Raw genomic sequence first — 128060 nt, forward strand, 5'->3', positions numbered from 1 at the left:
CACCTCCAGGGGTCAGAAGGAAGTCGGGGTTTCTGTGGGGTCTCCATGGGTATAGAGTCCCTCTTGGGGCTTCATCATGGGGTAGCCTTTATGGCCTCCCACTTTGGAGAACTGAGGCAGCTCTTGGAGTAGCCTGTTGGTTGGGCTCTGTCTCAGGATCGGGGTCCTGTGGGGAGGGCCCCTCTTCTATGCCAGTGGGAGCCACATCTGCCCCTGGCTCAGTTGTCGGGGGCTCCGCCTAAGCCTTGGGTATTTCCCACAAGCATCCTCCTGGCCACCCTCTTGCCCCACTGTTTCTAATCCCCAGCTCTAATCCTATATGGGATCAGGCCCTGTCCTTTCCCTCCCGTTGGGAGTCTAGAAGCTGGGGAGACACCAGGGTCTGGGTCTGGGTCTACCTCCCTTTGGCCAGGGGAGAGAGAGGAGGTTCCCCGGCAGCTGCCTTCTCTTCTCTCCTATAGATGAACAGGCCGATCCAAGTCAAGCCAGCCGACAGCGAGAGTCGAGGAGGTAGGTCCTGTACCTTTGAACTTGGCCCTTCTCTTCCCAACCCTAGACCCAGGACTTGGCGTAGCCTTTATTGAGGAAAATAAATAAATAAATAAATAAAAACTCTGACAGTTCTATGAAGGGTTCCTGGTCGAGGTGGGGATTGGAGGCAGTGTAGCTAGAGGGGGTGAGAGCTGGCCCATTGTAGAGATGGCAAAACTGAGGCCCAGAGTGGCCTGTAGGTCCTTCAGCACTGGGATGAGCACTGTGTACAATCTATACCCCATTCCCCGGCTGTCACCCTCTACATCCCCTGGGTCCTGGGGTCCGGAAGTAGCGTTAGGAGTTGCAGGGAGGGAGGTGACGGGGCTGAGAAAGCAGCCAGGAGGCCCTGAGCACACCCCTCCTCCTGTGCCCTCCCCACCCAGAAGACCGGAAGCTCTTTGTGGGGATGCTAGGGAAGCAGCAGACAGATGAGGACGTCCGCAAGATGTTCGAGCCCTTCGGGACCATAGACGAGTGCACCGTGCTCCGGGGGCCCGACGGCACCAGCAAAGGTAGCCCCGCCCCGCCCCCTCCCGCCGCTTCCTCCCGCGGGCGGCGAGCTCCCAGGGGGCGCTGTGCGCGCCCTTCTCCTCCGGCATCTCCATCTCTCCAGGCTGCGCCTTCGTGAAGTTCCAGACCCACGCCGAGGCCCAGGCAGCCATCAACACCCTTCACAGCAGCCGGACGCTGCCGGTGAGCCCTGCTCCCCTCCCTTGGGGCTGCCTTTGCCACCCGGGCGCTGGCCGAGAAGGGTGCCAGTCAGGACCTGAGACTTCATGCCGAAGGAGTGTTCTGGCAGGGGAACCCCTCACATTTCAGATCGCCTTCCCGCTCCTAGGGCCAACCCGCGTGCTCACTCGGTTCCTTCCCCCTCCTCTCCTGCCGCCTCCGAGCCTCAGCCCTGCTCTCTCCTCCCTTCTCTTTCCCGCACCTGCTTTGCTGCGACCGTGGCCCTGAGGTATTCGGTTGATCGGATGTGGCCTCGTGAAATGACCCTGGGCCCCATCCGGCTCTGGGATTCCAGGGTTCTGTGACAATCCACTTTGGCTTTAGTTTGGCCCAGGCTGAGGTTCACATGTGAGACTTCCTGCCCTGAGGCCAGGGGCTGGGGAGGCTTGGCGGTAAGGGAGGCAGGGCAACCGCAAGGCAGGAGCCGCCCAGGGTAAGCTGCCCCTTATGCCCAACCCCGAAACCTCACCCCGGCAGAAGGCCCTCCGGTGCCTGGTGCCTGGCTCACACACCTCCTAGCGCAGGCAGACGTGCTGTTAAAATCTCCCCAGTGGACACAGGCATGGTGAGGGTTCATAGGCACCACGGGGAGACTCAGGCAGGCTCTCCCAAGAGGCCAAGCCGTCAGGGTAGCGCCCAGGCCAGTCCCAAGGGCTCTGGGGAGGGGCACCTCCGCTCCGTGCCTCTGACCTGCATGCGGGGTGGGGGGCCGGGCCCAGGGTGCCTCCTCCAGCCTGGTGGTGAAGTTTGCTGACACCGAGAAGGAGCGCGGTCTCCGGCGGATGCAGCAGGTGGCCACCCAGCTGGGCATGTTCAGCCCCATCGCCCTCCAGTTCGGAGCCTACAGCGCCTACACCCAGGCCGTGAGCACTGACCCTCCCGGCCCCCTGTGTCCTGCCTCCATGCTTCCAGCGCTAAGGCTCAGGGAGGGAGGGAGCTGGGCCAGGGTGCGGGGAGCTGGCCCCACTCTCTCTCCGCCTCCCCCCAGCTCATGCAGCAGCAGGCGGCCCTGGTGGCGGCTCACAGTGCCTACCTCAGCCCCATGGCCACCATGGCTGCCGTGCAGATGCAGCACATGGCCGCCATCAACGCCAACGGCCTCATCGCCACCCCCATCACCCCATCCTCAGGTAAGGCCTGGGCGAGGTAGCAGGGCAAGGGAGTGTTGGCTGCAGGTGGGGTGGGGAGGGGGCACAGGGCTTGCTTGGGGAAGCCTGGAGGTCCGGGAGGGGCCGGGGAGGGGTCAGAAGGCAGCCTGCTTCCTCCCCCAACGCCCCGCCCCCAGCCCTCGCTGACTTGTTCTCTGCATCTCTGTGTGTGTGTGTGTGTCTGCTTCTCTTCTCTGTCGCTGTCTCCTCCCTAGGAACCAGCACCCCTCCTGCCATCGCTGCCACGCCCGTCTCTGCCATCCCTGCTGCCCTGGGCGTCAACGGCTACAGCCCGGTGCCCACCCAGCCCACTGGGCAGCCTGCCCCTGATGCTTTGTATCCCAACGGGGTTCACCCCTACCCAGGTGGGGCGCTCTGCCTGCCCAGCCCTGCCCCAGCCACCACTCCCATCTCTGGCGGCATGACGCACCTCCCCTCTCCAGCCTTGGGGTTTTGGGGTGCTTCCTCCTGCTCTGACATCCTGGGCAGGACTGCGCCTTCCCGTGCTGGGCCCGACAAGCTAAGGGTCAGATCCAAGCCTCCCCAGCGCTGGGCGCACCCCTTCTTCCCACTGCTTTGTGCATTTACATCTTCTCATTGCACACGCCATGCCCAGATGCGGCTCCCCAGCCTCTGCTCTGAGAGGTGCGGGGGGAGGGGCGGTTCCCGCTGTGGGCCAGGCCACCTCTCACTGTCCTGTGCTGCTCCCTGCAGCCCAGAGCCCCGCGGCCCCCGTGGACCCCCTGCAGCAGGCCTACGCGGGGATGCAGCACTACACAGGTGAGGGCCGGCCCTGGCCCCTGTCTTGGGGGGGAGAGGTGGCAGGAGGAACTGAGGCCCACACGAGGCTGGGGGTGCATGGCTCCCTGCCAGCCACCCACCCCAGGCTCGGCTGGCAAGCCACCCATGTGCGGGTGAGTCTTTAGGGGCAGAGCAGCAGGGGCCAGGCAGCTCGTTGCCTGGCAGCCTCCCAGCCCCATCGATGCTGTTGGCTGGGCAGGGCAGGGAGCCGGGGTTGGCTGGAGGGGGGGCCCTGGAGTCTGGGCAGTGTCACCGGCTCTCTCTGTTCTCCCCACGCCAGCAGCCTACCCGGCAGCCTACAGCCTGGTCGCACCTGCGTTCCCGCAGCCTCCAGCCCTGGTCGCCCAGCAGCCCCCGCCACCTCCGCAGCAGCAGCAGCAGCAGCAGCAACAGCAGCAGCAACAGCAGCAGCAGCGAGAAGGTGCCAGCCAGGGCCGGGCCCTCCTAGCCGAGGGCCTTCCAGGACGGGCAGGCCCTTGTTGTGGGCTCCGGGACTCCCTCTTGCCCTGCACCAAGGCCAGCTCTTGCCCCAAGTGTGGGGCTGGAAGCGGGTAGGGAGGAGGGGCTGCAGTCCTGGCCCACACTGTTGGGGACTGGGATTGGCGGCTCCTTCCGGGCTCTGCTTTCCCTGGGACCTTGGCTCCTGACTGGGCTTCCAAAGCCCTGAGCTCTTCCTCTGTCTCTGCCGCCACCCAGGCCCCGACGGCTGCAACATCTTCATCTACCACCTGCCCCAGGAGTTCACCGATTCAGAGATCCTCCAGATGTTTGTCCCCTTTGGCCACGTCATCTCAGCCAAGGTCTTTGTTGACCGAGCCACCAATCAGAGCAAATGTTTTGGTAAGAATATAACAATCCAAAAAAATTAAAGACGGCACGTTTTCTCTTTTTTGGGGGCCAAACTCCAAATCTGGTCAAGGTTTGATACATCTGAAGGCATTTGTGGTTGCAGTAGGTCTTATATTTCATTGGCTAAGAATATGTGTTTTTTCCCTCCTCCATTTTCTTTTATTGAAAAGCAGGGGTGGGGGAGATGTCCTACCTGCTGGTTCACTCCCCATCTGCTGCAACAGCTGGAGCTGGGCCAAGCCAGAGCCGGGAGCCCTGGGCTCAGTCTGGGTCTCCCATGTGAGTGCAGGGACCCAAGTACTTGAGCCATCGCCTGCTGCCTCCCAGGAAGCTGGAATCTGGGGTAGATGTGGCACTCCAATGTAGGATGTAGGCACCCCACCACTACCACCAAGTGGCATCTACTTAACTGCTGGGCGAAATGCCTGCCCCCAAAGAACCACTTTTTTAAAAAACAGTATTTATTTTAATTGAAAGAGTTGCACAGAGAGAACGAGAGGCAGAGAGAAAGGTCTTCCATCCACTGGTTCACTCTCCAACTGTCTGCAATGGCCAAAGCCGCGCTGATCCAAAGCCAGGAGCCAGGAGCTTCTTCCAGGTCTCCCACGTGGGTGCATGGGCCCAAGGACTTGGACCATCTTTCACTGCTTTCCCAGGCCATAGCAGAGAGCTGGATTGGAAGTGGAGCAGCCGGGTCTCAAACCAGCGCCCATATGGGATGCCGGCACTGGAGGCAGCAGCTTTACAAACCACTATGCCACAGCACTCGCCCCTTAAAGAACCATTTTTAAAAAGATTTATTTATTTGTTTGAAAGGCAGAGTGAGAGAGAGAGAGAGAGAGATCGATCTTCCATCCTCTGTTTCACTCCCCAAAGCCAGGAAGCAGAAACTGCATCCTGGTCTTTCACATGGATGGCAGGGACCCAAGAACTTGGGCCATCTTTTGCTACCTTCCCAGGTGCATTAGCAGGAAGCTGGGTCAGAAGTGGAGCAGCCAGGACATGAAGCAGCAGCTCCGGTATAGGATGCCAGCTTTGCAAGCGGCAGCTTCACCTGCTGCACCACAAGGCTGCCTATTCAAGAACCATTTTTGGGACACTCAGCATCCCATATGAGTTGCTGCCCAGGCCTGTCCTTTCCTCCAGGAAAATCACAGCTTCCTCTTTTCTCCTTATTAGCTGGCCAAATGCACACTTCACGAGGTCTGCAATAGGCTCACGGCTGCGGCTGTTTGCTTTCCCAAGCAGACCTAGCGAGCAGGCTCTCATTGCCTTCTCATCTTCGATAGGCTGTTTCAGGAGAGAAAAAGCGTTGTCGTCCTCCCTGCTTCAGAAGCCCTGAGGTTCTGGCAGTGGTGGAGGTCCGGTGTTCACAGTCCTCCAAGCTGAACTCAGGTTCAAGTCTGAACTCAAGTTCACAGTCCTCCAAGCTGCAAAGGAGGCTGGGAGGAGCGTCCTAGTTTGTGTGAGCTGGCCTGGGTTCATTCACTCAATGTGTCAATCCCCAGATTCCCTCTGAACACTCCACGTGTTCGAGGCAGCTCCCTGGGCACTTCTGGGCGAGAAAGTAGGGTCATGCTGAGGAGGAGCTGGGGACGGGCGCCGGATGCATGGCCAGGCCTTACGCCCCTCTTGCCTCAGGCTTTGTGAGCTTCGACAATCCGGCCAGCGCCCAGGCTGCCATCCAGGCCATGAACGGTTTCCAGATCGGCATGAAGCGCCTCAAAGTCCAGCTAAAGCGGCCTAAGGATGCCAACCGGCCCTACTGAGGGCCCCAGGTGGGTCTTGCGCCCGTCTTGTGCCTTCTCCTTGAAGCCCCGCCCACTGCAGCCAGGCCCCGCCCACCTACTCCCTCCCTGGACACCTAGCAGGCATGGGGCAGCTCTCGGCTGTTCAACTCTCAAGTTTCTCTCTCTCTCTCTCTCTCTCTCTCTCTCACACACACACACACACACACACAAGAGCCCCAAGTCTGTATGTATCTGTGCCCACACCCCAGATCTTTCCCAGTATCTGGTCTTGTTTGTCTGGTCGGTGTCCATCTGTCTGTGTGTTTCTTTCTGGTTTTCCTTTGGGTTGGATTGGAATTAGGGGAGTAAGGGGCCGGTTCCGGGTATCGGAGGGCCGGAGGGTCACTGGCTCCAGGAATCTCCGTTCCCCTGAGAGGCGGGGCCATTGGGTCCCCACTGCCCTGGACTTGAGGGTAAGGTTTTAGCTCAGGGAGCCACAGACCCAGGGGGCGGCAGAGCGCGCACAGGCCCCACCGGGGAGCACCCGTCTCCAGGACTCTTGGGAATTGCTGGTTTAGGAGGAGGTTGTAATGCAGCACCACCTGTGAATTTCCCTTGGCCCGTCCAGTCCACGCCATGGCCAGCCACCACTCCAGCTTCGTGGCCACAGAGCCGTGAGCCCTGCTTACTCGTGTTGTTTAACCTCCCTTGGACCATACCCCTGGAAAAGCACAACCCGAGAACAATACCCACGTTTTCTGTTTCTCCCCTTTCCCCCCCAATCCTGGCTGCTTAACTCCCCCAACCCTGGGGGCCCCCCCAGCCCAGGGCCCGTGTCCATTGTCGGCTGAAGCCCCCATCCCTGGACCCCTGCTCCGGGCCCCTGTAAGTTGCATGGAACGAGCGTGTTGTCTTTGGAGCCGATTGTTTGTTCTCTGGGGAGGGGGCCGCGGAGGGAAGCGCCCCCCAGCCCAGGGTCAGGGCCGGGGGCAGCTCGCGGGATGTGCTTGGTCAACAGTGGTTGGTGACTGTGGTCTGTGTTCTGTGCACTTCGCTTTCTTTGTTCCTTTCCAAAAAGGAGTGAGAGCCCTGCCCAGGGGCGGGGGCCATCCCCCGAGGCCGCAGCGCTTGGCCCCGCCCCTGGCCCCGGCCCCGCCCCCGGCCCCGCCCCGGGCTCCGCCGCTGCCTCCTCCACGGAGGCTCCCTTCTCTTCCAGGTGGCTGTCTCCCTGCCACGCGCACGCCTCCCGCCCCTCCTCTTCCTCTCTCTGCCTGCCTGTTGTCCCATTTCTTTGCCTCTTACCCTCTAGGCCTCTGTCTCTTCCGGTCTTTATTTTTCTCACGAGCTGTTTAAGTGTTTCCCCCCTGATGTCCTTGGTTTTCTGGAATCGTGTACCCCGGCCCTCCCCGGCTCCTCCGGCCTGCCCCTTGCTCTCATGGCTGGGGAGGGCCAGCCGGTTCGGTTCCTCAGGCAGCCCGTCCCAAACGATGACCCCCGGCCGGCCGCCTCTCCATGCAGAGCCCGCGGCCTGCAGCTGCTGCCGCCTCCCCATTCTTCACCCGTCTCCTTCCTTCACAGGTCCCGAGATGCCAGAGGAAAGAGCGCCTCGTACCCTCTTCCCCCGCCCGGCCCTGGCCCTCTGCACACCTGGCCTGGGCCTTGACGGGGCCGGGGGCACAGGACGCGGGCCGTTCCCACCGCCGAGCCTCTCCGACAGGCCGCGGCTGCGCTGCCCGGCTCCAGGAGCCTGTTTCTTCCCGGGTGCCTTCGTGGCCTTTGCGAGGGAGCGAGGAACAGGCTAGAAGGTTCTGGGCTGTCTGCCTTCTGCTAGGGCTCCTGTGACCGCGGGCTTCTGGGCCGGGTTTGTACTGCCTCCCCTCCAGGGGGCCTGTGCTGGCTGTGCAGGCCCGGGAGGGCAGGGGGCTCCTCCCATGGACTCCCGGGCCCACCCCTGCCCCAGCTTCTTTCCTGAACTAGGGGTTCCCCGGAAGCTGGCTCCCACTCCCTGCCCCTCTCAGCTAGAGGTAGGATATCCCTGAATCCTGGGCTCCCAGCCCTAAAACCTACTGCCTCCCCCAAGGGCCCCCCTAACGAGGGTGTGGGGGAGCCCTGAGGGCTGCCTCTCCGCCAGTTAGCCACAGAGACCCTCCTCCTTTCATGAGGAAAGGACCCTCCCCCGAAGCCCTAACAATGTTTACAGTCTCTGCTGGCCCCTCTGTGTACATAACCACTGCGCGACCCAGCCCGGCAGTGGGGGCGGCGCTGCCCTCTCTCTCTTTCTCTTTCTCTCTCTCTCTCTCTCTGGGAGTTGAGACCACGTTGCCCTTGGAGTTTTTTCTCACTCTCTTGGTTTCTCCCTTTGCTCTGGGGGGTAATTGGGTACTGGGGAGAGGGGTGTGGGGAGGGATAAAGGGGTTTATTACCTGATCATTTTCTTTAGGAAGAGGTTTTAAGGGAAAAGAACATGGGGTGGGGGTGGGAGTGGTAAGGGGAGACTGGGGAGTCAGTTTCAGACGATTCTCTATGCTTAACTTATTTATTTATTGCATTTTACTTTTAAAGAGTTGGTCTTTTCTGTCTAAATAAAGAAAAACTTTAAAAGCATCACGTAAGAGTCTTGGAATTTGGAGAGTGAGAGATTCACCCTGGGGAGGAGCAGAGAGGAACAGAGAATGAGGGTTGGGAGAGAAAATGCTTCTGGGAGGCGTGGCCCTGGCTGGCTGGCCAGCCATCTATGTATCTATCATATATATATCGATTTATCATCTCTCTTCCTATCCATGTATCTATCATCTAACTATCATCTGTGTCATCTATCGTCCATCTATGTGTCTATTTATCTATCATCATCTATCTCAAAGGCAAAGAGACAGATCTTCCATCCACTGATTCACTCCCCAAATGCCCATACCAGGGCTGCGCCAGGTCTACAACCCAGGTCTCCATGTGGCAGGGACCCAAGTACCTGAGGCATCATCTGCCTCCCGGGATGCACACTAGCAGGAAGCCAGAATTGGGAGCGGAGCTGAGACTCAATCCCAGGTACTCCAGTAAGGGACGTGGGCATCCCTGCGGCATCGACCCTCCCCCCAGCCCTTGTTTAGGAGCAGTGTTCAGGCCTTGTGTTTGCTCAGAACTTTGGGATCTTGTTCTCTTGCCCTTGGGGTTTGGATCTAGAATGTTCTGCAGGGTTGGGCACAGCTGGAGAAGATAGCAAGTGAGCAGGCCTGCCCCTCTGAAGGCGGAGGACTTGTCTCACAGGCCGGACCTCCATTCCTGTGCTGCTGGGGCTACTGGGAGCTGGCTGCAACACCACCACTCGTGAACTGCTGCTCGGGTTGTGATTCTGTTCCAGGCTCCAATGTGCATGCCCTCATTCAACCTCCCAGCAGCCCCATAACGCAGGATAGAGCTGTACAGACAGGCAGGGCTAGTCAACATACCCTGTACCACAAAGCTGGTGAGGGATGGCTGGAGAGACTGGCCCTGTGCTTTGACCCAAGGCAAAGACCCCAAGCAGCATCCAGCAGGCTCTGTCAGGGGCTGCCTTCAGGTAACAGGTGCACTGTCTGAGCCCTGCGGTCCCTCCAATTCCCAAGGTTTCCTCTGTGAACGGCTTTAGGACTGGGCTTAGAAAGCTCATCCAGGTGTAGTTTGGGGCTTCACAGCTCAGGGGCCGCCTGCTTCCAGGCGATCCCACCCTCATTGCATCCCTGCTTGTAAGCTGGCTCATTTTTTCTTTTTTCTTTTTTTCCCCCAAAGATTTATTTTATTTACTTAGAAGGCAGAATTAGAGAGAGAGAAGGAGAGAGAGAGACTTTTCATCTGCCGGTTCACACCCCAAATAGCTGCAACAGCCAGGGCTGGATCAGGCCGAAGCCAGGAGCTTCATCTGTGTCTCCCATGTGGGTGTAGGGACCCAAGCACTTGGGCCATCCTCTGCTGCCTTCCCAGGCACATTATCAGACACCTGGATTAGAAGTGGAGCAGCTGGGACTCGAACCGGTACCCATATGGGATGCCGGCATTGCAGGTGGCAGCTTTACCCATTATGCCACAGCGCCAGCCCCCAAGCTTGTTCATCTTTCCAGCTCTGATCTGGTGTCAGCTCACCCTGCAGCTGTGCCCCCCCCCACCTCCACTTCCGCCTTCTCTTAAATTGCCTCAATGTCAGAACAGTCCAAAGTGATGCACCATGGGGAATGCTGGGGAGACAGACCTGTGGGCATTGCTCCTGGGGGTAATGCCTCTTGGGCTGGCAGAGCCCAAGAGTGGCACCTTGCTCGCAAGAGTCGGGGTTCTCAGCCAAGTGGACAGCCCTTGAAGTCTCCATGAAACCGTGCGGGCGTTTGCAGGAGAGAGGGGTGTGTCGGAAGAGACAACAGGAGTTGGTCCTCAGCGTCTGCGAATTTTCCCGTGGATCGTCGCAACATCAGAACAGTTTCTGAGTCAGGATGGAAAGACGGGAGATGGGCTTGGACGAGAAAGCACCTCCAAGGGTGAGAGAATGCTCTGGGGCCCTCTCCTGGGTGTGCCTAGGTGGGCTGGGCAGGCACAGGCAGAGAAGCCCCTGCTGCCCTGGTCCGTCTCGGAGTGGCAGCCTCCCCTCCTCGCCAACAGTCAGCGGGACAGACTGTGTCTTTCCTCTGAAATCAGTGAGTCCTGCTACTGATGCTCGGAGTTAACGCAGCACAATGGGAAGAGGAGAAATCAAGCTTCTGGCGGCAGAAGAGTGAGGCTGATGCGTTCATATCACGGCCTGGGGAAGCCTTTCCATCGTAGGAACAAACCCCGTTTAGAAAAAGTATCAGCCGGCGCTGCGGCTCACTAGGCTAATCCTCCGCCTGCAGCGCCAGCACACCGGGTTCTAGTCCCAGTTGGGGCGCCAGATTCTGTCCCGGTTGCCCCTCTTCCAGGCCAGCTCTCTGCTGTGGCCAGGGAGTGCAGTGGAATTTGGCCCAAGTGCTTGGGCCCTGCACCCCATGGGAGACCAGGATAAGTACCTGGCTCCTGCCATTGGATCAGTGCGGTGCACCAGCCGCAGCGCGCCGGCCGCGGCGGCCATTGGAGGGTGAACCAACGGCAAAAGAAGACCTTTCTCTCTCTCTCTCTCACTGTCCACTCTGCCTGTCAAAATAAATAAATAAAAAAAAAAGTATCTTCAGTCAGGGAGACCCAGGTAAGGAGAACATCGCAGGCTAAAGGAGCCTTGGCAAGTGTAATCATAACACAGGTGTCTCCACTTCCTGTAGGCGGGACTCTGCCGGCCAGCGGCTCCGTGCTCTCCAGGCTCTCCCTTGGCCTTTAATTCTCTACTGAAACGTCAGAGCCTCTCACGGCCGAGCCCCAACCAGCCCTGAGTCGGCTCCTGCTTTGGTCAGTTCTGCCCAGGGGGCAGCGTCCTGGTACTCCCCTCCAATGCATCCTCTTTCCTCCCAGCGTGCACTTCTCACCTGAGTTCCTCCTGAACGCAACGTTGCTCACCCCTTCCCCTGCGGTCTCAGAAGCTCCCCGGAGCCCCCCTGCAGTAGCCCCGAGGTGCGTCTGCACCGCCATCCCCGCCGTGCCGCCCTCCTCGCCTGCCTCGTGCTCCAGCTCTCCTAAGCACAGGCGTGCCTCTCGGAAGCTGCTCACAGGGGTCGCTGAGCACTGCCTCCCCGCCACCCTCGACAGGGCCGGGACACGAGCAGTTGTTGAGTAAACTAAGGATGGACCCTGGGCAGCTATGCTGCCTCTCCCAACGGAAACTTTCTCCTCCCACTCGAAACTGTCAAATGTTTCCCTCTTCAGTCACACAGGCTAAACGCTTGGGAGTCTTTTACTCTACTCACCTAAGTGCAATGTTATTAAGTGATGATTTTATTTCCACAATTTTTCTCATATTCATTTCCCTCTTTTAAATAGTTATTTATTTAAGATTTACTTATTTATTTGAAAATCAGAGTTACACAGAGAGAGAAGAGGGAGAGAGAGAGGTCTTCCATCCGCTGGTTCACTCCCCAATTGGCCGCAGTGGCTGGAGCTGTGCTGATCCGAAGCCAGGAGCCAGGAACCTCTTCCAGGTCTCCCATGCAGGTGCAGGGGCCCAAGGACTTGGGCCATCTTCTTACTGCTTTCCCAGGGCATAGCAGAGAGCTGGATCGGAAGTGGAGCAGCCGGGACTCAAACCGGCGCCCATGTGGGATGCCGGCACTTTAGGCCAGGGCATTAACCCGCTGCGCCACAGTACCAGCCCCAGATTTAATTTATGTGAAAGTCAGAGTTACACAGAGAGAGGAGAGGTAGCGAGACAAAGAGGCAAAGAGAGAGAGAGGAAGAGGAAGAGAGAAAGAGGTCTTCCATCCTCTGGTTCACTCCCCAGATGACTGCAACGACCGGAGATGTGCCCATCTGAAGCCAGGAGCCAGGAGCTTCCTCCGGGTCTTCCCATGCAGGTGCAGGGGCCCAAAGACTTTCCCAGGCCATAGCAGAGAGCTGGATTGGAAGTGGAGCAGCCAGGACTCGAACCGGCGTCCATATGGGATGCCGGCACTGCAGGCAGTGGCTTTACCCACTATGCCACAGTGCTGGCCCCATTTCCCTCTTTTCAATTCTCACTGCTTCCTCTTATTAACTGGATAATCATGGTAGTGCCCCAATTTATTCTTCTGTCTACACTGTGTCCTGAAACATCAGACTTTCTAAACTGCAGCTGGTGAAAATGACTAGATCTATCGATCTCTCATCTGCTGGTTCACTCCCCAAGTGCCTACAACAGCTAGGGCTGGGCCAGGCTAAGCCAGGAGCCAGGAACTCTATCTAGGTCTCCCACGTGGGTGGCAGGGTCCCAAGTACCTGAGCCACCTGCTGCTTCCCAGGGTGCCCGTTATCAGGAAGCTGGCACGGAAAGCGGAGCCAGGACTCGAACCCAGGCACTCTAGCATAGGATGCAGGCGTCCTAATGCCCATCCTGCCTTTTTTTTTTTTTTAATGTCCAGTGAAGCACCCCAAGCCTGGCATTCAAAGCTCTTCGAAGCCTTTCTTTTTTATTTTTTTATTTTTTTGACAGGCAGAGTGGACAGTGAGAGAGAGAGACAGAGAGAAAGGTCTTCCTTTTGCCATTGGTTCACCCTCCAATGGCCGCCGCGGCCAGCGCGCTGCGGCCGGCGCACCGCGCTGATCCGATGGCAGGAGCCAGGAGCCAGGTGCTTTTCCTGGTCTCCCATGGGGTGCAGGGCCCAAGCACCTGGGCCATCCTCCACTGCACTCCCTGGCCACAGCAGAGGGCTGGCCTGGAAGAGGGGCAACCGGGACAGAATCCAGCGCCCCGACCGGGACTAGAACCCGGTGTGCCGGTGCCGCTAGGCGGAGGATTAGCCTGGTGAGCCGCGGCGCCGGCCTTTTTTTTTTTTTAAGATTTATTTATTTATTTGAAAGGCGGAGTTACAGAGGCAGAGGCAGATCTTCCATCTGCTGGTTCACTCCCCAATTGGCCGCAATGGTGGGAGCTGTGCTGATCCAAAGCCAGAAGCCTGGAGCTTCTTCCAGGTCTCCTATGTGGATGCAGGAGCCCAAGGACTTGGGCCATCTTCTACTGCTTTCCCAGGTCATCGCAGAGAGCTGGATCAGAAGTGGAGCAGCCAGGACTTGAACCGGCACCCACATGGGGTACCACACCACAGGCAGAGGCTAAGCTTAGTACACTGAAGTGCCAGCCGCTGAAGCCTTTCTTTCTATTTCATTCCTATACACACCCTGAGTTCTATTGAAACAGGACTACTCATTGTTCTCTGGACAAGTTGTCTCTTCTCATGTCTTTTCATCCCCCATTACTACAGGGCCTGTCTCCATACACGTTTGCTGAATGTCCTGTTGAAATCTTGTCCATGCTAATAATTCACCCTACACATCATTTTCTTCATGAAGATTTTCTTAATTGCACCATCCACACTTCTCCCTCCTTTGCAGCCCTGAGGGCATGGAAGCCTCGGCCAGCTGCGTGGCCTGGCCATCGGGAATGCCTTGTTCCTGTGAGGCTGGACGCCAGCACAGGGCCCCTCTGCATCTGTCTGCTGCGGGACCCAACACGGCGTCGCACACTGGGAGGCTGTAACAGAAGTCTGTCCACTTGGCTCTGAAGTCCAATTCTGGAATTCTGCTTTCTACTTCTCAATGGATTCTTTTCTTGTTAACGAAGAAAACTGTCTTCCCATTGGCACAGTAACATTTATCAGGTTCCAAATAGTCAGCACTTGTATTTTTGAACAATACCTCTCCCAACCTGCTATACAAAATGGCAAACTGTTCCAGTTAAAGAACAGTAGGTGGTCGGAGGGTACAAAAAGACCTTTTAAAATGGAGAGTTTTTATTATAAAACTAAGAAGTGTCCTGCCACAAACAGTGAGCTTTCCAGAGGGGAGCAGGTGCTCCTGAGAGCAGGGACTCAGTCCCCAGTGCTCACATGGGGGTGTGTATGAATCAAGGCCACGAAAGGCCAGGAAAGCAGGGCCGCCCTCGCCCTCTGGGCTGGGGACAGAGGAGTGATCGTGAGCACCCATGGCTCCCGGCGCTGGGCTGTGCGCTCCTGAAGGAGCCACCCACCTTTCGGTTCACAGCCCCAGGAAATGCGTGGCAGTGTGTGTGTGAGTCAGGCAGACGGGGCTAAGCTCTGTCCCACATGCTCAGCAGGGCTCTCTGCTGAAGGCCAGGAGAGGGGTCTGGGAATTGTTAGCAGGGTTTTGTGGGGGCTGGTGGACTCTAAGATCTCAGGAAGCAGGAGGCGTCTTCCAAGGAGGCAGCAGAGACCAGGACCTCCCTGGCTTCGCCTTCCACCGGCGTCTGCCACCCCCGCCTCACCTGGGGCGGATGCCCCTGCAGTTTTCAGACTGACCACTGTAACTCTGATCTCACAGGTCCCTCACCACGCCTTCCCACACAGCCCAAAGGATTTGTAGTCTAGGAGACCAAAGGATTGTTTCATCAATAAATCAATTTATTTAAAAGAATATGTTACAATTAATTACACTAAGTGACATTACCAAACAATTTTAGAGTGGTTAGCTCTAGAACAAGGAATGAAAGAAACACTGTTAGCCATTATGTGTCTGTGTATTTTCTCTTCACATTTCTTAAATCACAAATAAAAAATACAAGATACTGCAGTGAAAATACAATTAGAGTTTCTCTCAAATAAATTAAAAGTGTGGATGGCCTGGGAAAAACCGAAGCCCAGCTCACTGGTGTAGAAGAGGGGCATGACGTAAAATTGCTGTCCAAGTTTAGCAGTTGGCCAAGGCCCCCACCCCGCACTACCCACCCCCGCCCCCGCTCCTGTCCCTCCCCACGCCCTCGCCTGCTCTGAGCAGGGAGCCGAAGCTGTGCTGCATGAATGAGGCCTGCTGTGTGTGCGCAGGGGTGGGCCACAAGGAGGGAGGCGGGGCTGGGGGGCAGGACTGGAAGACGGGCAGCTGCCTCTGTTCTCTCTCCTCCAGAGGGAGGCTAACGTGACCCAAGGAAGCTGGTAAAGGAGCTGCGCACGCAGGGCTCCCGACAGCCCCCACGCCAGCTACCTGCTGCTGAACGCAGCCCGGGAGCACGGTGGGAAGCAGGGGGCGGGAGGGGGGCATCCACACCCGGAGACTGGAGGCCACCCGGCAGCGGTCCCCCGCACACCTGCCTCCTAGGAGCCAGGCCCACAGGGAGACAGAGCCCTCCGGTGCTGCTCCAGGCACTGGGGGTGCAGCTGCGAGAGGGCATGAGCTGGAGCTGCTGGCCTGGGGAGAACTGGCCAGGTGTGAGGCTGCTGGGATAATCCAATTCCTCCCTGAGAGCTCTGTCCAGGCCTGGAAGCTGCCCTGAGAGCCTGGGCCTGGGGCAGGGGGAGGGCAGAAGAATGGAGTTGGAATAAAACTGTAAAGAGCATCGGGCCAGAGCATCGCCCGGGGGACTGCTCTGCAGGGGCAGCTTGCTCGGGGCTGTGTTTTCTCCTGATCTGTGAAAAGCTCTGGGCTTTTGCCACAGAGACTCCAGATGGGTGCGGAGGGACCGGGGAGACCCTGCTGGCTCTGCTGGGGAGAAGCTGTGGGCAGGGCAGTCCCCCTTTCCCAGGGACAAACTGCACAAGGAGACCGGGTAGAAGCCTCCCTGGGCAGAAGCCAGGACTAAAGAAGATAGCAGGGATCAGAGGACGGGGGTGGGGTGGGGGGAGAGAGCCACATGGAGCACTGTTTCATGCAAAGGGGGCTGCACCCCACGGACCACCACAGCTGCAAAGACCCCTGGGACGCTTGTTGTGGGTAGAAGAGAAGGGGCCGCCCCTTAGGGGCCCCCTGCTTCCCACTTCCTTACTGCAGCTGGGAGCTTTGTAGGTGGGCAGCCTCAAGTACCTGCTGTTCCTAAACAGAATCTGCCAAAAGGCCAGCTGCCTGCGCCACCCCCCCGCCCCGCCCCGAGGCCAGCATCATCCGTGCAGTCGCGTGGACTCTCAGGTTTGTTTGCTCCTCTCCCGCCAACGAGGAGTCGGGGGCTTAACTGCTGCGACTTTCACGGTTTCCACAAAGCTGGTGCCAAAAGCCTCTTTAGCATCTCGGAGTAGGAAATCAATATAATCTTCTTTTCAGGGTCCGTTGGCTCATTATTAAATTCATTTAAGCCAAAAGAAAGAATTGATTCTGTGTCGAAGTCTTCAAATAGTCTCACTGCAACTCTTAACACTCAGCACTCCGATGCCTCGCCCTCTGCAGAAGGGGTGCGGGGGAGGACATTCCCCGTGAGCCTGCGCTTCCCTGGGGCCAGTGTGGGGACAGAAACCTGGCCTCAGGACGATGTGCACAAGCAGGTCACAAACTACAAACTTCAACACCCCCCCCCCCCCCCAACGCTGCTCTGCAGAGTGGACCACAACCATAGCTGCCCTCCAGTTACACAGGCAAAAGATGCCGCCCCGGGTTGGGTGAGGGTTCTTTATAGAAGGCAGAGAAGGGGAAAGGCCAAGGGCCAAAGGTGTGTTTCAGCTGCACCTGAGCCGGGCTTAGTGCTCCCTGCACAGCCCGCAGCACTCAGGGGACGGGGTGCTGCCCTCGCCCAGCGGGCGCCGGCCTCTGCTTCTCTGGGCTCAGAGGCCGGCTGCAGGGTCAGATGAGAAGTGAGAAGCTCTTTGAGGGCCCTGAAGGTTTTCCTTCAGTCTCCTTGTAATTGAAAGTTGGAGACCCACCCTACATCAACCATGTTCCCACCGTTCCCTCCTGGGTCCTCCGCTGCCTTGGATGGGGCTACAGTTTGTTTGGCACAGAACATGGACTCACTCCAAGCTTCCTAAGGCCTTGAAGATATTATCAGATCCCTCCTCAACACTGCTGTCTCTGGAAGTCACAAAAATGGAATAGTTACAGGTGGTTACTGGTCAGGAATGGGGTAAGTAAAACCTTCTGTACATGGGCCTTCCTTCCTTTCCCCTGTGTAAGTCCAACCTTCGTGCCCAAGGTATCAGCGGTAACTCTGTGCCCTAACAGCACCCCTGCCGCAGAAAAGGCAGAGGAGTGGGAAATCGCCTCCGGGCCGAGGCACCGGCCTCCTGAGCCCACCTCCACTTCAGGCTGGGCCGGCTAAGGGGCGGCCCAGGGGCCTCTGGGAGGCAGGAAGGAGGTGCGCGCGCATGCGAGGCGGCTGGAGAGCCCCGAGGTGGGGAGAGGCGGCCTGGGAGGCGGCCGAGGGAGCATGCACAGCCTCCCTGCCACCCACAGCCACCTCTCTCCTCCCCAGCACCCCTTGCTCCTCAGACTCGGCGGCAACCCAAGGGCCAGAATCTGCGTGTGCTCGGTGCAGAGAACGGCGGGGAGACCCCGGCAGGTTGTAAACGTTTCGAGTCCTTCGTGAGGAGAGGTATTTTTCCCTGTAAATTTTTTTTTTCTTTTTAAAGTTTGTTTCAAAATAAAGAGAGAGCAAGAGAGAGAGAGGTCATGAATTCTAGTGAAGTGTGTAAAAACACAAGCTAAAAAAGGTACTGCCATCAATATGAAATTTAAAAAGAAATATATATATGTATATACGTGCAGCTAATTTATGTATATATAATTTTTACATACATACATATATATGTCTGAACAGTGCAAATGGATGAAGTTCATAGTTCCAGTTTTAAAAATATAGTACAAGGAGAGGCTGTCGGTGTGAGGCCCAGGTGGAAGAAAGAGCACCTGTGGCGAGTCGGCTGGGCTTCCTGCTTTTCCTGTCTGCACTCAGTGGACTCCCGGTACTGACCAACCTGCTGCTCTCTACCAGCTCACTTCCAAGATGGGAGATTCGGGGGGTATTAATGATATTTAGTGGAGGGCTTTGCAACGTAATGACTTCTTTCCTATTTCTCTTCTTTTGTGTTAATGGTTACTCTGTCTGCCTTGGGAGATGGTGGGGCAAGAGCGAAGGGAAGGGAAGGGGAGGGGATAAGGAGAGGCTAGGTGGCCACATCCCTCTGCTGTGACCTCGCCATCTGGAAAATGTTCTGAAAGGAAAAAAGAAGAAAGTTACTGGGAAGCCACATCTCCTCCCATCTGAGGACAACTCCTCAAAGAAACGCAAAGGGCACGACTGGATGACAGGATCTGGCTGGCCTCTTGCCCCCGGGGATCTTCCCACCTGAGGTCACAGCCCAGAGCTGGAAGGGACCCTGGACATCAATCACTTGGTATGGGCTTTCTGCTTTGCAGACGAGAAAACTGAGACCCCGGGAGGCCGACCTGCCCACCGGTATTACAGAGAGGAAGAGCTAAGAGGAAACCCAGATATAATTCCCACAGGCCAGTGTTCTTCGTACTCGATTACAAATATAAATTTTTATGTTCCTGACTTTGCCTCCTGATCCTCTGAACGATTTTCTCAGAGAGTAGGTAGCTAAGTACCCAGAATCTTCCAGATTCCAGCGTGGGCCCACACAGACAGCAACTTTCCCCCACGTCCACCTTCTGGGTTAGCCTAGGGAGCCCCTATCAGCTGCAGGACAGCTGCCCCCCGGGGAGGGCGATCTGATCAACAAGACAGACAGAGCAGGGTCCATGGTGCGTGAGAGATGGAGGAGCCTGCAGCCAATGCTCGCCCTCTGGGCGAGGCAGGAAGCCGGGCTCATGGCCCCTTCACCATCCAGAGCCCAGCCTCGCTGGAACCATGTCCTGGCTGACGGGGGGAACCAGTCTCTAACTAATAGTCCTGGAAAGACAGAGATGGAGGTAAGGGTCCCAGGTATTTGGCCGCAGCCTACACATTTTAAACAAATTGTAGAAAATGTGAAAGTAGAGAAGGATTTCTCAGAATTACCTCTTTCCTCCACTTGAGCTCGCAGAACACCCTCTCAAAGCACTCATGCATGTAATTGAACTGGAAAATAAGAACAGGCAGCCCCACTCACTGACTTCTCAAGACCAGGCACCACGGGGCAGCACCCTTGGACTCCTGCCCCCAGGACCCCCTCTTCCCAACAGTCTGGAGACCACGAAAGGCAGCCGGGCTTCATTTACTATTCTCTGGCTCCTCCTGGTGGCAACCGTGAGCCTCGCGGGATGTGACACTGACAGTCCTAGCGGGGCCTCCAGGAAAGACAGGTTGAACAGGGACTGCTGGCCACAGGCAGAGTCCAGACAACTGCTAACTGTGTCTTCACTTCCCCCAAGTGTGTTTCCCATCCCCCACTCACATATGGCGTGAAGATCTTAACCCATCGGGGCTTCTTCTCTCCTCGTGCATATTCAAAGCAGAAGGCCATTCCTTCTTCATCCGTATCCCACCGCTGCATCTCATCCCATTCGAATGCTATGACCTGGTTCTGGAGAGCCAACAACAGGACAGTGAGGTCTATGGCCTGGGGAGCTGGGCACACAAGAGAAACGGATGCAGGCGTCTGCAGCATCCCACGGGAAGGCTCGGGCAGAGGAAGGAACGTCCGGAAGCAGCCTGTAAGGCCGAGGACACTGAGCCGCTCCATGTGAACTCTTACCTCCAGCTGCCCCTCCTCGGTGCAGGCGTGCAGCTTAAAGTGCGTGATGCTGATGGCTGTGATGACGTGCCCCTTCCTCCTCGAGTCGCAGGCACAGTGGGGGAAGATGATCTCATTGTAGCCCTCACAAGTCCTTAGCATGTTGAGGTACTAGGAATGAAGGGGAGACAGTGTCACTGTGGACCTGGACCATGACGAAGAGCAGTTGAGGGGAGCGGGCACTGTGGCTCGGCAGGGTACGCTGCTGCCTGCGGGGCCGGCTCCCATGTCAGGGTGCCAGTTTCAGTCTCAGCTGCTCTGCTTCCAATCCAGCTCCCTGCTGATATGCCTGAGAGGGCGGCAAAACACGGCCCAAGTCCCTGGGCTCCCGCCACCCATGTGGGAGACTGGATGGAGTTGCTGGCTCCTGGCTTCAGCCTGGCCCAGCCCCAGCCATTGTGGCCATTTGGGAAGTGAACCAGCATACGAAGATTCCTCTTTGTCACTCTGCTTTTCGGATAAATAGATAAATCTTTTTCTTCTTCTTTTTTTTTTTTAAAGTGGTTGAGGTAGTACAAAGAGGTTGAAGGTACAAAGAGGATGCTCCCACAGTCTCACACCCATCCCTAAGCTGGAACAGGACTCTACGCAATGCTTTCCTTCCACTTCCAACTTGCACTTTCATACTTCAGATCCTCTTTGTCCACTTAAAAAAAGATGCCGGGGCAGGCATCTGGCTTAGCGGCTGAGACACTGGTTGGGATATTCAGGCATCTGAGCGCCTGGATTTGATAACTGGCTCCTCTCCTGACCCTGCGTCCTAACGCAGACCCTGCGCAGGCAGCAGGGATGGCTCCGGTGATTGTTCCCTGCTGCCCACTGAGAGACCTGCTTAAGTTCCTGGCTCCCAGCTTTTCAAGCCTTTGGAGAGTGGACCAATGGAGGGAAGTACTGTCTGTTTAGCAAATAAAATGAACAGCTAAAAATATTTTAAATACACAAGAGACAACAACCAAGACTCAGAGGGCTAGGAGGAAACCCAGGATGTTATTTAATCTGGTCTAGTGTCACTGGGCCCGAGGAGTGGGAATCTCATCTACCTTTTTCATTTCTCTAACCCAAGGTTATAGTGATTGATCTCGTGATGATGGGCAAGCTGTCAAAATCTCACGCTGATACAATGCCAAAGCCGAAAGAGACTTTTAAAAACTAATCATTTCACAGAAACCTAGAGGAAGGCGAGACTACTCGTGATCACAGGTGATAAGGGGCGCAGCCTGGACCACAGCCTCACCTCATTTCCAGGCCTCTGCTCCTTTCACTGTCACCAGCTAGTCCCCACAGCAGCCCCGCTGTCCCGGGGGTCTCCAGGGTCTCCAGGATATTTCTCTTTCTCTTTAAAAGCACCCGGGGCAACACGAGGAGGCACACCTGACTGTCCCAGGTACGAGAGGCAAGTGCCATCCTATGTCCCTGCACCACTGAGGCCCACGCAGCCAGCTCTCTGACCATCCTCCTCCACACTAAACACTGGCCTCTCTTTCGTTCAAGTTGGTACTTCTGAGCTGAGAGGGGATGGAGTGAAAGAAGATGAAGGGGAGGAGAGTAGAGGAGAAACAGGGAAAGGACAGTTGGAGGGGCTGGGGATGCAGATCCATGGACTAGGAGCTGGCTTCCTCTCCGGCACAGACCAGGGCATGCTGGCACCGGGCGCAGAGCCCTGGGGAGAGGATAACAGCACGTCACTGCCGCTGGTTTCAACCAGATGGACAGGGAACCAAGAACACACAGGGCACGCTGCCTTCTGCCTGCCCGTGAGAGGAGGAAGGGCACAGGCACAAAAAGGACATGCGGCGACCTGTGGCTCAGCTACCAGTGACTGGCACTCTCGACCGCTGCCGCTGTAACCAGGGCCGAGTGTGAGGGCTCTGCGGCGCAGAGGGGGGAGCATTGTAATACAGCTCCTTGCCTTGATTTGCATTTCTGCTAAGGTAAAGTGATAGCAACTATGAAGACAAAAAATCGTAACAGGGTAGCAAGAACACGGGACAGGGCCAGCTATCAATTTAGAGGACAATTCTTCAGTCACAGCAGTTTCTTCTCTCACTTTACCCTCCGCTGGTTCACTCCCGCAATGGCCAGAGCTGTGCCCATCCGAAGCCAGGAGCCAGGAGCTCCTTCCCAGTCTCCCATGCAGGTGCAGGGGCCCAAGGACTTGGGCCATCTTCTACTGCTTTCCCAGGCCACAGCAGAGAGCTGGATCGGAAGTGGAACAGCTGGGACTCGAACCTGGGCCCATGTGGAATGCCAGCATTGCAGGAGGAGGCTTTACTCCCTATGCCACAGCACTGCCCCCCGCCCCTTTTTAAAAAGGATTTTATTTATTTGAGAGGCAGAAAGACACAGAGAAAAACATCTCCCATCTGCTGGTTCGCTTCCTCCCTAAATGGCAACAACAGCCAGGGCTGTGCTGGGCTAAAGCCTGGAGCTAGGCAGACAACCCAGGTCTCCCAGAGGGGGTGGCAGGAACCTAACTGCTGCCTCCCAGGGTCTGCAGGAAGTTGGAATTAGGAGTTGGAGCTGGGAAGTGGACCCAGGCACTGATGTAGGATTCAGGCATCTTTTTTTTCCTCCCTTTTTTAATTTTTTAATTTATCTGAAAGAGAGATATAGCAAGTGAGAAACAGAGACCAATATCTCCCATATGCTGGTTTACTTCCCCAATGCCCATAATAGCCAGGGCTGAGTCAGGCTGAAGCCAGGAGCTGGGGACTCAGTCTCCCACAGAGGTGCAGGGACTCAAGTACTGAAGTCAGCACCCACTGTCTCCCAGGACGCGCGTTACCAGGAAGCAGGATTGGAAGTGCAGTGGGGACTGGAACCCAGGCTCTCTGATATTTAATACAGGTGACTGCTGAGCCAAACACCTGCCCTGGGACTCCAGCTCCTTCACTGCTGTCTTTTTTTTTTTTTTTTTGACAGGCAGAGTGGACAGTGAGAGAGAGAGACAGAGAGAAAGGTCTTCCTTTGCCGTTGGTTTACCCTCCAATGGCCGCCAGGGCCGGCGCACTGCGGCCAGCGCACCGCGCTGATCCGAAGCCAGGAGCCAGGTGCTTCTCCTGGTCTCCCATGGGGTGCAGGGCCCAAGCACTTGGGCCATCCTCCACTGCACTCCTTGGCCACAGCAGAGAGCTGGCCTGGAAGAGGGGCAACCGGGACAGAATCCGGCACCCCGACTGGGACTAGAACCCGGTGTGCCGGCGCCGCAAGGCAGAGGATTAGCCTATTGAGCCGCGGCGCCAGCCTCACTGCTGTCTTAACCACTAGGCTAAAAGTCCTCTCCTCCACTTTGCCTTTTTGGAAGTCTCTATCCTACTATCGGTGATAAATGTGAACGCTGATTAGTCTGCTATTGGCACTATTACCAAAAGAACTCCCTGACTGCTGTGCTTTGCTGATTATGACAGGGGTGGGTGAGAGAACAGGGGAGAACTCCCCTGGGATTGTAGTAAGCAGCCGAACTTGGGTCAGAGAGCAACACACAGAGCAATGGGGAAGCGAATGGGTCCAGACCACCCAGGGCTCGAATCCTGACCCCATCACTCCCTAACCATGCAGCTCTGGGCAAGTTACTTGAACTCAGGCAAATCACTTAGTCACAGGAGCCCACTTTCCCTTCTGTAAAATGGGGAATAACAGGTAACACCTCTACTCCAGTGTTACTTGTGAGCGTTAAATACACTGAGCATGGTACTCAGTACATAATCAGGCATTTGATAAATGACAGCTAAAAACAAAACAAAAACCAATTTCTTAAACCTCCATTATCCTCAGCAAGAATGCTCAACCATTTTCTCCCTCAAGAACGCCTCGTGGGGGCTGGTGCTGTGGTTCAGCAAGTTAGGCTGCTGCTTGCCATGCCGGCATCCCTATCGGAGAACAGGTTGGAGCCCTGGCTGCTCCACTTCTGATCCAGCTCCCTGCTAATGTGCCAGGGAAAGCAGAAGATGGGACCCTGTCACCCACCCAGGAGATCAGATGGGAGTCAGCCATTGCAGCCACGCAGGGAATAAACCAGTGGATGGAAGATATCTCTGTCTGTCTATTACTCTACCTGTCAAATAAAGAAAACAAAAATCTTAAAAAAAAAATGAATGCCCTGTGAAAACATGCATCTGGAAGCCACGTTTTCAAACCTCCAGGGGAAAAACAGCTGCCGAGTGAGAGAGGAACCACGAGCGCTGCCGGTGCTGGTTCACGGGTACCCGGGGCTGACTGCACTGCTCTTTCATGTTCTTCACGGGGCGGAAGACTTAGATTTCCACATCAGAATGCTCAAAGAAGAGTGTCCCATGCCCGGGCCTGCGCTCGCAGCACACGTCACCCTCCTAACATAGCCGGTGGAAGCAGCAATTCTGCTCAGAGCGTTTCAGACCCCTGAGACCTAAGGTGGTGTACACACAGCTTCCTTCTGCAATAGGCGTTACCATTTTCCAACCAACAATCTCTGCCACATTCCTAACTGGGAGCCTCCCTGCATAGCAGGCGGAGGAGGGCAAGGATTAGGGAAAAGATCAGCAGAGACACGGGGTCCTGCACACTGTGGAGTCCCTCTGTGACCCTGAGGGAGCTGTGTCCCCTGAGAGCCTCCCTCCTGCCAACTGGAAAGAAAGGACACTGCTGCCACAGCCTCTCCCCGATGCCGGAAGAAACCCTCAGGGGAGCCTCACAGACGTGGTGCAGATCCCACTCCCAGGGCCTGGTTCCGCTCGGACAAGCCTTGTGACCTTGACTCCTCCCAGACTCCACCGCTCCTTTGTGAAGTGGGGACAATTCTCGCAGGGTTGTTGGAGGAGACAGGAATCACAGAGGGTATTTAGATCAGGCCCCGCTCCTCTCTCCGCTCTGAACCAAGGCTGGCTTATCTCTTCATATTCCAGAAGGTAGTTCTTGAAAGCGAAAGACCTCTAGGGAACTCCTTAAAGGTGGAAATTCTACAAACCACCCGCGGGAAGCCCGGGGCCATCAAGTCTCACTGGGAGACTTAAGGTTTTCAGAAATTCTCAGGTTGGGATATATTACATTCCTGGGGTTTGTAAGAAATACAATTTTACATAAATCCAAAATTTTCTAAAGAAAGAGGACCTATTACTTTCAAACATATTTATGCTAACACATCTAAAACAGGTTACCCTGCCCATTCTCCTCACATGAAGCTCTGAGTAGTTAAATGTGTAACTGGAATTATCTTCCTTGATTCCCGTACTACTTAGATGGTGGCCCCTTTAAGCCAGAGAGGAAGGGGACGGTAGGGGACATTTCATAGATGTTTAGTATGCAGCAGGTCAGGAGGATACAGAAATGGGGGGGGGGGGTTATTAACGCAGGGACTGAGAACCTAACAGAGCAGAACACTCTGGGTGAACAGGTCAAGGTCCACCCTGAGGACCGCTGTTCTCCCAAACAACCACGGGTCAAACCAGTTCTACAACAGAAACAAGGGCTGGAGAGGAACCTGGGAAGCCAGCGCCCCTCAACCCAAGTGTGGCGACTTTGAACCACCACCAGAGTGCTTTGTGAAAACAAAGACCCCTACGTTGTAGCTCACATTCCCCAAGACTCCAGCTCGTGGGGTAAGCAGCTTCACAATGAATCCTGGGCAGCACTGTGGCGTAGTGGGTAAAGCCGCCACCTGCAGTGCTGGCATCCCATATGGGCACCAGTTGCTCTACTTCCAATCCAGCTCTCTGCTATGGCTTGGGAAAGCAGAAGAAGATGGCCCAAGTGCTTGGGCCCCTGCACTCACATGGAAGACCTGGAAAAGCTCCAGGCTCCTGGCTTCGGATCGGCCCAGCTCCAGCTGTTGAAGCTATTTTGGGAGTGACCCAGTGCATGGAAGACTTTTCTATCTGTCCCTCCCTCTCTGTCTGGAACTCTGCCTCTCAAGTAAATAAAATAAAATCTTTTTTTTTTTTAAAGATATAAACATGACTGTAAAAGTGATTTTATAGTAAACTTCTGTGCTTATTCAATTCAGATTTCCTGTATTTTCCCACAGAACAACCCCAAACGATTTTTCTAGCACCTGCACCGTGCCTGGTACACATCTGGTGCTCTCTCTCAGTACATTCATATGTAACTGAAACTGGAGCACTCCACATGCAAAGGAACAATGCGTATTCCACAGTGGTATTACCAGAAGCCCTTCTGAAATTACTGTGACTTCTGTTATATTCTCAGGAACAGGAAGACTATGACTTTGACAAAAGCAAAGCACTACAATAGAGGTTGATGGTCCTTCAGTAATTGGCCCTTTTCACCAAAAGGGTGGAAATATACTGATCAGAATCATGCATTAATATATAGGTGTACTTCAAAGAATTTGTGAAAAAATGGAATTAAAAGATAAGCTTGAGGCAGGTTTTTGGTACAGTGGTTAAGACACCACTTGACACCTGCATCCCATATCATAGCACCTGGGTTCATGTCCCGGCTCCGTTGCTGATTCCAGCATCCTGCCGAGGCATACCATGACAGGCAGCAGTGACGGCTCAAGTATCTGAGTCCCTGTCACCCACAGACGTAGTCCAACCCACATTGAGTTCTTGGCTTCTGGCTTTGGCCTGGCCCAGCCCTGGCTGTTGTGGGCATTTGGGAAAAGAACCAGCAGTTCTATCTGTCTCTGTTCTTGTCCCTCTCTGCCTTTCAAATAAATAAGAACTTTAACATATTTAAAGGATGTTTATTTTGATGCAGAAAAACCCTGAAACTCATGCATAGTTTTTTTTTTTTTTTTTTGACAGGCAGAGTGGACAGTGAGAGAGAGAGAGACAGAGAGAAAGGTCTTCCTTTTGCCGCTGGTTCACCCTCCAATGGCCGCCGCGGCCGGCGCGCTGCGGCCGGCGCACCGTGCTGATCCGATGGCAAGAGCCAGGAGCCAGGTGCTTTTCCTGGTCTCCCATGGGGTGCAGGGCCCAAACACCTGGGCCATCCTCCACTGCACTCCCTGGCCACAGCAGAGGGCTGGCCTGGAAGAGGGGCAACCGGGACAGAATCCGGCGCCCCTACCGGGACTAGAACCCGGTGTGCCGGCGCCGCTAGGCGGAGGATTAGCCTAGTGAGCCGCGGCGCCGGCCTCATGCATAGTTTTTTTGTAATATGCATTTTCATGAACTTTGTGAAGATCCTGCTGGTGCATGGATTTCAAAATTCTTAGCAGCAACATAAACTTTCCTTTCTTTTTTAAAGAATTAATTTATTGGAAAAGTAAAGTGAGAGAGAGAGAGAGAGAGAGAGAGAGAGAGAGAGATGTAGATCAAAAAATCTGCCTTCTACTGGCTCACTCCCCAAATGGTCGCAGCAGCCAGGCATAGGCCATGCCACAGCAGCAGCCTGGAACTCCATCTGCCTCTCCCATATATGTGGCAGGGGCCCAAGTATTTGAATCATCTTCTGCTACTTTCCCAGGTGTGCTAGTGGGACTGGAAGCAGAGCAGCTGGGATTCAAATTGGTGTTCTAATATGGAATGCCAGTGTTGTAAGCAATAATGCCATAATGCCAGGCCTGCCCCCTGCTTTTTATTTTATTTTTTTTTAAGATTTATTCATTTTATTTGAAAGGAACAGTAACATACATAGAGAGGGAGAGACAGAGAGAAAGCACTCCCGTCCACTGGTTCACTCTGCAAAGGGCCACAACAGCCAGGCCTGGGCCAGAAAGAAGCCAGGAGCCAGGAATTCCATCCGGGTCTCTCATGTGGATGGCAGGGGCCCAAGTACTTGGGCCATCATCTGCTACCTTCCCAGGTACCCTAGTAGGAAGCTGGATGGGAAGTGGAATAGCTGGGACTCAAACTGGCATCTGATATAGGATGCCAATTTTGTAAGCGGAGGCTTAACCCACTGAGCCACAACCCCAACCCCCTAAATTCTTTCTCTTTTTAAAGATCTATTTATTTATTTATTTGAAAGGCAGAGCATCAGAGAAAAAGAGGGAAAGACACATACATACACACAGGTATCTTCCATCCACTGGTTCACTCTCCAAATGGCATAACAGTCAGGGCAGGGCAGGGCAGGCCAAAACCAGCAGCCAAGAGCTTTATCCGGATCTCCAATGTGGGTGCAGGGCCCCAACCACTTGGGTTACCTTCTGCTACTTTCCCAGGTACATTGGCAGGGAGCTGATTGGAAGTGGAACAGCCAGGACTAGAACCAATGCTCTGGTATGGGATCTTGGACAAGTGGCAGCTTAACTGGATGAGCCACAATGCTGGTCTCCTAAACTTCTTTTAATTCCATTTTCCACCAACTTACATAGAAGAAAATGCCATTATCTTATAGCACAGGTAAGCCACATTTGAAAATTCTATATCACATGCAGTAAAATTCCCTTAGCCAAAATTCTGAAAAGACTTAGCTGTACTTAATTAATTTTTGCATTTTCTATTTTAGCCCGCTGGTGTGCAGCACATTGGTGAGATGGATCTCTGATCTTCAGCAATTTTCCAAGGCAAAGAGATTTGTTATTATATTTTTAATCACATAAGTAATAAAATAACTATCCTAGCTGGATGTAAGATCCCAGGATAAGTTCAATGGTTGACTTGTTTACATTCTTATCCCAACTCAATTAATTGAAATAGAAAAACATTTTCTCATTAAAAAGTACATGGAAGGGACAAAAGAATTCAAGTGAGCTATCAGAATCCTTACCAATGCAATTATCATCTTGTATGAAATCATGAAAAATTATAATTGCAAAATTTCAATTACATGTGAATCTATACTAATACTAATACTAAGAGGGAAATTTCCAAAATGACATTTTACTAATGAAAATTTTTCTTTCTTTTTCTTTTTTTTTTTTTAAGTTTATCTATTTATTTGAAAGGCAGAGTTATAAAGAGGGAGAGGCAGAGGCAGAAAGAGAAAAGTCTTCCCACCTCTGGCTCACTCCCCAAATGGCTGCCAATGGCCAGGGCTGGCCCAGACTGAAGCCAGGAGCCAGGAGCTTCATTTGGGTCTTCCACGTGGGTGCGAGGGCCCAAGCACTTGGGCCATCTTCCACTGCTTTCCCAGGCCATTAGCACAAACTGGATTGGAATACAGCAGCTGGGACTTGAACCAGTGCTCATATGGGATGCCAGCACTGCAGGTGGCAGCTTACCCCATTATGCCACAGCACCAGCCCCCACAAATGAGTTTTTACAGTGATCTTTATTAATTTTATTTTTGGCAACTTCCATTCCTGTATTTATGGAAAATACAAATTGAAAATTAGTTTTTATTGTTAAAGATTTATTTTATTAATTTGAAAGGCAGAGTTACAGAGAGAGAGAGAGGGAGAGAGAGAGAGAAAGAGAGAGATTGATCTTCCAACCTCCACAAATGGCTACAATGGCCAGGGCTGGGCCAGGCAGAAGCCAGGAGCCAGGAGCTGCATCCGGGTCTCCCAAGTGGGTGCAGGGGTCCAAGCACTTGGACCATCTTCTGCTGCTTTCCCAAGTGCATTAGCAAGGAGCTGGACTGGAAGTAGAGCAGCCAGGACTCAACTGGTGCTCACATGGGATGCCAGCATTGTAGGTGGTGCCTTAACCAGCTATACCACAACGCCAGCCCCTAACTTTATTTTTTAAACTTTTCTTTTTATTTGAAAGGCAGAGTGACAGAGAGCGAGACAGTGAGAGAGCGAGCGAGCGAGAGAGAGAGAGAGATCTACTGTATGCTGGTTCACTCCCAATGGCTGCAACAGCCAGGTCTGGACCAGGCTATGTCAGGAGTCAGGAACTTCATCCTGATCTCCCACATGGGTAGCAGAGATCCAAGAATTCAGGTCATCTTCCTCTGCCTTCCCAGGTGAACTAGCGGGAAGCTCGATCAGAAGTAGAGTAGCTGGGACCTAAACAGGCACTCTAACACACATAGGATGCCAATGTCACAAGTGGAGGCTTGAACCACTGAGCCAATGCCGGCACCTGAAGATTAGTTTTAACACATTCAAGGCATGTTCTAGGTAGCCGCAGACAACATAAATTCCTGGGATGAAGAAGATACTCTGCCTGTGCTGTCCAACACGGCAGCCACCAGCCACATGTGTGGCTTAGTACTTGAAATATGGCTGGTATAACTGAAGAACTCACCTACTTTAAATGAGTTTAAATGGCCTCATGAGGGTATTGGCTATCAGCAGCACAGGTTTCGATACTATATTACCCACGAGCACTGCTGAGCATAACTGTTGAAGCAACTTCAGACCTGAAGTTGTAAATACAAATGCCATTGCTGTTGTTAAATCACAACAATTCTACAGCAACCATTTAGTTTCTAACGTCAAAATCCAAATATCAGCTCTTACATAGTCATATCTTCATTATAACATAATGTTTTGCATATCTTTTTTTTTTTTTTTAACAGGCAGAGTGGACAGTGAGAGAGAGACAGAGAGAAAGGTCTTCCTTTTGCCGTTGGTTCACCCTCCAATGGCCACCGCGGCCGGCGCGCTGCGGCCGGCACACCGCGCTGATCTGAAGCCAAGAACCAGGTACTTATCCTGGTCTCCCATGCGGGTGCAGGGCCCAAGCACTTGGATCATCCTCCACTGCACTCCCGGGCCACAGCAGAGAGCTGGCCTGGAAGACAGGCAACCGGGACAGAATCTGGTGCCCCGACCAGGACTAGAACCCGGTGTGCTGGCGCCGCTAGGCAGAGGATTAGCCTATTGAGCCGTGGCGCCGGCCTTTTGCATATCTTTTATTTTAGCACTTCTTTATAAAAAAGAAAACTGTTCTGTTAGTGGTAAAATTACACGCCTCCGTATACTAGTCTACGAGCTCTCTATAACAAATTGGGGAGCTCCGGGGCTTTTGTGTCAAGGTCTACAGTCCTCCTTTTTTATTAGTAAGCCACGGACCAGGGTGAAATACCTTCCAAAGATGCCTCAACAACAGGCTTAGGCAGTAAAAGTGGGCATTCGCTAAAGGTAGGTTTTGGGGACAGAAACTTACCATGACCATTTTCCTTTGTTCATACAGCTTCTGTAACTGGTAGGACTTTTCCTCTGCTTTGATGTAACCTTTCTTCACATCATCGACAGCCTGTCACCAATACAAAGAACAAGAAGAAGGGAATGTAAAAATTATTGTCAAGCACATTCTTGACAAAAATAAAGACACAGGTGCATTTTCAGAAACACTCCACCCACTCGGACCAGCAGCAGCAGCAGTGAACTCTGCAACTCGGGTGTATTTCCTGGGGTGAGGAGTGTCTGACCTGTTCTCAAGGGCTGTTCTAGGTATGTCAGGGTTCTGGTCTCGTGTTCAGAGACTTGAATGCTGGTTAATTTATACATCTGCGAACAATTAAAGAGCACTGAAAGACAGCATATACTATTGTCTAAAAGGTAACAGTGAAGTAGCACAATGTAGGGTGTAGACAGTAAGCGATATATGCTGTCAGAACAGGGTCTCTGCTAATTATGGGTGTCAGGGAAGCATTAGGTGAACCCCTGAGGACAGGCCGAGTAAGAGAACAGCAAGCTGAAGTCAGGAAACAGGAATGGGGGAGGGTGGCAAGTGCTGTGGCATAGTGGGTTAAGGTGCTGCCTGGGACACTGGTCCCCCACTGCTTCCAATCCAGCCCCCTGCTAATGCACCTGCAAGGCAGTGGATGATGGCCCAAGTACCTGGGTTTCCGCCACCTGTGTGGGAGACCTGGATGGGGTTCCTGGCTCCTGACTTTGGCCTGGCCCAGCCCCAGCTGTTGGGGACATTTGGGGAGTGAACCAGAGGATGGAAGATTCTGATCCCCTCCCCTAATCCATTCCTGTGTGCGTGTGTGCGTGTGTATGTGTGTGTGTGACTCTGCCTTTCAAATAAATAACTGAAAAAAGAAAGACAGTGCTGGATAGGTGGGTAAGAACAGATCATGAAGAATTCTAAAAAGCAAGCACAGGAATTTAAAGTAACATAGCAAGGAGCTAAAATAAGCAATAAAAGTTGTTTTCATAAATAAAGATAGTTTTGTGTCTGAATGCCAAATAAACTAAGCTGAAGAGAGAATGAAGTTGGGAGATCAATGATGCTGTGGTACTTTAAGTTAGAAATAACTTCCCTTGGTCTTTTTTTTTTTTTTTTTTCATTTTTTTTTTTTTGACAGGCAGAGTGGACAATGAGAGAGAGAGACAGAGAGAAAGGTCTTCCTTTGCCGTTGGTTCACCCTCCAATGGCCGCCGCGGCGGGCGCGCTGCGGCCGGCGCACCGCGCTGATCCGATGGCAGGAGCCAGGAGCCAGGTGCTTTTCCTGGTCTCCCATGGGGTGCAGGGCCCAAGCACCTGGGCCATCCTCCACTGCACTCCCTGGCCACAGCAGAGAGCTGGCCTGGAAGAGGGGCAACCGGGACAGAATCCAGCGCCCCAACCGGGACTAGAACCCGGTGTGCCGGCGCCGCTAGGCGGAGGATTAGCCTAGTGAGCCGCGGCGCCGGCCCGCTTGGTCTTTTTTTAAAAAATATTTTATTTATTTGAAAAGCAGAGACAGAAAGAAGCAGAGATCTCCCATCCTCTGGTTCATCCCCTAAATGTCCACAATAGCGAGGTCTGGACCAGCTCAAAGCCAGGACCAGGAACTCAGTCTGGGTCCCACATGGGTGTCAGGGACAAGTACTTGAGCCATCATCTGCTACCTTCCAGGGTGGGCATTACCAAGAAGTTGGAATTGGGAGCAGAGCCTAAAGGCAAACCCAGGCACCTCAACACGCGATGCAGGCATCCCAAACAATAGCTTAACTACAATGCCAAAAGCTGGCCTCAATTTCCCATCGTCTTTTTTTTTTTTTAGCAAACTTTTATTTAATAAATATAAATTTCCAAAGTACAACTTTTGGATTATAGCAGTTTTCCCCCTCATAACCACCCTCCCACTCTCAAACCATCTCATCTCTTACTCCCTCTCCCATCCCATTCTTCATTAAGATTCATTTTTTAATTATCTTTATATACAGAAGACCAACTTATTATATACTAAGTAAAGATTTCAACAGTTTGCACCCACACAGACACACAAAGTATAAAGTACTGTTTGAATACTAGTTTTACCATTAATTCGCATAGTACAACACAGTAAAGACAGAGATCCTACTTGGGGAGTAAGTACACATTGACTCCTGTTGTTAACAATCAATGCTTTTATTTATGATGTCAGTGATCACCCGAGGCTCTTGTCATGAGCTGTCAAGGCTATGGAAGCCTCTTGAGTTCACAAACTCTGACCTTATTTAGACAAGGCCATAATCAAAGTGGAAGTTCTCTCCTCCCCTCAGAGAAAGGTACCTTCTTCTTTGTCCCATCGTCTTTTAAGGGAAACTAGCTGGCTAACAGAATGTGTTCGGGATTGAAGTAAAGAGACAGTTCCACTTCCACCTCTGTCACCTCCCACGATGCACCTGAGTAAGTGACTGAAGCCTTCTCCCTACTCTGAAAAACAGGAAAAATTCTCATCTCGTAGATGGGCAACAAAAGGAGCTAATGTTAGGAGCTGTGTAAAGCACACACAGTCAGTGGTATCACTCAGCTGCTACATTCTTCCAAGAATCACATCAGGATATCTGTGTCCTGCCGGGGGCTGCCTGAGGAATAGTTCACAGGGCGGAAGCTCACTTCAGCACGGCAGTTGCGTTGGCAGTTGTGTTCACGGAGAACTGCTGTGCAACGTGCTGAAGAGGAAGGCCAACACCCAGCTACTTATCACCAGTACACTGAGCTGCTCCGGGCAACTTTAAACCAGCCGCGAACAGCCAGGGCAGAGGTACAGTGGGGGAGCTAAACAAACACGCTCTCTGCAGTTTCCCATGCAACTTGAAACTGTTAGGTAGCTTGGGAAAAGGGTTTTACAATTCTTTTTCTGATGACCAATAAAAATAGCATGTTTGTGTTTTGCTCACCCAGAACTGGGTCTGAGTCATAACATACTTGAATATTTGATGGACATTTTCCTAGGACAGAGGTGGGTTTCAGGGATTATCTAGTAACGCTTTTTTTTTTTAAGATTTATTTTTTCATTCATTCATTCATTCATTCCAAAAGCAGATTTACAGAGAGAGAGAGAGAGAGACCGACCTTCCATCCACTGGCTCACTCCCCAAAATGCCACAAAGGCTGGGGCAGTCAGGACAAACTTAGGTACCGAGAACTCCATCTGAGTCTCCCACATGGGTGCAGGGGCCCAGGCACTTGGCCATCCTCTGCAGCCTTCCCAGGTGCATTACCGGGGAGCTGGATCGCTGCAGAGCAGCTGGGACTACAGCTGGCGCTCATGAGGGATACTGGCATAGCAGGTGGTGGCTAAACCTCCTGCACCACACAACAGCCCCAGACTCCAGCAACTCTAAATGAATTCTTTTTCATGTGCAACAGTAACAATGTACTCTTTTCTTTTAAATGGAAAAAAATCTACTGGGGGTGGGGTGAGAGAGCTGGTGTTTCTACTGACTGGTTCACTCCCTGAATACTTGGAAAGGCTGGGGCCAGAGCTTGAGCCAGGAGCTGGGAATGTAATCCAGGTCTCCCATGTACCCACCTACTTCAGCCATCACCACTGCCTCCCAGGGCCTGCATTAACAGGACGCTGGGGCCAGCAGCCAGAGCCACAAATCAAATCTAGGTACTCGGATGAGGGATACAGGAATGTTACCTTCTAGGCCGAAGGCCCATTCCTGCTGTTTCATTTCTCATTAAGATTACATGGCTTGATAAAGTATCATTATGCTAGAAGTCTTTTTTCCTTAATTAACTTTTTTTATTAAAGCAGATGTGCTCATTTAAAAAACAAACAGTACTAAAAGGCTCCTAATGTGCAAACTGTTGATTTAACAACAACAACAACAAAAGGCTCCTAATAAAAAAAGTGTCTTGATCCCAGAGCTTTATTCCACAAAGGCTACTGCTTCAAAGCACTCCAGTTTTTAAAGATATTCCTTCCATAATTCTAAATGTCATGCTTATACTGATAAATCCTGACTTATCACTGTTGACTTGCTGTGTTAAAAAAATCCTGCTAAGCTTCCTTGTACCACTGACTTCCTCTTTCTCCCACAACCTATCAATACAAATATTAAACCAACACTCAGTAATTATTTTTTTTAAAAGACTTATTTATTTATTTGAGAGGCAAAGTTACAGAGAGAGGTCTTCCATCTGCTGGTTCAGTCCTCAAATGGCCACAATGGCTGGAGCTGGGTCGATCTGAAGCCAGGAGCCAGGAGCTTCCTCCAGGTCTCCCACATGGGTGCCGGGGCCCATGGATTTGGGCCATCTTCTACTGCTTTCCCAGGCCATCAGAGAAGTGGATCAGAAGTGGATTAGCCCTTACTTAATGTATACTAAGCTGATCTTCTGTATATTAAGATAATCGAAATGAATCTTGATGTGAATGGAAGGGGAGAGGGAGTGGGAAAGGGGTAGGTTGTGGGTGGGAGGGACGGTATGGGGGGGAAGCCATTGTAATCCATAAGTTGTACTTTGGAAATTTATATTCATTAAATAAAAGTTAAAAAAAAAAAAGAAAGAAGTGGATTAGCTGGGACTCGAACCAGTGCTCATATGGGATACTGAAGCCACAGGCAGAGACCCAACCTGCTATACCACAGTGCCAGATCCAAGTAATTATTATGATAAATACATAAACATTATTAACAACTAAGCCATGTACTGTATTAGGACTTCTTTCTTGTATAATTTTTGTTTTCTACTTCATGTTTTGGGGTTTTTTTTAAGGTTACTGGTACTTTATTTTTTAAAAAGTTTTATTTACTTATTTATTCAAGTGTTTGTTTCTTTTCATCTCCCTAAATACCGCCAAAAGGCAGGGCTGGGCCAAGGCTAAGGCAGAAGCCTAAGACTCCATCTGGTCTCTCATGTGGGTGGCAGAAGTTCAAGTACTTGAGCCATCTTCTGCTTCTCGGGGTGTGCATTCATAGGAAGCTGGGTTGGAAGCGGAGGAGCAGGACTGGAACTGGCACTCTGATATGGGACGCAGGTGTCCCAAGCCTGTGCCAAATGCCCATCTCCCATTACCAACTTTTCTCCACAATAGCCAAATACCAAAATTCCTCTCAACTCATTCATCTTCTAAAAACTGAATTGTCATCTACTGTGATATACTCCCCTGTTCTCTTTGTTCTTTCAAGTGCACGGCTTTTACAATTCTGTCAGTCATCTTAATGAGTTTTCAGGAAAGAACAGTTTAACTGTGTATACAGTCGGCCAGGCTGCACCAAATGTAAATCATATAAACTACCACAAGTTTCTACCTTACTCATTTTCTTAAGGTCAAGGCTCATTACCACCTAATAGCTATATTTCACCAGTCTAAGGTACACATTATTTCACATTTTAGCATCTCTGAACATGGGATGCATCTTACATTCAATAATACATCAGTTTAATTGGCAGGCTTTTTTTTCTTTCCCAGCAAGAGATAAAATATTGGGACATCTTATAGCTGATACATCTTAAAATCAATGATGATCCCATCCTCAAGATACAGGATACCAAAAAAATATAACTAAATTAAGAGAAAATTTAATATTATTCTCCAAAGACACAATCATTTACCTACTTAGTGAAAACTCACTTGAGCTTTGTACACTGTTGGTGGTGATGTGAAATAGTGTAGTCACTGTGGGAAACAGAATAGTGGTTCCTCAAAAAATTGAAAATAAAATCACCACATGACTCAGTAATCCCACTTATTGAAAAAAAGATCTCAAAGAGATTATCTGCACACTCAGTTCATGGAGCATTATTCACAATAACTAAGAGGTAGAAGCAGCCCCAGCGTCCACCCACAGACGGATGGATAAGCAAACTGTGCTGTATACACACAGTAATACTAGTCTCAAAAAGGAAGGAGACCTTGTGATACAACTACAACATGGATGAACCTTGAGGGCATTATACTAAATGAAATGAAAGTATACTAAATATACTTAATTATACAATCACAAAAAAGACAAATACTGCATGATTCCACCTACATTAAGTATCTAAAGTAGGGCCCGGTGTCATGGCATAGCGGGTAAAGCTGAAACCTGCAGTGCTGAATCCTGGCTGCTCCACTTCTGATCCAGCTCTCTGCTATGGCCTGAGGAAAGCAGTGAAAGATGGCCCAAGTCCTTGGGCCCCTGCACCCATGTGGGAGACCCGGAGGAGGCTCTTGGCTCCTGGCTTTGGATTGGCCCAGCTCTAGCTATTACAGCCAGTTGGGGAGTGAACCAGCGGATGGAAGACTTCTCTCTCTCTCTCTCTCTCTCTCTGCATCTGGCTCTCTGTGACTCTGCCTTTCAAGTAAATAAATCTTAAAAAAAAAAAAAAAAAAGCAAGCAAGCAGGCATACTATTAAAAAAATAACAATAGTATCTAGAGTAGTGAAATTCATAGAGGGAAAAAAAATGGTGGTTGTCAAGAGTGGAGAAGTGCGGGAAATGAGGAGCTGCTGTGTGACAGGCACAGAGTTTTGGTTTTGCCAGATGAAAAAGCTCCGGAGATCAGTGTATGACAGGGAGAACATGTTTTACACTACTGAATATACTTAACTGTACATTTAAAAATAGTCAGATGGTAAAAGAAAACTCATCAAATGTTGTGCTTTAGATAAATAGAGTTTACTGCATGTCAGTTATTCCCTCAACAAATCCGTTTAAAAAGTCATGTAAGGCAACAGGAAATATCCAAAGAGATGCTGCTATAAGAGACACAGCTTTTCTATATACCTAAATACTTCATTTTTTAAAAAAAGATTTATTTATTTACTTGAAAGGCAGAGTTATAGAGAGAGGGTGACACAGAGAGAGAGAGGTCTTCCATCTGCTGGTTCACTTCCCAAATGGCTGCAATGGCTGGCGCTGGGCCGGTCCGAAGCCAGGAGCCAAAAGCTTCTTCCAGGTCTCCCATGTGGATGCAGGGGCTCAAGTACTTGGGCCATTATCTACAGCTTTCCCAGGCTGGATTGGAAGTGGAGTGGCCAGGACTCAAATGTGTACCTATATGGGATGCCAGTGCCACAGGTGGCGGCTTCAGCAGCTAAGCCACAGTGCTGGTCTCAGTTCATCTTTTTAGTATAGCTTTTACAATTCAAAAAGCAACTTCACATGTTCTCCCTAATTTAAATTTTGATACTCATTAAAAAAAAAAATCCCAACAACTGTGAGACAGTATTATTCCCCTTTAGCAGATCAGAAAACAGATCCCAGCAAAGCTATGCTAAGGATTTATCCAATGCAGACCTTGTACTTGAACCAAACAGTCTGATTTCTAGTTAATGATTTTGTCAGTTCAACAATACAAAGAAAAAAAGTCTATTCATAATATTAACAAAAATATAAAGCATTTGGGAATTAATTTAAGGCACTGTATGTAAAACACGGAACTACAGAACTTTATTTGAGGAGTAGAGGGTGGGCACTGTGGTACAGCAGGTTCAGCCTCTGCTTGGGACACCGGACGTACCATGGGACTGCCAGTTCTAGTCCCAGACCCTCTACATCCAACCCAGCTTCCTGCTAATGTGCCTAGGAGGCAGCAAATGATAGCCTAGCAGTTTGGGTTCCTGTCACTCACATGGAAGACCCGAAAGGAGTTCCTGGCTCCTGGCTTTGGCCTGGTCCAGTCCTGGCTGTTGCAGCATTTGGTTAGTGAACCAGTGGATGGAAGACTTTTCTTTCCCTATCTCCCTTTCTCCATTGCTCTGCCTTTCAAATAAATAAACACATCTTTAAAAACCTGAAACAACTGCTTATTTAAAAAATGAACAGGGGCCAGTGATGGAAAAGGGTAGAGGGCAGACGGTAAAGCCACCACCTGTGATGCTGGCATCCCATATGGGAGCTGGTTCTAAAAGTGGCCACTCCACTTCCAATTCAGCTCCCTGCTGATGTGCCTGGGAAAGCAGTGGAAGATGGTTTCCTGTACCCATGTGGGAGACCCGGAAGACATCTCTCCCTCACTCTCCCTCTCCTTCTGTAACTGCCTTTCAAAGATTTTTAAAAGATTTTTTTTAATTTTAAAAAATGTTTTTAAAGATTTATTTATTTATTGGAAAGGTAGAATTACAGACAGATAGAGGGAGAGACAAAGGTCTTCCATCTGCTAGTTCACTCCCCAAATGGCTACAACGGCCAGAGCTCGGCCGATCCAAAGCCAGGAGCCAGAAGCCAGGAGCTGCTTCCAGGTCTCCCACACGGGTAGAGGAGCCCAAGCACTTGGGCCATCTTCCACTTCTTTCCCAGGCCATAGCAGAGAGCTGGATCGGATGAGGAGCAGCCGGGACTAGAACTGGATGCATATGGGATGTCAGTGCTGCACACTGAATCTCAGCTTGCTATACTACAGTGCCGGCCCCAAGACAGGTACTCATAAAACTGGGAACAGATGGCCCACAGGAGATGGTGATGGTGAATAGTAGTCCCAGAATGACAGCTGTGCACCAATACAGAGGGCCAGCAGCTCAGCCTGGGACAGCCCAGAAGATTCCATGGAAGGCTTTTTCAGAAAGTGGGGACTGATGAAATACCCAATGAGTCTGAATATCTTTAGAGGAGAGTTAGACAACTGGTGCAGTGAATGGAGCTAAATGAATTATAAGTACACAGGAAATTAAGGAAATGGAAAAGAAAAGCAACCATGAGCTGAGAGGTGGCCACCCAGCTTAGCAGTGAAGACGCTGGCTAGGATGCTCAGCCCCTCTATGAGTACCTGGCTTCAATTCCCAGCAGTGATGAGGCTCAACTAATTGAGTTCCTGCCTCCCATACAGGAGGCCTGGATTGAATTCCTGGCTTCTAACTTTGGTTCTGCCCAGCCCCACTGTAGGCATTTGAGGGAGGAACTAGCAGATGGGAACTCTGTCTCTTTCCCTTTGTCTCTCAAATAAATAAGTAGATAAATTTTAAAAAAAGTGAGGAAAAACAAAATGTAAAGCAAGTGAAAAATAACAATATAAATTAAATAGTGCTGCTGACTACAGATCTTATAAATATCTATAATTTGACTATATTAAGGGGATGGCAGATGTGCAGCAGTGTGGTTATGTGGCAGGAATGGGGGAGAACAAGGGGCTAGCACCTCATGTTCAGTAGTGGAAAATTGAGAGATACTGCTTGAATCTGAAAAATTACATAATCAAGGTATAACAGAGACACAAAAGTAAATATCAAACATAACAAACAACTACAGGAAACACAGCTAAAAGAGGTGAAAGTGATTACCTATGGGGGAGACCAGGGAAGGTGGGGCAGCTACTATTTTGCATAATAAACGATGAACCAGTTGATGCTTTAAACTCTATGTATAGACAACACCGATGAAAAAATTTCAAACAGGTACACAGTCATTTCCTATCACAAAAATTAGAATAAATTTTTTTAAACTTTATATCTTTACTATTTTTTTTTTTTTTTTGACAGGCAGAGTTGACAGTGAGAGAGAGAGAGACAGAGAGAAAGGTCTTCCTCTTGCCGTTGGTTCACCCTCCAATGGCCGCCGCGGCCAGGACGCTGCAGCCGGCGCACTGCGCTGATCTGAAGCCAGGAGCCAGGTGCTTCTCCTGGTCTCCCATGGGGTGCAGGGCCCAAGCACTTGGCCATCCTCCACTGCACTCCCTGGCCACAGCAGAGAGCTGGCCTGGAAGAGGGGCAACCGGGACAGAATCCGGCGCCCTGACAGGGACTAGAACCCGGTGTGCCGGCACCGCAAGGCGGAGGATCAGCCTAGTGAGCCGCGACGCCGGCTGTATATCTTTACTTTTAAAATGTATCTAACTTTTGTGAAATGGGAGAGAATATTTTATAAATTTATCTCAGACCCAGGAACAAAGTGAATTACCCAAGAATTCACCCTGGACTGGCAAATTACCAACTACACACAAACACACAAACAGGGGAAAAAAAAAAACAAAACTAAAACCAAAGCAGGCTGACAGGGAAGATCAGTTCACCCACCTGATGAAAGAAGTATGTAACAGCAAGGTCGTTGTCATTTAAGAGGATCTCTTCTTCTGTCGTGAAAAGCCACTTGCGAATGGTCAGGCAGGTGCCTGGCACAGCTGATGTATAGTTCTGGACGTAAAGCTTATGAGGAAACTCATTAGGTGCCAGCTTGCGTACTAAAGAAAAGACACAACAAAGAACGCTAGATGGAAAACAAGTGTAAGGAGTTTTCCTAGTAAAAACTCTGTGAGGCAGATCGAGTGATAGGTAGGTCACCATTACTGGAACAGCCGCTCCCGCACACCAAGGAGCCCTGCCTTGGGAGCACAACACAGCCATCTGACCAGCGAGATCTCTCCCTCCCGTCTGGCTGTGGCCAGGCAGGCCGCAAATGGACTGAAACCTACCACTTACACGGCAGATCCCTCAGCTAACAGGATGACTTGGCAAGCGCTTCCAACTCAAATTCAGTGAATTTGATCTGCTTATCTGGAAAGTTACAGCTGACGTCCACTCAAGGTCTGTAGAGCAAGCCCCTCCTCTTGCCCAGCTCTGGGGCGGTCAGCCTCTCCTGCAGCGAGGCTCAATGCACGGCTGCACTGCCAATAGGTGAGAGGCTCTCCCACCCCAACCCCAAAACCCCGAGGCGTTCATCAAGGTGGAAGTGTCCCGGGAGCAACATTACTTCCTTTTCCTGTAAGTGCACAAGCAGCACAAAACACTACCACTTTCTTTTTTTTTTTTTTTGGAGACACTACCACTTTTAATCTCTATGTTGCTTTTCTCTGGAAAGCCTGCTTTCCTCTCTTGATGTTTACTTGGCTTTGTATCAGGGCAAAAGACCAACTTACTAATCTCCCAAGTTTTAGAAAGTAAAACTAAAGCTTAGAGAAGGATAAGATTAGAACCCAAGTGTCCTGGTTCCCCAGCAATCCTTTGTAGCATAATTTACATCTGCGTAAGTAAGCTGTTCAGAGTTGGGAAGAACAAGGAGATGACTGCTTTGTGGGGGATTCAAAGTTGTTCTACCTCCAGCTGGGGTGGCAAGGCAACCCAAATCTATCGAGCTCTCCCCATTTCTGGGATGAGGAAGGTTTGGTCAACCAATATTATCTGTGGCATTTCTGATCTTAGCTGATTGTGTGTGTGTGTGTGTGAAGGAGACCCATAAACCTTAGGAAATCTATGTCAGTAGCAGCAAACCCTCAGGCCCCCTTCGTCTTTGCGAACTCTATGCAACCAATATGATTACCATCCCTAGCTTTTATAAAACACAAGAGAAACTTCCTGTTAACATGCAATAAAATTTCCTAGAAATATGAACTCTATTCACATGGAATCTTAAATATATTTATTGAAACAAGCTTTTAAGCAAAAATCTCTTAACTTCTGGAAACAAAAAGCCACTCAAATAAAAATCTTTACAAAAAGCAAAAGGGACACTAAAACCACTTGTAACTAAAATAGTAAGTCCTATCTTTTTAAGGCTATTTTTTGGGAATATGTGAATTCTGGACCTCGCATGAAGATATATGGTTCAGTGCTGGGCATCACCTCTATGTACTCACACACGAGGAGAAACGGACCACAGTGATCAGACCCCCTATGACCTGGGCTCAGTGAGATCTGCCTGGCCTACCTGCTGGAAGCAGTCCAAACGAGTGGGACATCCCCTCCAGACAGTTATCAGTACAAAATACCCCCCAAAGAATATTTCATATTAACCACTGACACTTACCAAAGGAATGATTGATCACTTCAAATAAGGCAAAGTAATTCACTGTGGTGCTGTCCATGCCAACCTTTGCTGCAATAGCCTAAAGTGTAAACAGGAAAACAAACTCAGACGATGCTGTGGAAAAGGCAGGTGTGTGCAGGTGGAGGGGGAAGTGAACGGTTCTCCCGTCCCGGCTTCATAAAAACCGAGCCTGCTGGATGAGTACACGCAGGCATGCGCAAGTATGAAAGACAAGGGGAAGAGCCACACTTACGAGCTCCTTCCTACTAAGCTGATAACTGTCTCCTTATAACACCTGCTTTCCTCTCGGAAATGCGGCTTCACATGTGACCACAGGTCTTTCTTAACATAAATTACAAGAAGTGTGCTTAACAGGACAGACCTTAAAAAGAACACATTTTTTAAATAACTACTTCACATACTTGGTCTACATTTAATATAGGTAATTAACACACAAGATCTGTATCTCTGATTCTTTTTCTTCCTTTTAAAGATTTTATTTATTTATTTATTTATTTGAGAGGTAGAGCTACAGACAGTGAGAGGGAGAGACAGAGAGAAAGGTCTTCCTTCCGTTGGTTCACTCCCCAAATGGCCGCAACGGCCAGAGCTATGCTGATCTGAAGCCAGAAGCCAGGTGCTTTTTCCTGGTCTCGCACATGGCTGCAGGGGCCCAAGGACTTGGGCCATCTTCTACTGCTTTCCCAGGCCACAGCAGAGAGCTGGATCGGAAGGGGAGCAGCCGGGACTAGAACTGGTGCCCATATGGGATGCCGGTGCTGCAGGTGGAGGATTAACCTATTGAGCCACGGCACCAGCCCCTATCTTTGATTCTTGAACTCAAAATGACATTTGTCAATTTTATTCAGGCTTCACAAATATTTTTATTTATTTTCCAATAATCTACATCCTAGGCTGGGGACATTAGATAGCTTCATTTCCTGAGAATTACCATAATCACAAAACCCATATGAAAATAGCAACAACAGAGGCATATTAAACAAGGAAAAGTTCCTTCTCCCTTGGAACTAAGGTCCTAACATGACAAATAAAAAAGAAATTAACAGACTCCATGGGGAAATTAATGAAAATTGAAATTACACACAAACAACAATAAAGCACAAACCAAAAAACGCAGTAGTAACAAAATTCTTTTTCAAGATTAATTTTGGTATTAGTTGAATCAGATATCAGCACTTCAGTAAACCTAATATCCTTTCTTCCCATATCTGCTCAAACTGTCAGGCCTAGGTTAATCCCTGCAATGATGTAGGCATTGAAAATTACCAGTGTTAGAAATTACCATTCCATACCATTCTAGATAGAAACTGGAATGATCCAAAAATTCAGAAAATGGCTTCCAGCTAGAAGTCTTAGTAACACAGAATGAGAATATATATATAGGTATGTATGTATGTGTGTGTGTGTGTATATATATATATATATATACACCCTCAGGTTTTTTGGGGGAAAAAAAGCAAATAAAAGATCAGCAAGCAACCTGTAGGACAGCATTTTCCTTGCAGTTACTACAGTACATAATTACAGGAATGCTTGAGTCTTACACATATCCTGTGCCACAGAATACATCAGATGTATAAACGTATGGGTATGTGCTACAAAGGAGACGAAATCATTAATACCTAGGAACTTGGGGGCTGGCGCTGTGGCACAGAGGGTTAACACCCCGGCCTGCAGCACTGGCATCCCATATGGGCACTGCTTTGAGACCCGGCTGCTCCACTTCTGATCCAGCTCTCTGCTGTGGTCAGGAAAGGCAGTAGAAGATGGCCCAAGTCCTTAGACCCCTGCACCCATGTGGGAGACCCAGAAGAAGCTCCTAGCTCCTGGGTTCAGATTGGCACAGCTCTGGCTGTTGGGGCCATTTGGAGAGTGAACCAGCTGATGGAAGACCTCTCTCTCTCTCTGTCTCTCCTCTCTGTGTAACTCTTTCAAATAAATAAATAAATCTTTAAAAAAATACTTAGGAACGTGCTTGTCTCCCTGAAAATCCTAATCAAGTTAGGATTAAAGATAAATGAGGGGGCTGGAGCCGTGGCACAGTAGGGTAAGCCTCCACCTGCAGTGCTGGCATTCCATATGGGGACCAGTTCAAGTCTTAGCTGCTCCTCTTCCAATCTAGCCCTCTGCTATGGCCTGGGAAAGCAGTGGAAGATGGCTCAAGTGCTTAGGCCCCTGCATCATGAAGGAGACCTGGAAGAAGTTCCTGGCTCCTGGCTTCAGAATGGCCTGGTTCTGGCCATGCGGCCATTTGGAGAGTGAACCAGCAGGTAGAAGACCTTTGTCTTTGTCTCTCCCTGTCTCTGTCTGTAACTCTACCTGCCAAATAAATAAATAAAATATTTTTAAAAAAAAGAAAAAAGAAAAATAAATGAAAAGGGCCTACAAGTAATGACCGTACTCAGCACCCAGCCCATAATCTTTAATACCATTTCTCATTAGAAGGAATGAGGACTCCTTGGAGAAGGGGTTTATTCTAGATCCAAGGTAGGGAATAATATAAATATAATATACAGATGAGCTTGGGACATCCTGTTATACCCAAAAACAAGGATGCTATCACAGACTAACGGGCTGAATCAAGGCATACAGGACGGGTGGTGGTTGGCCTGGTGGCTAAGATGGTGGTATCCCATGCTGGAGTACTGGGGTTCCACATCTGGCTCTGGCTCCTGACTGCAGCTTCCAGCTACTGCACACCTTTAGGGGCGGCAGTGAAAGCTCAAGTGAATGGGCTCCTGCCACTCATGTGGGCGACCTGGATTGCATTCTTGGCTCTCAGTTTCAGCCGGCCCAGCCCCAGCTGCAGCAGGCATTCTGGGAGTGAACCCCAGCAGATAGGGGAGGTGGCCCTCTCTCTCTGCCTTTCAAAAAAAAAAAAAAAAAAAGGCACACAGGAGCAGTCTTGAAGCAATTTCTGCTGGCCAAAGGCCAAAGATGGACAATTTGAGCATTAAAGAGATAATGCATGCTACTGATTAAACCATACTGAGTTTTTAAAGCCCATGTGATACTAAAAAAAAAAAAATTATCTTATTGGATCATTGTTGGAATTAACTAGAACACCAATTATTTACTATGGAAATTGACAATAAGAAAGAATTAAATATTTATCCTCTCCTACAACTGCATTTCAGGATAACACAAAAGTCTTAGTTGATAAGAAAAAGTTATGTACAGCTAACAAGTATAGAGAAATGACAGAATCACAAACTCTGCAACATTTAATGAAATCAGTGGTTTAGACAACAATCATCAATGGATACAGCCATCTGATAAACGATCAAAGAGGAACTTCAAGATCAACTTATCCTTACCCAAACCTTCTGATGAATCTTAGTACCAATAAAAGTGGGATAACCAGATACTGTGTATCTCCTGTTGAGAACCAATAAATACAAAATATACAATACTAATTTGAAAGTATTTTTAGCCAGAAAGCAGAATCTGAACCTAATGAAGTCTTTTTTTTTTAAAGATTTAATTATTTATTTGAAAGTCAGAGTTACACAGTGAGAAAGTGAGAGGCAGAGAGAGAGACAGAGAGAAAGAGGTCTTCCATCTGCTGGTTCACTCCCCAATTGGCCACAACGTTGGGCCAGAGCTGCGCCAATCCGAAGCCAGGAGCCAGGAGCTTCTTCTGGGTCTCCCACGTGGGTGCAGAGGCCCAAGGACTTGGGCCATCTTGTACTGCTTTTCCAGGCCATAGCAGAGAGCTAGATCGGAAGTGTAGCAGCCGGGACTTGAACCGGCACCCATATGGTATGTCGGCACTGCAGGCAGCGGATTTACCTGCTAAGCCACAGCGCCAGCCCCCTAATGAAGTCTTTAGAATAAACTTTTACTTACAGAAAATACAGATAAAAGGACATATTAGATGATATTACGGGGGCTGGCATCTGGCCCAACAGTGAAGAAACAGCAGGGGGTGCCTATACCCATATCAGAAGGCCTAACCGGAGCCCCAGCCACTCCACTTTCAGTTCAGCTTCCGGGTAGTGTACACAGTAGAAGGCAGCGGATGAAGGCTTAAGCACTGGGGTCTCCACCACATGTGAGAACCAGATTGAGTTCTAGGCTACTCACTTTGGCCGGGTTCAGCCCTGGCTGTTATGGGCATTTGGGGAGTGAACCAGCCAATGGAAGATCTCTCTCTCTGTCTCTGCTTTTCAAATTTAAAAAAATAAATAAATGGAGGCTGGTGCTGTGCCATAGTGGGTAAGATCGCTGCCTGCAGTACCTGCATCCCATATGGATGCCAATTTAAGTCCTGGCTGCTCCACTTCCAATCCAGCTCTCTGCTGTGGTCAGGAAAGGCAGTAGAAGATGGCCCAAGTCCTTAGGCCCCTGCACCCACGTGGGAGACCCAGAAGAAGCTCCTAGCTCCTGGGTTCAGATCGGCACAGCTCTGGTTGATAGGGCCATTTGGAGAGTGAACCAGCGGATAGAAAACTTCTCTCTCTCTCTCTCTCTCTCTCTCTCTGCCTCTACCTCTCTATAATTCTGCTTTTCAAATAAATAAACAAATCTTTTTTTTTTTTTTTTTTTGACTGGCAGAGTTAGACAGTGAGAGAGAGACAGAGAGAAAGGTCTTCCTTTCCGTTGGTTCACCCCCTAAATGGCCGCTACGGCCAGTGCACTGCGCCAACCCGAAGCCAGGAGCCAGGTGGAGTAGTGGCAGATGGCCCAAGTTCTTGGGCCCCTGCACCCATGTGGGAGACCCAGAGGAGGCTCCTGGCTCCTGGCTTCAGATTGGCTCAGCTTCAGCTGTTGCAGCCATTTGGGGAGTGAGCTGGCAGATGGAAGACCACTCTGTCTCTGTCTCTGCCTCTCAAATAAATAAGTAAATAAATAAATCTTAAAAAAAAAAAAAAAAAAAAGAGAGAGCAATGGGGCCAGCTGTGTGGTATAGTGGGTAAGGCCACCACCTGTAGTGCCGGCATCCCATATGGGCACTGGTTCAAGTCCCTGCTTCCTCCTGGTCTCCCATGCAGGTGCAACGCCCAAGCACTTGGGCCATCCTCCACTACCTTCCCAGGCCTCAGCAGAGAGCTGGACTGGAAGAGGAGCAACAGGGACAGAATCCGGCACCCCAACTGGGACTAGAACCCGGAGTGCCGGCACCGCAGGCGGAGGATTAGCCAAGTGAGCCGTAGCGCTGGCCAAATAAATAAATCTTTAAAAAATATATATAAATAAATAAATGACACTATAACGGCAGGAGTCTGGTGTGGCAGTGAAGATGTCACTCAGGATGTCGCATCCCATATTGGAGGGCTCAGGCTTGAGTCCCAGCTCCACTGCTGAGTCCAGCTTCCTACTAACAGTCACCCTGAGAGAGAACCAGGTAATGGTTCAAGCATCCTGGTCCCAGCACCCACATGGAAGACCCTGATAGAGTTACCAGATTCTGGCTTCAGCCTGGCCCAGCCTCAGCTGTTGTAGGCACTTGGGGAGTGAATCAGCAGATGGAAGATATTTGTCTATCTATCTGTCTGTCTTCCTGTCTGTCTCTCTACCTTCCAAATAAAATGAAAACAAATAAATAAATTTTAAAAATTGATGATACTGTAAGGAAACAAACAGATTAATTCAGAATGTGGGACATTCCAGAGGACAGTGACCCAAAACCTGCAACAAAACAATGGCATGAAAATAGAAGTTAGAGGGGGGAAGCAAAATGGGGGCAGGTGCTGTTGTGTAGTAGGTTAAGCCTTTGTCTGCGGCGCTGGCGCCCATATGGGATGCCAGTACTGCAGGTGGTGGCTTTACCTGCTGTGCCACAGCGCTTGTCCTGTGAGCTTTTTTTACAATTAAAAAAAGGAGGAGTTCATCACAACCACTACAATTTGGGATATTTAAATGCATCTTTCTTTCAAAGAGGGCAAAATACTTTCACATTAATAAAAATGAAAATAGCAAATATCTAATAAACTTATTGCCACATTGCTCTAAGCACTCTATACGTTATTAACTCATTTAATCTACGCCTCTTCAGTTTCTTTACACCATCCAATGTCAAGTCTGCTTGTTCCAGTTCAATTTACCTGATACACCTGGTCTGTAGTACTGTTCTTTTTCACCCTGACTGTCACTGTTGTTCCATCTGGCAATGCTACTCTCAGCTCCACGTCGGACACACCGTTGTAGTTCTGCGAGAAAAGACAGAGAAAGAATTTATGACCCGGGATGTTCCCCACTCTCCCTGTAACAAGCTAACTAAATAATAACCTAAATGCCTGATAGACAGGAAGTGAGTTTCAGTGAAAAGGAGGAAAAAATGATACCTAAACGTCAGTAACATTTGTTTAGGCTTAGGCTGCAGCAAAAGGTAACTTGTGAGGAGGCCAGAAAGGAAAGAAACACGCTGAGGCCAACTGCTCTCATTTCAGCAGCGAAAGCTTGTGTGCAGCAGTTTAGTGAGGCTTTCTGGGTCACTTCCATCACTCCCTTCAGATCTTACAAATGAGAGAAGAAAACAACCAAGGCACCAGCTTCAACAAATACTCTCAGGTTTTAATGGTAGGCGGTACAGACTGGCTCAAGGCGTATCCCAAATCCCTCTCTGAACTCAAATAATCAGGATACCTTTGAAAGGACAAACAGATGAGACCCAAGGATCTGAGTCTGAAGTCCAATTTTTTTCCTAGCAAAGAGGAAATGATTCTTATTCTCTTTTATTCCAAAGAAATACTCCTATTAGAGGATTAACACATTCCTCTAACAGAACTTTGGCCTTGTAATTTTTATTAGAGAGAAACAACTATTCAGGAGTAATTCCATCTTCATTTCCCACTTAAAAAAAAGCACTGGAGGGGCCGGCACTGTGGCGTAGTGGGTAAGGCCACTGCCTGTGGTGCCGGCATCCCATATGGGTGCCAGTTCAAGTTCTAGCTGCTCCATTTCCAATCCAGCTCTCTGCTGTGGCCTAGGAAAACTTGGAGGATGGTCCAAGTTCTTGGGTCCCTGCATCCACATGGGAGACCCAGAGGAGGCTCCTGGCTCCTGACTTCGGACTGGCTCAGCTCCAGCTATTGCAGCCATTGGGGGAGTGAACCGGCAGATGGAAGACCACTCTGTCTCTGCCTCAAAATTAAATAAATAAATAAATAAATAAATAAATCTTTAAAAAAAAAGCACTGGGACCAGCTGTGTGGTATAGTGGGTAAGGCCGCCACCTGCAGTGCCGGCATCCCATATGGGCATGGTTCAAGTCCCGGCTGCTCCACTTCTGATCCAGCTTTCTGCTATGGCCTGGAAAAGCAGAAGATGGCCCAAGTCCTTGGACCATCTATACCCACGTGGGAGACCCAAAAGAAACTCCTGGCTCCTGGCTCTGGATTGGCCCATTGCAGCCATTTGGGGAATGAACTAGTGGATTGAAGCCCTTTCTCTCTGTCTCTCGCTCTCTGCAACTCTACCTCTCAAATAAATAAATAAAATCCTAAAAAAAAAAAAAAAAAAAGCACTATTCATGCCTAAAACCACCCTAAGCATTACAGTAGCACCCCCTTATCCACAGAGGATATGTTCCAAGACCCTCGATGGAGGCCACGGATAATACTGAGCCCTGTAACCTAATGGCTTTTTTCCATCTTGATGCAGCACTCACCCTACACTGTGGCCACAGCTTTTGCAGTCCGAGGTGCAACAGCAAAACTAGCGTGAATTTCTTTTTCCTTCTTCACAATTTCACAGATAGGAGATTTATTCTTACAAGAGATCTTAGCAACCTCAGCATACAATTTTTAAAATTCTTTTCTTATTACTAAATATCTTTTTCCTTAAGCGAAGTACTTTATGTCCTTTCTCTGACATCTCTGAATTGCAATGATTACTACTCCTGAGTTTTTGAGCTATTACTAAGTAAAATAAGGGCTACCTAAACCCAAACACTGTGCTTGTTAACAGTCGGTCTGATGACTTAGACAACTGCTGAGTGACTCCTGGGCAGGCAGCGTAGACAGAGTAGATGTGCTGGACACCGGGATGATACATGTCCAAGGCACAAGAGGGCCTGACAGTACAGGATCCCATCATGCTGCCCAGAGCGGAGCACAACTTAAAGCTCATGAATTATTTATTCCTGTAGTTTTACATTTAATATTTTCAGACCACAGCTGACCACAAGTAATTGAAACCACAGAAAGCAAAACCACAGGTAAGGGGGACTGCTGTACTCTATCATAAGTCTTTGTCTGCAAGAATTTTATAACCTAATGTGGAAACAAAACATAATATATAGATAAAGAATTAGTGGATTACACGCTAATATATTAGAATTACATATTCATTCTTTTTTTCCTATTAAAAGCACCTACAACATGCTTGTCAGCCTGGGAACATCCAGATGATCATGATTTAGCTCTTATCTACAGGTAGCTCACACTCTTGTAAGCTAGAAACTTTAATAAAGTGACAATCCGATCACATGTATAAAAAGTAGAGAATGAGATAGCAACAAGGTGATAACTGAGTGGCACGGATTGCAAGTTTTGGTGGGATGAAAAATTGATGCCTTGAGCCATCAAGGGAGACTTTTTTTTTTTTTTCAAAAGGACAGGTACTCGTTCTTTTTTTTATTTTATTTTTTATTTTTTTGACAGAGTGGACAGTGAGAGAGAGACAGAGAGAAAGGTATTCCTTTGCCGTTGGTTCACCCTCCAATGGCCGCCGCGGCCGGCGCACCGCGCTGATCCGAAGGCAGGAGCCAGGTGCTTCTCCTGGTCTCCCATGGGGTGCAGGGCCCAAGCACTTGGGCCATCCTCCACTGCACTCCCGGGCCATAGCAGAGAGCTGGCCTGGAAGAGGGGCAACTAGGACAGAATCTGGCGCCCCGACCGGGACTAGAACCCGGTGCGCCGGCGCCGCTAGGCGGAGGATTAGCCTGTTGAGCCGCGGCGCCGGCCTCAAGGGAGACTTTAAAGAGAAGGTGGACCTGGCACTACATTTTAAAGGATAAATAGGATATATATGAAAAGAAATAAAAGAAATACAACTATTTGCGAGGTTATAGCAGTTAAACCCACACTTGGTATCTTTATTTTCCCCCAAGGCTCCTGGAGGGAAAAAGTGACTAGTGGGGGTATTCACTTACCTCATCTGATTCCGATAGGAATTCCTGCATGATGTCGCTCTCACCAATGACTCGTATCGAACACACTGTAGAAAACAAAGTTAGAAGCTGGTATATGGGCCTAAAACCAAGAGTATAAAGTCAAGAACACATCAATTTTTTTTGCTTAAACTTTTTAAAAAAGATTTATTTATTTATTTGAAAGTCAAAGTTACACAGAGAGGAGAGGTAGAGAGAGAGAGAGAGAGAGAGAGAGAGAGGTCTTTCATCTGATGGTTCACTCCCCAATTGGCCACAATGGCCAGAGCTGTGCCGATCTGAAGCCAGGAGCCAGGAGTTTCCTCCAGGTCTCCCACACAGGTGCAGGGGCCCAAGGACTTGGGTCATCTTCTAATGCTTTCCCAGGCTACAGCAGAGAGCTGGATCAGAAGTGGAGCAGCCAGGTCTTGAACCGGCGCCCATAGGGGATGCCAGTGGTTCAGGCGAGGGTGTTAACCTGCTGCGCCACAGCACCAGTCCCTTTTTTGCTTAAATTATCAATAACAAGCATTAATGAGTTAGCATGCCATCCCTGGGATATGAGATTTTAAGGCATGACACATATCCACCTAAATATGATCTACAGGGGCTGGTGTTGTGGCATAGCAAGTTAAGCTGCTGTCTGCAATGTCAGCAGACCATGTGGGTGCTGGTTCGAGTCCTAGTTGATCCACTTCCAATCTAGCTCCCTTCTAATGCACCTGGGAGGGCAGAGGAAGATGGCTAAAGTGCTTGGTTCCCTGAACCCATATGGGAAACCTGGAAGAAGCTCCTGGTTCCTGGCTTCAGCCTGGCCCAGCCCCAGCTGTGGCCATTTAGGGAGCAAACCAGGGGATGAAGACCCCTCTCTCCCTGTCTCTCCCTCTCTTTCTCTGTAACTATGCATTTCAAATAAATTAAAAATTATATATGACCTACAATGAAGAACAGAAAGTACAGAAATATAGCTTGCTAAAAATATTAAGCATAGCCAAAAAAAAAAAGCAATAAAAGTTGAGTAGATCTAACTTTGAAGTCCTTGTGGACTTATTAACATACAAGAACAGAATATAAAGAGAGACAGTGGTAGAGAAAGGTCAATAAGAAACAAACCGAATAGGAAACTGAAAAAAAAAAAAAAAGGGAAAAAGATCTGTCTGGCCTGGGCACAGGCTAGTCAAAGAGCCATAAACATTTGCAGCCACTCTGGAAAAAATAGGTAGGTAATCAGGTGTTAAGATGAGCACAGGGGTTGGAGCCGTGGTGTAGTGGGTAAAGCCACCGCCTGCGGTGCCGGCATCCCATATGGGCACCAGTTCTAGTCCCGGCTGTTCCACTTCTGTTCTAGCTCTCTGCTGTGGCCTGGGAAAGCAGTAGAAGATGGCTCAAGTTCTTGGGCCCCTGCACCCATGTGCGAGACCAGGAAAAGGTTCCTGGCTCTTGGCTTCAGATCAGTGAAGCTCTAGCCGTTGCGGCCATTTGGGGAGTGAAGCAGCGGCTGGAAGATCTCTCTCTCTCTCTGCCTCTCCTTCTCTCTCTGCGTAACTCTTTCAAATAAATAAATATTAAACAAACAAAAAAAAAAGATGAGCACAGCATTTCCCCTCTCTGGCTTCGAATTCAAATTCAAACCACCAAAAAAAAAAAAAAAAAAAAAAAAAAAAGAAAGAAAGAAAGGAAGGGAAGAAAGTGGATAGGCAGGTAGCCAATTGTCTATATCTAAGAAAGTTAATTTCCTGGCACTCTCACGAGAATGGTATATTACACTGATGATTTTACTTCATTTGATTTTTTAAAAATGTACCCTTTTTCATTTCCCGAGGGTTATGTTCGGAGGCCAGTCAATGGCAGAAAAAGCTAAAAACAGATGAGGAAGTTCTACTACTTTCTATGGGGGAAACAATTTGTTCTTCAAGCATAAGAATCCCTCCCAAAATTTAAAAAAACTCAACTAGGTCAGTCAGTTCTCATACAAGGACGCAGGACACAGAATCACTAAAAAATCACATCAGATCTTATTGTATTAAACTAATGTTTTAAAGAAAGATCTATTGCACAGCAAATTATATAGCTCTATAATATCATGATTCAAAGTCTTCTCTGAGCCAAAGGATGAACTGTCTTACTCAAGAAATGTGTGTCATTTCCCTGTCTGAATAGATCAACATTTTAGTATTCACAACCACAAAATCCAAATGTATCATTTGGAAGCTCCAAAGTAACAAGTGAGTTTCCATATTTCTACCTATAGCCTGATTAGAATAAGATAACTTTAGACTACATAATTTAGCAAATCTATCCATGGATACCTGGAAAAGGAACACAGAATTTTCAGTTAGGATATGCCAGTGAGTCAAGAATCATTTTAATGGGGGCCGGCACTGTGGTGTAGCGGGTAAAGCCTCCACCTGCAATGCCAGCATCCCATATGGGTGCCAGTTTGTGTCCTGGCTGCTCTCCTTCCAATCCATCTTCCTGATAATGTGCCTAGGAAAGCAGTGGAAGATGACCCAAATGTCTGGGTTCCTGCTACCCATGTAGAAGAACTGGATGAAGCTTCTGGCTGCTGGCTTTGGCCTGGCTCAGCCTTGGCCATTGCAGCCACTTTCCCAGAGGTAAACCAGTGGATGGAAGATCTTTCTCTCTCTCTCTGTCTCTCCTTTTCTCTCTGTAACTCTTTCAAATAAATAAATAAATCTTAAAAAAAAAAGAATCATTTTAATGCAAGTATCTTAAATACTGCCTATTTAATTCTCAAATCAGCTTATTGATAAGTCTGTCTGAATGTTTGCTAGCAAATAATATAACTCTACAAATGAAGGTCCATTAAGGGCCAACAAATGCATCTAGGACTAATCATTTTTCCATTGATGTTAAGCACTCACTGAGCCAGAAAGACAGGCTGCTAATCACTGCATTGGCTGTTTTAGTCTTGCCATCAAAGCTCAGACCATCCCATGCTCCCAGCCAGAAACCTGCCTTAGTTTCACCACTGAATTTCAGGGAACACACCTAGGTAGTTAGGAGCTGTCATATATACATATTTCCTATGTCCACTAAGGATAACTTACTCCAATGGACTAGCTTACCTTTTTCTAGATACTCTTCCAAGCCCCGACGTCGTGCATCTAACTGCTGTTCTGATAATGAGAATGGCCACTTCCCTGGAAGTCGGGGAAACGCAAAGTTGGCAAACTCTCTCTTCAAGTTCTGGTGGAGGATGGCAAATTCCCGGTACCGCTTAGAACACAGCTGCCTCCCTGCCATGTAAACATTGTATACCTGGTGAAGAGGAAGCACAAAGAAAAGCCTACTCACTACAAATTAAATCACAGAATTGGCTAATGCCATGCTCACTTTGAGACTGGTTTATTGTATTCTGCCATGCCCTTAAGAGAACCGTGTTCAAGGTCACCTTCAAATAAAAGCAACTTTTAACAAACATGATGAAAATTTACCCCCTGCAAGTGGGGCAGGATCTTATTTTTACCTCCCAGGTACTTTCAAATATCTTCAAAGGCAATTACCAGCGTTTCCGGGTGGATTTTAATTTCAGAAAGCTAAAAGGCATTTGAAGTCAATGTGGTATATACTGTGAATGAACAAGAAGCAATTTTGGAAGGAGTGAATACCCAGGGTTGACTGCAAAGCAATGTGACTAATACTTCTGTGGGGCTCAAACTGGTTCTAAGGTTAATTCCAAGGAAAAGGCCTAAAAACGATGTAAGCAACAGTGATATTTTTGTTATCGAGTAGTTACTGTAAATAGCAAAATAAAAGCTAAGAACCTGATAATCACTTAATTCAAACCATGCAGCTTCTGCCTCCTCCCTCCCATTTCCCATCGTCCTTGATCCCAAAAAGTTCACAGACCCACCGTATTCATCATTTGTTGCTTTTAGAGTTTTTTGGCATTTTATATGTGAGCCTTAAATTTTTATTTAATTTTTTTTGACAGGCAGAGTTAGAGAGAGAGAGAGAGAGAGAGAGAGAAAGGTCTTCCTTTTCCATTGGTTCACCCCCCAAATGGCTGCTACGGCTCGCGCGCTGCGCCAATCTGAAGCCAGGAGCCAGGTGCTTCCTCCTGGTCTCCCATGCGGGTCCAGGGGCCCAAGGACTTGGGCCATCCTCCACTGTACTCCCAGGCCACAGCAGAGAGCTGGACTGGAAGAGCAGCAACCAGGACAGAATCTGGCACCCCAACCGGGACTAGAACCTGGGGTGCCGGCGCCGCAGGCGGAGGATTAGCCAAGTGAGCTGCGGCGCCGGCCAAATTTTTATTTAATTTTTAAGTGTACTTTAGGTTTATAAAAGTAAGGTATCATGCTGAATGAGACTTTGGGGAATTTACTTTTTCACTTAATATTATATTATTCAGTCACATCTACAAAGTTACATTTTTGTGTTGTTGTTTTTTAAATATTTATTTATTTATTTATTTGAAAGGCAGAGTTACAGAGAGGCAGAGGCAGAGAGAAAGAGAGGTCTTCCACCCACTGGTTCACTCCCCAAATGGCCACAATGACTGGCGTTGTGCCAACCTGAAGCCAGGAGCCAGGAGCTTCTTTTGGGTCTCCCATGTGGGTGCAGGGGCCTAAGGACTTGGGCCATCTTCTACTGCTTTCCCAGGCCAAAGCAGAGAGCTGGATTGGAAGTGGAGCAGCCAGGACTTGAACCAGCGCCCTTATGGGATGCCAGCACGGCAGGCAGAGGCTTTACCCGCTACACCACAGTGCCAGCCCCTGTACCAGTTGTTTTTAATCTGCTCTTTCACTGCTGGGCATTGGGGTTGTTTTGAGGTTTTAGTTATTAGAAGCAATTCTGCTATAAACATTAGTATATATGCCTCCTTTAATACAAGCAAAAGAGATCTCATGAGCATTTACCGAAGACTGGAACTGAAGGATTACGCAGACTCAGGCATGTGGGCTGGCACTGTGGTGCAGCGTGTTAAGTCACAATCTGTAGCACTGGTAGGTATCACATATGGGTGCCAGTTTGAGCCCTAGCTGCTCCACTTCCAATCCAGTTCCCTGCTAATGGGTCTGGGAGGGCAGCAGAGGATGGTCCAAGTGTTTGGGCCCCTGAACCCACATGAGAGACCTGGATGAAGCTCTTGGATCCTGGATCCTGGTTGCTGCCTGTCCCAGCCCTGACTGTTGCAGTCATTTGGGGAGTAAACCAGTGGATGGAAGTTCTCTCTGTCTCTCCTTCTCTCTTTATAATTCTGACTTATAAATAAGTAAATAAATAAATCTCAAAAAAGACACGTGCATGTTAAACCTCAGGAGAGAACTCCAACTGCAAGCTAGAGTGGTCACAATCATATGGTCCTCATAATTTTTGTCTATGGAATGAGTGTGAAAGATTTCTGACTGTGGTTCTAATTTGCATCAGTCTAATTACTAATGATGTAGAACATCTCTTTACACACAGAGTGTCCACATGAACATTCTATTCACATGCATTCCCTATTGTTGTACTGAACTTCTGTTTTTCTCATTGATTTGTAGAGATCTTTACCGTTCCTGACATAACCTTTTGCATTTGTGTGTAATGTAAATACCTTCTTCCAATTTGTCACTGTTTTCACTTTATTTAAAGGTCTTTTGAATTTTAAAAAGCTCTGAATTTTGAAAGAGTCCAATTTATCAATATTTTATAACCAAAATTTTTTGTGAGAAACTCTTCTTCCCCAAGATCTAAAACCTGTTCATTAACAGAGCTTTTTAAGTTTTTGTTTTGTCATTCAAGTCCTTAATTCATCTGGAATTTATTTTTCTATATAAATATAAGGTAGAGTTCCACTGGTATTTCTTTTAAAGCCAAGAATATTTCAAATCAACTCTTTTTTTTTTTTTTTAAAGATTTATTTATTTATTTATTTATATATATATATATATTTTTTTTTTTTTTTTTTTGACAGGCAGAGTGGACAGTGAGAGAGAGACAGAGAGAGAAAGGTCTTCCTTTTGCCGCTGGTTCACCCTCCAATGGCCGCCGCTGCAGCCGGCGCACCGCGCTGATCCTGGCAGGAGCCAGGAGCCAGGTGCTTTTCCTGGTCTCCCATGGGGTGCAGGGCCCAAGCACCTGGGCCATCCTCCACTGCACTCCCTGGCCATAGCAGAGAGCTGGCCTGGAAGAGGGGCAACCGGGACAGAATCCGGCGCCCCAACCGGGACTAGAACCCGGTGTGCCGGCGCCGCAAGGTGGAGGATTAGCCTATTGAGCCACGGCGCCGGCTCAAATCAACTCTTAATTGAATTATCTCCAAATAAGAATATTCTGCTTTTACAGGGCAATCTGGAGACTTCTCGATGGTCTGACACTAACCTCCCACTGTAAACCAGAACCCTGGACATAATATAGGAAACAACGATTTTCAGACACTGGACAACAAGCAGCCAAGAACTGTGATTCCCGGGGAAAGGGAAACAAACAAGAGCCTGGCTTTCTGCCTGGAGAAAGCCTGACCTGCAGCTCAGGGAAGAGCACCCAGAGCTCGGCAGCTTCACAGAGCCAAACAGACGCAGACTGTAGTCCAGAGATCAAAGCAGCTAGAAGTGCAGGGCCGAGCACAAGAGAGGGAGCTCAGCAGAGACAGCTCCAGAAACCCGCACTGGGTCCTCTACATTTTGGCTGAGTAAGAATCCAGAGGGAAAAGCTAGCACCGGGGGCAGCTATGAACGACTAAGTCCCAGAGCTCACAGGGTATGGAGCTGTTCAACTTCCTCCTAACCAACATAGAGACCTCTCTGCATCTACAGAGAATTAAGAAGTGAACCCAACCAAGGCCATGCTTTAGGGTAGGGCTAAATCAGTGCTACTGGGAAAACCACTCTATGCTACCCTGAAAGGGCAGGTGTTTGGTCTAGCGATTAAGACCAGGCTGGGTCTCTGCTAATGCACCTGGGAAAGCAGAGGAAGATGGCCCAAATCCTTGGGCCCCTGCACCCACATGGAAGACCCAGAAGAAGCTCCAGGTTCCTGGCTTTGAATTGACCCAGCTCCGGCTGTTGCAGCCATTTGGGGAGTGAATCAGCGGATGGAAGAACCCTCTCTCTCTGCCTTTGCCACTCTGCCTTTCAAATAAATAAATAAATCTTAAAAAAAAAAAAAAAAAAAGACCCAGACTGGGATGCTCATATCTCATTGGAGTGCCTGAGTCAAGTCCTGGTCACACCTCTGACTCCAGCTTCCTGCCAATTTGCATCCTGGCAGGCAGGAGATGATGATGCAAAAACTTGGGTCCTTGCACTCCATGTGGCAGACATGGATTGAGCTCCCCACTTCAGGCCTTGGCCCTGGCCATTGTGGGCATTTGAGGAATGGATCAGTGGATAGGAGTTCTCTGGTTCTCTCTCTGCCACTCAAATTAAAACATAATGAATGTATCACCCTAAAACAGCTTAAAAATAAACTTCAAAAGGATCTAATAAATCTATAAATAACTCACCTATACAGAAAAAAAAAAACACTCTTTAAAGAAATATAACAAAATCCAGCACTAAGTAACATTAAATTCACAATGAACAGCATCCAATCAAACATTACTAGACATATAAAGAATCATGAAAGTTTGACAAATACAGGGAGAAAGATCAGTAAAAACAGTAATGACAGAGACAAAAGTTAACAGACAAGGACATTAAACAGCTATCACTGGCTGCTTCCACTTCTATTAAGGATTTGAGAACATTTCCACCTAGATACAAGGAACTCCCATTCATTTGCAAGTCTTTTCCATGGGCCTCTAAGGTGTCTCCCTTGGTGGTTCAGGAGTAGAGGAGCCATAGGACAGACACAATGCCAACTCCTCCAGACCATTCTCTGCTACTAAGCAATGTGTTAAGCTGTTGGGAGAAATCCTCTTATATGGAGGGCACAGGCAGAGATCTTGCTGCTTTCCAGGAACCTGCAAAAGCGAAATACTCTGTGCTCCTGAAGAAAGGCAGGCACCGTATCAGGATCGGGTTCTTGCACTAATGCCAAGCAGAGGTCTGCTAGAGTTCAGGGTGGGGGTGAGTGTGCAGGGCAAGGGGAGGGGAGGGAACTCTTTCCCAGGAATAACCACAGATATAAGGCAGAGAGAGTTTGGCTGCAGTAAGGAGAAAAGGTAAGAGAACTAAGACACAGGGGCACAGACTCTGCCTAAGACTAAGGCTGGACCAGACAATAGCTACCTTTGCCAAGAGTTCAGACCAAGTGAAAAGCAAGAGCAGTCTACCAGGGACAGAGGGACAAGAACGTGGAGAGAGAATTTATCTAGGGGTAGGCAAGTAGGGTGGCTGAAAGCTTGGGGAGGAGGGGAAGGCACACTGAGGAAATACCCTCCAGACACCAGTCCATTCTAACCACAGGTACCAGCGATCCACTGCTACAGGAGCTTGAAGCAGTGGCTCAACAACGTTAATGATAGCTTCAATAAAACCCAAACTTAACTGACTCAGTCTAACAGGAGAGGCTTGTTCATTTCCAGGTTCAAATACTATTTACTTTAGTCTCTATTGTTCTTCTACACATGATGGTTGGTATTCATAGGACAAGGGGGGGGGGGCAAGGAAAAAAACTCCCACACTATGTCATGAGACGAAAAGCAATCTTAGAGATGACCCAGATGTTGAAACTAGCAGGTGGGAACTTTAGAATAACTGTGATCGACATGTTAAAGGATCTAATGTAAAAGGAAAAGGTGCGCACATGTATGAACAGATAGGGAATTCTGGCAAATATGAAAACTATAAGCAAACCTCTCTGGGAAAACAATCAGCAAACTTAAAGATAGGCTGATAAAATGATATAAATGGTAACAAGAGAAAAAGATCTAAAACAGAATACAGCACCCAAAAGCTCTTGAACAATATTAAAGAGCCCAACACACATGCAACTGGAATCTCAGAAATACAAGAGACAAAGAATGGGCTGACGAAACATTTGAAGACATCCTACTGGCTTAGAGTTTCCAAAACTAATAAAAGATATCAAACTACAGATTCTCCAAGCAGGGCAAATACCAAGAGACACCCACCCAGATACATTAAAAAAAAAAAATCAAATTTTGGAAAACCAAAGATGATGAGAAAACTCTGAAGACAGTCACAGCAGTTAGGGCATTACACAGAGAAGACCAAAAATTAAAATAAGTAGGCATCTCAGAAGAAGCTATGCAAACAGGAAGACTAGAATAACATTTTTAAAGTAGTAGAAGAAAACACCCCCATCAATCTAGAATTCTATATCCTGTAAAAATGTCTTTCAAATATAAAGTTGAAGTGATAAATATTCCAGACTAACAGAAGCTTGGAGAATTGATTACTTGTTACAGACCTGCACTACAAGAAATACTAATGGAAGTTCTTCGGCAGAGGGATATGAAGCCAGATGGAAACTGGGTTTACACAAAGGAGTGACGTGTACTAGAAATGATAAATATATGGTTACCTATAAAAGAAGTCTTTTCTCATTTTTAACCTTTTTAAAAGGTAATTGCTTAAGGCAAAGATAACAATGAGTCATGTTTATAACACACACAGAAGTAAATGTATGAAATAGCACAAAAGATGGGAGAATGAAGCAGACTCTCATGAGTCATACTGTACGTGAAGTAGTGTATGATTTGAAAGTAAATGCTTACAAATTAAAGATATACACTGTAAAACTAGAACAACTACTAAAAAATAACTTACACTTAGTGAAACAACAGTGGAGGTAAATGGAATCATTTAAGACTACTGTAGGGGCCGGCACTGTGGTGTAGCAGGTTAGGCTGCCGCCTGCAGTGCTGGCATCCTATATGGATGCTGGTTTGAGACCCAGCTGCTCTACTTCCAATCCAGCTCTCTGCTATGGCCTGGGAAAGCAGTAGAAGATGGCCCAAATCCTTGGGCCCCTGCACCCACATGGGAGACCCGGAAGAAGCTCCTGGCTCCTGGCTTCGGATTGGCGCAGCTCCATCTGGGGCCATCTGGGGAGTGAACCAACAGAAGGAAGATCTTTCTCTCTGTCTCTCCCTCTCACTGTCTGTAACTCTACTTCTCAAATAAATAAATACAAATAAATAAATAAATAAATCATTATACTAAATGTAAGTAGTCGACAAACTCCAAATAAAAGACCAGATTGTCAAGTTGCATAAAAAAGCAAGACCCAACCACAAACTATCTCTAATTGTAAATATGCAGGTAGGTTAAAAGTAAAAGAAAGAAAAGACATACAATGAAAACAGTAACCAAAAGAAACCTGAGGAACTGGTGCTATGGTACAGTGGGTTAAGCCGCTGCCCACAATGCCAGCTTCCAATATGAACCTTGGATTCGAGTCCCAGCTGCTCCACTTCTGATCCAGCTCCCTATTAATGCACCTGGGAAAGCAGTGGAAGATGACCCAGGTATTTGGGCTTCTGTACCCACATGGGAGACCTGAATGGAGTTCCTGGCACCTGGCTTCAGCATGACCCAGTTCTGGCTATTGCTGCCATTTGGGTAGTGAACCAGCAGATGGAAGATCTCTCTCTCTCTCTGTCTCTGTCTCTTTAACTGCCTTTCTTTTTTTCATTTTTTCCTAAAGTAATAAGATTTTATTGGGGACAAGGCATCCGTCAGAACAGAAGAGATAGATACTGAGTGCCCAGTCACTCAGACTAGGGGAGAGCAAGGTTACATGGTTGAATGGAGAGAATACATCAGGGTAGCCCAGGCCGGCGGCTGGGCAGGCCAGGCAGGTGGCTCAGCAGAGAACAGAGAGCTGAGCGTGTATTCTTTGGATTCCCAGTTTTTAAGGGAGTCTATTTACTCCCTCCCCATTCTCCAGGACAAAGGATGGGGAGCCAGGTGAAAGTCTAACTGCCTTTCAAGCAAAATAAACAAATCTTTTAAGAAAAAAGAAAGAAAGAAACCTGAAATGGTTTGTTAATATTAGAGAGACTTAAGAACACAGAATATTACCAGGGATAAATAATGATAAAGGAGTCAATTTATCAAAAGGTGTAATATTTTTTATACATAAAGACCTGATAGAATTGGTAATTATTCTTCAGCTACTGCATAAACTTCCTATAGGTCTACCATCCCACTGATGACAACTACCTACAAATTCTGAAAAAAATGTAAAAATCAATTACCTGGGCATTCCGAACAGTAAACTAAAAACAAGTGGATTGGGAATAAAAACAAGTGGACTAGGAAGAGAGGTTTAAAAGATGGAGCAACAACCGGCAAGAGTGGTTGGGAGCTTCCTGCTTTTCCCTGATGATGAACCTCAATCACAAAGTAGCACAACCTAAACAACTAAAACGCAGATAGAAACCCTGACATCTTTCTGGCTTGAAAAACGGAAAGGATTCTGGGCAACCAAAGTGCCACCAGAGTACGCGAAGAGTCCCCTGGGAGGGAGAGCCAGAGAAGGGGATCCCTTGATTCTGTAAGTGAACATTGCGTGTGTCTCAAGCCAATCCCTCCTTGAATGATGCATACAGATTCAAAGGAGCACAGCAAACACTCAAAGAACTGAACTGAGATTTGAAAAACAACCCACAGAAGGTGACACAGTTTACAGTTAATTACAGCTTACAGTTAATTAATTGCCAGGTAAAACAGAAACAGCACTCCTCAGAGGAACATTACACAACCCAGAGTCTACACTGTGTGACACAATACCCAGGACACAATCCAAAAATCACTCAAAATCACAAGGAACCTGGAGGATATGATCCATTCTCCAGGGAGGAGACACTTAACAGAGGCCAATCTCAAAATGATATAAATGTTGATGTGTTCAGACATATAATCAATGGAGTAACGAGTCCAGAAATAGAACCATATGCATATGGCCAAATGATTTTCAACAATGATACCAAGGCATTTCAATGCGGAAAACGTATTTGTTTCAACACAGGTTGCTGAAATAACTGGATAGCCATATAAGCAACAACAATAAAAAGAACCTTGACCCTTGTATCACACAATATACATAAATCAATTCCAATGAATCACAGACCTAAGCCTAAGAGTGAAAACTGTGACACTTTGAAAAGTAACTTGGCACTTCCTCAAAAGGTTAAACACAAAGTTAAACATATAACCCAACAAGCCATTCCTAGCCAAATACCCAAGGAAAAGAAAACATGTACCCACACACACCAACTTACACACAAATAAATAATGGCACTATTTATAATAACCAGAAAGTGGAAACAACCCAAATATCCATCAACTGAAGAATGAACAGATTAAAAGTGGTATGTGCATTCAGTACTGAGGAGGATGCTGCCACAGCCCCCGGAATAGGAAATGGCAGCAGTCCTGTCTGCTCATGCAGGCTGGCTGAGGGCACACCCTCCCAACGGAATGCAGCAGCAGTGGGCAGAAAGGCAATCATTTACAGGAGTGCTTAATGAAAGAATGCTGGTGTGGGGAACCTGTGATAATAATCAAGGTGACTGACTGTGATGATGATACCATCCTAGCCACCGAGCATGGAGCCCTAATTATCCGGTATCTCCTTTCTAATGATGCATGCTTGTTAAACTTTTACCTGGCCTATGTGCTTTGGGTCCTGTGCACCTGTTTGTATTCCCCTCAATAAAAAGTGCTGAAAGCTTATCTGAGAGCTATTTGGGGATTCTCTTTTCTGATGGAGGCTCCTGTGTTTCCTTTCTTCATTTGAATACCTGACACAATACAATGTTACTTGGCAATAAAAATGAAGTATTGATACATGCTACAATGTAGATATGTCTTGAAAATAGTATGCTGGGGCCCGCACTGTGACGTAGAGGGTAGAGCCACCGCCTGCAGTGCCAGCATCCAAAACGGGCACCGGTTTGAGACTCAGCTCCTCCACTTCCAATCTAGCTCTCTTCTATGGCCTGAGAATGCAGTAGAAGATGGCCCAAGTCCTTGGGTCCCTGCACCCACATGGTAAGACCCAGAGGAAGCTCCTGGTTCCTGGCTTTAGCTGCGTTGTGGCCAATTGGGAATGAACCAATAGATGGAAGACCTCTCTGTTTCTAACTCTGATTCTCAAATAAATAAATAAATCTTTTTTAAAAAAGAAAGAAAATAGTATGCTAAGTTAAAGAAGGCAGTCTCAAAAACACACGATTCTACTTACAGGAAATGTTCAGAATAGATCAAAAAGGACAGAAATGGATTAGTGGCTGCCTAGAGCTGAAGGGGATGAAAGGTTTGGGGGGGTGATGGCAACAGAGTTTCTTTTAGAAGTCATGAAAATGTTCTCGAATTGATTGCAGTGATGGATGTACAACCCTAAGCACACTAAAACCCACTAAACTGTACCTTCTATATCACTGAACCTATACTAGGTAAATCACACTTCAGTGATGTTTCACAAAAAAAGAGCTAAAACTATAAAACTTCAAGAAGAAAACATAAAAGATTTATGTCCTTGGGTTAGGTAGATTTCTTAGAACACAAAGCACCATCCCTAAACCAAAAAACTAATAAAATGAATTTCATCAAAACTTAAAATCTTCTGTTCTTTCAAAGATATTGTTGTTGTTGTTGTTGACAGGAAGAGTGGACAGTGAGAGAGACACAGAGAGAAAGGTCTTCCTTTACCGTTGGGTCACCCTCCAATGGCCGCTGCGGCCAGTGCTCTGTGGCTGGCGTGCTGCAGCCAGCGCACCACACTGATCTGAAGCCAGGAGCCAGGTGCTTCTCCTGGTCTCCCATGCGGGTGCAGGGCGCAAGCACTTGGGCCATCCTCCACTGCCCTCCTGGGCCACAGCAGAGAGCTGTACTGGAAGAGGAGCAACCGGGACAGAATCCGGCGCCCCGACCGGGACTAGAACCCGGTGTGCCGGCGCCGCAAGTCAGAGGATTAGCCTAGTGAGCCACAGTGCTGGCCGACATTTTTTTTTTTTTTTTTTAATATTTAGCAGGAAAGCCAGACTGGGAGAAATATTTACAAAATATCTATCTGATAAAGGATTTATATCCAGAATGCACAAAGAATACAATAATAAGACAATACAATTTTTAAAACAGACAGAAGGGTTGAAGAGATATTTCACCAATAGAGATATACAAATGACCATTAAACTCAACAAAAATCAGCTCATCACCATGAGCCAGAAGATAAATGCAAATTAAAATCAGAGTGAACCATCACTAACCCACAGGAATGGCTAGAAATTAAAAAAAAAAAAAAAAAAAACTGAAAATACCGAGTATTCAAGAGGTTATGAAATAACAAGAACCCTCCACTGCAAAGGAGAATGCAGAAATGGTGAAGTCACTTTGGAAAAGTTTTTTTTTTTTTTTAATTTTTTATTTATTTATTTGACAGGTAGAGTTACAGTGTGAGAGAGAAACAGAGAAAGGTCTTCCCTCCCTTGGCTCACTCCCCAAATGGCCGCAACGGCCAGAGCCGCGCCGATCCGAAGCCAGGAGCCCTCTCTTGGTCCCCCATGCGGGCACAGGGGCCCAAGAACTCAGGCCATCCTCCACTGCCCTCCCGGGCCACAGCAGAGAGCTGGACTGAAATAGGAGCATCCAGGACTAGAACTAAAAGCGCCCATATGGGATGTGGGCACCGCAGGCGGAGGATTAACCTACTGTGCCACTGCGCCAGCCCCGGAAAAGTTTCTTACCAGGTTCAAACCTAGGCGTATATATATATATATACATATATATACATATACATATACATGCATATATATATATATACATATAAAGATTTGATTTACTTGAAAGACAGACTGGGTGGTGGGGAGAGATTGATCTTCCATCTACTTCTTCACTCCCCAAATGGCTGCAGCACCAAAGCCAGGAGCCCAAGCACTTGGGCAATCTTCCATAGCTTTGCCAAGCACACTAGCAGGGAGCTGGACTGGCAGCAGGGCAGCCAGGACTCCAACTGGCACTCCAATATGAGATGCCAGTGATGACAAGCCGCAGCTTAACCCACTATGCCACAATGCCAGCCCCAGAATAAATTAGTGATATATGCAAGAATGTGTGTCAGTCTTAAAAGGACTGTACTAACTGAACAAAGCCAGACACAGAAGAGTACATTTTAAATGATTCCATTTACTTGGCATTCCAGAAAGGGTAGAATATGGCGAAAGAGAGCCGATCAGTGGTTGACAGGGCAGTGGGAGAGGAAGACCGTTCAGGAACACCTGACATGGGTGAATGTGAACGCAGGTAAATCATGCTCAGTAAGACTAATTTTTTAAAGGACAATAAGTAGTCTCATTTCTTTCTCAGAAGTTCCCAAGGTCTTAGGTAACTCCCAAAAGATCTCAACATCTAATCTGCTCTACTTTTAGGACCTGACCTTAATTTCAATTTCTTACTTGTCTTATGATTCAGTTTGCACTTTCAAAACACAAAACTCTCAATTTTGGGGCCGACGCTGTGGTACAGTAGGTTAATCCTCTACCTGTGATGCCGGCATCCCATAAAGGCACCGGTTCTAGTCCTGGCTGCTCCACTCCCAATCCAGCTCCCCGCTCTGGCCTGGGAAAGCAGTAGAAGATGGCCCAAGTCCTAGGGTCCCTGCACCTGAGTGGGAGACCTGGAAGAATCTCCAGGCTCCTGATTTCTGACTGGCTCAGCTCCGGCCATCACAGCCATTTGGGGAGTGAACCAGCAGATGGAAGACCTTTCTCTCTGTCTCTCCCTCTCACTGTGAGTAACTTTGCCTATCAAATAAATAAATAAAATCCTAAATAAATAAATCAGCCTCTCAATTTTGTATGTGGTTCTAAGAACGCAGAGACCATGCTAACATAAAGCCCATGTGCTGTCATCTCCAGCTAGCTCACGGACGCAGCTAAACAATACTTGGCCTCTCTGCAACTTTTCTAGCTTCTTTGCTTTTCTCGTCGCTCCACTAAAGTTCAGTGGCTCTTCCCCATTCAGGGGCCATCCCAGTTTCAGAGGCCACAACTCGAGTTAGCAGGTCAGCTCTCAACACCCAGAGTCCTGGCCAGTGCTGTGATGCAGCAGGTTAAGCCACTGCTTGCAGTGTCAGCATCCCAGTATCAGAGTGCTGCTGCTCCACTTCTGATCCAGCTTTATGCTGATGTGCTTGGGAAGGCAGAGAAGGATGGTGGCCCAAATATTTGGGCTCTGCCACCCACATAGGAAACTTGGATGGAACTCCAGAGCTCCAGACTATGGCCTGACCACCCCCAGCCATTGTGGTCATTTGGGGAGTGAACCAGTGAATGGATGATCTCTCTCTGTCACTCAGCCTTTCAAATACATAAATTTTATTTAAAAAGTAGTTTGGGTCATCAGTAGCAACCAGTTTTTGAAAAAACAAAGGTTTTTCTGCATATCTACAAAAGCAAGACTCTAAGTGTGTAAAACAGGGCTCACAGGAATTGTTTTGAGAGTATAATTAGGACCGTGGGAAAAATCAGTTTATCCTGCAGATTCTCCAAAGAAAACGAAGAAGAACAGGATGTAGAGAGGAGTGGACAAAGATAAAGATTCTGAAATGGACAAACTTTTGTATTACCCAAATATTTTGGAAGATACCACCTTTTTTTTTTTTTTAAGATTTATTTTTATTTATTTGAAAGATGGAGTTAGAGAGAGATCTTCCATCTGCTGGTTCACTCTCCAAATGGCCACAACAGCTGGAGCTGAGCTGATCTGAAGCCAGGAGCTTCTTCCCAGTCTCCCTCACAGGTGCAGGGGCCTAAGCACTTGGGCCATTTCCACTGCTTTCCCAGATGCAATAGCAGGGAGCTGGATTGGAAGTGGAGCAGCCAGGACTTGAACAATGCCCATGTGGGATGCCAGTGCTGCAGTCCAGGGTTTTAATCTGCTGTGCCACAGCACCAGCCCCAGTTACCACTTTTTAACATTAATCTTGCTCTGTAACTCCAGAGTCAACAGTAAATGAGGAGCTGGTGCTGTGGCATAGCGGGTAAAGCCACTACCTGCAGTGCCAGCATCCCATATGGGCACCAGTTCAAGTTCCGGCTGCTCCATTTCTGATACAGCTCTCTGCTATGGCCTGGGAAAGCAGTAGAAGATGGCCCAAGTCCTTGGGCCCCTGTATCTGCGTGGGAGACTGAGAAGAAGTTCCTGGCTCCTGGCTTCAGATCAGAGCAGCTCCGGCTGTTGCAGCCAACTGAGGAGTGAATCAGTGGATGGAAGACCTCTCTCTCTCTCTCTTTCTCTGCCTCTCCTTCTCTCTGTGTGTAACTCTGACTTTCAAATAAAATAAATAAATCTTAAAAAAGAAAAAATAGTAAACGAGAGACTACTCTTAGCAAAAAAATAAGACAACCAATAAAAGCAGCAGCAAACAAACAAAACAAACTAACACGTTTAGCACAGGCCAGAGTGCAAACCTGAAAACTCTCTGGGAATAAAGTGGAATTGTTTTTAAGCAGAAACAGGGTACTTCTTCATCACTGGGGGTCACCCCCTGTGATCAATCAGGGTTGGTGTCTTCTATCGACACGTGAGCCCGTGGTCCTGGGAGACAGACAGACGGACCAGGCTGCAGACTCTGATTTCTACTGCTCTCACAGAGCCATGACGGTAGGACTGGGGGCAGACAAAAGCTGGATGCTTGAGGATCAAGTTGGGCTGACACTCACCACAAACTTCTCACCATTCTGCTCCACATGTTTGTATGTGGGGACCGATATGGGCACTGCTTGCTTTTCTGTGTAATCATAAAAGGACTGTCCCAACGAGTCGTCACCGGGGTCTAGGTTATCGGCCTCGTGAGGAGGCACGGACAACACTGTCAAGATCAACTCCTTCTCGCCTGCTCGGATCAGGTCCACCACCTGCTTGTGTGTCGCCCCCTCAACATTCACGCCGTTCCTGGGGGAAAAAGGGAAAAAGACAATCCCATAAACCACGAGGGTCCAAATGCCTTGTATCTCCACCCACCTGCCCCCAGTCCAGTGCCCCACAGTGTGAACCACAAGATCAAAAGGTATTTTGGCTCTAGAAAAGTTGCTTATGTTGTTTTAGCTCCCAAGGTGAAAAACTGTGAACTTGTAACAGGGGAGAAAATGGAAACAGGTGAGAGGAGCTGCCCTGCCTCTACGCTGCCCCCCCCCCCCCCCCACAGCATCAGGGGCTGTGTGGGGAAGAGGGGGAAGGCAAGAAGGAAACCATGCTTTCTAAGCCAAGCAGTCCCACTTCCTTGTCCTAACTAAGCACCTACACCACGCATCAAAGTGGCGTTGGACACCTGCCACCTGAACTGTGCCTGTGGTCCTTCAGACCGCACTGGAATTGTGACAGGAAGCTGCACAAAACGCATTCTCTTAACTTGCAAATACCTAGAGACTCTAAAAAGTGTGACTCCACACAATCCCTGTGCGTTTCACATCTAATTTACCCTCCCATCCACAGATCAGTCAACTGCATTTTCCTTTAGAGCAGATCTAAGCCTCTGGGAGTTCCGTGGTATTTATTCACCTCCATGCACACTCATTTCCTCTATCCAGGGGTTTTCAAGAGGCAAGGAGATGCTGTGCTCAAATTCCCTTCTCTGACCCAGCTTCCCTCGTTCTCCAATCACTTCAATCAATCTCTCGGGATTCTACCTACTTCCCCTCTGCTGTGTGCTGTCTGCCTCAAAGCCTGTGTAGCCTGTTCAAAAAATAAAATAAAATAAAACCCGAGGTTATATAGTAAGGCAACCTGCTCCATCTTCTTTCTGTTTCACTGTATATAAAAGGCTGAAACCAGGGAAAGTACAAGGGCTGGAAGAACAATAATTTTGTCAAGAAAGTTGCTGACTCACAAACTCCACTACCTTCCCAGAATGCTGACCCAGCGCCAGCTCAAAACCCCTGGGCGGCCGGCCGGGAGTTCCCTCCTGCGGCTCGCTGGGAGTCGGGAAATCCACACCAGGCCTCCGGTCCACTTCAATATTTAAAGCTTATCTACCCTTTAGAGGTAAATTCTTTTTCAGTCCTGTTCCAAACCATTAGGGCTTTTCCTTCCTGAAAACAGTGCTAAGTTTAGCAACGAGTCTCCCACAAGCTCCTCAGTCACGGCAACTCTGAGTCTGGTATCCCAAACATCCCTCCACACCAACAGCACCACTGGCCCGCGCTCAGCCAGCCAAACGCCTTGTTTCACCTTTAACAATCTAGCCAGTATATTCAGTGCTTTTGACAATTCACAACCTAAAAACTCTTCAACTAGTCAGCAGTTTTACAACAGGTTACCTGTAGAAGAAAACGCAGAGCCCCTTCCACTGATGGAGATTAGGACTTTTCATTCAGATAGGACCATACCAGAGATCAGACAGCAGAATGGTAAAACGTGTTTCTAAAAATGGTCTTCGGAATTAGATCTACCTGAGTTCAAATCCCGGCCGCGTCCACCAGCACCAGAGCTGGACCCGATCCAGGTATTTAACCTTTCTTAGCTCTGCTTTCCACATCGGCAAAATGGGGACAGTAAGTCCCTCAGAGTCGCTATGGGGATTAATGTCACAAAACATGTAACTTGGGGCCAGCAATGTGGTGAAGATGGTTAAGGCACTGCCTGTGACACTGGCATCCCATATGGGCACTGGTTCAAGTCCCAGCTGCTCTACTTCCAATCCAGCTCCCTGCTAATACACCTGAGAAAGCAGGGAAAGATGGCCCAAGTGCTTGGGCCCCTGCTGTCCATGTGGGAGACCCGGAGGAAGCTCCTGGTTCCTGACTTTGGCCTGGCAACCACTGAGGCCATTTGGGGTATGAACCAGCAGATGGAAGATCTCATTCTCTGTCTCTCGCTCTCTCTCTCTGTAACTCTGCCTTCCAAACAAATACATCTTTTTTTAAATGAGATTTTTTTCTTATTTTGTCTTTCCTTTTTTTTTTTTTTTAAAGATTTATTTATTTATTTGAAAGTCAGAGTTACAGCAAGAGAGAGAGAGGGAGGGAGGTAGAGGCAAAAGGGAGTGGGGAGAGCTTCCATCTGCTGGCTCATTCCCCAAATGGCCACAATGACCAGGGCTAGGTCAGGCTGAAGCCAGCAGCCAGGAGCTTCATTCAGGTTTCCAACATGGGTGGCAGGGGCCCAAGCACTTGGGCCATCTTCCACTGCTTTCCCAGGCCTGTAAACAGGGAGCTGGATTGGAAATGGGGCAACTGGGACTTGAACTGGTAGCCATATGGGCTACTGGCGTTGCAGGCAGCAGCTTAGCCCACTGCACCATAGCGCTAGCCTCTTAAATAAATAAATCTTAAAAAAAAGAAAAAAAGTAACTTGCCTAGAAAAATGCCTGAATACCCACATCAGAAGTTGTAAAAAGGAAAGAAGTGCTTTGTATAAAGAGATTTCAGTTAAAGAAGAAACTGAAATCTTAAGTAGCAATTGACGGAGTTCATGCAATTCTTTGGCCTTAGTAGTTCTGAGAAAATGCTTTCATGGTAGAAGAAATAAATTTAAAAGACAATGTTGGAAATCATCAGAGAATTTTATCTATCCCTTAGGAGCCTTAGCTTACTTACTCACAAGCATCCATATTAACTTTTTTTTAACAAAGTGGAGAAAAGTGACAACTGAAAGGCTGAACAAAATATCCTGGATATGGATACTAAAACAAGATTTTTATTAGTTCAATTTTATGAGATATACATCTGTGGAAAAAAATTAAGAACTGGGACTGGTGCTATGGCGTAGCGGGTGGAGCTGCTGCCTGCAGTACTGGCATCCCACATGGGCGCTGATTCGACTCCCGGCTGTTCCACTTCCCATCCAGCTCTCATGCTGTGGCCTGGGAAAGCAGTGGAGGATGGCCCAAGAACTTGAGCCTCTGCACCCAAGTGGGAGACTCGGAAGAGGCTCTTAGATCCTGGCTTCTTCCGATTGACCCAGCTCCAGCCATTGCAGCTGTCTGGGGAGTGAACCAGCGGATGGAAGACCTCCTTCTCTCTCTCTTTCTCTCTCTCTCTCTCTGTAACTGTGCCTTTCAAATAAATAAATAAATCTTTAAAAATAAAAATTAAGAACTGATGCTCAAATTTTACTCATCTCCTTAATTTTTTCCCTTAAAGTATTTTAAATCCGGGGTACTGTCAATAGGCATAGCAGTGGGTGAACCTACAAAATTTGTATGTAAAATTGTATTTGTGGGCATATTGCATGTTTTCTTCCTGGGGAAGGTTACCATAGCTTTCCTCAGTTTCAAAAAGAAATAAGCAATCTCCAAAATGATGAAGAACTGCTGCTCTCAAAGCCCACCTTCCCCCTTTCAGTTTTCAAATCAAAACATACTGCTCTGTGGGTTACTGACAAAAGCAAGCCCTGAAAATCCTCCGAGAAATTTAAGTAAGGCTTTTATCCAAAGCACCAAGGAACAGGGGAGCTCGCTTAGGTTTCACTTCTTTATTAGGAAAATCACACTGCAAATCAGCTGTCATTCCAAAAACCTCACAAATGGAAAAAAAAATTCTCACCACAAATAATAATTGTTTGAGGAGGCAAGTAACTTTTCCCTGCCTTTAACATTATACAATGTATCCATGTATCAAAATATCACATAGGGCCGGCGCCGGGGCTCACTAGGCTAATCCTCCACCTTGCGGCGCCGGCACACTGGGTTCTAGTCCTGGTTGGGGCGCCGGATTCTGTCCCGGTTGCCCCTCTTCCAGGCCAGCTCTCTGCTGTGGCCCGGGAGTGCAGTGGAGGATGGCCCAGGTGCTTGGGCCCTGCACCCCATGGGAGACCAGGAAAAGCACCTGGCTCCTGGCTCCTGCCATCGGATCAGCGCGGTGCGCCGGCCGCAACGCGCCGGCCGCGGTGGCCATTGGAGGGTGAACCAATGGCAAAGGAAGACCTTTCTCTCTATCTGTCTCTCTCACTGTCCACTCTGCCTGTCAAAATAAATAAAAAAAAAAAAAAAAGAAAATTAAAAAAAATTTTAAAAAAATATCACATAGCACCCCACAAGTAGGTACAACTTTCATGTGTCAATTAATAAACGAAACAAATTTTTGATAGGAAAAAAAATCAGGAAAGAGTTTCTAGTGTCATATCCCAAACACACTTGCTAATATTTATCCGGTTCAACTATAGAAAGAATGTTATACACGCCACAACTTCATACATCAGGGAAATTCCTTCATTCTTCAGAGATTACGTGAGCACAGTAAACCCCCAGCGAGTCTGACTTGGAAAAGAGCTCATCCTTCCCAAGAATTAAGAGGTCGTCACAGTGATAAAATGTTTACCTGACCCACTCTCTTCCACAAGAATGCTACTACACCAGGCTCAAGTACTTGCTGCAATTCTCAAGACACAAATGAATGCAAAATGTAAATTCTGCAATCAGGGACTTTTCAGCTGTATAGACTTCTGGTTCAAAGCATGAGTTTTCGAGTCAAACAGACTTGGGTTTGAATACCAACTGTGCCATTTAACACATGAGCTTTCGGGTGAACTACTCCATCTGCTAGACCTCAATTCCCTAGCCCACATGAAATGTGGCTAACAGTAACAACAGCTAATGGGGCTGTTGCCAGAGCTAAAATAAGATGAAGTGCTAGAATGCTGCAGCCATTCAGTAAACCGTAGCTATTGTGTTACAGCATTTGTATCAGTAGGGCAAGCAGGTCCTACTATTTTGGACTCCTTGATGATATAAATGCTTTCCTTGCCTTTTTTTTTTTTTCTATCTTTGTAACATAATCTAGTTGTAATTCATTTGAAAATAATGATTGGGCTCTCAACCAATGACAACAGGAATCACAAGACAGCATCCTTCATGAGACCATCCTATTAGAGAACCACTAAGTCCTATACAACACCTGAGTATCTACTGCTCAGTAGGATCTAGCACACCATGTTTCTCCCAAAAAAAAAGGTTTAAACACACTACCAGAAACATTTTTTAAAATGTGATAAGGCAATATAGTCAAATTTTAATTATAAAATCTAGGTAATAGGTATACAAGGACTCACTGTTTAATTCTTTCAACTTTTCTATATGCTTAAAATTTTTCACAATAAAATATTAGGTGGAAAAAGGCTGCCAGATAGACTAATCCTCCGCCTTGCGGCACCGGCACACCGTGTTCTAGTCCCGGTCGGGGCGCCGGATTCTGTCCCGGTTGCCCCTCTTCCAGGCCAGCTCTCTGCTGTGGCCAGGGAGTACAGTGGAGGATGGCCCAAAGTCCTTGGGCCCTGCACCCCCATGGGAGACCAGGAGAAGCACCTGGCTCCTGCTATCGGATCAGCGCAGTGTGCTGGCCGCAGCGTGCCAGCAGCGGCGGCCATTGGAGGGTGAACCAACAGCAAAAAAAGGAAGACCTTTCTCTCTGTGTCTCTCTCACTGTCCACTCTGCCTGTCAAAAAAAAAAAAAAATTAAAAAAAAAAAGAAATTCTCATTTTACATAAGGCAACATTTGGCCTCAGTGGATACAGCTTTAGCTATTTGATAGGAGTAGCTTCAAATAAGACTTTCATCATCCAAAGTTAGGCAGATGGGGAAACTACAAAGCTAATATAAATGTTAGGTAGGAAGTGATATATGAGCTTATGTGTGTGTGACAAAGGCCTAAGGAGACATTTACGTCCAGCATATGCATCTCAAAGTCATCCCAAGAACATTTCAGGGGCAGCCCAGTATTTGCATCCCGCCCTACCCTTTCTACCCAATAACCTGCCAGGTGGGGGTCCCTGCCCCTTCTGCCTGATATTTGCACTTCAAATATCCTGCTCTGGATCCTGATCCTCCAGGGGGTCCTGCCCATCCTTCCTCTAACCGGGGCAACACCAGCCAGGCTTCCCCCTGTCTGATAACTTCAGGGGGAAAACTCAGATAGAAGTTTTTAGTATTTACATCCATAAAGTCTTTTGTTTCAGGAGGAGATGTGAGAAGACAAAGACCCATCCCCTTAAAAACCCCCGACCTCAACCAGACTGCATGCTCAGTCCTCTGCCTCTATGCTGAGCCACCCGCCTGGCCTGGCCAGGTGTATTCCACTCAACCATGTAACCCCACTCTCCCCTAGTCTGAGAGACCGGGCACTCTCTCGGTCCTGTCTGGAGAGGTGCCCATCCATTCTTACGGATGTCCCTACCCTAATAAACCTTGCTATTTTGCTTTCCACTACTCTCTGTCTCACGCCTGAATTCTTTCTTGTGCGAAGATAAGAACCCTGCCATTCACCACTAACATAAACACTCCCAGAAATAGGAGAAAAACCTCTAAATAGTCAGGATTTGTATACTGCTTGTGTAGGACACTGTGTATAAGGAAAACCAGGAATGGATGGAAATGTGACAAAGCCAACCACTGTCAATACCAAAACAAGGAGCTTTGTTTACATGGTAACAGAACACTCTTTTGACCTGCTATGATATGCAAGAAAGCAATTAGGGAGTAACTAGTTCCCCAGAGACAGCTTGTTTAAAATAGACAACAAATTCCTATAAGTGCAAGCACTAAGACACCTTTTTTCGGGGCCAGCGTTGTGGTATGGTGGGTTAAGCCGCCACCTGCATCCCATATGGACAACAGTTTGAGTCCCAGCTGCTCCACTTCCAATCCAGTTCCCTGCTAATGCACCTGGGATAAATGCACCCGGAGAAAGCAGCAGAAGATGGCCCAAATGCTTGGCCCCTGCACCCATGTGGGAGACCTAGATGAAGCTCCCGGTTCCTGGACATTTCTAGAGTGAACCAGCAGATGAAAGATCTCTGTCTCTCCTTCTCTCTTTGTAACTCTGCCTTTCAAATAAATAATTAAATCTTAACAAAAAGGAAAAAAAGAAACACTTTTTCAATTTTGTATACTAAAGCACAACAGCTACACATGCCCATAACAACAGGTAAAATAAAAAGAGTGACAATAGCAAGTTTTGCCAAGAATATGGAACAATTGGAATTCTCATACACTACTGATGAAAGCAAAAACAAAAACAATCTAGCAGTTTCTTATAAAATTAAACACGTACTTATTACACGAGGCAGCAATTCCACTCCTAGGAGAAATGAAAACACATCCACACAAACAACTGTAGTTGAAAGTTCACTACAGCTTTATTCATAATAGTCCAAAACAGAAAACAGCCGAAATGTCTACTGAAGTCTGAACAATCAGAGGCCGATTCATGTAATGGAGTATTACAGCTATAAAAAGGAACAAGCTACTCATATCCACAAAAAACATGGATGAAATGCAAAAACACATTAAGGAAAAAAGTGAGGACGAAAAGAGTCTGATGATTTGATTACATTTTATTGAAGTGCCAAATAGACAAAACTATTCTATTCTACTAGAAATCAGATTGGTCACTGGAGTGGAGGGGATAAGTACTGAAAGCAAACGGGCACAAGGAAGCTTGCTGAAGTGACCAACAAGTTCTGTATCTTAACTGGATGGTAAGCGGGTATATACTTTCATCAAAATTCAAACTCTGCACTTACATGTGCACATGTGTATGTTAGTTAAACCTAATTAAATTGATTTAAAAATAAAAATTTACATAACACCCTCTTGTAAAATTGCAGGCTAGTCCATTGTGTGGGAGAAAATATAACCCCTGCTTTACTTCAGGATTATTCTGAATTTTTTTTGCTGTAACTAACAACATTGTTAGGAAGATCCCAGTAGAAGAATTTGGTCGTATCTGCAATATCAAATTGTGTAAAGAATGAAATAAATGCTTTTCCCTTCACATTCCATCTCTGTGGAAAATAAGCTAAACTTTGGATGTTTCCAGGTCTTATAAGCTTATTTCAAAATAATGAAGAGAAAATAGAGCCAGAGCTGGTTTTACTCCTACTTGCTTTGACTTTTAGTCCTAAGTGTTTTATCAACAACAGGGCACATATTTCAAGTTTAGTATTTAGTTAAGAACCTCAGCAATAGAAGGTTATAAAGTTAAGCCACACTGTAGCAGCATCTCTCTCAAGTTTATCAAAGCCATAATGTAAGGGATGAGAGTCAAATTCACTAAACCCTGCATTAACAACACCATTACATTGCATTACAAATATAATTCAGATTTTGCTTCTTAGGAAGCCTAAATTCTATTTGTTAATTTTTTAAAAAGATTTATTTATTTACTGGAAAGTCAGAGTTACACAGAGAGGAGAGGCAGAGAGAGACAGAGAGGTCTTACATCCGCTGGTTCACTCCCCAATTGGCCACAATGGCTGAAGCTGCACCGATCTGAAGCCAGGAGCCAGGAGCTTCTTCCGGGTCTCCCACATGAGTGCAGGGGCCCAAGGACTTGGGCCATCTTCTTTTTTTTTTTTTTTTTTTTTTTTTGACAGGCAGAGTGGACAGTGAGAGAGACACAGAGAGAAAGGTCTTCCTTTGCCGGTGGTTCACCCTCCAATGGCCGCCCCGGCCGGCGCACCGCGCTGATCCGATGGCAGGAGCCAGGAGCCAGGTGCTTTTCCTGGTCTCCCATGGGGTGCAGGGCCCAAGCACCTGGGCCATCCTCCACTGCACTCCATGGCCACAGCAGAGAGCTGGCCTGGAAGAGGGGCAACCGGGACAGAATCCGGCGCCCCGACCGGGACTAGAACCCAGTGTGCCGGCGCCGCTAGGTGGAGGATTAGCCTAGTGAGCCGCGGCGCCGGCCGACTTGGGCCATCTTCTACTGCATTCCCAGGCCATAGCAGAGAGCTGGATTGGAAGTTGAGCAGCTGGGACTCAAACAGGCACCTGTATAGGATGCTGGCGCTGCAAGCACCAGCCCCTGTTAAATGTTTTAAACCTTCATGACTGCAAAGTATTTTCTTCTGAAAGAGTATTTCAAAAAGAATTTGTTCAGCCAAAAGTATAACATTGGGGAAACTTGTAAAGACATTGAAGGGAGCCAGCGTTGTAGCATAGCAGATAAAGCTGCTGCCTGTGACACCGGCATCCCATATAGGCACCAGTTTCAGTCCTGGCTACTCTACTTCCAATTCAGCTTCCTGCTAATGCACCTAGGAAAGTAGCAGAGGATGGCCCAAGTACTTGGGCCCCCACATCCACATGGGAGACCCAGAGAAAGCTCCTGGCTCCTGGCTTCAGCCTGGCCCAGTCTCAGCTGTTGCCATTTGGGGAGTGAAATAGCAGATGGAAGATTCTCTCTCTCTCTCTCTCTCTGTAATCCTGCCTTTCAAATACATCAGAAAGAGAGAGAGAGAGAGAGAGAGAGAGAGAGAGAGAGAGAGAGAGAAAGAAAGAAAGAAAGAAAGAAAGAAAGAAAGAAAGAAAGAAAGAAAGAAAGAAAGAAAGGGAGGGAGCAGGTGATGACTTAAAGTGCTTGGGTCCCTGCCACCCACACAGGAGACCAAGATAGAGTTCCAGGCTTCCGGCTTCAGCCTGGCTCAGTTCCAGCCATTCTGGGTAGATGAAGGATCTTTCTGTCTCTGCCTTTCTCTCTCCGCTTTTCAAATAAAAATAATTGTTTTTAATTTAGAAAGCCATGTGAAAATAAAATTGAGTTAGGATGACTGGAACTATAGGTAATTTAAAAAGTTTAATAGAGCCCTTCTATCATCTTCTCACATATACAGAGCTCTAAAAATGAACTCCCTACCTTCTCCACATTACATTTCCTTGGAAACTGAGTGAAGATATCACAAGTTAGAGAGAACCAGATTGCTGGCACAACAGAAGAGAGACAATTCACTGCTCCACTCTCCCGTTGCGATGTTTCACTGCAAAAGAACTACTCTACTGAACTGTAGAGATCTGTCCTTTTAATTTTGCAAATAAACTATCTGCCTGACTTAAGCTGTGGCTCCATCTAACTCTGCCTTCGTGCTATCTTAGGCAAACAAACCAGAATATATTCTTATATTCTTATTAACTGTCTGAGCAATGATGCTGTACTATTCCTTAAACTCTTGAGATGTGTGACTCAGACACCCATCGGCAATGAATAGAGATGTAAAGCTTGAAGAAGTCTAAGCAAAATTACTACTCTGTACTGCAAAATATCAAGAACTTCTGGGATGCTGTTTCAGAAATGAAGAGTTTCCATCTTAGATGCCAGAACGTTTACTTTACTGATGATGAGAGAAGCATAACTAGAGAAAGGATTCTCTAAAATACAAGGATTCTAAAAATACTTGCACTTTTTCTTTAAGATTTTGTTTGAAAGACAGAGTGACAGAGGGATGGAGGAGAGACAGAGAAAGAGATCTTCCATTCAGTGGTTCACTCACCAAATGCCCTCAACAGCCAGGGCTGGGCCAGGCCAAAGATAGAAGCCTAGAACTCCATCTGGGTTTCCCATATGAGTAGCAGGGACCCAGACAAAAAACTGCAAAATTATCATGTCAATTACTTTTAATGTCAACTTATATCATCTGGAATATGAGATGATAGCTTTGTAAATAGGTAAAAACTCCTTCTGGAAAGCAATTTCACTGGTAATATGCATCTGAAGTCATTAAAATGTTCACATTCCTTCAACACATAATTTCATTACTGAGAATTTATTCTAAGGAAATCACCAAAATATGAGCTCCAAAAGGGCAAGAACTTTACAACAGCATGTAGAACACTTAAGCATATATGGAAAAAATAAACGAAAATAATCCCAAACACAGAAAAGTTAAACAAAAACATATTTAGTATTATTTGGATTGTTTTCAGATTTCTATTCTTACAAAAAGTCAACAGGGGTAGCCCTTTGGCATGGCAATTAAGGCATCACTTGGGATACCACGTCCCATAACAGAGTGCCTAGGTTCATATCCCAGCTCTGTTTCCAATTCCAGGCTCCTGCTAATGCACACTCTGAGAAGTAGCTAGTGATGACTCAAGTATGTGGGCTCCTGACACCCTTGTGGGAGACCCAGAATGAGTTTCTGACCCCTGGCTTCAGCCTGGCTCAGCCCCAGCTTTTGGTGAATGAACCAGCAGATAGGATACCTTGGTCTCTCTCTGCCTTTCAAATTAAAAAAAAAAAAAATGAACTAAACTAATAGTCAACAATGAAGAATAATCAAGAAAATTAAAGCACAACAATTTGGTAAACTCTAAAGCAACCATTTCAAATCATAAATATGGAGGCAGCATTGTGGGATAGCAGGTTAAGCTGCCATTTGAGACACTGCATATCATAGGGGCACAGGTTGGAGTCCCTGTTGCTCTGCTTCAGATCCAGCTCTCTGTTAACTGCCTGGGAAAGCAGTGGGAGATGGTCCAAGTACCTGGGTCCCTGTACCCACGTGGGAGACTCAGATGAATCTCCTGGCTCCTGGCATCTGCCTGACCAAGCCCTGGCCATTGTGGACATTTTGGGCAGTGAACCAGCAGATGGAAGATTTCTCTCTCTGTCTCTCCCTCTTTCTCTATAACTCTGCCTTTCAAATAAATAAATAAATTTTTAAAAATAAATAAAATTATAAAGACTAAAACAACTTAAAAATATTTTTAGGTCAATACTATGTTAAAAAGTGAACTATAGGCCGGCACCTTGGCTCACTAGGCTAATCCTCCGCCTAGTGGCGCCAGCACACCAGGTTCTAGTCCCGGACGGGGCGCCAGATTCTGTCCTGGTTGCCCCTCTTCCAGGCCAGCTCTCTGTTGTGGCCAGGGAAGGCAGTGGAGGATGGCCCAAGTCCTTGGGCCCTGCACCCATGGGAGACCAGAAGTGCCTGGCTCCTGCCATCGGATCAGTGCGGTGCGCCGGCCACAGCACGCTGGCCGCGGCAGCCATTGAAGGGTGAACCAACGGCAAAAAGGAAGACCTTTCTCTCTGTCTCTCTCCCTCACTGTCCACTCTGCCTGTCCAAAAAAAAAAAAAAAAAAAAAAAAAGGTGAACTATAAAAAATGCAAATCTATAGAATTTCAAACAGATAACCTAGGAGAAAATCTAAGAGCTGGGGTCTGGCAATGAGATGTTAGATATAACATCAAAAGCATCATTCATGAATGAAGAAGTTGTTAAACTTTATTAAAATTAAAAACTTCTGCTTTGCAAAAGACATTGTTGTTATAACAAGTCATAGCCTAGGAGACTATCATTTGCTAAACATACCCAAAAAAGCAGTTGTATCCAAATATACAAAGAATTCTTAAAACTCAACCATAAGAAGACAACACCCCCCTAAAAATGGGCAAAATATCTGGAGATACCTCACTAAAGAAAATACACAGATGGCAAATAAGCATACGCAAAGATGCTTGACATCATCAACAGGAAATTGCAAATCAAAATGAGATACTTCTAAATACCTACCAGAATGGTTATAATCCAAAAAACTGTTAATACCAAATGCTGGTGAGAATATGGAACAATTAACAACTCTCATTCATTGTTAGTGAAAATACAAGGGGGCCAGTGCTGTGGTATAGCGGATAAAGCCGCCACCCACAGTGCCGGCATGGGGTTTGAGTCTCAGCTGCTCCACTTTCAATCCAGCTCTCTGCTATGTTTTAGGAAAGCAGTAGAAGATGGCCCTAGTCCTGGGCCCCTGCACCTGCATGGGAAACCTGGAAAAAGCTCCTGGCTCCTGGCTTCAGACTGGCCCAGCTCCGGCCATTGTGGCCATTTGGGGAGTAAACCCACAGATGGAAGACCTCTCTCTCTCTCTCTCTCTCTCTCTCTCTCTGCTTCTGCTTCTCTGTACCTCTGTCTTTCAAATAAATAAATCTTTTTAAAAAAAAAAAAAAGAAAAGAAAAAGAAAAAAGATCTAGGTATTTACCCAATTGAAATGAAAAATTTTATCCACACAAAAACCAGCACACAAACGTTTACTATGGCTTTGTTCATAACTGTCAAAAACTTTAAGTAATCAAGAAGTCCTTCAATACATGAATGGATAAACAAACTGTGGAACAGCCATACAACTGAATATTACTCAGCTAAAAACAGAAATGAGGTATCGAGCCACAACAGAAACACAAAAAACCTTAACTGCATATTGTTAAGGGGAAGAGTGAGTCTGAAAAGGATATACACTATGATTACAATTATATGACTTCCCAGAAAAAGCAAAGATCACTGGTTACCAAGGGCTTAAGGGGAGAAGAAGGATGAATAGGTGAGGCCCAGGGGATTTTTCAGGGCAGTGAAACCACTCTGCATGATAATACACACAACATAATGCATTTGCCAAAATCTATAGATTTTAAGAGCAGGCACATAGTCTAGTGGTTAAAATGCCTACATCCCATATCAGGTGCCTAAGGTTCAATTTCTGGCTCAAGCCCCGGACTCCAACTTCCTGCCAATGCAGATTCTGGGGGATCAGTGATGATGGTTCAAGTAATTGGGTTCCTGCTGCCCACATGGGAGAACTGGATTGGGTTTCCAGCTCCAGGTGCTGTCACCATCTCAGCCACTGTGAATATCCAGGCAGTGAACCAGCAGAGAGATTTCTCTCCCCCGCCCCACTCTGTGTGTGTGTGTGTGTGTGTCAAATAAATAAATTTTTTCTTTTTTTAAAGATTTATTTATTTATTTGAAATGCATAGTTACGGGGCTGGCGCTATGGCGCAGTGGGTTAACACCCTGGTCTGAAGCACCAGCATCCCATATGGGTACCAGTTCGAGGCCTGGCTGCTCCACTTCTGATCCAGCTCTCTGCTAATGCCTGGGAAAGCAGAAGATGGCCCAACTCCTTGGGCCCCTGCACCTGTGTGGGAGACCCAGAAGAGGCTCCTGGCTCCTGGCTCCGGATTGGTGCAGCTCTGGCCATTGCAACCAACTGGGGAGTGACCCAGTGGATGGAAGACCTCTCTCTCTCTCTGCCTCTCTTCTCTCTGTGTAACTCTGACTTTCAAATAAATAAATAAATCTTTAAAAAAAAAAATGACTGATTCTAGCACTAGTGCAGGAAAAATATGAGCCTGGAAAGCTAGAAATGAATCAAAAACAAAATAATATATGTTGATGGGGATATGGCAAAAGGGCACAGGAGTCAACTCAGAGCTACCAATGGAAAACTTGGAGCAACAAAATAAAGTAAAATAAGATTATAATTGAAGTATAAAAAATACATTCAAGGGGTCAGCGCTGTGGTGCAGCAGGTTAATGCCCTGGCCTTAAGTGCTGGCATCCCATATGGGCGCCGGTTTGAGACCTGGCTGCTCCATTTCCGATCCAGCTCTCTGCTATGGCCTGGGAAAGCAGTAGAAGATGGCCCAAGTCCTTGGGCCCCTGCACCCATGTGGGAGACCCAGAAGAAGCTTCTGCCTCCTGGCTTCGGATCGGCACAGCCCTGGCCATTGTGGCCATCTGGGGAGTGAACCAGTGGATGGAAGACCTCTCTCTCTCTCTGTAACTCTGTCTTTTAAATAAACAAATCAATCTTGAAAAAAAATACATTCAAGAGTCCATAAATGGAGATAATCACCTGTCCAGAGGAACGCCAAATAAATTATGTAGCAACGCCACACTACAGAAGGGAGAGCACAGCTCCTGGTTCCTTGACTGCGGGTTGTGCACAGTGACTCCTAGAGCACAGGATGAAAATGGGGGCCAGGGTATCAAGATCAACACCAACAGTCATAAACCAAGCTGCCACTGCACACCCTGGACATGAAATGATGAAAACGGTATTTCATTTCTGTGACCTCTATCCCTTCCCTACCAAAAACCCCACAATCCTGTTTAATTATGAAAACAAAAATCAGGCAAATTCTACTAGTCAGAAGTCCTGCTCTGACCAATATTCCTCAAACTATCAAAGTCATCAAAAATATAGAAAGACTGAGAAACCGTCATAGTCCACAGATACCTAAGGAGGTACAACAACCAGATGTAGCACGGTATCCCAGACAGGATGCTGGAACAGAAAAAGACATTAAGTAAAAACTAAGAAAATCTGAAATACTATAGATATTAACTGAAATAATAATGCATCAACTTTGGTCCATTAAGTTTAACAAATGTATCATGCCATGTAAGATGTTCACTAGGTAGGGAGCTGTATATGGCGGGAGAGGAAGGGCCATATGGGAACTCTATACCATCTGCTCCATCAAACTGATCTAGACGGTAGTCTATGAATTTTTAAAAAGATTACAAATTATATACAACAGTGGGATTTCAACTTCATAAAAATACATAAATACAAAATAGTCAAATATCAAAAGTAGTTGTGTTAAGATTTAAGATTACGGGCATTTTCCCCCCTCTTTTCCATAGTCTCTAAATTACATACTTATATTATTTTTATAATTTTAAAAATTAACTTCTAAAATTAACAATGAAAAGAGGAGCAGACATTTAGCCTAGCAGTTAAGACGCTGGTTAACATGTGCACGACCCGTATCAGACAGCCTGGATTTGATGCCTGGTTCCAGCTCCCGACTTCCTACTGATGCAGATCCTGAGAGGCAGAACTAGTGCCACCCAAGTGGGAGACTTGAGTTCCTGGCTCCCTGCTTTGGACTGGCACAGTCCCAGCTGTTGTATGCATCTGGGGAGTGAGCCAGGAGATAGGAGCTCTTTCTCTCTGTTTCTGTGTGTCACTCCTTTGCTCTCTCTGCCTCTCAAATAAATGAATAATTTTTTAAATGAAAATAATTTCAAAAACAAAACAAAATCAAAGTTGATCTGACCACATTTGTCAAACACTAAATCCCCCAGTTAGACTAGGACTAGCACAACACCTTAGCGAACAAGTAACCAAGAACAGTAACAAGACACAGTGAGCTATTCCATTTTTGGTCACGAAAAAAAAAAATCTGAAATCTTCAAATTAGAAAAATGCCAGTTTTGAAGGAGTCAAATGGTATTTATTTTCACTTACAAAGACTCACAAAGCAATTTCACTAAATTGTCACTTATCCCTGTCTTTTTTCCCTGCTTACCAATCAAAATGGAAACCACCCTGCCTCTCTTCAGTCAGGATTTAACGTAACCACTGGTCAGCCTGAGCAACTGCCTAAATACAAGTGAGCAGAAAACATTACATCAATGTCCCAAAATCACAATTTGTTTTCTCATCTTGATTTTTAAGACCATTGTCATCAGACATCCTTTTAATGCAATCATTCTAACATTTTATTCTTTGCTAGAAAAAGAGCATAAAAGTGTTTTGACTCAGACTATGACCAAAAATAAAACAAATTAAAAAAAAAAAAAACTCAAATTATCCTAATCAGGCCTCATCTTTGGTAAAAAAAAAAAAGGAGAAAAAAAAAGTTAACCATAGATAGACGGAACTAAGCAGGTTTTCAGCATTCTTCTACTTCACAAATCCTTTGGTGCCTTTTTTAAAATAATAAAAGCAAAATTCAATCTTTATACCAGTATTTCGGGTTTTACTTAAGATTTATTTATTTTTGGCCGGCGCCGCGGCTCACTAGGCTAATCCTCCGCCTAGCGGCGCCGGCACACCGGGTTCTAGTCCCGGTTGGGGCGCCGGATTCTGTCCCGGTTGCCCCTCTTCCAGGCCAGCTCTCTGCTGTGGCCAGGGAGTGCAGTGGAGGATGGCCCAGGTGCTTGGGCCCTGCACACCATGGGAGACCAGGAAAAGCACCTGGCTCCTGGCTCCTGCCATCGGATCAGCGCGGTGTGCCGGCCGCAGCGCGCCGGCTGTGGCGGCCATTGGAGGGTGAACCAACGGCAAAAGGAAGACCTTTCTCTCTGTCTCTCTCTCACTGTCCACTCTACCTGTCAAAAAAAAAAAAAAAAAAAAGATTTATTTATTTTTACTTGAAAGGGAGGAGAGAGAGTGAATGTGTGCACGAGAAGGCCCTTCCACTCCATCTGCTGGTTCACTCCCCAAATGGCTGTAACTAGGAAACCCCAGAACTCTATTTGGTCTCTCATGTGGTGGCAGGGGTCCAAGTACTCCTCCATCCTCCAAGCCATCCTCCACTACTTTCATAATTACATTGGCAGAGAGCCGGATGAGAAGCGGAGCAGTGGGGACTTGAACCTGCACTCCAATTTGAGATGCCAGCTTTGCAAGGGGCAGCTCAGCTTGCTGTGCCACAATACCACCCCCTATACCAATATTATTTTTTAAAGATTTATTTTTACTTATTTGAAAGACAGAGTTACAGAGAGACAGAGAGAGAGGTCTTCCATCCACTGGTTCACTCCCAGATGGCTGCAATAGCTGGAGCTGTGCCGATCTGAAGCCAAGAGCCAGGAGCTTCTTTCGGGTCTCCTACGTGGGTGCAGGGGCCCAAGGACATGGGCCATCTTCTGCTTTCCCAGGCCATAGCAGAGAGCTGGATCGGAAGAGAAGCAGCCGGGACTAGAACCGGTGCCCATATGGGATGCCGGAGCTTCAGCCCAGGGCTTTAACCTGTTGTACCACAGCGCCGGCCCATATACAATATTTTTTAAGTGCCTATATCGAGATTATCAGCGGGTCAAGAGAGCATTAGTAACAACAACATTTGGCTCTGGCGAAGTTGAGAAACTGAGGAGTGTGTCAGTCAGCATTCGATGCTCCCAAATAGGCACAAAGAGAATAAATAACTTTTCAAATAAGAGGCTTACTGTCATTGAGAATTTTACCTTTGCTGCATAGCCTACTCACAAAGAATGCCGCTTGAGACAAGGAAAGTACAAATAGGGCTCATCTGTTCTTCAACCTTAATAGCTGCAGCCAGAAGTAACAAGGATTTATAACTTGGGAAGAAGCAGTGATAAGATTCCTCAAATATTCTAATTCTAAGGTAGTCAGTACACAAATATAACCCACTCAGGTAGATTTATTTCTGAATTAATGAGCCATATTTATCATTCAGCAATAAAATTATAATAAAGATTAAGACTTTAAAAAGTGTTTTTAAAATAAAATATGAGTGCAATCAAGCTATTCAGAAAAAAGATTCATTTGTTATCTGGTAACTACTCGTCACCAAGAATAAAAACAAACTCATTTAGTTCCCTTCTAGAATTCAAAATTCCGGTCTAGAATTTCAAAACAGATTTCACATTAAAATTATTAAGGCTATGAGTCTGGCATTGTGGCACAGATTATTAAGCCGTTATCTACAATACCAGCCTCCTATATGGGTGCCAGTTCAAGGGATCCCAGCTGCTCTACTTTCAATCCAGCTCCAAGCTAATGTGCCTGGGAAAGCAGAAGATGGTTCAAGCGCTTGGGCCTCTGCACCCACGTGGGAGAGCAGGATGGATTTCCAATCTCCTAGCTTCAGCCTGGCCTAGGCTTGGCTGTTGGCAGCCATTTGGGGAGTGAACCAGTAGATGGAGGTATATCTCTCTCTCTCAGAAGGTATCTTTATCTCTCTCTCTCTCTGTAATTCTGCCTTTCAAATAAATCTTAAAAAAAAAAAAAAGTTATTAAGGTTATGAACCAGTTCCAGGTTGCCAAGACATACCAAGTTCACACTGTTGTCCTGGCATAATTAACAAGGCCTTTTTCATTCTCAAAAGTGTCCTGTTTTAGGTAATAAAACTATATAGTCCTTCCAGTTTATTTTCATTTTATTTGAAAGAAAGAGAGACAGACAGATAGATCTTCTATTCACTGTTTCACTCTTCAACTGCCCACAAAAGCCCAGTCTGGCCCTGCCAGAAGCCAAAAGCCACAAACTCCATCCCAGTCTCCCACATGGGTGGCAGGACCCAAGCACTTGGGCCATCACCTGCTGCCTCCCAGGGTGTGCATCAGCAGGAAGTTGGACTAATGGCAGAGAAGCCAGGACTCAAACCAGGCACTTTAATATGCAATGCAGGAGTCCCATGCAGCAACTTAACCACTGTGCCAAATGCCCACTCCTCCTCCTAGTTCCAATACATGTCGTCTCTGAGAATGCTGGTTGAGATGTGCATGGTCCCTCGGCACTGGTATTTACTAGCTTAGATAACTGAAGGCAGACTTATGGGGACTTGGAGGAATTGCTCCAAGTTCTCTTGGAAGGAGACAGGGTATAGCAAGAGACTTCAAGCCAACTGGACTTAAGAAAAACCTGAGGCTTCCAGCCTCGCCTTCCTGCCAGTCCTTGTCTGGGTCAGGTGCGTTTTCTGTGTTTTCTTTGTTCCCTGAGTTTATTCCAAGATTGCAACTGTTTACTGATCTGCCAGGCTGCTCCCCAGACCCTATGCTTCCTAAGGGCAAGGACTTCATTTTATGTAAGTTATAAGAATAATCTATTGGCCGGCGCCGTGGCTCACTAGGCTAATCCTCCACCTAGCGGCGCCGGCACACCGGGTTCTAGTCCCGGTTGGGGCGCTGGATTCTTTCCCGGTTGCCCCTCTTCCAGTCCAGCTCTCTGCTGTGGCCTGGGAAGGCAGTGGAGGATGGCCCAAGTGCTTGAGCCCTGCACCCCATGGGAGACCAGGAGAAGCACCTGGCTCCTGGCTTTGGATCAGTGCGGTGCGCCGGCCACAGCGCACCAACCATGGCGGCCATTGGAGGGTGAACCAACAGCAAAAAAAGGAAGACCTTTCTCTCTGTCTCTCTCTCTCACTATCCACTCTGCCTGTCCAAAAAAAAAAAAAAAAAAAAGAAGAAGAATCTATTGTAATTACATTGTTTCATCTCATGAAAACTTAGATGTACCACTTAGTATGAAAAAAAATGTAAGCCCAATTGCTTTACTCACATGCCAAAGCTAAAGAATTACCAGTGAGGTCTTAAAGAAACTTCTGACACTAAAACTCCAAAAATATGTTACAATACTAAATTACTTTGCTTTGACAGGGTTTTTTGCTTTTTCAATTTCTGTCTTTAAAAACTTGATCGGCATATGGCAAGCAAGTCTATGGTTCTATTCAAAAAAATCACAAGGCTGGATGTGACAATGTGTTACTTCTTCACATTTTAACAATGGATGTTTAGAATTGGGAAAAAAAAGGGGGGGCTAGCATTGTTGTATGCCGCCTGTTACGTTGAAAACCCATATGGGTGCTGGTTAATGTCCAGGCTGCTCTACTTCCAACCCGGTTCCCTGCTAATGGCCTAGGAAAAGCAGTGGAATATGGCCCAAGTACTTGGATCCCTGCCACCCACGTGGGAGACCTGGTTGAAGCTCCTGGCTCTGGCCTGGCTCAGCTCCAGCCATTGTGGCCATCTGGGGAGTGTACCAGGGGATGGAAGATCTTTCTCTCTCTCTCTCTCTCTCTTGCACTCTCTGTAGGTCTTTCAAATAAATAAATAAATAATTTACAAAATACATATAACTAAAATAAAAAAAGACTTGGTAAAATAAGCTGCTAAAGGCCAGGCAGGTTTCCCCATCCTAAGTCATTTCACTCCTATGTACACCTTTTCTTAGGCTCCCTCAGTTACTTACCAGCAAAACAACTACAATCATTTCCCAGCACGAACCCTCCTACCTTTGAGTCACTGCCTGCATAGCCAATGTAAAGGCACCCTCCAAATGCTTTTAAACTCACCACAGTAGAAGTTAATTAAATTGAATAAAATCTACTTGCTTTATCAACAACCTTGGTTTGCAAAGTCAGGTAAGTTACCAGAGAGAGAATCAACTTTTTGAAGTCCTACTTCACTGGGATCTCTGAATTATTACACAATGTGATCAGAAGCATGATTCCTCATGTGATCTGGCAAGTTTGTTTTGAGGTCACAGCCTGCACCATGAATCCCAACCTCCCATTTCCTACATATTCACTTTGTCACAAGAGGTACTGTAATGAATGTGAATAGTGTGCATTAATCATTACTACTGCAGAAAAAAATCTTCATCTATGAAAGACAACCTTAAAAATAAATAACAACAGATATACTTCTGAATGGATATAGCCCTTTGGCAACTAAATACCATATTTTAATACAAATGAACGGTTTCTGTAGTGTACAGTCTACTTCAACATACTGGAAAGGGAGAAGGGCACAACAGGATCTTTTCCAAATCAGCAATATGAAAGATAACTGGATAGGTCAGGAAAATCTAGAACAATCTACTAGCACATATCTCAATATAGACATTTCAGTGTCACATCTCCCTGGATTCAAAATACCAGACACAATAAAACTCACTGTTGTTTCCAAGTAAGGATAACAGGTTACCTATCCTATAAAAACAGGTCTAAAAAAAATATGAGTTTTTAATCTTATCAGACTCAAAATGACTGTAATCCTGGGTTAGATCAACTTTACAAAAGTGGCAAACTTTCCAAACCGATCAGCAAAAATACAAGAAAAAGTTTCCAAAACTTTCAGAAGTCTTCACATTTTCCAAGATCTTCAAATATTCATTTAACCAACCTCCCAGTTTTTAAAACAAACTGAATAAATATAATTAAAACTAGATACATACATAGATATAAAAGTAATGCGGCATGGGAGGCGTGGGGGTGGGGGTGAAGATCACCTCTGAGTGAACCTCCCCAAACGTTCTGGGAGAACAGTCGGCCTCTGCAGGCAGCTGGGAGAAGACCAAACAGGCAGCTGACTCCGCAGATCTCTCTGTACTTCTCCAAAGGGAAGCAAACTACCTACCTGTGTATCAAGCCCATAGGATATATCGATCTGTCATTCTAGTCTTCTTCTTAGTCTAGCACAAGATCCTAAAAAATTTCAGAAAGCTAAAGCAGAAACAAATCATCTTTGAAAAGATGTTTTCATATCGCAAGTTCATTGGAGGGAGTACATCTAAGGGTCCTCACTCAGCAACCCAAAGACTTGGCAGCAGGTACATTTCCCAATCATTATGAGAGCCTCACTAGTCGGCAGGGGCCAGTAAGCAATCAACCAGAGACTATACACACACTACCTGACATCTGACTGTTATCACAAAATTGCATCCTGAAGGACTTGCCAAATTACTAACAGAAAGCAAAATCCACTTTGACCACCACCAACTATTAGACTCATGTAAAGGATCTTCACATCAATTTTCATTGTAAAGGTAGGCTTAGGTGTAAATTTTAATGCCACACTGTTTCCCATCTGTCTCCAGTCCCCTCAACTCCCAAAAACACGCTCATGCCAAAGTAAAAAAATTAAAGGAAGTATCTTCAATTCAGAGGAACAGACTTGGAGAAAAGTTCAGTTCAAACAGAAGGTCACACGGAAGGCAGAGCATACGTGGGTCTGCAGCATACAAAGACAAAAATATTATCAACTGCAATCACAACAGTATGTAGGTACGGTTATTTAAAACATCAGAGAAAGAGAAGCAGATATTTGAGAAGCTAGACTGGATTGTGAAGTAAAATATATACACAAATGAAAGGCAACCAGCTCCTCACCAGCTGTTCCCAGCTCTGGGTGTTAGAGCTTAGTTGTTCTTAGTTCTCTTCTTTTTATAGCACAAGGCAGTCCAAGAGGCTATATGCTCTGAAATTCTTCTAATAGTGGTTTTCCTCTTGGAAAAGTTACTCAACTTCTTCTTGTAAATAATTAAATAAAAACTAACTTCACAGGAAGTCCTGGATATTAATGCAGGTAAAGTCTTTTTTTTTTTTTATTTTATTTTTTTTTTATTTGAAGGGCAGAGTTAGAGGCAGAGGCAGAGAGAGAGGTCTTCCATCTGCTGGTTCACTCCCCAATTGGACACAACAGTCAGAGCTGTGCCGATCCAAAGCCAGGAGCCAGGAGCTTCTTCTAGATCTCCCATACAGGTGCAGGAGCCCAAGGACTTGGGCCATCTTCTACTGCTTTCCTAGGCCACAGCAGAGAGCTGGTTCGGAAGTGGGGCAGCCAGGATTCGAACCGGTGCCCATATGGGATGCCAGCACTGCAGGTGGCAGTTTTATCTGCTAAGTCACAGCACAGGCCCCGAATTTTACTGTATAAGATCTTAGAATATAAATGGACCTGCGAGGCTGGCATTGTGGCATAGCGGGTAAAGCCACAGCCTTCAGTGCCGGCATCCCATATGGGTACCAGTTCAAGTCCTGGCTGCTCCACTTCTGATCCAGCTCTCTGCTATGGCCTGGGAAAGCAGTGGAAGATGGCCCAAGTCCTTGGGCCCCTGCACCCATGTGGGAGACCCAGAAGAAGCTTCTGCCTCCTGGCTTCGGATCGGCACAGCCCTGGCCATTGTGGCCATCTGGGGAGTGAACCAGTGGATGGAAGAACTCTCTCTCTCTGCCTCTGCTTCTGCCTCTCTGTAATTCTGTCTTTCAAATGAATAAATCAATCTTTCAAAAATTAATAAAATTCAAACTTCTTAACATTACTTTAAGATCTTTTTTTGATTTCATTTCAACATTCTTTTCCAGTCTCTATTATCACAACTGTCTACAGACAAGCAGCAACTTTAGGCCCTTTGCTGTCCTAAGAACTTTACCCATTTTTCCCCTTTGGTCATTTCCTCAGCCTTAAAATCCTTCCCCTTTCTCTGCTAATGGAATTATACTGTCCTTCAAGCACAGTTTAAATCCATTCCATGGGGCTGGGGTTGGGTAGGGGCAGCGCAGCACTGTGGCATAGCTGGTTAAGCAGCCATCTGCAGTGCTGGCATCCCATGTGTGTGTTGGCTGCTCCATTTACAATCCAGCTCCCTGCTAATGTGCCTGGGAAAGCAGCACAAGATGACCCAAGTCCTTGGGCCCCTGCACCCACATGGGAGACCTAGAAGAAGCTCCTGGCTTCAGTCTTGCCCAGCCCCTGCCATTACAGCCATTTGGGGGGTGAACTAGCAGTTGGAAGATCTCTCTCTCTCTCTCTCTGTCTCTCCTTGTCTTTCTGTAACTGCCTTTTAAATAAACAAATAAATCTTAAAAAAGACAAAAAACCTTCCATGGCCTCTCCTCCCACTTTCCTCTAAATTCCCACTGTGGTTTCGCTTATCTTCATTCCCTCATTTTGCTTCACACACAGTACACTGGATGCACACCTGAGAGCAGGAAGCAGGCACACTGCGACTCAAGCAAGCTTGGCAGCACTTTACACCCAGTCTGTGCTTCACTGTGGAGCCAGCTGAGTACGAGGTAACAAAAGCCGGCCAGCAGCAGGAGAAGAGACGCTCTGAATCAACATTCAGACAGTGGATCAGCATCTAACAAGTTGTGACAGCAACACAGTGGACCACCACCAGCACTCGAAAATCATAACAAACAAATCAAATACTCAACAGACTAAAAAATATATGTGAACAGTGCCAGTAAATACAGATTTTGTGAAACCTCATGGGATTTTTACATACATGTTAGGCTGTAATATATAAAATGCACCTCTTACTGTCAGTTGAAATTAAAATTTGTAATTGCCTAAAGATTTTTTCCAAATATGGGACAGAACTGTACCACCCACATGTGTGTAATAATGTATGTGTGTACACAGCACCTATGTAACAGGCTCTTACTGGCCTGCCTGGGTATGCACAGAAAATACCTACATAGTTGTAGTTTAAAAAACTGAAAGAACCTAACTCGCTCTAACCCAAACCACACAATACCTTTGTCAGTAACGCCATCATCTAATGAATGAACTCGTGACAGATCCTGCTCACAAAGCACTCTGCAATAATCATAAATTCTTAGTGTTTGCTTGTCAATTAAGTCTCTGTTCATCTACCAGATCCTAAGAATTATTCCCAATGAGATTTATCTTTAAAAATAATTGTCCTGGAGAGCATGGTAACAAGCTCTTACATGAAACAAACTGGTTAGCTGTGACTGGAAAGAGAACTATTCTTCACCATAACAAGACCCAGACAAATGTTTATACTACTAACGAGAGATCTTTTCCTGGTCACAGCAATCTGTGGAAGTGATTTCTGAGAGGAAAGTAATGTTACTTTCAAAGTTAGTTTTTATTTGTCCACAACTGCCTATGAAATTACTAGTATTTTTGAAGTGATATTGTGACTGCCATGCTCTCTTCACTGCTAACCAACAGAATGAAGACACCAACGATAAGGGCAAAGAATGCATGCGTTAATCTGGTCTCCCACCAGAAGGAAGGCAAAGGAAGACAGAGGGTAAACAAAAATAGAAGACTGTTAACATTTCACAACTGCAGAGGTTTTAAGAATTTAACCAAATTGTGAACATTCTAATGGGGCATGGCCTTTGGCACAGAGCTAAGATGCTGCTTGGGAGACCTGCACCCCATCCTAGTCTCTGGGCTTTTGTTCTGGCTCTGCTTCCAATGCTAGCTTCCTGCTGTGGCCCATGCTGCGAGTGGAAGGTATGGCTGCAGGTCTTGGGTCCCTGCCACCCACATGGGAGACCCAGATTATGTTCCAGGCTCCTGGTTTTGGCTTGTCCTTGTCTTGGCTGTTGCAGGCATTTGGGAAGTGAACTAGTAGATGGAAGGTCTCTGTCTCTGTATCTCTGCCTTTCAAATAAAATGACAAATTTAAAAGAGTAGTAATTTTAAATAACTAGTCATAGTCAAGAACAGTTCACTACTAACAGTCAAAAATAGCTGGGGGGAAAAAAAAACACAAAGAAACAGAAAATATACTAGATTTAAAATTCAAAGACCTGGGTTTAATTCTGGTTGCTACTCATTCATGCAATTCTGTTTCCTCTCTTATAAAACAGGATAATGCTCAGATTCATTCAGCAAGTATTTAGTTTTCAAAAAGATTTATTTTATTTATTTGAAAGGCAGAGTAGGAGAGAGAGAGGGAGAGATCTTCTGTCTGCTGGTTCACTCCCCAGATGGTTGCAACAACTCAGTCTTGGCCAAGCTGAAGCCAAGAACTTCATCCTAGTTTCCCATGTGACTGACAGAGGCTCAAGTACTTGGGGCCATCTTCCTCTGCCTACCCAAGTGCCTTGGCAGGCAGTTAGATCAGAAGCAGAGCTGCTAAGACTCAAACCTGTACTCAAATTGAATGCTGGCATCGCAAGTTGCGGCTTAACCCACTGTGCCTTAACACTGCTCCCCGCCGCAAGCAAATATTTATTTAAGAATCCTTTCTACATGCCAGAAAACATTTGGGTAGGAATACAACAAATACATAGCATTTGATGCAGTTCCTGGCTTCAAGGAACTTACAACTTACTTCACAGGAAAGCAAATGTAAAAATGCTACCAATTATAACACAATATACACACTGCAAAGTGGTAAAATTATTATTATTACTATTAACTTGTTCTGTCTCTCAACTGTCCATCTTTATTGTACAAACTTAGCAAGAGACAATAAATAAAGTGCACATGATCAGATAGGGTAATTAGTACTTAACTGGTTTTTCACTTAGGCTGGAGTTCAGGAGCCTAACAAATCACTATTTGTTAGCATAGTCTTTGCTCAAGATTCTCAGTGTTCCCATGGAGACTGAATGAAGAATCCAAGGCATATCATCTGCAGTGTCACTCTAGGTATACGGCGAGGGATGTGAGGTGACTACCCACCACTGGCAAGAAGCAAAGACAAAAGGCTTCCAGGTCCAAACACACTGAATACTAACCCTTAAAAGGTAAGCCCCAGAGCTCACACTTCTGACAGGCACACCCACATGATTCTTCTGCACACTAAAGCTTGATTGAGAACCACAGCCATAAAAAGTTCCTCTGATCAATAACCATGATTTCAAACACTGTTACCAAAATCTCCGTGCAGATCTGAGCCAAACAGAATCCAGTTACAGTTAAGAATGCAGTTCCTCAGAAGGTACTTAGCAGTCACTATTATATGACTCGCACAATCAGTAAGAATACGTCTTGTGGCAATAACCTCTTTTTATTTACTAATTTTCAAACTTTCACACAAGATGAAATTTAAAAACTGACTTTCAATACATAAATGGATATAGATGTAAGATTTATCTTATGGGCCGGCGCCGCGGCTCACTAGGCTAATCCTCCGCCTAGCGGCGCCAGCACACCGGGTTCTAGTCCTGGTCGGGGTGCCGGATTCTGTCCCGGTTGCTCCTCTTCCAGGCCAGCCCTCTGCTGTGGCCAGGGAGTGCAGTGGAGGATGGCCCAGGTGCTTGGGCCCTGCACCCCATGGGAGACCAGGAAAAGCACCTGGCTCCTGGCTCCTGCCATCGGATCAGCGCGGTGCGCCGGCCGCAGCGCGCCGGCCGCGGCGGCCATTGGAGGGTGAACCAACGGCAAAGGAAGACCTTTCTCTCTGTCTCTCTCTCTCACTGTCCACTCTGCCTGTCAAAAAAAAAAAAAAAAAAGATTTATCTTATGGCTTAACTTTCACATGGGAGTGTTAATGGGCTAATACATTATCTGGTAGCTACAGAGGACAAAAGTACATCAGAGTCCTGGCTGCTCCCTTTCCGATTCAGCTTCCTGCTAATGCCTCTGGGGATGCAGTGGAAGATGGCCCAAGTGCTTGGGCCCCTGCCACCCATATGGAAGACCTGGCTGGAGTTCCTGGCTCCTGGCTTTGGCCTGGCCCAGACTTGCCTCTTGTGAACAACAGATGGAAAAATCCTGATTTCTGTCTCTCCCTCTCTGTTGCTCTGCCTTTCAAATAAATAAATCTTAAAAAAAAAAAAAAAGATGTGTGTGTTGGGGGATGGTCAGCATTGTGGCATTAGCAAGATGAAGCTGTCACTTGCCACGCTGACATCCTATACTGGGCCACTGGCTGGAGTCCTGGCTGCTCCACTTCTGATCCTGCTTGCTAATACACCTGGGAAAGCAGCAGAAGATGGCCCAAGTGCTTGGGCCCCTGCATCCAAGTGGGATGGAAGACCCAGATGGAGTTCTAGGTTCCTTACTTCAGCCTGGTCCAGTGCTGACTGCTGTGGCTTTTTGGAGAGTGAACCAGCAGATTGATCTCTCTACTTCTCCCTCTCTCTCTGTCACTCTGCCTTTCAATTAAATAAAATAAATCTTAAAAAAAGAAATAACATAAAAAAGAATGAAAGCATATACTCTCTGACAAGCACAAATATATCATGACTTTGAATGTTTGCAAGCCAACTTTAGGGGTCCATGAATAAAGACCACACTATCAAAATACCAAAGAAAAAATAATCAACAGACAAAGCTAATCACTCAAAATTATAGGCGGTCCTATATCCACAGTCACTGCACACTAAAACCCTCCTAAAGGCACTCTCAAGAAATCAATCAAAGGCCCCTGGAACTATTTTAACCTTAAGAAAATTAACCTGAAGTCAGTTCCTTCACGTACTGTATAATTAGTGCAAAGACATTTATTTTGGTTCTATCGGTTGAACACATACTTAGCTCATTAGCCCCCAGGTACATACACATAAAAGGGAAGACACTCAGTGTATGTTACACTGGGAAAAATTACAAGCTGGAGATTAACATTGCTGGTCCAGGAAACTTTCCATCTGCAGTAAAATGTGGCGCCCACAGGGCTTGTTCCTACTGTAACACCAAGCCTCACAGCACCCTGTTTCCCAACCCAGCCAGAATCTAGTCAGTTCTGAAAGGGGAAAGGACAAACTGAACCATACTGGGCACTTAGTTTAACAATTGTTCCAAGTTTCAATGAGCACAGAGCCTTGATAAGCAGACTTATCAAGACAAACACAAATAAACTGATGCTCTCAATTGAGGTCAACCTTGTATCCCATTAAATCTCAAAGTTATTCTTTCACACAAAGTTACTCTATTCTTGCACAAAATTGTAGTCTAAGAAAATTGGAATCACACAATTTGTAAGGGAAGTGTCTAAAACAGGAAAAGTCTTAAACAGTAACTATCAAGGTCCAGATAGCCTCCTGTGACTTAACCAAAGGGCACCTACACAAGGACAACTGCCCTGCCCCTAACGCTGACCCCACTGGCCACTTCATCAACATGCAAAGCCTTCCCAGGATAGGGAGGTGAACTTAAAGAAGCTAAGTTGGAGACGGAAGAAAAGCTTTAAAGAATGTTCATTACCTAAAGAATACTTTAGGAAAATTAGCATCAAGATTCAACAAGTAGCAGGCAGAGATCCCCCTCAAGAATCACTTCTGTCTGTATTTCCTCCTGTCACTGGAAAACCTATGCAGAAGATGCAGACTTCGGAAGAAAGGAAAGAGAAAGAAAGAAACCGCATTGAGGTTTAGAAGTCGTAAAGAGTTTACCAACCAGCTCAGCTCTGTGTTACAACTGTCACTACTTCATTATAGTATCAGAGAAGTTTCAAAGAATTTGGAAATCAAAATACCTTCAGTTGGAAGGGTGAGAAATCAATGCCAGGAAGATTTCCGATCATCACTACCTCTTAGGGAGGTCTTTTAGGCTAGGACGGTTTTTTCCCCAGCCCACTAAAAGACAGAAAACTCTCCACTCACCACTGAGGATGTGCCAAAAAGTAATGTCTTTTCTTTAGAAGGAAAAGACTCCCTGGGTTCCCAGCAGGAAGCTGGACCTGAGGCAAAGTCCTTGGATCTGTCCTAGGAGACCATCTGAGGACTCCCTTGCAGCACCCGGCTTCCATCTGGGCGCCAAAGGAGAAGCCACCAACTCTGTGTGCTGCATGTATACATCCACAGATCACAGAAGCTGTATCCTCCTGCAGAAGTATTTGTTAGTTCCTTAAGGGCTTTAAAGAGTAAATTCTTTAGATCTGGATGATAACTTTCTAATTTTTAAATAATTTAGTCGTAAATTTACAAATTAAATGGCTGGTTCCAAAGTTAACTTCGAAAGAGAAAGGAAAATGACAGTTTGAAGAGTTTCTATCAGAAGGAAACATCAGCTACAGACTGAGCAATCTACAAAGAAAATAATTCGATGCCCAGGTACAAGAAATCAAAAAGTCATTATTGCATTCTAAATCTGAATACCTTGTCTCCCCCCATCACCACCAAATTAAGAACGTATTGCCAGAGAATGCTAGTAAACAGTATGTGGGACATGAATGAAAAAAAAAAAAAAAGCATCTGTTTACAGAAGGACAGTTGCTTCAATGGGCTCCTCTTTCTTTCTTGAGGTGGAGTTACAATAGAGTAAGAATGTCAAGGAGAAGGGCAAGGGCACCAGATGAGCAGACTTGCAGACTAAAAGCCAGACTTGCAAGATATTATCTGCCTGCAAACTTTGGGCAAACCTACTCTTTCACTAGAGGAAAGCCTATGGTTGCAGATCAGACAGAAAAAATGAGAAAGACTTCATGTTTGCAAATCCACGCATGAAGGGAAGGGGTAAAAGTGAGAAAAATATGAATATACAAAACAGATTCGATAAGAAACACAGATTTGAAGACTGCTGAGGAGAACGAAGACAATGAGAGCATAAACTACCCACTTGCCAACCAGCGATCACTATATGAATTTTAATACAGAGTACAAAAAATGCAAATGCAACGCAGAGATTAGGGTCGTGGAGGAGGTGTGCACAGAAATCGCAAGACAAGGCAACATCCTGCGAGAGCTCCAAGTGATGCAGCGGGGAAGTAAGGATGAAGGCAGGAGTGGGGGGGGGGGGGGACTGCAGCAGGAGAAGAGGGTGGGTTGCAGCAGCAGCAGGGGCCTTAGAAAGAGAAGGAAGGGAAAGCAACCCAGAGGAGAGAACAGGATAGTCAAGTGCGATTTCACAAGAGGACAGAGTAGGAGAGGAAATGGAGAAGGGGATATTCGAAAAAAGCGGAAAGGTCAAAGGCCAAAAGGGGGTTGCAGTCCGGGGCAAGCAGGAGCGTGGTGCAGGAGTGAAGGCAGGGGGATGTGCTCACGGAGACACTCGACTCAAGATCAGGGTGAGGACTCGGAGCACCCAGCTGAGAAACTAATGTCCACCTCCGCCCTCCCCCAAACGCATGCAAGGTCTACACTCCTGGGGGCTCAGGAGAGGGACACGAGGTGGGATGGAAAAATACAGGGGTGCTTAACCATAGGCAGGGGGTGAGGGGGCGAGAGAGGCACGAAAAAGGAGCGGCATGGGAGAGACGCTGTTTCCGGAGTTCGAGTAGGAGCAGACCGGAGGTCCTGCTTGCTTGGGCGAGGACGGAAGGGACAGTCCATAGGGGCTGAGGGCAGTGGTGGTGACCAAGAAACTATGATGCTGAAGGGGAACTTGGGGAGGACACGGTACCGGGTTCGTTAGGAGGAAGACGAGAGTGAGGAGCAGCAAGCAGCGTGCCAAGGGGGAAGGGGTGGGGGGTGGGGGGCAGAAGAAAGCCAAAGGGAAGTGGGCAGGGGCAAAGGCACTGGGGGGGGGGGGGTGCCACGGCAGAAAACCGGAGAGCACGGGGAGGGGAGTGGGAGTCACAGAAACCCGCGGGCGCAGGAGGGGTCAACCCACCAGGAGGTGCCAGGCAGCGGAGGCCAGGAGGGGGTGAGGGTCCCGAGGGCTGGCTCGGGGGTTGGGGGAGGTGCGGCCTCAGGGTGACAGGGGCAGAGGGGAGACGCAGGGACAGGCGGAGGGGGACGGGGAGGGTGGAGCGGCGCGCGACCCCGATACTCACACCTCCAGGATGCGGTCCCCCTTGCGCACCCCGGCCCGATCGGCCGCCCCCCCGGGCAGCACGGCGCTCACATGCTGCAGCGGCGCGTACAGCTCGCCGTTGATGCTCCGCAGTTGCCCGCCCTCGCTCACTTGGCCCCGCACGTTGAAGCCGTAGCCGGACTCGGACTTGACGATGCGCACGACCCGCGGGCCGCCGCCTCCCCCGCCGCCGTTCCCGGTGCAGTGGAGCCCAGAACCCCCACCGCCGCCGCCACCTCCGTTCCTGTGAGGGGCTGAGGGGTGAATCCCTTCCCCGTCCTCGTCCGCCATCTTGCGAGCAAGCGAGCCGTACCCCCGCCCCCCTACGCCTCCACTCCCTCCCAGCGCGCGCTCGCCCTTCTCAGCAACCGCGCGACCCCCAACGCGCGCGCCCGCTCCGCAAGCCGCGGGACCGAGTCGGCCACGGAGCCGCTCGCTGAGGGAAAAGGGGAGGCGAGGGGCGGGGGCAAACGGAGGATTGGGCACCGCGAGGCCTCCTGGGAGGTGTAGTTTGGGGCTGGTGGGGGGCGGGGCGGAGGCTGGGTCCGGGCCTGAGCGGAGGTTGTATGACGCATCCAGGGGCACAGCCTGCTGGGAGTTGTAGTTTACTTCTGAAGGATATTTTAGCATTTCATCTGTTGGTTGGAGAGCAGCTAACCCAGTACAGAGCGTGGCGAAATGATTCAGCTGATGCCGAGGGGCAAGCTTATTTCATCCCTTTCATCTCGTAAATTAGTGTTTGTGATTCGACGCAGTCTTAAATTACATCAAATCATTTGCTCAAGAACTCCTGTGTTCCCATACATAACTTTATTGGATGGCCCCAACAACCTTGAGAGACAACTCGACCGTGAATCAGTTTCCCTGTTTCACATAATAGGAAACTGAGCCTCAGAGTGCCTGAAGTCATCCAGCTATTAAGTAACAGGAACTAAGGCCCAGTTATTTTTGCGCAACTTTCTTTTCGTGTATTGCAAACACAGAAAAACTATGCCCCAGCTACATGAAAAGCATATGGGAGAGAAGACTACAATCTCAGTGATTTGGAACTGGATGTGAGGATGGGGAGTAATAATTTCAATTGAGCAATAATTCTTTTAAAGAGATTTATTTATTTATTTGAAAGTCAGTTACAGAGAGAGAACAGAGAAATCTTCCATCTGCTGGCTCACTCCCAAAATGGCCATAATGACTAGGGCTGGGCCAGGCCAAAGCCAGGAGCCAGGAGCTTCTTCTGGGTCTTCCATCTGGGTGCAGGGGCCATCTTCTGCTTTCCCAGGAACATTAGCAGAGAGCTGGATAGGAAGTGGAGCAGCTGGGACTCAAACCACTGCTCATATGGGATGCCAGTGTTACCAGTGGCTTAACTTGCCGCACCACAGCACCAGCCCCTGAGCAATAATTTTGAGGTTACCCCCAACCGCACAAGCAGTTCTTTGCAAATGAGAACAATCGATTTTTTTTGACCACCTACCAGAACACAAATTTTGCATATTGTGGAGTGACTAGTAAAGGCAAGGTAGATCAAGGGTAAAATTAACCAAAATAGCTTCCTTAAGCAATTACTACTCAAGTAGTAATTTTACCCTACCCATAGGGTAATAAATGTTACAGTTTTATGGATGCTATAGAAAATGCAAGATTCCTGGGTCGGAAATAAGGGGCTGTTATGACACAGGAAGCGAGATGAGCTGCAGCACGTCTGTGTCAGTTCCCCTCACTCCCACCAAGTCCCACAGAGAGGGAACGAAGGACTCAGGTGAATACTGTGCACTTGGATTTTCTTACCCCGAGAAACACTGAGCATGAGGAAGCTGCAGCTTTACAAGCAGCAGGAAGCAGATCTGCTCTTGGTCCTGGGGAGAGACATTACTGCATCCCTCAAAGTTGGTTGCTGAAAAATGACCCTGGTAAAAAACAAACAAACAAACAAAAAAAAACCTTTCAGGGGGACCAGTGCTGTGGCATAGTGGGTTGAGCTGCCTCCTTCAGTGTTGGCACCTCATACGAGTGCCCATTTGGGTCCCCACTGCTCCACTTCCAATTCAGCTCTCTGCTGGAACGCCTGGGAAAGCACTGGAAGGTGGCCCAAGTGCTTGGGTCCCTGCACCCATATGGAAGACCCGGAAGAAGCTTCTGGTTCTGATTTCTGTCTGGCCCAGCTCTGGCCATTGCGGCCATTTGGGGAGTGAGTCAGTGTATGGAAGATCTCTCTCTCTGTGTCTCTCTCCAATTCTCTGTGTCTCTGCCTTCCAAATACAATAAAACAAAATCCTTTTTAAAAGTTCATGGAAAATGGAATTAAAAGAAGAAAACAGAAAGCATTCAGGAACTTGCATTCTTGGCACACTCAGGAAGATGGGCAGAAGCATGAAGGACCCCCAAAGGACTAGCGCCTACCACTTCTAAGCACTTTATATCCATAATCTCATTCAATCTTCACAGCCTCAAAATGTCTCCTAATTTATAAAGGAATAAACAGGCATGGAGAGGCGGTACAGCTAATAAACAATGAATGCAGGACAGGCAGAAGACTTACAAAAGCAACAAACAACCTCCTGAAAGAACTGAGGGACTCTACAAGGGTTTCCAGGAATTTCTCAGAGAGGAAGGGACCTAGTAAGAGAATTGAGATCTCACAAAATATGGGATGATGATTCAAAGTCATTATAATTAGAACATAAAAATTAGTGTGACCTTATTTTCCAATGAAGCTAATGAAGGAGGACCTTGATTAGTTAAGCAAATATGGAAAGTAATAAAGTAGGAATAAAAATTCTGCTGCAAAATAACAGTGGCATTGGGTTGAATCATTTGGTTTGAACTGAGCTCTGAGTGGGAAGGGACCTACCTACTGCAGCACAGCATCAGAGAGGGGAAAAAGAATCTCTGCTAAAAGAGCTGTTTCATTTGTCTGATCAAATATTCTGAAGATGTAGTCCATTCTGGGCTCTGTCGTAGTGGCTAAGGATGCAGAGATAGGTTTTACCCTGTGGGTGGGTAGCAGGACATACACAGTCTAACTTACAAAACTTGGTTGCATTGCTACACTGGGACATGTGTGAAATGCCATTTTTGTAAAGTGAAAGCTATTGCCATATTGTTTGTTTTCACAGAAGATTAGAACAACCTCATGGGAGCCAGCATTGTGGCACAGAGTTTAAACCGTTGCTTGTAAAGCTGGTATCCCTTATCAGAGTGCCAATCGTCAGTCTTGGCGGCTCCACTTCTGACGCAGCTCCCTGCTAATGCGCCTGGGAAAGCAGTGGAGGATGGCCCAAGTACTCAGGCCTCTGCACCCACCTGGGAGACACAGATGGAGCTCCTGGTGTCAGCCTGGCCCAGACCTGGTAGTTTCGGCCATCTGGGGAGTGAAGAAGTGGAGGGAAGAGCTCTCCTTCTCTGCCTCTCCCTCTTGCCTTCTCTGCTTCTCTGCCTTTCAAATAAATAACTCATTTTAGAAAAAACAACCTAGGGTCTAGTATTGTGGTGTAGTTGGTTGAACTGCCTGAGATGCCACCATCGCTAGGAGCACTGGTTGAAATCCCAGCTGCTCCACTTCCAATCGAGTTTCCTGCTGATGTGCCTGGGAAAACAGCAGAAGATGGCCTTAATACTTGGGCACATGTGGGAAACCCAAATGAAGCCCCTGGCTCCTGGCTTTGGCCCGGTGCAGCCCTGGCTGTTACAGCCATTTGGGGAATGAACCAGTGGGTGGAAGATCTCTCTCTCTCTCTTTCTCCTTCTCTGTACACATTTCAAATAAATAAATCTTTAAATAATAATAATAATGAAATAAATAAAAACAACATAATGTTCGTAGGTCAAATCATGACGCATCCACAATGGAAATGGCTTCACTGTCACCAAAGAATCAGGAGGCTCTTTATGCACGGACGAGGAATGATCTCTTGGCTACTGTAGATGGTTAGGTGAAAAGATGCCTCACGGTCTATAGAACATGATATTGTGTGTACAGAAAAGGAACCAGATGTGCCTTTATAGCCCCAGACGTAGTCACAAGAAATTGACAACACTGAATGCTGCTGAGACGTGAGACTGGACGGCTGGAGTGGGAACCAAGTAGGAGGTAGGGACTTTTCATTTAATGTTTTTTGTAACTTTGGAATTTTCAGTTAGATGAGTGTATTGCCCATTCAAAAAATAAATAAAATATTCAGAAGGGATCATATTGGAAGGAAGACCATATTGGATCGTACTGGAAAATCTGGGAAGGTTTCAGATACTGAGTATTGTGCCCAGGAGTTTGGATTTTGTTCCTATTTAGGGGCCTCTGAATGCTTTTAAACAGAGCAACAAGATTTTCAAGTTTGAGCTTCAGAAGCTTGACTCTGCAGGATACGTGGAGAATGAAATGAGACAGATCAGTTAAGAAGCCATTGCAGGAGCCAGCACTGTGGCATACCAGGCAAAGCCGCTGTCTGCAGAGCCAGCATACCATAGATGCCGGTTCAAGTCTTGACAGCTCCACTTCCGACCCAGCTCTCTGCTATGGCCTGGGAAAGCAGAAGATGGCCCAAGTCCTTGTGCCCCTGGACTCGTGTGGGAGACCCAGAAGAAGCTCCTGGCTCCTGGCTCCAAATTGGCGCAGCTTCTGCTATTGTGGCCAACTGGGGAGTAAACCAGCAGATGGAAGACCTCTCTCTCTCTCTCTCTCTCTCTCTCTGCCTCTCCTTCTCTCTCTCTGTAACTCTGACGTTCAAATAAATAAAAAAAAATTTTTTTAAAAAGAACCTAAGAGTACCTGGACTTTCTCAAGAATATAACATTCCAGGTGATGATGGAAAGGGGCGTTGCAGGGTCAGGCCCAGCAAGACAAGGCCAGCAGGTTATTTTAACGACTTATTTACCCTTGGGATCCCAGCTTGGGATGATCATCAGGGTCACCTAAAGGGCAAATGGCAACCACATCCAAAGAGGCTGCAGGCAGGACAGGAAGCTGGACCCCTCCAGGGGTGGGTGAGAGTCCGTGGCCTCTCCTCTTAGGTCCCAGGTGAAGCAGATGCATCCTGGGAAAGGGGGTGTTTTGATTGACACATAGGAGGATAAAATTACACATAGGGGCTTACAACTTTCAGCTCAGCAGGCCTAAGCTAACTACCTGCCAGGCTCAGACAACCAGCAGGCCCCAACCACAGGGCTAGGTAAAGGCAGAACTGAACCTTGAACCCAAACTGACAGTAAGGCTGCTCTCTCTCCACTCTCCAGCTTCCTTTCAGTTGAAGAAGGTCAAGTTCCTCCTACCCTTTGTGATCTGCAGAGTCACCAGGTTTCCATGACCTGTTTTTGTTTTTTCTAAAGATTTATTTAATTAATTGAAAGGCAGTTACAGAGAAAGAGAGAAATATGGAAAGAGAGGTCTTCCATCCTCTGGTTCACTCCCCAAAAGGGCGCAATAACCAGGGCTGGGGCAGGCTGAAGGTGGGAGCCAGGAGCTTCTCCCGGGTCTCCCATATGGCTGCAGATGCCCAAGCACTTGGGCCATCCTCCTCTGCTCTCCCAGGTGCATTAGCAGGGAGCTGGATCAGAAGTGGAGCAGCCAGGACTCGAATCAGCACCCTTATGGTATGCCGGTGCTGCAGGTAGCAGCTTTACCCACTATGCCACAGTGCTGGTCCCAGGTTTCCATGACTTTTTTTTTTTTTTTTTTTTTTTTTTTTTTTTTTTTTTTGACAGGCAGAGTGGACAGTGAGAGAGAGAGACAGAGAGAAAGGTCTTCCTTTGCCGTTGGTTCACCCTCCAATGGCCGCCGCGGCCGGCGCGCTGCGGCCGGCGCACCGCGCTGATCCGATGGCAGGAGCCAGGAGCCAGGTGCTTTTCCTGGTCTCCCATGGGGTGCAGGGCCCAAGCACGGGGGCCATCCTCCACTGCACTCCCTGGCCACAGCAGAGGGCTGGCCTGGAAGAGGGGCAACCGGGACAGAATCCGGCGCCCCGACCGGGACTAGAACCCGGTGTGCCGGCGCCGCTAGGCGGAGGATTAGCCTAGTGAGCCGCGGCGCCGGCCTATTTCCATGACTTTTTATGTAGGAATTACTTAGGTGAGACTCCCACCTCTGCACTTTGGCTCATGAAGTCCTTTGGTCCAAGATTGCCTTTTTCCTTTCTCTTGCTGGTGTTCAAATTCTACTAATCCTCCAAGCCCAGGCTGAACAACTCTCTCTTTTTTTTTTTTTTTTTTTTACTTATTTGACAGGTAGAGTTAGACAGTGAGAGAGAGACAGAGAGAAAGGTCTTCCTTCCGTTGGTTCACCCCCAAAATGGCTGCTACGCCGATCCAAAGCCAGGAGCCAGGCGCTTCCTCCTGGTCTCCCATGCAGATGCAGGGCCCAAGAACCTGGGCCATCCTCCACTGCACTCCCGGGCCACAGCAGAGAGCTGGACTGGAAGAGGAGCAGCCAGGACTAGAACCCGGCGCCCATATGGGATGCTGGGGCCGCAGGCGGAGGATTAGCCAAGTGAACCACGGCGCTGGCCCGACAACTCTCTTCTAAATTCCCCAGGCAAATGCACCTTCAGGTGACCCGCGGATGAGTCACACTCTTGTGTAATCCCTTGCCTTTGAGTGTGGGTCAACCTGCGGCTTGCTTCTAGGCAGTAAAATAAGGCAAAGGTGATGATTTGTCACTCTGGTGATTACGTACACTGGGTGTTAACACTTCTCCTTAGCAGACTTGCAGCAACAGACCCTCCTGCTGGCCCGGAGGAAGCCAGTGGCCATGTTGAGAGCTTCCTGTGGAGAGAGCCATGTGGCAAGGAACTACAGGCTCTCCAGGAGCTGAGAGAGGTTTCCAGCTGACAGAGGAGAGTGGGGCCCTCCGTCCTGGGCCTCAAAAGTTCTGCCAGCAACTGTAGGCACTTGGAAGAGGGCTCTGATTGCCTTGTGAGATCCTGGAGAGGCCCTGGCTAAGAGCGCAGCCTCCCGGCACCCACAGCTACAGTGAGAAGACGAACACAGGTGGTTTAGGCTGCTGAATTGGTAATAATGTGTTACATGGCAGTACATAACCAGTGTAGCTCCTATTGCACTGTGGTCAGTACCACACAGTGTAGACTCTAACAATGTCATAGCTAGTGTGTCTTTACCATACTAATCTGAACATAAGCTTCCTGACACCAAGAATCTGGTAACACGTGACTCATCATGTCATCACAGGTGTGAGAGTGAGAGGCACAGGGAAGGAGCTCAGCAAGTATTTACAGAACAATAGAACAGGAGACGGCCAAAAACTGGCCCATGACACCAGCTACACAGGGCTGTGGCATGGAGCAAATGTAATCTGGGGAAAACGCCTCAGATAGTCCTCACCACGTGGTTGTTTGCAATTCCAGTATCTCATCTGGCTCCACTCCTTCATTCTTCTAGTAAATAAATAACTCCCATTTAAATATACTTATTTAATTATTTGAAACACAAACTGACAAAGCAGGGGGTGTGGGAGAGGGAGAGAGACAAATATCATCTATCCATTAGCTTGTTCCCCAAATGGCCACAACAGCCAGGGCTGGGCAAAGCTAAAGTCAGGAGCCAGGAACCCCATCCTGGGTGGCAGGGGTCAAAGTACCTGGACCATCTTCCACTGCTTTCCCAGACACATTAGCAGGGAGCTAGGTCAGAAGCAGAGCAACAGGGACTCAAATTGGCACTGAGATAAATGGAATGTTGCTGTCACAGGCAGTGACCTCACCTGCTGTGCCCCAATACCAGCCCCAACAGCTCCCTTCTTCACCATCGTCCACAAAATGAAACAGACCCTGCAAGGTACAGCAACTTGTCAAAGGTTGCTTAGCTGACCAGGAGCTGAAAACGGACAATGAGGTGCACCATTGCCCGTGGACTTGTGGGTTGAAAAAAATAGAAAAGGGAGCCTTTGTAGCAATTTCCCTAATTCTTTTTTCTTCACTACCTTTCTTTCTTTCTTTTTTTTTTTTTTTTTTTTTTTTTTTTTTTTTTTTTTTTGGACAGCCAGAGTTAGACAGAGAGAGAGAGAAAGGTCTTCCTTTTCCATTGGTTCACCCCCCAAATGGCTGCTGCAGCTGGCAGGCTGTGCCAATCCGAAGCCAGGAACCAGGTGCTTTCTCCTGGTCTCCCATGTGGGTGCAGGGCCCAAGCACTTGGGCCATCCTCCACTGCCTTCCCGGGCCATAGCAGAGAGCTGGACTGGAAGGAAGCAACCGGGACAGAATCTGGTGCCCCAACCAGGACTAGAACCCGGGATGCCGGCGCCGCAGGTGGAAGATTAGCCTAGTGAGCCATGGCGCCGGCCCACTACCTTTCTTTAAAAAAAAAAAAAAGGAAAAAGGATTTATTTATTTATTTGAAAAGCAGAGATACAGACAGAGAAGCAGAGAGAGAGAGAGAGCTCTTCCATCTGCTGGTTCACTCCGCAAATGGCTGCAATGGCTGGGACTGGGCCAGGCTGAAGCCAGGAGCCAGGAACTTCTTCTGGGTCTCGCACATGGATGCAGGGGCCCAAGGACTTGGGCCACCTTCTGCTGCTTTTCACGATGCATTAGCAGGGAGCTGGATCGGAAGCAGAGCAGCCAGGACTCGAACTAGTGTCCATATGGGATGCCGGCACTGCAGGCAGAGGCTTAACCTTCTATGCCACAGTGCTGGCCCCTCATGACTTTTCTATACTTTTTCCATGGACACCACAAAAGGACTTTTCTGGTAAACTGAGTGAACTGATCCGTGGGGAGTTAACACCTAGAAACTAAAGGGTGTAGTCATCATAATTCTTTTTGCTTTTTTTTAAAAAAGATTTATTTATTTATTTGAAAGTCAGGGTTACAGAGAGAGAAAGATTTTTTTTCCATCCACTGGTTCACTCTCCAAATGATCGCAAAGGCCAGGGCTGGGTCAGGCAAAATTCAGGAGGCAGGAGCTTCCTCTGGGTCTCCCATGTGGGCACAAGGGCCCAAGCACTTGGTCCATCTTCCATTGCTTTCCCAGACCATTAGCAGGGATCTAGATCATAGGAGAGCAGCTGAGACATGAACCAGCACCAATCTGGGATGCTGGTGTAGCAGCCATGGCTTTACCTGCCACGCCAGAACAGTAGCCACAGTCAAGATTCTGTAATTGGAAGCAATAGAAACTCAATTCAAAATAAGTAAAGAAGAGCATTCACTGTTCACATAGCTCAGGAGGACACAGGGTATTCCCGTTAACTGCAGCTGTGTAACAAGCCACCACAAAGCCATCATTTTATTATGCTGATGGACTCTGAGGTCAGAAATCCAGACAGGACACAGTGGGAATGGTTTGTATCGGCTCCATCACGCCTGGAGCCTCACTTGAGAAGACGCAGAGGCAAAGGGTGACCGGATGGCCAGAGTCTAGAGTCATCTAAAATGTTTCATGTCTGATGGCTGAGGCTGGTGTTGGCTGGGATCACAGGTGGTTTTGTTGACCTGACCCTGACACATGGCCTATTCACGTGGTTACTCAGCTTCTTCAAGCTGTGGGTAGGTTCCAAGAACAAATGTCCCAAGAAAACAAGGTAGCAGTCACCACACGTGTGTGACTGAACCTCAGAAACCACACAGCATGACTCCCATGCTTTTTTGGTTCAAATGGTTGCAAAGTTCTGCCCAGCTGCAAGGAGAGGGGCAGACACACAACTGTTGCATTGTAACCAGAGCAAGTGGGAGGTGCTATATCATGGTGGTCATCTTTGGAAGATGTAATCGGCCATACCCAGACAGCTCATAAATTAAAGCAAGCGTTGAAGGAACCAGGGCCTTAGGCTCTGACACGGAGAGCTCAGAGCTACTTCCCTCTTTTTCATCTGCCTCTTGTTTCTCTTCATCTCTGCTTCTCTTTGTCCATCAGCAAACAACAACATCAACAACACACACACACAAACCCCTATTTTTTCTCAGCATCTGTAGATAGTTTCCCAGGGAAGGACTTGGACTGGGTCTTCCATAGGAGTTGCCTAAGAACTATGATTGTGGGGCCAGCACTGTGGCATAGTGGGCTAAGCCTCCACCTGCAGTGCCAACATCCCATATAAGTGCTAGTTCAAGTCCTGGTTGCTCCTCTTCTGGCCCAGCTCTCTGCTAAGGCCTGGGAAAGCAGTGGAAGATGGCCCAAGTGCTTGGGCCCCTGCACCCATGTAGGAAACCTGGAAGAAGCTCCTGGTTCCTGGCTTCAGATCAGCCCACTCTGGCCATTGTGGCCATTTGGGGGAGTGGACCAGCAAATCGAAGATCTTCCTGTCTCTCCCTTCGTCTGTAACTCTACCTCTCAAATAAAGAAAATATTTACTAATAATAAAAATGAGGGGCTGGTGCTGTGGCGCAGTGGGTTAAAGCCCTGGCCTGAAGCACCCGCATCCCATTTGCAGGTTCTAGTCCCGGTTCTAGTCCCGGCTGCTCCTCTTCTAATCCAGCTCTCTGCTATGGCGTGGGATAGCAGTAGAAGATGGCCCAAGTCCTTGGGCCCCTGCACCCACGTGGGAGACCCGGAGGAGGCTACTGGCTCCTGGCTTTGGATTGGCGCAGCTCTGGCCATTGCAGCCATCTGGGGAGTGAACCAGCGGATAGAAGACTTCTCTCTCTGTCTCTACCTCTCTCTGTAACTCTTTCAAATAAATATAAATAAATCTTAAAAAATAATAAAAATAAACTATAATTGTCCAAACCTGTTCACATGCTCAGCCACACACCTGAGAAGAAGGGTTACTGGGTAGACCCTGAAGAACAGCTGCTATGACCTACCACAGGCTTATCTTCAGTGAGAATCTATGTCAGCTCAGTGTGTAATTATAATTATGCTAGTTCCCTGTTGAAATTTTATAGTGGTATTGCTTCAAAGCCCTTCCCCTGGTCTTCTTTCAACTACCCCTTTGTCTTCCACTTGGCCACACATCACCTGTCTGAGGTTTGCTGGGTTTCCCATTGGATAGAAAAGTGTCCTGGTTCTTTTTTTTTTTTTTTTTTAAGATTCACTTTATTTATTTGAAAGACAGAGTTACACAGAGAGGTGGAGACACACAGAGAGAGGTCTTCCATCTGCTAATTCACTCCCCAAATGGCTGCAACAGCTGGAAGCCAGGAGCCAGGAGTTTCTTCTAGGTCTCTTACATGGGTGCAGGGACCCAAGGACTTAGGTCATCTCCTGCTGCTTTCCAAGGTGCATTAGCAGGGAGCTGGATTGGAAGTTGAGCAGCCAGGACTTCAAACTGGTGCCCATAGGGGATGCCGGCGCTGCAGGCCAGGGCTTTAACCTGCTGTGCCACAGCGCTGGCCCCTGTCCTGGTTCTTGCAACTACACTGGCTGGCTCTGTTCTGTTCTTGCCTCTCCCCTCGTCTGACCATTGTGTTTCAAAGGGCTGCTCCCAAATACCATTTTCCGCTGTGTTCTTACCTGCAGCTCCCCACGCAGTGTCACTAGTCATCATCTCTCCATTTTCTCCAGTGCCTTCTCTTCTTTCTCAGAATTAAACTTGATTTTCTACTGGTCCCTTTTTGTACAAATTACTTCTCAGAGCCAGTACAGAAATCATACAATACAGGATGATGGTCCAACTGCTTGGGCCCCTGCCACTCACATGGGAGACCTGATGGAGTTCCTGGCTTCTGGCTTCGCCTGGTCCAGCCCCAGTCATTGCAGCTATTTGGGGAGTGAACTAGCAGATAGAAGATTCTCTCTCTCTCTCTCTCTCACTGTGCCTTTCAAATAAATAAATCTTTAAAAAAAAAACAACAATAGTTCAGGCTATCTCATCACAAAATGCCAATATGGTTTCTGAGTTGTCAGCATCATCCAGTGGAAAAGGGTATGAGACTTGGGTCCTCTGCGCTGGCTCTTGTTTAACTTAAAAAAAAAAAGGTTTATTTATTTATTTGAAAGACAGAGTAACAGGTGACAGGGAAGGAGAGACAGAAAGAGAGAGCACTCTTCCACCCACTGGTTCACTTCCCAGATTGGCTGCAACAGCCAGTTCTGAGTCAGGCAGAAGCCAGGAGCCAGGAGCTCTATCCTCGTCTCCCACATGGGTATCAGCAGCCCAAGCACTTGGGCCATCTTCTGCTACCTTCCCACACACATTAGCTTCCTGGTGGAGCAGCAGCAGAGTAGTGGGAACTCAAACTGGCACTCTGATATGGGATGCCAGGGTTGCAGGTGGTGGCTTAGCCCTCTGCACCACAACGCCAACCCTTCCCATTTAGCTTTTTTTTTTTTTTTTTAAATTTTTGACAGGCAGAGTGGACAGTGAGAGAGAGAGACAGAGAGAAAGGTCTTCCTTTGCCGTTGGTTCACCCTCCAATGGCCGCTGCGGCCGGCGCACTGCGGCCGGCGCACCGCGCTGATCCGATGGCAGGAGCCAGGAGCCAGGTGCTTTTCCTGGTCTCCCATGGGGTGCAGGGCCCAAGCACCTGGGCCATCCTCCACTGCACTCCCTGGCCACAGCAGAGGGCTGGCCTGGAAGAGGGGCAACCGGGACAGAATCCGGCGCCCCGACCGGGACTAGAACCCGGTGTGCTGGCGCCGCTAGGCGGAGGATTAGCCCATTGAGCCACGGCGCCGGCCCCCATTTAGCTTTGATCTTTATATGTCATTAGGTTGCTTTTGACTGCAAGTATGAAATATTCAAAAGTGGTTTAAATAATAAATTATGATGATTCCAACATTAGTAGCAAGATTTAAGATGGAGAGTCCTAGGGCCGCTGCTGTGGTGCAACGGGTTAAAGCCCTGGCCTGAAGCGCCAGCATCCTATATGGGCACCGGTTCTGGTCCCGGCTGCTCCTCTTCTGATCCAGCTCTCTGCTATGGCCTGGGAAAGCACTAGAAGATGGCCCAAGTCCTTGGGCCCCTGCACTCAACGTGGGAGACCCAGAAGAAGCTCCTGGCTTTGGATCAGCACAGCTCCGGCCATTGCAGCCATCTAGGGAGTGAACCAGCAGATGGAAGATCTCTCTCTGTGTCTATAACTCTCTCTGTAACTCTCTTTCAAATAAATAAAATAAATCTTTAAAAGAAAGATGGAGAGTCCTAGATTTGGTTAATTCAGCAGCTCATTTATATCTTTATATGATCTGGGTTCCTTTCGTCTCTCCCCTCTGCCATCGTGAGTAGGTCATAAGGGCCATTTGGCTAACTCTTCTCATGGTGGCAAGATGGCTGCCGAGCTCCAAGTTTCACTGACACACATGGCACGATATTGAGAAGCAAAAAATAGGAAAGTTCTTCTTGTGTCTATTTGCAAAATCAAGGGATCCCTGCCCAGTGGTCTCGCAGCAGCTTTCTCTCATGCCTCATGGAAGAAAAATATATTGCATGCTAATCCACTAAACCAGTCATTGGCAAAGAAACGAAAATTACCATAATCGACTTAGCCTCACCAAGACTTACTTGTGAGGCTAAGAATCAACCCCTCCCTGTGTGCATAGCTTGCCAGTGAGTATCAGAACCAAACTGAGATTCTGAAAAACACAAAGAAGGGGAGGGAGGAGAGAAAGAAGGGATCTGGACAAGCAGTCAGTTGTATCTGATACACTTCTGAAGTTGGTTTCCCCTACTGAAACTCCAGATGATGGCACCTACTTTACCTATACGTGGAAGTACTTCAAGAAATAAGATTTTTGCAGGACACATATCAAAATAGTGTCACTAAACAACAGTGAAACCACTGAAGACAATATGCTAAGTAAAAGAAATCAGCCACAAAAGGACAACTGCTGTACAATTCCTTCTACATGAGATTCAGGTGGTAAAATTCACTGGGACAGAAAGTAGAATGGCAGCCTCCAGGGGCCAGGAGGGGGAGAGGACTGAGGAGTTAAGGTTTGATGGGTGCAAAGTTTCAGTCTGGGAAGATGAAAGTTCTGGAGCTGAATGGTATTAATGGCTGCATAACAATGTACCTGGATCTAATGCCAGGGAATGTAGGTTTACAAATAGTCAAGATGGTAAATTTTATGTTACATATATTTTAACCAAAGAAAAAAATTAATACACAGTGAGGCTATTTATGATATGGAGATATGGAGCAGGGGCCAGTGTGTTGTGGCACAGCGGTTAAGCAGCCAGTTAAACTGTTCCCATATGAGTGCCAGTTCAGGTCCCAGGTGCTCCACTTGTGATTCAGCTCCCTGCTACTGCACCTGGAAAAGCAGCAGAAGGCCCTGCGTCCATGTGAGAGACCCTGCTGGAGTTCCAGCCTCCTGGCTTCAGCCTGGCCCAGCCCTGGCCATTGCAGCCATTTGGGGAGTGAGTCAGTGGTTGGAAGATCTCTTTCTCTCTGTACAACTTTGCCTTTCTGGCCAGTGCCGAGGCTCAATAGGCTAATCCTCCGCCTGTGGCGCCGGCACACCAGGTTCTAGTCCCGGTCGGGGCGCCGGATTCTGTCCCGGTTGTCCCTCTTCCAGGCCAGCTCTCTGCTGTGGCCAGGGAGTGCAGTGGAGGATGGCCCAAGTGCTTGGGCCCTGCACCCCCATGGGAGACCAGGAGAAACACCTGGCTCCTGACTTTGGATCAGCGCAGTGCGCCAGCTACAGCGCGCTGGCCGCAGCGGCCATTGGAGGGTGAACCAACAGTAAAAGGAAGACCTTTGTCTCTACCTCTCTTGCTGTCCACTCTGCCTATCAAAAAAAAAAAAAAAAAAAAACTTTGCTTTTCTAATAAATAAATCTTTAAAAAAATAGTTAAGGGGGCTGGCGCCATGGTGCAGTAGGTTAACCCTCTGCCTATGGTACCAGCATTCCATATGGGCACCGGTTCTAGTCCCAGCTGCTCCTCTTCCAATCCAGCTCTCTGCTATGGCCTGGGAAAGCAGTAGAGGATGGCCCAAGTGCTTGGGCTCCTTTACCCATGTGGGAGACCGGGAAGAAGCACCTGGCTCCTGGCTTCAGATCGGCACAGCTCCAGCCATTGCGGCCATTGGGGAGTGAACCAGCAGATGGAAGACCTTTCTCTCTGTCTCTCCCTTTGTCTGTAACTCTACCTCTCAAATAAATAAATAAAATCTTTTAAAAATTAGTTAAGATGATAAATTTTGTTACATATATTTTGCCATGATAAAATTGATAAATTAAATAATACACAAGCTAGTTAAGATATACAGCAGAGGAATTGTGCTAAACTTTGAAAAAGGGTACCAGCTTGATTTTCTCTAGCAATCGTAATGTTGAACTGGTGCCTGTGTAAACTTGTGATGGTAACCATTTCCCAGCTTTGCCAGCCGTGGGCCACCCTCCCCTGTCTCCTCAGACCCCTGGCTGTTTTGCCCGAAGTGCAAGTCAAGAAACTCCATGCCCAAAATGTGCCCTGGGAGGGCGCCCCTGTTATAGACTGGAACCCATCACCACACCGCGCATCTGTCCCTTGGCAGGTTACATGCACATTCCCGCCACTGTCTTTCAGTACAGCTGGTGCTCCCCACTTCCATACCAAGAGTTCTGGGGACAAGGAAGCAACGAGAGGACGTGGAGCCAGAGACAGGCACAGCACAAAGTGCTAGGGGGCATGCGCAGCCCCCGAGGAGCCCACTTACTGACAGCACAGGTGCACCGACATTTCCAGATCCCTGCGATGCTGGCCGAGCTGGGAGCAGCCGTGTGAAGTGGCAGCCAGTGCCCACTCCAGTACCCACTCACGGAGGGCCAGGTCACTCCCCCTGGAGGCACCAAAGCCTCACCCTACATCCTGAGCCCCGCAAGAGACCCAGTTCCGTCACATACACTTGAAGTCAGAGGCCAGCCATTCATCTTTTTTTTTTTTAAGGCAGCAGTCAGCACTCCCCCCCTTTTTTTTTTCTTTTAAAGATTTATTTATTTATTTGAGAGAGTTACACAGAGAGAGGGAGAGGAAGAGAGAGAGAGAGAGAGAGAGACAGGTCTTCTATCCGCTGATTCACTCCCCAATTGGCCACAACAGCTGGAGCTGCGCCGATCCAAAGCCAGGAGCCAGGAGTTTCTTCCCAGTCTTCCCATGCGGGTGCAGGGGCCCACAGACTTGGTTCATCTTCTACTGCTTTCCCAGGCCAAAGCAGAGAGCTGGATCGGAAGTGGAGCAGCTGGGACTCGAACTGGCGCCCATATAGGATGCCAGCACTGCAGGCAGCAGCTTTACCCGCTATGCCATAGCGCCAGCCACATCCATTTATCTTTAACCAACTCACTCCAAACAGTTTTCTGAGAAATAGCATACATCCTGGAGCACAATCACACCATCACAAAGCATCTCCTTCCACGTAATCTTCTGTAGTTAAACAGACTCCATTACGTTTGGAACGATGCATGCCCTCCAGTGCACATGTGTTAAAAGCTAGCATTCAGTTCTCTGCATTTCGCTCCTGATGCCAGGTGGGTGCCCCAGGGCTCCCTCAAGGAGGGGATCCTCTGTCCAGTGATCCTGGCCAGCCACGTGGCACAACATCTTGCTTGCTAGAGGAAAGACAAGTCACTTCAGTTCCATCTGACACCAGGCTGGGGCTGGGAACGTGGAGACAAGTAGCCGAGCCCTGACCCCAGGAATACTCTGGTCTGGCGGGAGAGGCAGGCCTGCAAACAAGGACTGCACGGCGCCATCAGTTTGGGACCTGCCACTGTGGAAGCCCTGAGGAGAGATGATTAACTCTGGGATTACTCTGGGGGTATTAAGGAAGACTTCACCAAACAGGTGAAATTTAAGGGGGGTTTGAAGAGATGACTTAGAGCTTCCCAGAAGGACAGAGCAGAGAAAGAATCCCAGGCAGAAGGAGTCCTAGGCAAAGGCAGGGAGGCGGGGCAGGACACGGCGTCTCAGATCCCGGCCAGGTAGCAGAGGTCCAGAAATAAAGCCGAGCAAGTAAGGGAGCTACATCCAACCCTCTGCCTTCTGCGGCCCAGGGCGAAAGCAAAAGCAACCTGCTCTAGTTCTGTGGCTGCTAATGAGCAACCTTATCTTTGTGTAGAAAGGGCATATCCTGGGGGCCTGGGTTAAGCTGCTGCCTGTGATGCAGGCATCCTGTATGAGAACCGGCTGCTCCACTTCCAATCCAGCGCCCTGCTGGTGTGCCTGGGAAAGCAGTGGAGGGTGGCCCAAGTCCTTGGGCCCCTGCACTCACATGGGAGACCTGGATAGAGTTCTAGGCTTCTGGGATCAGCCTGGCCCAGTCCCAGTTGTTGTGGCTATTTGGGAAGTGAACCAGTGGTTGGGAGATCTATCTCTTTTTCTCTCCGTCTTATCTCCCCATAACTCTGCCTTTCAAATAAATAAATAAATAAATAAATAAATGTTTTATTAAAAAAAAAGGGAGGGAAGGGGGTCCAGCGCCATGGCTCACTTGGTTAATCCTCCGCCTGTGGCACCAGCATCCCATATGGGCACTGGGTTCTAGTCCCGGTTGCTCCTCTTCCAGTCCAGTTCTCTGCTGTGGCCCAGGAGGGCAGTGGAGGATGGCCCAAGTGCTTGGGCGCCTGCACTCGCATGGGAGACCAGGAGGAGGCACCTGGCTCCTGGCTTCTGATCAGCATAGCGCCGGCCGTAGCAGCCATTTGAGGGGTGAACCAATGGAAAGAAGACCTTTCTGTCTCTCTCTCTCTCACTGTCTAACTCTATCTGTCAAATAAATAATAAAAAAAAGGGGTGGGGGAGGGACAGCATTGTGGCACAGTGGGTTAAACTGCTTGCAGCATATGGGTTTGATCCACTGCCAGTCCAGCTCTCTGCTATGGCTTGGGAAAGCAGCAGAAGATGGCCCAAGTGCTTGGGCTCCTGTACCCACGTGGGAGACTAGGAAGAAGCTCCAGGCTCCTGGCTTTGGCCTCGCCCAGCCCTGACCTATGTGATCATTTGGTGAGTGAATCAATGGATGGAAGATCTTTCTCTCCCTCTCTGTAATTCTGGCTTTCAAATAAGTAAATATTTTTTAAATAAGTAAATTTTTTAATTTTTTTATTTTTTATTTTTTGACAGGCAGAGTGGACAGTGAGAGAGAGAGACAGAGAGAAAGGTCTTCCTTTGCCGTTGGTTCACCCTCCAATGGCCGCCGCGGCCGGCGCGCTGCGGCTGGCGCACCGCGCTGATCCGGTGGCAGGAGCCAGGAGCCAGGTGCTTTTCCTGGTCTCCCATGGGGTGCAGGGCCCAAGCACTTGGGCCATCCTCCACTGCACTCCCTGGCCACAGCAGAGAGCTGGCCTGGAAGAGGGGCAACCGGGACAGAATCTGGCGCCCCAACCGGGACTAGAACCCCGTGTGCCGGCGCCGCTAGGCGGAGGATTAGCCTAGTGAGCCGCGGCGCCGGCCTAAATAAGTAAATTTTTTTAAGAAAAGAAAGATCATAGCCTAAAGTCCTTATTCTGTGGGCGACCTAGGTCTTCTACAATACAGTAATCTATTAATGGGAATGGTCCTCTCAAGACATGCAGAGCTTTTCTATTTGACAGGCCATTGGACAGGATGCTGGGATCAGTGATGCTGCTGATTGGAACTCGGCAGAATTGACATCTGAGGGGGACAAAGGAGGCCCAAGCTCATCACGGTAGGATGAAGCAGCACCCAGCCCTCGGCGCTTCCTCGCCTGCCTTTTACTCCCTTAAGATGTTCAAGCTGGTGCTTTTCACTTTGAAGACCCTGGCAAATCTGAGCATTTCATCCCCTCCCAAAACAAAGAAAAAAATTAGTATATGGCTTGGTTGAACTTTCTGGAATCATCCAAAACAAATTCTTTCCTGTGTAAGGGCTTATGAAACACGAGCAAAATGAACTGAAACCTCAAAGGAACTCTAAGAAAAGTTATCTCTCACAAACCCTTACAGGTGCATTTATTTTATTTTAATTATTGATTTACTTTTATTTGTTTGAAAGGCAGAGAGAGAGAGAGATACCTTCCATCTTGTGGTTCACTTCCCAAATACCTACACAGCTCAGGCTGCGCCAGGCTCCAGAAACTCCATCTGGGTCTTCCCATGTGGGTGGCAGGAACCCAAGGACTTGAACCATCATCTGCTGCCTCCTAGGGGGCACTGGAACCAGGAACAGAGCTGGAATTCAAACCCAGGTACTGCACTATAGGATGTGGGCCTCCCCAGTGGCATTATAACTGCTATGCCGAATGCCTGCCCTTAAATGAGTTTTTTTAAATTAACATTTACTTTTATTTATTTAAAAGGCATAGTTACAGAGAAAGAGATCTTCCATCTGTTGGTTCACTCCCCAAGGAGCTTCTTCCGGTTCTCCCACATGGGTACAGGGGCTCAAGGACTTGGGCTATCCTCCACTGCTTTCCCAGGAACATTAGCAGGAAGCTGGATCTGAAGTGGAGCAGCCTGGAACTGAACAGGTGCTTATATGGGATACTGGCTGGTTCTCATACATTGCAGGTGGTGGATTAACCCACTATGCCACAAACACTGGTCCCCCAAATGAGTGGTTTTTTTTTTAAAGATTTTATTTATTTATTTGACAGGCAGAGTTATAGACAGAGAGCAGGAGAGACAGAGAGAGGTCTTTCATCTGGTTCACTCCCCAAATGGCTGCAATGGCCAGAGCTTCCTGGCTGATCCAAAGCCAGTAGCCAGGAGCTTCCTCCAGGTTTCCCATACAGATGCAGGGGCCCAGGCACTTAGGCCATCCTACACTGCTTTCCCGGGCCATAAGCAGGGAGCTGGATCAGAAGTGGAGCAGCGGGACATGAACTGGCGCCCATATGAGATGCCAGCACTGCAGGTGGAGGCTCCCAGCTAATGAGTTTTTAAAATCACCTTTCAGTCTAGCTAAATTTTCACCAGCGCGTAAAATGCTCCTAGCTCTTTTCAAAGCTGTGATTCTAATGATATGAGCTGTAGGCAACCTAAACTAGGACAGGGGTACGTTTTCAATTTTTCATAAAATATTTACTTTCCTAAAATCCAATTTCTTTTGAGGCCTGGTGTTTTTGTGGCGCTAGGCTTAATTTGCAAAACTGCTCCCTCATCTCACCCTAACATGGCTGGCTGCCCTTTCCTAAAGAACTGAATTGGGGGTTTGCAACCCAGAGGGCCTGGCAAGTTCTGGACAGGGCCTGTTTGTCTTCCTGTGAGGCCCACCCTGGCCACCTGCCCAGGTGTTCAAGGATCTGCTGCCCTCTAGTGGCTGCAATCTGGGCACATTAATACCTCCCGTTGGCAAAAGAAAAAAAAATGCTTGTTTTCAGGTTCACCAACTAAATGTGCTCCAAAAGTATTGTTTTCCTTTCACTGCCAAGACGTACATAATTTTACAGCTGAAAGGATCTTGGTCTAATACTCACACTTGTAGGTTTTTTTTTTTTTTTTTAAGAGAAGGGGCCTGAGTATTAGAACCATTAGATCTTTCAGCAGAGGTTGTCATGGTTAGAGAGGTCACTGGGAATAGAACCCCCCCAACTCCCCTAATCCCTCCACCCCCGAGGAAAGGAGAGAACGTCGCCATTTGAAATGGAGAAAGACACATGAGGGTAGAGAGTAGTGGGCTTGGATGATCCCAGTGGGGGTCTGAGAGGCTCTGAGAGGCCTGGCCAAATGCTGAGATTCCCTTCCTGCTGCCCGACTTGGGCAGGAACCACCTCCCGCCTTTCTCCAACCTTTGCCCTAGGCCGGGGTGGGGAATGTGCCATCTATGAAATGATTCGGTCTGGCCCTGCCTATGCAACCACAGGCAGGACTCAAAATTCAATAAATCTAGAGAGAGATAATTTTTTTTAAATGATTATTTAAGAAGCTGAGTTACAGACAGAGAGAGGGAGAGACAGGAAGTTAGGCTTCTATCTGCTGGTTCAATCCCCAAATGACTGCAACGGCTGGAGCTGCACGGATCCGAAGCCAGGAGCCAGGAGCTTCTTCCAGGTCTCCCACGTGAATGCAAGGGGCCCAAGTTCTTGGGCCATCTTCCACTGCTTTCCCAGGCCATAGCAGAGAGCTGGATCAGAAGTGGAGCAGCCTGGACTCGAACCAGCGCCATGCCACAGTGCTGCCCCCTCAAAAATATATATTAACAATGACATATTTGTGTCTGCTGTGTGCCAGACGTGCTGCAAACAACACTCACGTGTGGCTCTGCATTGGCTACTGCTATGCCCGTGAAGGCACACAGCTCAACAATGCACAGGGCTCGGGGCCAGATCGTCTGTGACCTGAAACTGGCTGTACGCTTCCCACCTGCACATCCTCGGACAAGGGACTTACTTTCTGTGTCAGTTTCCTCATCTGTAAAGTGGGAAGCAAGCACCAGTGCCCAGTACGTTGTCAGTACTCAGCCAATGTTCTTATAAGGCAGACATTATTATAACAGCAGCAGATGTGCTCTTGATTTTACAGATGAGGAAGTTAACACTTGGAGAGCTTAGATGTCCGCGTGGCCGGCCAGTGACATAGAGATCAAGCACAAGACCCGGAGCTCATGCTGACTCCCTAAACTCTATGCTCCGCTGTCCCCTTGTTGTGACTGAAGCAAAAACCAGCTGAACGAATGAATGAGATTCTTTATTACGGACAGCAGTGGCTTCTGACTCTTCCACGAGGAAGACGCTGGGATTTAGGATTCAAGGTCATTTCCAGGGGCCAATCAGAGATGTGCAGAAAACAATTCAGGGAAAGAAACAGATGAGAATGGGGGTCTCTCCTACCCTGCGAGAGCTTTTCTGTCCACTCTGCAGCAGGACCAGTGCTGGCCCTGCGGGCATTGGAGAGCGCGCCGGCTGCTCCCATTTTGCACCCTAGTTGGGGAAACAAACACATGCCAAGTCTGAATTCAATGCAGGCGAGGCGTTATGACAGCCTACAGGAGGATGGCATGGATTCTTTACGTGCAGCTGCTAAGGGGAACACAGCATGGGCTGGAGAATTTTGGGAAGGCCCTGTGGGACTCAGGCTAAGCCTTGTAGAAGTCACTTTCTCTGGTGCTTTGGTTTTTTTCCTCTTCTGCGTTTCCAGCCTCCTACAGAACACCCTTATATTGGTTTTCAATTAATATTTAATGTATTAACAGGTCAAAAGGGGAAAGCTCACAAACTGGCTAACTTGCAAAGGTGAGAATGGTCCCAGCTTGTGCAAAGGCAGTGGCCACACAGCACAGAGACAGTGAACACTCTGGAAAAGTTGGCAGGTGAATTGCGAAAGTGACGAATAACAAAGACAAAGCCCCCTCACTGACATGTTAGCATTAGGCGGACTTATTTCTAGCCTTTCGGGAATCCTTTTTCCCTTCTGCAAAGCTGCAATAATTGCCCATAAAATTCGGTGTCCTACTTTTTTTCACTTAACATTCTGAGCACTGCGGCCTGACGTGCCAGAGCCTCCCGAGCAGTCCTTAGTGGTGAGCGCATGACACTGCGTGGCTGCCTCCTCCCTTACGCACTGATGGGCAGGTCCTTTTCTATCTTATCGTAAGCATCGCACGGGGAAGAAACGCAAAGAAGCTGCTCTCTGCTGGCTTGCCTGAGCCTGAAGAATCTCCGAGTTTTCTGTCACCTAAGCCTGCATGGCCCCAGTCAGCTGAAGTCACATTTTTCTGACCTGCAGCCCACGGTGTCCGACCCCACATAAGCTCTCCGGGGGCAGGGCCATCCTTGCCTTGATCACTGCTGTAGCCCTGCCTCAGGCCACCACCCAGGGCAAGGTGGGCTGCAGACAGAAGGACCTTAATAGACACATGTGAAAAAAAAATGAACTCTCTGAACTGTTTGTTCACTTACCCTGATCATTGATCCAGTGGTGAGATCTCAGTACTTGTATTGATTTGTTTTTAAAAATTAGTCCATTTGTTGTCTCTTCATCTCACTCTTTTGGCTTTGTGGAGTTTTATTAACTCCGAAATTTTACACGTTAATAAAATGTATTCGTTTATTTGAGAAACAGAGAGTTCCCGTCATCTGGCCCACTCCTTAAACGCCAGCAGCGGCTGGGACTGCACAGAAACCAGAAGCCAAGAACTTGATCCAGCCTCCCACGTGCATGGCAGGGACCTAATTATTTGGTCATCACTGCTGCTTCCCAGTGTCTACATTTGCAGGAAGCTGAAACTGGGAGCAGGACGCAAACCAGACATTCTGCTAAGGAATGCGGATGTTGACTGGCTTCCAATCCCTAGCTCAAGTGCTTGCCCCTAGAAGGTCTATACTAAAATGTTTTCTCCTTCCTGACCTTTAATACTCAAATTCTGGGGCCAGCACCGTGGTGCAGCAGGTTAAGCCATGGGCTGCAATGCCAGCTTCTCAAATGGGTGCCGGTTTAAGTCCCAGATGCTCCACTTCTGATCCAGCTTCCTGCTGATGCACCTGAAGATAGTCTGAGTGCTTGGGCCCCTGCACCATGTGGGAGAGCAGGGTGTACTGCCACTCACGTGGGAGACCTGGATGGAGTTCCAAGTTCCAGGTTGGTCTGGTCCAGCCCTAGTTATTGCAGCCATTTGGGGAGTAAACCAACAGGTGGAAGATCTCTCCTTTCTGTAACTGTCATTCAAATAAATAAATAAATCGTTAAAAAAAGCACTAAAATTCTAAAAGTTTCCTCTTTCATTTTCTTAAAACAATTTCTCTATTGTTCTCATTGAATACTTTCTATTGTAGTATCTTACTGTTGACTGATTTTTTTTTAAAGATTTACTTATTTATTTGAAAGTCAGAGTTACACAGAGAGAGGTAGAGACAGAGAGAGAGGTCTTCCATCTGCTGGTTCACTCCCCAAATGGCCGCAACGGCCAGAGCTGTGCCAATCCAAAGCCAGGAGCCAAGAGCTTCTTCCAGGTCTCCCATGCTGGTGCAGGGGCCCAAGGACTTGGGCCATCTTCTACTGCTTTCCCAGGCCATGGCAGAGAGCCAGGTCTTGAACCGGCGCCCATATGGGCTGCCGGCACTGCAGGCAAGATGGACCCGCTATGCCACAGTGCCAATCCACCTCTTTCATATTTGATATTTAATTGTACTTTCTTCTAGTTTTTCTACAGTTGATTAGAAATATTTATCTAAAATTTATTTAGGTGTACCATTTAAGGTTAGTCCTTTTTCTCCCAATTTTTTAACCAACAGGTCAAATGCTTTTCCTCCCATGCCTTTTAAAATGCTCACATAAAATTGAGTCTATTTCTGCCTACCTGGTCTGTTACATTGGTATATCCTGCTATATATATATATGTGTGTGTATATATATGTATATATGTATATGTATATCTATCACGTTTTCCTGTCTGCCGAGACTAATCCTCCCAAGCTCTGCCTTCAAAATTTTATTTGCCATTTCCCCCTATTTATTTTCCCAGATAAACTTTTAAGTGATTATATCCAATTCTATAAAGACTATACAGAAAACCTAAAAATAAATTAAGGAAGAATTGACATTGTTACAATTTTAATTTTCCCATCCAGGAACATTTTTTATCAATAAGTTTCCCCATATTTCTCAGCCAAATTTCATTGCTTTCATCACATAGGAAACTGATATTTTTTTTTAAATTTTATTTTATTTAATTGAAATCATTACAGAGAAGCAGAGGCAGAGGGGGGGGGGGAGGTCTTCTATCTGCTGGTTCACTACCCAGATGGCTGCAACAACTGAATTGTACCGATCCAAAGTCAGGAGCCAGGAGCTTCTTCTGGGTCTCCCACACAGGTGCAGGGGCTCAAGGACTTGGGCCATCTTCTACTGCTTTCCCAGGCATACTGGAGAACTTGATCAGAAGAGGAGCAGCTGGGACTCGAACGGGCGCCCATATGGGATGCTGGCACTGTAGGCAGCAGCCTTACCCATTATGCCACAAAGCCAGCCCCGAAACTGATATTTCAAATAGAGGTTATTTGTAGGTTGTTTTTCAGTGTGTCATTATTTCAGGCTGTCTTCTAACTGGGATATCGCTGGTGTGTGCAGAGAGACTTGCTGCTTCACACAGTCCGCTCGGCTCCGGCCACACGCTCTTGGGTTTCCTGGCTCTCTCTGCATGACCACCACCCAGTTCTAGGTACTGCTTCTCCTAGCGCCGACCTCCATCAGAAACACATCTAGTGTCCAGGCTAAACAGCCCCAGCTGATAGCGACGAGACAGTCAGGAGGCGGGCAGACTCACAGGACAGTGGTGGGGAGGGCGGCTTTGGGGCAGGTGAGAGGCTGGAGGTGGGGGATGGGTGGGGACTGGCCAGAGTGACCACCCAGGCCGAACCAGATGGGCTAAGACCAGGCTGTGAACAAGGCGAATGGCATGTCTGGAGCTGTGCAGAACGCATTATGACAAACTGGCTGTAAGGGTTAGAGCAATGGGGAAAGAGGAGTCAAAGAGAGCTGAAAAATTATGATTCTCCTGAGAGAGGGAAGCAGGTGAAAACCGCCGTCTGGGATGCAGCATCCCATATGGGCACCGGTTCGAGTCCCAGCTGCTCCACTTCTGATCCAGCTCCCTGTTAATGGCTTGGGGAAAGTACTGGAAGATGGCCCAAAGTCTGGGCCCCTGCCACCCACGTGGGAGATCCAGATGAAGTTCCTGGTTTCAGCCTGGCCCAGCCCTGGCCATTGCAGCCATCAGGAGAGTTAACCAGTGGATGGAAGACCTCTCTCACTGTAACGCTGACTTTTCAGATGAATAAGTGAATCTTTAAAAAAAAAAAAAAAGAAGAAGAAGAAGAAGAAGAAAAGAAAGGGAGCCCATTTGGAAGGAAGTCCAGTGTGTAGCTCCTGGTGCGGAGACAACACAGCCAGGAAGAGCTGTCTGTCCTGCGGATCAACGCCTTCAGAAATTATTTTCCAACAGTGAGAATTAAGTTTAATGTAGCAGGCCAGCTCGAATCCAAACACAGAGAGATATAAAACAGACAGAAAGGCTACAAAGCTCCCACAGGCATAGGCAAGTTTGGGCCTGGAATCCCAGTGAGAGGGAGGAAAGAGCTGGGCACGCAATCAGGCCCAAGTGGTAGATTAAGTCATGAGGACTCCTGGCTTCCTTTGTCCTGCGGTATGAAACCCGGCCACCAAAACCCCGTCAGGACGTTCATTACCCTGGCATGAGCTCTCCCTGGTCCCAGGTCCCAGAGGGTGCCGGGGGAAGAGGATTTTGGCAGAAAAGTCACAGGCACTGTAGAGTTCAAAGTCACTCTCACTGCCAACCCACAGAACATGCTAAACCAGAAATTACTCACCTTTAAGGAACACCTCTTTCATCCTCAGCCTGGAGAAAGAGGGGCTAGCAAATATTTAGGTCTCTGGTATTTGAATTTCAAGGGCATGGAGCTTAGAACTGGGACAGGCAAGACGGAAAACAATTTCTCCTTGCACAGCTCAAGTTCCACACCGGGGCATGGAAAAGAGGCCAAGGGCCCTAGGCAAGCGTCTGCTGTGGGGTCGCAGCATGAGCGAGCTCAGGCCAAGCCCAGATCGCCCGACTCTGAGGAAGGAGGGAGCACAGGGGGTGGTTGGAGGCCCCCCGAGAGGAGGGAGCTCTGCTTTCTAAGGCAAAGCGCGCGCCCCTCCCCTCCTCGGTCAGCACAGAGCGTCTTTCCAAAGTGGAAACATCTCGCAGTGAAAGGTCCTTTGGAGCAGAGGTGGAAGCGATCCAATCTGTTTTTGGCCTTAGAAACTTAGTCTCAAAACAGCTCCCGGGAACCATTTGGTCCCAGTGCCACGTCACTGCTGGGCTAGTTTCTGCGCAGGAACCAATGAAGGCAGCTGTCCAGGAGGCAAGGAGGCCGCTGCGGCTTTGCTCCCCTCGTCAGGCCGACGCTCTGCTGCGTGTCCGGGCAGCTCTACACGGCCAGCTCACAGACGTGGGCCTGCGTGGCTGAGGTCCCGGGGAGCCGACACAACCCTCCTTCCAGCAAGCATAAGAGCAGCGCAGAGGAGCTGGCCTCGCAGGGACGAAACACACGACCAGGCTGGGGAAGCCAGGCCCTGCGTGCTGTCCCCCTCCTCCATCTCTAATTGAAGACATGGTCAAGATGTCAGCTGCTTGTTCCCCAGTGACTTCGCGTCCCAGGGAGCTCCTTCGCCCCTGGGCCGGGCCCCTGTTCCTTTTGGCAGTGGCATAATTGAACTCTGGGAAACAGAACCAGAGGCATTTGTTTGTCCAAAGCATTTCTTGGAACCAGGGTCCCAGGCTCGGGAAAGCCTCCAGACCATCTCACTACCTCCACCCCAAGTCTCCGCCACCCCTCCATCCCTCCCCCCGCCCCAAGCCCAGGAGGCCCCACAGCACAGCCTCCCACTCCCGGGCTCCTGCAGCCTAGCCAGTGTTCTTGGCACCTGAGCCAACCCCACCCTCCTTCCATCCTGCCAACAAGCACAGTCTAGATCTCCCCAGGCCAAGGGAGCCTGCCAAGCGAGCAAGGAGGGGATCCCAGTGACAAATCCCAAAGACAAATCCAGGTCCAGAGCGGAAGGAGGGCCTCGATGCATCGTGAAGCCCGCAGTGCGCATG

At 47.7% G+C, this 128060-nt stretch overlaps 2 protein-coding genes across 9 annotated transcripts in view; one reads left to right on the plus strand and one right to left on the minus strand.

Moving 5' to 3' along the window:
- CELF3 (CUGBP Elav-like family member 3) overlaps window positions 1-8395 on the plus strand; it is a 14703-nt gene extending 6308 nt beyond the window's left edge. For 2 of the 5 annotated variants that reach the window (XM_051856084.3, XM_008264045.5), the window contains 11 exons: window positions 462-510; window positions 918-1046; window positions 1148-1227; window positions 1983-2126; window positions 2252-2393; window positions 2627-2776; window positions 3126-3191; window positions 3493-3633; window positions 3909-4052; window positions 5703-5839; window positions 7370-8395. In XM_051856084.3, coding sequence (XP_051712044.2) covers window positions 462-510; window positions 918-1046; window positions 1148-1227; window positions 1983-2126; window positions 2252-2393; window positions 2627-2776; window positions 3126-3191; window positions 3493-3633; window positions 3909-4052; window positions 5703-5830 — 1173 coding nt within the window. In that variant the 3' untranslated portion in view covers window positions 5831-5839; window positions 7370-8395. 5 annotated transcript variants of the gene reach the window in all.
- A 6347-nt stretch (window positions 8396-14742) lies between these two features.
- On the minus strand, window positions 14743-101172 carry SNX27 (sorting nexin 27). 4 transcript variants are annotated; one of them, XM_051857298.3, is made up of 12 exons: window positions 100674-101171; window positions 69154-69385; window positions 54656-54848; window positions 51570-51634; window positions 48520-48624; window positions 42452-42530; window positions 40726-40889; window positions 30741-30830; window positions 19756-19905; window positions 19456-19584; window positions 19080-19139; window positions 14743-18270 (listed from the first exon to the last, which is right to left on the minus strand). In XM_051857298.3, exons 1-12 carry the CDS (start codon window positions 100982-100984, stop codon window positions 18223-18225), a joined length of 1626 nt encoding a protein of 541 aa, XP_051713258.1. In that variant the 5' UTR covers window positions 100985-101171; the 3' UTR covers window positions 14743-18222. The 4 variants fall into 4 exon arrangements, with proteins under 4 accessions (XP_051713258.1, XP_008262669.1, XP_008262668.1 ...); XM_008264447.5 differs by having other exon boundaries at window positions 100745-101150; XM_008264446.5 differs by lacking the exon at window positions 69154-69385 and having other exon boundaries at window positions 100745-101172.
- Between the last annotated feature and the right edge of the window lie 26888 nt (window positions 101173-128060).

Source organism: Oryctolagus cuniculus, chromosome 7 (genome assembly GCF_051225735.1).
Source record: "Oryctolagus cuniculus isolate XC-2025 breed Fujian yellow rabbit chromosome 7, ASM5122573v1, whole genome shotgun sequence".
Lineage (NCBI taxonomy): Eukaryota > Metazoa > Chordata > Mammalia > Lagomorpha > Leporidae > Oryctolagus > Oryctolagus cuniculus.

What these genes read in the sequence shown, in the direction of transcription:
- SNX27 (XM_051857298.3), bottom strand. Translation starts at nt 100,984, where the DNA reads ATGGCGGACGAGGACGGGGAAGGGATTCACCCCTCAGCCCCTCACAGG. An exon ending in GGAAGAGTATCTAGAAAAAG is followed by an intron (nt 51,635 to 54,655) that starts GTAAGCTAGTCC and finishes TGTTTTCTACAG; the next exon opens with TGTGTTCGATACGAGTCATT. An exon ending in CTACAGACCAGGTGTATCAG is followed by an intron (nt 42,531 to 48,519) that starts GTAAATTGAACT and finishes TTTACACTTTAG; the next exon opens with GCTATTGCAGCAAAGGTTGG.